This window comes from Ammodytes marinus (genome assembly GCF_949987685.1).
Source record: "Ammodytes marinus genome assembly, chromosome: 10".
Classification (NCBI taxonomy): domain Eukaryota; kingdom Metazoa; phylum Chordata; class Actinopteri; order Uranoscopiformes; family Ammodytidae; genus Ammodytes; species Ammodytes marinus.
In genome coordinates, this window is record NC_137214.1 from 15,512,690 (window position 1) to 15,656,868 (window position 144,179).

General features: G+C 41.5%; 1 protein-coding gene across 3 annotated transcripts; it reads right to left on the reverse strand.

Annotated features, from left to right (window-relative positions):
* Positions 1 to 939: 939 nt before the first annotated feature.
* On the reverse strand, positions 940 to 107,983 carry drp2 (dystrophin related protein 2). Of its 3 annotated transcripts, XM_080035775.1 has the most exons (24): positions 107,824 to 107,983; positions 74,635 to 74,809; positions 55,237 to 55,393; positions 47,449 to 47,569; positions 46,838 to 46,949; positions 45,950 to 46,106; positions 43,716 to 43,862; positions 38,313 to 38,391; positions 36,613 to 36,673; positions 34,905 to 34,966; positions 34,264 to 34,338; positions 32,515 to 32,716; positions 29,539 to 29,624; positions 26,514 to 26,671; positions 23,876 to 24,042; positions 22,664 to 22,775; positions 21,574 to 21,710; positions 19,575 to 19,640; positions 14,072 to 14,137; positions 11,466 to 11,612; positions 7,010 to 7,265; positions 2,139 to 2,256; positions 1,446 to 1,532; positions 940 to 985 (listed from the first exon to the last, which is right to left on the reverse strand). In XM_080035775.1, exons 2-24 carry the CDS (start codon positions 74,679 to 74,681, stop codon positions 966 to 968), a joined length of 2,640 nt encoding a protein of 879 aa, XP_079891901.1. In that variant the 5' UTR covers positions 74,682 to 74,809; positions 107,824 to 107,983; the 3' UTR covers positions 940 to 965. The 3 variants fall into 3 exon arrangements, with proteins under 3 accessions (XP_079891901.1, XP_079891900.1, XP_079891899.1); XM_080035774.1 differs by lacking the exons at positions 940 to 985; positions 1,446 to 1,532; positions 2,139 to 2,256; positions 7,010 to 7,265; positions 11,466 to 11,612 and adding an exon at positions 12,567 to 13,888; XM_080035773.1 differs by lacking the exons at positions 940 to 985; positions 1,446 to 1,532; positions 2,139 to 2,256; ... (1 more) ...; positions 11,466 to 11,612; positions 107,824 to 107,983 and adding exons at positions 12,567 to 13,888; positions 94,772 to 94,867.
* Positions 107,984 to 144,179: the final 36,196 nt, after the last annotated feature.

Consider the following 144,179-nt stretch of genomic DNA (forward strand, 5'->3'; position numbering starts at 1 on the left):
ATACGTGTGTGTGTGTGTGTGTGTGTGTGTGTGTGTGTGTGTGTGTGTGTGTGTGTGTGTGTGTGTGGGTGCACGTACAGTCAGTGCAAGAAGTGGTTGTGTAAGAGCATAAAAGGCTCACTTAGGAGAGGCCAGCAATGAGAGCGACAAGCAGTTTGAGAGGATTAGAGGAACCCAGTGTGTGCATACAGAGGCGCCGTGCTAGCGGGCACTTTGGCTGTCTTAAATAAATCATGGATTTAACTGATGATGTGTCATTCTCACAAAGTAAATAAGCTCGTCGTGGCTGCCATCAACTCTCTGACAATCTGCACCAACACAGCCACATGAAATGCGGTCAGCACAGCCCTGATCTAGTTTGGCAAGCTTTTAACGCACCACCTCTGTTCAGAAAACAAAAATAACAACCATAAATACACATTCGAGGGGGGAGGGAGACACAAAAACTAAAGGTTCAGGGATTCTGACAAAACAAGGCGGTACTCTTCTTCTTCTTTTCTTCTTCTTCCTTTTTGCATTTTTTAAAGTTCTTTTCATGGACGGTCCAATTTGTGCTGTGGACTGATATAAAGCTTCATATCTCGGGAACTGCTAAGCACAGTGGCTCAGCTCTTCAATTTTTAGTCTCTCCTTCAAACCTGCTGCTAAGGTTAGTTTCCTTTGGCTCGTTAACATGGTGTTAGGGCTGCACGGTGCCACTGTAGTGATGAAGCACAGCCCGGGCCCAACTGACATCGGCGTGGAGCCTTTTTTAGCAGTTTGCATGTAAAGAGGCTTTTAGTGCACTAAGTTCCAGTAGAGGGTTAGCTCTGGGGGTATCATAGCTGCTGCAGTGGTCTCAGGACCTGCTGTACTGTGGCCTGACCTGGGCCAACTAGGAGCTCCACCCCTCTTGCTTTGCTGTCAGGCAGGGCATCCATCCTTTCAGGCTTTCACTCTGCTCCTCCAGGCCCATGCCAGAGGGGTTAGATGTGTGAGGTTGTGCCTGAAATTAGGAAATGGAAGGAAGGAAGGAAGGAAGGAAGGAAGGAAGGAAGGAAGGAAGGAAGGAAGGAAGGAAGGAAGGAAGGAAGGAAGGAAGGAAGGAAGGAAGGAAGGACGGAAGGAAGGAAGGAAGGAAGGAAGGAGAAAAATGGAAAAGCTTTCACAATTTTTGATAACAAACACACAAGACTGACAAAATGGTTTTGGTCCTAACTAAGAAGGCTATAATTGCGATAATCCCCCATCTTAGTCTTTTGGACAGCCCAGCAAATTGCGTTTTTAAATGCAAAGGGACAGCTTGCAAAATGTGTGTTACGGCCCTGACACTTCTCCCTTCCTCTGTGTGCTATGCCGTCTCTGTCTCTTTTTATCTTACTTCTCCTCTCTGTCATTCAATCTACCGCGCCGGGGATGTTAAGGCTGCTGCTACAATTCCGGTTGAGCAGTGGAGACGGACTCACCAGGTTCTGAAGGGAAGACGTTTCTCAGCTGCTCGATGACCTCCTGGAGCTGCAGCACCGTGTCCTGTTCGTGCTCCATATCATCTCCTGACAAACACACACACACACACACACACACACACACACACACACACACACACACACACACACACACACACACACACACACACACACACACACACCACACCACACATAATATTACACCTCTATTATTGGTTAGAGGTGGAATGGGAGGGGAGGACACATGGGCAGCATTCAAATACCCATACTTTTTTGCTATTTAGTATGACAGAAAAATAAGATTTAGGATGTCCCAGATGTGGTCAAATGCAGCATACCTAAAAAATACCCAGATGCCCTACTATATCCGGTCGTTATTTTTACTGTGGAATATCCGCATGATTTTTGGACGATTCTGACTCACTGCAATCGACTACCCAGCTGAAGGTAGGTCACATTCACCGAGCCTCGGAGTGAAAACAACCAGCAATGCGACCGATTTACATACAAGCATGAGGCAAGTTCAAGGCGTGATGTTATGACAAAATAAATAAGTGAAAGTATGTCCAAACTATGTTCTTTTTATAATCAGCTGTAGTATGCAGTATAGTAAAAAGAAAAACAGTATGCTATTTGGAACTCAGGGATGTATTGCATATTCAAAGTGTGTGAGCCTGGCTGCACTTGACTGACCTGCTGCCTCAGTGTCAGTGGTCTCTCTGCTGGCAGGCCCCCCGTGCTGACCCCCTCCGGACACAGGAGACGACAGGGTTGACGGTTCTGATCCATTGGCCTCTGAATCATCTTTGGGCTGTGTTAAGAAAGAAAAAAAGACTGATTATCATTCCATCCAAATAATAGCTGGTATCCCATCATGTTTCAGGCTACAGTCATCTAGCCGTTCACATAGTAATGAGAAATGTGATTGTTCATGGCACTCAGCCAGCAGTCCTCGACTGGCATATATCTGAGCAGAATTATTTAAAAAATTTTAAGTTTGCCCCACAGCAGATGCACACACATCATCAGGGGCCTCATTTATAAAGCTTGCTGCGCACAAAAACCTTGCGTAGACAGGCAGAAATGTGCGGGAAAATGTGCGGTGGCAAACGTTGGTGTTTATAGAAAAATTATTTGCGGAGAAGTGTGCGTATTCCCACGCCAACTTTTGACCATGCGTAGAGCTCCCGCAAGGTTTTCCCGACTCGGGGAATCAGCGGAAACTCAATGGCAACACCACGAAATAAAGCTCAGACATCGAAAAACACAGACAAATGACTGAAATGCTTGGCACACAATATATTTAGTCAATTATCCGATAGTACCCAGACCACTTACCTATAGTTGCGAATATAGGCTACTGTAGTCTATGGCATGCAGTTATGATGTAGGTTGAATGACTTATCTAATAGGTCTACATGTTTTGGTTATATTTTATAAATTGAATCTTACAGCGCTACTCTATAATAATTTCCTATAAGTCAGGAGGTGTTTACGTGAGTGGCCAGCAGGAGAGCAAATAGTTTATATTTTAGGCGGTGTGTAAAAAGTAGTGTCGTACAAAGTTAACCCTATAACAGGCAACGTGCACCGGGAGATACATACTCTTTAATTAATCAAAACTGTATATTTCGTTAGATAAAATCATGTTATGAATTTCGAAAATTATTAGATGCATCTCTTTCCCATAACAATTCACCTTGGAAGATTAAACTATTTTCTGACGTTGTTGAAATGTGTGGATCTCACGGGAGAGAAACAATGCTCTGGAATAGACTATAGGCATTATTTCATTTGTCACAACATATTTTATATAGGCCTACAATATACACTCACCGGCCACTTTATTAGGTACACCTGTTCTGAGGCTTATAAAAACAAAAAGCTAATCAGCCAATCACATAGCAGCAATTTAATACATTTAGGCATTTAGACGTGGTCAAGACAATGTCCTGAAGTCAAACCGAGTATCAGAATGGAGAAGAAAGGGGGTTTAGGTGACTTTGAACATGGCATGGTTGATGGTGCACGGCAGGATGGATCCATTCTTTCATGTTGTTTACGCCAAACTCTGAACCTGCCATCTGAATGTCGCAACTTAAATCGAGACTCATCAGACCAGGCATGATTTTTCAATCTGCTTTTGTCCAATATTGGTGATCCTGTGAGAATTGTAGCCTCATTTTCCTGTTTTTAGCTGACAGGAGTGGCACCCGATGGGGTCTTCTGTTGCTGTAGCCCTTCTGCTTCAAGGTTGGTCGTGTTTTGTGTTCAGAGATGGTATTCTGCATACCCCGGTTGTAACGAGTGCCTTTCTATCATCTCGAACCAGTATGCCCATCCTCCACTGACCTCTAACTTCAACAAGGCATTTTACTTCCACACAAATGCAGCTCACTGCATTTTTTTCTTTTTCGGACCATTCTCTGTAAGCCCTAGAGATGGTTTAGAGTGAAAATCGCAGTAGATCAGCAGTTTCTGAAATACTCATACCAGCCCTCCTGGCACCCTCAACATTGCCATGTTCAAAGTCACTTAAAACCCCTTTCTTCCCCATTCTGTTGCTCAGTTTTAACTTCAATAAGTTGTCCCGTCCAGGCCTACATGCCTAAATGCATAGAGTTGCTGACATGTGATTGGCTGATTAGTTATATGTGTTAACAAGAAAATGAACTGCAGTACCTAATAAAGTGGCCGGTGAGTGTAGTTCTACAGCCACAGGTACGCTTATACGTGATATTTCATACAGTACCAAGTTGGGCGAAACTGCTTTACAAAGACTATAACGACTGCGCCAATCATGATATGATTAGCGCGTGTGTGTGTGCGTTTGTGTGCCAGTTACTGCAGCACATGCACGTCACAGGGCTTTCTTCCTTCCCAGTCGCTTTCTTTGCGGCCGGTTGCCTCCCTTTTTTCCTCATGTCAGTCAAAATGACGTGCTTATTAAGAGCGTCACAATATTCAGGAGCTATTTAGCATTCGCCATTTATGGTAGATTGTGAGACGAAACTGGGAGTGGGAGGACATGGGGCGGAGATCGTCCGTGCAAAATTCGGCGCGGATGGGTATTTATAAAGGGAAGATTGCGTGCAACTGTGCACCGCACATTTTTATAAATCAATTTTTTTTCACAGACCATTCTTGGTTTTGTGCGGACGCAATGTTTTAGGATGGATTCTACACACTCCTTTATAAATGAGGCCGCAGGTTACTACTATTTTGCCTTGTTGCACCGCATAGAGCAGCATGGCAGAAAAAAAACTGACATAGGTAGGGGAAGGTCTCAATTTACTATCAAAGACGCCAAATGGAACTCTCGAGAATATTCCCAAATACCCCATACATGAAACCCACAATCTTTTGTATTATCTGTTAGCAAAACTGTAGCAATACTCCAGCCATGGGTAAGATTTGACATACTATGTATGGTAAGATCAGCAGTTGCACTGCAACCTGGATGTCTGCAGAGAATTTCGCAGAATTCATACATAAGCTTCCACGTCTACATATTTTACAGATTTGGGTTATTTATTTATTTCAAGTAGGAATTGAAAGTGAGACATTGGTCCAGGGAGAAAATGATTTTTACATAGGAATGTGCTCTGCCATGCCGTCTTTTCTCTTAACTCTCAATTGGGCCTGAAGAAGAAGCATCCTGCTGCTCTTTCTCAGATTCTCTCTTCCATTGTCATGCATGCCCCCTTGCATTCTCTTTCATTTCAGCGACCTACATGGCTGTTTGCATATGTGCCCCCTCTGCAATCAATTTACACTTTTTTATTGTAGTAACACAGTAACTGCATATGTCAGCGCATACCCATCTATTTTTCACACCTTTCCTTTTGACTGAAACAAATCCTTTTGTGTTGCATGCCAGAGTCTTGAGGCTTATCCTCTTTCTTAACACTTTCTACTCTGTATTTTTTTTGTTCTCCCAGTGCTGTTTTATTTTTGCATATTTTTTTTTATTACCTGTACCATCTTAACCTTTTTAAACTTCAAGAATGTTTGTAAAGCACATCATGTGCTACCTGATGTATGCACCAGGTTGCATACAAATGCTGGATACCTGTGAACCTGAATTTGTCTGGCCTTCTGGCAACAGTTCAGATACATTTAAGAAATATAACTGAATCTGTGACAGAGCCCCTTAGTCCTAGACGTCAAAGATAAAACAAGATAAAATAATCTAAACAATTACAATCAATACCGTTTAAGAAAGCCAAATGATTAAGTGAGTTTGCCACCGCTGAGAGGACAGCAAAGGGCTCAAATACAACTTCACAGATATGCCGCAGCCTGACCATGCAAGGCTTTAAACATTTTCAGTCTTTCAATTTAAAATCATATTTAACTGGTAAACAGCAGTAAAGATTGGTGTGATGTGGTAAGAACATGTTAAAAGCCTGGAAGCAGAATTTTCGATAAATTGTGGTCTTATGGCTGTTTCGTCTACTCGGACCATAATAACTAAAGGAGATAAAAGCATGGACGACCTTCTCCGGCAAATGAATTAATTGACCTGATTTTTGTTAAATTTCTCAGTGGGACATAGCAGGTTTGCACCACTGTAGTCAACTGAGCACAATAACACAACTCTTGAGTCGAAAATAACACCTATATTACAGACCTCAGTAGACCAGATTTTTTTCTGAATTGCTTCAGTACATGAGAAACAATGACCACAAAAATATAACTCACAACATACCAGCTCATTTCCTCCTGTTTCACACTCTAAATTGCAGTGCTAAACACTTTTCAAAACACTACCCACAATTTTGTATATCTGGCAACGTTGTCATGAATAAAATCTCTTGTGCTCACATGGGACACGCTGCCAGGCTCAAAAGTCTGTAAACAGAATGTTTCATGTATGTATGAGATTGGGAGCTGTATTCCTACCCTCACAGTATTTGCACAGAATTTTACTTTGTATATTTTGCAGAACTGAACGATTACCAGCACAAATCTTCTGTCTCCTGAACATTTATTCTCCATTTCTCAATCAGTTCTTATTTTTTTGCTAGGAGATGTAAGGTCTACGACGGCAATGTTTACCTCTTTCACAAGCTATGGAAGATGCATGTGCACATAGAGCTGTAAAGGTGTCTCGAGGCTCCATTTACCAAGCTAAGCAATACTTGATGTGGTGCTGAGGCTGGACCGAACCAGAATACAGGATACAGCCTGATTTGATTTATTTTTTTATTTTTTTTACTTTGTATTACGTTTTGTTCAGTATAAAATATGTATAACACTGTAATATCGTTAAACCCCTTCCCCCAGATGGGGTGATTCTAATGAATTCAAATTTGGAGTCATTCAGCTGCAGGAAAGGTCATAATAGTCCCACGTTTTATGTAAAATGCGACTCTACAAGGTAACATGAGTGAACATTCCTATCAAAAATCCAGTCCAGTAACAAGTCCAATATATTTCCCTTCTGAAATGTAATGAATTAGTAATACTAACACAATTTTATTGCAAAACATTTCAAGTTCCGTATTTCAAAACAATAGCCCATCCCCATGCCAGTGCCACTCTCACAGTAGAGGTTGTACCTGTAGCAGTAGCTCCCTGAGCCTGTGCAGCTGTGACTCCAGCTGTTTGTTGTGGTCCTCCAGAATCTGCATGCGGGTCTCCAGGCGCGTCTTGTGTTGCCTCAGGACCCGCGCCTCGGCCATCAGCTCCTCATCCTGCTGGCCCTCCTCTGTGCCAGGGGAACCGGGGCCGTCCTCTCCAGCCTCCGTCAGCATGGGCACCGACGCAGCCTCCTCGTGCTTCCACTTCAGCCTCCTGTACTCGCCCTGCAGCACCCTGAAAGCACAGCATGGAGGTGGGGGGGAGGGGGTAAGTCCCATGTATGTTGTTGGTTCAGCATACAAAACACATACAAAGTACACAAATCAAAATGGCAAATTATCCCGCTTCCAATTGACACAAACATAAAATGCACCAACTTGAAAACTTGAATATTGGGTCAACTGGTATTCACAGTAATTGCCAACTCTCATCTACACACTCGAATTTGGCAAAATAGAGACCTCAGTCCGAACAGACACGGATGTATCTGGTATCTGTCATCAGCCAACATGATGTCTGATGTAAGCTCATCTTTAATCTGGATGTATTTTCTTTTATTTTTTTTATACTATTTCTTAAATGCAATTTCTAAGGTCTAATCTCAATGCATTTTATGCCCCTATAAAGCACTTTGAATGTACTTGTGTCTGAATTGAGGTATATAAATAAACTTGCCTTGCCTTGCTTTACACATAATATTGTGACATGTTTGCAGGTTACATAATTACAATAATATCACCCCAGCATGCGTAAATATCATCACATAAACCCAGTGCAGCAAGGGGCTAATATATTGTGGATATCTTCCCACATAGAAAGCAATCATCTTCCTTTTAAATATAACTCAATGCCTTCCTCCTCTTACGTGCGTGACATTAAGGCCATTAACTGACTGTGTTGTGCTGTGGAGCATTGCTAAAGGTTTTTTTAATTCATTCGGGTGCTGGGAAAATCATGCTGGTCTTTTGAAGTGCTGAATTAGTAATAACCTTCTATTGAGAACAAACGAAAACTACATATACAGTCAAGTGCGAAAGTTTGTGAACCCCTTGAGCCTTTTGGAATTTTATTTATTTTAACCATTATTAATTCATTTTTATCAATACCAGTATTTTTTATATGAAATAACAGATGTTTGTTTATCAATTCAACATTTTTCTTTTCCAGAAATCAATTGTTAAAACAGATAAAACAAATTATTTGACGAATGTTGTATGTGCAAAAGTTTGTGAACCCTGAGCTGCATTGCTTAAATCGAGCAGGTTGACACAATCAGGTGGGCCAAATTGGTTGATGAAATAGACCAATGTAATGAGAGATCTTTAGGAAAGAAATTGGGCGGCACTAGATAAAACAGAGATAAAACCAGGTCAGTTTAGGCTCACCAAAGTGAACCCATACAGGTCAGACATGCTAAAAGGGAAACAAATCTCAGAGGATCTCAGGAATAGAGTTTTGATGTTGCACATTTGTCTGGGGACAGTTATAAATTCATAAAAAAAATTTGAGCTCAATCGGTCCACCGTGAGGCAAATCATCTACAAATGGAGAGCTTTAAGAGTGACTTAACATCTGCCTAGAAGTGGACTTCCTTCAAAAATATCCTCAAGCGCCACAAGAAAAGTGATTTTTCAGGTAAAAGCCAACCCAAACATTACATCTGGAGATTTGCAGACAATTTGAAACCACCATTATTCACTTGGGAGAAGGTTCTGTAGGTGGTAGGCAGAATTGCGTTTTTGCCCAAACATGGCGGTTTTGGTTATGACCAAACAGTTCAATTTTGGACTAATTTGTCCACAGAATAAGACTTCAGGTATCTCCAGGTGCTCTGTGGCAAAGTTGTGACAAACAGTTTTGTTCTTTTTTGAGAGCAGAGGCTTCTTCAGCAACCATCCCATGAAAGCCATGTTGACTGAGTTTTCTTCTTATTGTGGAACCATGCACATCTGTCCCAGATGCTGCACGAGAGGTCTGCAAATCACTAGATGTAATGTTTGGGTTGGCTTTTACCTGAAAAATCACTTATCTTGTGGCGCTTGTGGATATTTTTGAAGGAAGTCCACTTCTAGGCAGATGTTCAGTCACTCTTAAAGCTCTCCATTTGTAGATGATTTGCCTCACGGTGGACCGATGGAGCTCAAACTTTAAAAAAAATAATTTATAGCTGTCCCCAGACAAATGTGCAGCATCAAAACTCTATTCCTGAGATCCTCAGAGATTGGGTTCCCTTTTAGCATGTCTGACCTGTATGGGTTCACTTTGGTGAGCCTAAACTGACCTGGTGTTATCTCTGTTGTATCTAGTGCCACCCAATTTCTTCCCTAAAGATCTCTCACTACATTGGTCCATTTCATGACTCAATTTGGCCCATCTGATTGTGTTTACTTGCTCGATTTAAGCAATGCAGCTTAGGGTTCACAAACTTTTGATCATACAACATTTGTCAAATAATTTGTTTTATCTGTTTTAACAATTTATTTCTGGGAAAGAAAAATGTTGAATTGATAAACAAACACCTGCTATTTCATATAAAAAATACTGGTATTGATAAAAATGAATTATTAATGGTAAAAATAAATAAAATTCCAAAATGTTCAAGGGGTTCACAAACTTTCGCACTTGACTGTATAAGCAGTATCATCACGCCAAGATATCCAGTCTAGTTGATCAACCTTTGAACGTTATTAACAATGGCTTTACTTCCTTATTGTTTCAGGGACCACACAGACTCCACAAACAAAAGAAAAATCCTATTAAAATTTCCATAAACAGACTGAACCAATGTCTATTGTTTGCTAAAAAGTTATTCACAAAAAGTGCATATATGACACTATCCTACATACTGATGTTATTCATATTTTTGTTTCATTAGACCCAAAATAAGTCAAAGTCCTTGTTTGACATTTCATCAACAGTAATAACTCTGTTGTTACTCCAATAACAAAAAAATAAAATAAAAAAGGAAGGATTTAGGAGGGGTACTGCTGCGTAAAATTTGCCGTCAACATCAATCACAGATATGGAGCAGATGAAAATCTATTGTATTAAACCATATTTTATAGCTGCGGTATCTGAGACTCGCAGACTTCTGAATCTTCTGAGTCATCCGTTCAAAATCATGTTCATTTGCAATTCTCATTAAAAAAGTATAGCTGATAAAACAATGATAAGTATATTATATTTAAAGCTATTAAAGAGAAGCCAGTCCCTTAAAAAAGAAGACCAAGGGTTAAAATCGTTTGATTCTTGATTTATCGTTCAGGTATGAGCTGCATAAGAGCACATAAACCAAGCAAGAGCAGTGACCACAGCCATAAATAAGGATACACTGCAGTGCCATTACAGGAGGCGTGCTTTGTAGAAAAATTGAACTGGGTCAGGGTTTCAGACACCCAGAGGGTGCAAGTTTAAGTGTGTGTGTGGTGTGTGTGTGTGTGTGTGTGTGTGTGTGTGTGTGTGTGTGTGTGTGTGTGTGTGTGTGTGTGTGTATATGTGTATGTGTATGTGTGTGTGTGTGTGTGTGTGTGTGTGTGTGTGTGTGTGTGTGTGTGTGTGTGTGTGTGTGTGTGTGTGTGTGTGTGTGTGTGTGTGTGTGTGTGTTTATGTGTACAGTATGTAGCAGTGTGTGGAAAGGTCATGGGAAAATACAGGACAAGAGAGAAAAATATTCATATGAATCATTTTGCAGAAAAATGGTTGCCTCTGGTAACCAATTAAGAGAGAAGGATACATAAATTTGATTCATTTATGGAAAATGTCCAAGCCTCACAGCTATAGCAGGACACAATACGTTCACATTATAGCATGAGCATCTAAACTAAGGTGTGCCAGAGATGCTTTACGCTTGTATCACTTACAAGCTAAAGCGGAATCTACCATGTTGTCACCGGGTATGCACACAGAAGATATTTCTGTTCAATAGGATTTGTTGCAGATATAAAAACAATAGTGTAATGCCTCCAGAGAGACACAACATATGTGTCATTGTCATTCTGTGGAGATGAAAATCTCAGTCTAAACCCAACTATTACATCTCTGCTCCGCTACATGCCTTATTCCAAATATGTATTTAAAGGTGCTACGAGGAACTTTTAAATATTTCTGAAACAGCCTAATTTTTCCTCTGATGATTATTAATTACATAATATAACAGTAAATGAGACCATCAATGCAAAGAATGCTATTTTACATATTTTTTCTTTATGCCTTTGTCATGGGTACGCTCACCCAGGAACATGAGCTGGCGTAGTAAAAAAGACTTCTACTTTTGTCTAAAGGTGGTGCACCTTTATCTATTGTGTAGATAAAACAAACCCACAGCAAATTACTCCACCAGGTAAACAAGCCAAGAAATGATTTAAAGCCCAAGCTCCAAACTCAATGCACACTGACTGTCCTAAACAAAAACAAATGGTTAGACTACACACAGACCTGTTCTCGTTCTCCAGACGGGCCAGGGTGCATTGGAGCTGCTCCTTGTCCTGGTGCTCCAGGTGGGCCAGCAGCATGTGCTGTCCACAGGGGGAGTCATGGTCCAGGGCTGGGCTGGAGTGACGCAGGAGGTACTGATCTTCATCCCTGAGTCCCCCACACAGGAGACAGCACACTGAGCCACCAGCACAACAGCCAACCAGCAGCACAAAGCACAAGGCCAAGGGGACAGCTTGGGCCAGCGAGCACAGGCCAAAAGCAAAAAGCAAACAGGCAAGCAGTGTGCGAGGTAGTTTTTAAAGGGATGAGACACGGACAGACAAAACAAGACAGGACAGAATGGGATGGGTTGGGGCGCTTTGCACTGTGCCAGGTTCACCCCAGTCCAAATAATCAATGTTCCGTAGCAAACCACTCTCAATTATTAAAGGAAGGAATGAGGATCTTCGGCTACCTCACAGTATATTGCCCAAAATAATAAAAAATGTATTGACAATGGAACAAAAAAAACGGAATGTGCTGATCTATGACGGCAGACCCGCGGCTGTAAAAGCTACAAATGCATCGGTGAATTGTTTGCAATAATTTTAATGGAAAGACAGCTGTTTACCTCTTTATGTGTTGCGATAATTCTTCAGGCTACGAGGCAACCTACTTTATTAGGTTATACGCTGTGCATCGTAATGCCAAATTATACATCGCAGAGGTATTCACAGGCCAAGTTTAAGCAGAGGTTCAGTCTAGAGATTAACTGGTATTTGAAAGGTCCCGCTTAAACCTTGGATGCATTGGTGGGATGCCAATAAAACAATGAAATTGTTTTATTTTTTCCTGATAAATTATTTCAGAATTTCCTAAAAAAACTGTTTTGGTTTCATTAGAGGGTTTAAAATGAGTGGCTTAGAGCTTTCTTACTTTTGTAAAGGATATGCAGTATTTACTGCAGACTGCAGACATCTCTACCCACCCACACTATTTTTACAAAGACAACTTGACATTTGATGCAAGTGTTACCCCTAGAGAAATCCAAATTACTTTGACATTTTTGTTATAATGGTATGAAAGAGTATCTGGAATTCTAATCAAATCAACCTACTTTATAGCTATCTTAGCTTCCATTAGCTACAATAGCGTACCAGAGAGACAGGCTGTCTCTGACAGAAGGCTCCATTGACCTATTTCTGTATGGGTTAAATTATGCTTAATACCTTGCAATAAGCCGCAACAGTGAAGTCAGAACAATGTGTTCAGTTAGGAAGGTGAACGCAGCACACACAGGCAGCTTGACTTAGGAAAGAAAACAGTATGACACCAGCCAAAGAGCAGCTGGAAGCACAGATAGCACAGCAGCATGAACCAGAGCTGTGCAGCAGGACGCAAGCACAGAAAAATAGCACCTCTACAGGAAGGCTAGAAGCGTCATGCATACAAACACACTTTCATGCACAAAATGACACATGTAAATGCACTGATACACACACATTTCTTGTGACAAAACTCCATGCAGAATCTAGAGTGTTTCTTGGTTACAGCTCTGTCAAGATACATGCTCATGGCAACACAAACATTAGGGGAAGGCTCGGGAAGCACAGGTGTCAGTAGTAAAAAATAATAATAAAAGAAGTGTTGCATTTCTGAAAAGAGATGTAACTTTGTCTAGGTCTAACAGTAGTTTCTATTGTGATGTCAATCACAGACTTCTCTCAGAGCACAAACACACACACACACACACACACACACACACACACACACACACACACACACACACACACGCGCGCACATGAAACACAAAACACTTCCTAAAAGAAATAATGAGCACTCTTCACAATACACACACAAATGCACAGACACAGACCTGGAACACTGGAAAAAAACAGACTCCACTCTGCACAGAGCTGCAGTGCATGCAACCTTGACTTGAAAAAAATAATTGATTAAGGAAAACCCTGTCAGAGAAGGGTCGACATGCGCACATACAGTATGTCAACAAAATAATGCATGGACGCACGTAAAAACATGATCTCAGACAACCTGAAGCACTCCAATCACTTTGCTTTCCACAATAAGGACATGTGTTATTGGCTCCCTCGTTCACTTCAAGCATACCTTATTTTCTCAATGCTGTAACCTTGCCACCGCCCCGCCAGACATCCAGCACAGAAACACACGCATGCACGCACACACACACACACACAGACAGACAGACACACACACACACACACACACACACACACACACACACACACACACACACACACGCCTCTCTCTCCTCAGAGGGGCTTTGTGTACAGTATCTACCCACATCCAAAGACTTCAATCACAGCAGGCATGTGCGCATGATGAAGGGGGCCTGTGCGCACGCTGTTCGCTGCGGGTCATTTTCATTATGTGGCTGATTATTTATGTGATTACCCAATCCTTCCCTACAAGTCAAACATGCATGCACAAGCCCGAGCACACGCCCAAACAGAGACACAATCGATTCATCAAGTGGAGAGAGTGTACGTGCAAAACACAGACACACACACACACACATATTCCATGTGAAAGGCTGTGGTTTTTAATGAGGGGTTTTGTGGTGAGGGGGGTGGCGGAAAAATACTCACAGACTTTCGTCAGGAGACAGGCTATCCGTGAAGAATGAACAATTCTGGTTCTCCATTTCTGCCAACCTGTATTCATTCAAACACACACACACACACACACACACACACACACACACACACACACACACACACACACACACACACACACACACACACACACACACATCAGAGTGACAGCATGAGACACAAAAACACAAATCCACCCACAAACATACATACAATACAAAAAAATGACAGATGAGTGGTTGAGTCAGAGCAAAGGTAGGAAAAAGCAAAAACAACAGATTGATACGATCACACGCTGGGGATGCGTGCTTCTTCAAACGCAACACGAATCAAACAATCAGCACAATTCAGCATTTAAGTAGAGTGAATAAGACGTCGTGGCCTTTAACTCTTATGGACAGAGAGACAGAGAGCTGTCCAGAAACAACTGACAGAGAAGACCGCAGAGTGGCAGAAATTATTTTTGTCACAGAGTACAAGCTGTACAAAATGTGCCCGCAAGAAGGGAGGAAATTCTGATAAAATACTGTACACTCTATATCAGCATGCAGGCAATAAAAAGGCCTTTTTAGAAATGTGCGCATGTGTGAGGAAGCGGTGAGGGAGCTTCTGTGTGGCTTTTCAGGACCAAGGACAGCGCTTCTAGTTCAGCATTACGAACTGCTGACTGTGTGGACTGTGTGGACAGCTGCACTGAGCATGCTGCTCTGTAAGCGGTTTCACCACTGTAACAAATAATAATAATAAAACAAAAATGATGTTGCAGTGAAAAAGGTTTTAATTTTTTGCTACATACACAATACACATGGTGTTTTTACTGTTTTAGGTTTGATGGAATGAATGAGAAAAAGCCCAACTGGGAGAACCAACTTGGCTGCGTAAAAAGGACTGTATAATAAACATGCGGCTCAGCATCCTAGAGCAGGCCACTCAAACCCCAATAGCTCCATGTGTGAATTCAGAGAGAGAAGAAAAAAATTGGAACATTTAGACTATGTCTATGGCAAGAATGTAGCATATTATGCTGCATATTAAAAGTGTATGTTATGGCTAAATATACAAGCCCAAATAAACAAGTGGTAGTCGTTGCACACTCAGACTTTTCCCATGTTAGTACATTATTTAGTATAGCCTCTTACACTCTCTTAAAGTGTGCAACTACTTTTTATTAGAGTTATCTTACTCAGTTGTATTTGCTCTTCACTCATGTGGGCGTCCAGCTGCAAATATAATTTCTGGGCTAAAATACCAATAATATGTTGATAACATACTAGCACCCAGTAAAACACTGTTTACAACAATTAGTTGCATTGAGTTGATGTTATCATTAACAGTCCAGATCCTCTTTTACCAATAATTCATTGTAGAGGAATGTATCACAATCAGGTGCTGAGTTTGAACAATGTTCTCGCTTTTTCTTGAAAGAAAAAACACCTTTTTCTCTCCATCACTTTCACCTTTGCCTCCTCCGCCTGTGTTGATAGCTCCCACCCGAATGCACAAGGTTGCCCATTCTCTCACACCCATTAAAGGGAACACTGAGAAGACATGTTCTGAAGGTGATCGCATGTTGAGACCGGTACACCACACACTGCTGCAGTCCACAGTCTCTACTTCCTGACGTATGAGGCCGTTAGATGTTCAAAGGGTGGCTTTCTTCCAATAGATAAGGTAATTAACCAGCACAGAGACAACCAACCCACTGATGCAAATGTGCTCGGAACTACTGTATACACACATGGCATGCAACATGAAATCTAGTATGACATCTACACTGCAGCAAGCATGAACACACCTTGGCACCCACCAGAGTGTCGTCAGCTGAAGGAGTGAGGGAAGTGAGGAGGAGAAGGAGGGATGAGTGATTCAGAGGATGTCACAGACCTCGACATTACATCTTATTTCCTGTCCGGTGTTCAATGGTGTGTCACAGAGAAATCCAGGATTTATCCATGTCCTATTACAGGAACAGCCGGCCTGTGTACCTGACCGCTCACAAATTCAATCGGCTACACTTTTATCAGAGAGCAGAAGGGAAAAGGTATTGTGTGCGTGTGTGTTTGTGTGCGTGTGTGCGTGTGTTTTTTTGGCATACATGTGTGTAAAGCTTCTTGTATTGGAGGTAAATGGATGTGAGGAAATCAGAAACTGGCCTAGAGAGAGAGAGAGAGAGCGGGGGTATAGAGAGGGGAAATCCCAACAGAGTTCTAAGAGGTTTTTTATCATCTTCTGATCCATCCTCTACAAGATTATGAAAGGAATGAACTCCACTCCTACATCGATACGGGGGGAGAGGGAGAGAGAAAAAGGGAGAGAGAGAGGAGGGGAAGAGACGAAGCTTACTCTCTGTTTGACATGTCTCAGAAATCTGGCTTCTGTAACCCCAAACATCAAACACTTCATCCCTCTTGAGATGAGTGGAGACTACATTATCTCCATGGATTAACACCTTTAACCCACACTGGCTGAAGGGCACTCCGACACAAGAGCAAACACAGACTGCTACGCGCACCTGTCTAATATGTCATCTCTAAAGGGAAGAGTTTCTGACACGGAACCTGCCAGCGATGACATCCAGTATTTTGATACAGGCCTGACTTACCATTAGTGTTCAAAGTGAGCGGTGACTAACGATTCATGCGGGGAAATAATCCAAATAAGACATGGGATTTCTCCCTTTATATCCTATATCAACTGACAGGTAGAAAGGTGTGAGGGAGAGAGAGGGGGAGAGAGAGAGCAAGAAAGAGAGAAAGAAAGAAAGAAAGAGACGATTGAAGTAAATTCTGCATGCTGCCAGAGAACAGATAAAACCCTCAACATTACCATAATAAGGACTGTCTACTCCTATTAAGACGTTGTTCAGATCAGCTTGCTCACACAACTCTTGCGGGACCAAAGTAATACTGGTCAATTAACTGCACATAGCAGGGCGTAGACAGAAAACAGTATGAAATACATGGGTGATGCATTTTGTACACTTTAAAGAAACACCAATGCCTCTCATGTTTGCTCAGCCGTATATTCATTTCAGCAGACTATTTGCCAGGCTCTGGCCTAACCTAACCAGGGGCAGTATTGACATGTTGATATAAGGAACCAGGGATCAAACCAACAGCGCTGGGATTCGTGTCTTCCCCCAATAGTATGCAGTGTTAAGTTTACCAATGTATCTGTTACATCCCTTACCCATGTATGCACAGTTAATACAAGCTTGATTACACAGTATAACAGGACTGCAATCATGCGCAATGATGTAATTAGTCAAGTGAACAGTCTAAGTGAATAGTTAGGTGAGTACATCTTTAATCATATAGCACTTCTTAAACAGTGACTAAATGTTTCACACACAGACATGTGCAAGATCATTTGAACACATTAATAAAACACACACGATTACAATATAAAAATACAGCACACGTGTTATAGAGCCTCGGTTGACTCTTAAATAAACATGTAGAAATCAGTCATGAGCAGGTTTAAAGGAAAAGCCTTGTTTTGTTCTATATGTTTACACTGTCAACAAATCCTGTGAAATGCTGAAGTGATTTGACAAAAAAATAACGTCTTTCTTCGTTTAATTTCGTTTTGAAATTAAACATTTGCTAAAAAGTCAGTGCCCAGCTGTTTTAGTAAACAATGGGAAAATACATATAGTAATCGTTTTTTTTTTCTAAGATTTATGTCTTCGGTAGTAAAGAATACTGGCTTGACGATTTATCAATTGATTATATAGTGCATATAAAAAGATACATGTACATTTCTAACATTTTGGGTAACTATTGAAAGCATTGCCCAATGATTCAATAAATAAATCAAATAAAGACCCTTAATGATTAATTCTCATGAAGGAAGAATATGCTATAGAAACAAATATGGCTTCTTGACATGGTAAAATATGAGGCATGCCATGATAAACGTTTCCTTTTATTTGAGAATTTTCGTGGTATTTTCTCTTCAGCTCAAGGAAAGCAGACAAACTTTTACCGCAAAAGTGTCTCATTACAATTAAACTAGACTGTTTCACAATGCCCATGTATCCACTTGAAAGCTTGTAACAGCCACAATAAATTGTGAGTTAAATGATTGTCCAACATGACTCATGTGCAGTTTGAAGCAAATGTTTAATCTAATTTAGCAGGAAAATATGTTTACTTGGAAGGATGTGATAGAAACAATATTCAAAGATAAGAAGAGAGAAAGAGCAAGAAACAGAAAAAACAGGGAACAAATAATGTGTGTGGGTGGTAGACAATAGAAGAGAGGGACCAAAGCAAGACTGAAAAGAAAAAGAGGCGAGCAGAACACAGGGAGGAAAGGGAGCGATAAAGGGCTAAGAGGACAACTGTGCCTGCTCTATTGTTGGTGTGTGTTCCCTATGTTTTAGTAGGGCACAAAGCAGCTGTGTGTAAGAGCCCCAGGAAAGTTATACACTCACTCACTCACACACAAAGTTGTTCACTTGAGGAAATATATGTACACACACATGTACATACACACACACACACACACACACACACAAATACAGCAGGATCAGTGGAAATGTGTGTGTGACCAGCCCTGCAGTACTGAGGGCAGAGCTGCCAGGAGTGTGGGAGTCCAGTGCTGTGCCCTGTTTATAACCTGTCAGACAGACGCTAATCCACAGCAACAGCTCCCAGGTGACCAATGGGCTCACTGCCCTAGAAATGTACAGGCTGCTAGGCACACTGAATCCCCCCGACCTCCACACACGCACACACACACACACACACACACACACACACACACACACACACACACACACACACACACACACACACACACACACACACACACACACACACACACACACACACACACACACACACACACACACACACACATTTGTACTACCATACTTCTGAGGACACTCATTGACATAATGCATTCCCTAGCCCCTACACCTAACAATCAAAACTAAATGCCTAACCCAAAACCTTACACTAACACGAACATATACCTAATTCATACCTGAACCTTAAACCATAGTCTTAACCCTTAAACAGCCCTTTCAATGCTTGTCCCAAAGTGAGGACTGGACAAAATGTCCTCACTTTCCAAAAATGTCCAGACCATAGATAGACTGTAAAAACAAAAAATAGGTCCTCTCTCATAAGGTTCTCACAAAAATAGTTGTATTATTACTACACACACACACACACACCACAAACTGCTTGGCCTATCTGCACGGGTGTGTGTTTGTGCAGAAAGTAAGCGTGACGGAAACTGCTGGGCAGTACAGTCTCCACCCTGGCTGGAGTACAGTGCACGGCGTCGCAGCCAAATCGATACTTTAATCAGTGTGTGGCGAATACTAAGAGGTGAGGGAGCAGAGGAGGCAGTGGTTGAGTGAATATAAAGAAGAGAAGAAGTAGGAGGAGGAGGAGAAGGGGGGAGGTTTGATCCGGATAGAAGGAATCCAGAGATTTTGTTGAAATGAGTTGATGTATGGCAGAGCACAGAATAAGCCACCTACCTGCTGGCATAATGTTCAATCCTGCTGTGTGTGTCTGCATGGGGCAGCTTAGGCGAGGAGCAGGGCCTGGGAACGACAGAAGCCAACGTCAATAGATAACCAAGGAATTGTTTTTAACACTCTGCAGGTGCGACTGTGTTGTCTTGTAGGAAAGAAAAATCTAAAATGAGTTCCCTCATATAGCCATAATCAAGAAGAAGAGAGTTTTATTGTGGAAATGGAACGTTTCTTGCTAGGAAGCCATCTTAAAAGATTCACAGTTTCACAGTAGACAAAAGGAAGTTAATCCATGTATGCAAGTGCTGTACTAGTACTTGTAGTACATTTTGAGGTACTTGTACTTTAATTGACTATGTCCATGTTATGCTGCTTCATACTTCTACTCTACATTTGAGAACCTCAGTCACTAGTTACTTTGCAGATGATTTTTTTAAATGCATTTCTAGTGATTTTAGGAACATTTGGCTTGAGATGCTTCATCGCTTAACAAATCAATATTAACTCATGACCCCTCGGCACAGGTTGCGTATGTCCATGAAATATGAATAAATGAGGATGTGGACCATACAGCCACAGTAAGAGCTGTTTAATGATTCGGCTACTCGCATCAAGGATATTGAGTCGTTTTAATGTAAATCATGAAACGGCCTCAACCCCAAAATTTGGGGATATTAAAACGATATGTCCATCCCCTAAGGGAAGAGACTCTGTAAACAAACTGATGTGCAGCAAAAGCTGCTAGACTTAGATGGTAAAAACAACTCAACCGTTGACTAAACGAAGAAATTAATCTATTTTGTTTTACTTGATGCTTCCCTGGTGCTTTGGTTTTTATGATGCATATTTATTTATATATGCTGTGAAAATATGGCAATGACCAGAAACTGTAGATCCTATGAGAGACACACACCTATTCGCTTGCCAGAGGTTCATTTAAACGTCTTCAACAATGCCTCTTCTTACTCTGATTATGGCATGCTTCATGAGGCATCCTTATCAAAAAGCTCGTACTACAACCCTATGCTCCAGTTGTCCTGTATGGTTTGAGCTCAGACATTCATTCATTGTTATTGTTATGAGTGGTATCATTTTTAGTGACCTCTCAGATTTAGTGGTAAGCTCCCCCGAAAACATAGATGTATAAGAAAGGTTCAAATCAACCCCATTGAGACAATGCGTGTACACTAATGCTTGAGTAATATACTAATAGAAAAAGAAGTAAGTGGCCTGTAACAACATACATGATAACACATTCATATTCTAAATACAAGTGTTCATTCTTTGTAGTGCTTGGCTTTCATAGCCACTATGTATGCCACTGCTGGAGTCTCATCTCTGTTCTGTGTCAGTGGAGGGAAAACATAGTGTAATGTTTGGGGTTATAAAAAGGTGACCCTGATGGTGACACAATCTGCCAAAACATGACTCCAAAATCATGACTCAAAACCATGCTAAATCTTCCCGGGCACTGTCATAGCCCTAAGCTATGGGTCTGCATGAGCTCATCTCTCTTGTTTTTGCCCATGAGTTGGACTCGCTCATGTGAGCAGAGTATCCGAATCACAGGGATAACAGTGCTTTTCATTCTGAACACAGAGATGTCCCTTTAACCCATATCAGGAAGTCGGACGGGCCCGAAATTGTCAGAGCATGATAATTAGACTTCAACAGCATGGTTGATACAGTGAGACAAGGAGTGAGACAGTTGGCAGAGAAGCAGAAAGAGTGAGAGAGAGAGACGTCTGTGTATGTGTGTGTGTGTGTGTGTGTGTGTGTGTGTGTGTGTGTGTGTGTGTGTGTGTGTGTGTGTGTGTGTGTGTGTGTGTGTGTGTGTGTGTGTTGTGTGTGTGTGTGTGTGTGTGTGTGTGTGTGTGTGTGTTTGTGGGTGTGTGTGTGTGTGTGTGTGTGTGTGTGTGTGTGTGTGTGTGTGTGTGTGTGTGTGTGTGTGTGTGTGTGTGTATGTGTGTGTGCGTGCGAGTGTTTTGTTTGCGTGACTCACGTCTCCGAGGTCTCGGCTTCCAGCACGGACTGCACCGGCAGGTAACCCCTCTGAGGGTGCTTGGTGAAGTACTGTTTTGACCTGAACTTATTCTTCAGAGTCTTGGCAAAGTCCCTCATCTTCTCTCCCGAGGTCGTCTGGAGTGTGATTTAGGATGTGAGAGGATGCAGGAGTTGGGAGGAGGAGGAGGTGTTGATGGAGGCAGCGGGGAGTGCATGGGTGGGAGACAAAATATCATCGCTTTAGAATCCTTGAAAATGTTTCTTGCACCAAAAATAACGTCTCAACGGCACGCTGGTTTGTCTTAATTTGACTTTGGGGCGACTTTACCCCTCCATCTGCTTTCTCATTCAGTTACTGCTGATCCCTATGCACCCTTTTTTCATTTTACACAGTTTCAAATTCTCCCTTTTTCTCTCCCCAGGGCTCTCTATTTCCTGCTCTCTCTCTCTCTCTCTCTCTCTCTCTCTCTCTCTCTCTCTCTCTATCGTAGTAGATATCTATGGGCGCCGGCCTGCCTCACCGCAGTGAAAAATTGCAGCTACCTAATATAAAATATTGTCCGGTGGAGAAAAAAAAGTCATTGTATAGATGGCCTTTTGCCATAATTTAAAGCTCCGAATTGATTAAAGATTAAGTCTGGCACCTTATCAGTAAACTCCAGCACTCCAGCTACAGTGATACAGCTACTCATATGGAATTAACTCCGCCTCAGATATTGTGCATGCAATCGCTTAAGACTCTGGTTTTATTGGGGTTTAGTGCGCAAAGTGTGCTCCAAATAGCACTTTATGTATGCACGGTATGAGCCAGGGAGGATGTCACTGCTCATTGACACTCAATGTCTGCATACTATAGATCTGGGCGAGGCTGGGTAAGTATACGTAACGGTATACACTTAGAGATGATAAAGATCTCACAGAGGAGCGGAGGCTAATCTCTGTCTGGCAGAAGAAATCAGTAGATAGCAGTAATTTCTTTCTTTTTTTTTACATTTCTTTTTCTACAGCTTTGTACAGCTGTATTTGTATTCGTTCCGGGAGCCTTTGCATTTGTATTCAGTGGAAGCGCTAGATAAAGTTTGTCTTACCGGCGTGTAGTACTCCATGATGGGGTAGTGCAGCTTCTTTCCCTTGGTAGTGCGGCCGGTTAGAAAACATGTCTGGCAGATGTCCACATTGAACTGCTTCAGACTACGATACCTGTCAAAATCAATAGAACATAGAGTTTGAACTGGTGTCCATTAAAGCCACCTTTTAATCAAAATTGTATAAATACCCGTAGCTTATAATATATGCATTGTGATTACTCTCAGCTGTGTGCTTTCTGAACAATGTAGGAAATGCAGATAAAAAGTAGGTGAATCGAGTTTTTAAAAACATTATTAATTAATGTCAGGTTTGCAGTGCAAACACACAATCATTTATTTCTACTGCAGATTTTATATATAAAAAGAATAAGATATTAACAAGAAAGGCATCCCCACACTCCAATCTGTATGAATCATTTTATTGAGGCACGTTTTCTATCAGGGATCTTCAAGCTATAGATGCTTGAGGCTTGCCTAAATACATTAAAGCTGGGGTATGTGATTTCTGATTGGTCAAAATTAACATGAGCTGTAAACATTGACCAATCAGAGCGAGGCTCCGATTCTCTGTTCTTATTGGCTGTTGGGACTGTCCATTCACTTTGGCACGACTTTGTTGGTGTAGAGCGTGTCAGGGAGGGACCATAGGGGAGGGACCAAAGAGAACAAGTGGAGCGGTTGAGGTATTTGGATTCGAATCTCTATCCCAACTGCCATTTTCTCCCCAAATCCACCACCCCAGCTGCTTGGAGTGTGCGGTGGCTCCTCTTATTATTATACATTGTATCTTTGTCACAGCATCTCTAACTAGCAGTTGTTTAGTGAGCAGCAATACTTATGGATAATGAGCTGCCACTATTAAAATGGATGACTTTGCTTCTTGACTTCCCACACGTTATACTCTTATTCTTGACTATTTTTAACATTTGAGTGCTGCTTTGTCTTTCATTCATATTACATACCCATCTACAAAGTTTTTGAACACATATTTATCAACAATAAACTTCTATTTTACACATCCTTATTATGGTATAATCCAGACAATTTTACAATTCATTTGAAAATATTGCGTTTTGTTCATCATTTCTTATTTTCTTTTTAATGTGATGGCAATAGCCCAATGTGACCACTTAATACTTTTTATGCATGTTTGTAAAATGCATATTATATGCATGTATCTGTTTGTCTATTTACCCACACTGGCATGCCTACCTGAAGCCCTTAATGGGACACTGTTTGCAGACGTAGCATTTGGCCTGGTGCTTAGTGGACTCTGCAGCAGCCACACGGTGGAGGACAGGCAGCCAAACCATGGACTGGGGCTCCAGGCTCATCCACTCCAGGAAGTGAGACACCTCAATGGCAGCTTTCCCTGGAGCCTGGAGAAGGAAGAAGGGAGAAGGTGGGAGAGAGAAGTGGAGGAGACTGTAAACAAGCCAAATATAGAACAACTAGAACAGCAGGGTTGGTACATAAAGTAATGAGAGGAGAGGCTCTGCTTCCTTTCCAAAGGTCATCCAGCACAGAGCTTTTGTTGAAAAAAAAGGAATCAAAGAGAAAACAAAAAGTAAAGGGGAGGTGAAGTAGAAGGTGAAAGAAGATGAACATATTTTCTTTTGTTCAACTACTTAAACAATTGTAAAGCTCAAACATAGCAGACATTAATTATATGTCTGTGTGGATAGTGAGTTTGCAGACCCATCTTCAAAGCATTCCAGAAAGTGGGATAAAAAGGAAGTCAACCTAATAAAAGAATGACTCGCCAAGCGCTGAAAATCTGTGATGTGCTAAATTCTCATTAAGTCTGCATCAGAGATGCATTAAGAGGTTGATTTCCCTGGGGCTTTCTCCAGCGCACCCGCACAGCAGCATTATCAATGTGTGTGTGTGTGTGTGTGTGTGTGTGTGTGTGTGTGTGTGTGTGTGTGGGCGCTGATCACACAGGCTGAGAGGTGAACAGAGGTGTTGAGTCTCCCAGGGGTGAAGGAGCGTCTCTCTGCCAGTAGCTGGCTTTGCTCAATGTGGGAGGTCAAATAGCGGCCCCCTCACTTAGCCAACACCTGGAGCTGCCACTGACTATGCGGAGCACGCCGCCGTCACATCTCAGAGTGGCACACTGAGCAGATGGAGCGCTTTAAACACTGTCAGAAAAGTAGAGTGACAAACATTCAATCATCCATCAAAACTCTGCTTTCTGCACCAAATAGCCACTAAACGGCATCTGTTTGTGAATTAAACAACGTACAACACTTCTCACAAAGAATACAAATATTTACTAAAGGTTGAAGTATTACCCCAGTCTGTTGTGACCTCATAACATGCCAACACCTTCTGCAAAATCATACTCTTGTGTATAACTGCATTGCTCTGTACATTCTCTGCCCTGCTCCTCTGAAAAGTAACAGTTGGCAGCGGATGCTCTACCCACATTGCCACAGACCGATGTCACTCATTGCCAAACCAAGTGATAAACATGCAAATGGCTAGCCCCCCAATTCATATTACATGGATATTTCATCTGCAACTAAACTGCCTGACATGGAGCAAACAGAGAAAGGAGTTGATTTTAAGCAGCCGTAGCTGATACGGCAAGCATGGCCCAGAATACACTGTGTATAATTAGCATCTGGCTGGAAAATGAGGGAATTAAAAGGCTCTGCATATGCCACCATAAAAAAAGCTGTGGTCTGCTCCTAACTGCTCCCTAATTATCTGCTGTGTCCTGCATTGAATGTCATTAGTTGAAGGTCCTGCAACCTGCGCCTCATGTACACGTTCAGACACTTTCAGAACAAGCGAAAGTAGGCAAAGACAAATTAATTCCTGCTTTTAAAATGTCTCCTTATTGGCTTTTGCTCTGTGCACTACCGGGTTCCGCACGCTTCACCATGTCGATATTCCAATATATCATATTCTATAAGCTACTTCCACATTTCAACTCCTTTTTTTTACCCACAGTCTATGGACTGTTGGTTACATCATGCATTATCTACCACTGACTGTATTCTGTGAGCATTAAAAGCAAAGCAATGCAATATTAATGAGATGTAATGTTTGATAAGTAACATTCTGAGTGTGCAGCTTTAGATAGAATAAATATATCATTTCGTGAGATGGTGCATTTAACTTCCCCTTTCCCCTGAAGGAAAGTCAGACCGTGCTGATGAGCACACCATGGGCTTCACACAGCCGGCAGCTTCCTGGTGTGACATCATCACGTTTTTCATACTCAGTTTTTGATGAATAGCACCCAAAAGCAAATGTTTGATTTTGTACTTTGAGTCGTGGCAAGAGCAAGTTCTGGTCTTCTTATCTGGAGGTCACTCATATTTTCCAACACAATAATTAAAAAGATAGAGATACATCAGTATTCTGTAATAGCATGTGGGGTTTTCAAGGCCCACTTGGAATCTCTCACCGGGGCAGTCAAGCAATTGATTCAAGATCTGGAACTAGCACTATCAAGTGTTACAATACTCCCCAGCGGTGGTTAGCCTCTCACTTGCTTTAAGTGTGAAGAATATACAGTGTAACAGGGACATGGGGCCACTAAAATCCACAAGAGCTTCACTGCTTCAGTAGTTCAATCTTGTGACTGAAATAAGCCTATATCAACCTCAGAGGTGGAAGATTAAGTCATCACGAGTTATTTCAGACAGGATTTTTTCACCTGCTCTTATTGTCCCCAGTATGTGTGTGTGTGTGTGTGTGTGTGTGTGTGTGTGTGTGTGTGTGTGTGTGTGTGTGTGTGTGTGTGTGTGTGTGTGTGTGTGTGTGTGTGTGTGCGTAGAGAACTTTGGACTCTCCATTGCCTATGTGTTTTTTTAGGCATGACACTACTTTCCCTCACCACGCGGAAGCAGCTGCGGACGCTAGGCTCCACGTTGCTGCCCCCGAATGCAGCAACCTCACCCAACTGCCGGGGGATCTGGATGGCTTCATGGAGCAGCAGGCTGAGGTGACGCTGGTCCGTCAAACCTCCAGGACCGGACACCTGACGGAACAAGTCTGCAGCCACCAGAACAAACACACAAAGACACGTATCAGTTATGCAGCAACGACTTAATCTGATCATTACACAGCAGTTAAAGGTTGAGTCAGCGATTCTGGAGAACGCTTGTTGTCAAAATCGGCTCTTTAAACTAGTGTGTAAACAAAGGGTACGTAAACGAAGGGGTTCCGACAATGCCCGTTTACAGAGCCTATAGGCTTTTGAATTAACACTGGAATTTTTCAGCGGGGCGCAATACTGTATGGTACGGACAGGTAGCGGATAGCCAGTCGATACAACAAGCATTCTCCAGAATAGCTGACTCCACCTTTAACATCGCATTTCTCTGCATTGACAGTTAAAGGGCCTGTATATTATCTTCGACATTCATTTTTCCCAGCACATCTACATTTGCTGATGAAGGGCAATCGTATTGTCTTGCTACACATTCTCAGCTTCTCAAAATGTAAATTAATAAATTAATTTCAAAACCAGATATTCAACACTGCAACATTAAAGAATAACTGGTGATGATGATAAGTATGGTGAAAAAACTTTGTACTGAGTTTTTAAAACAGGCAACAGGTTTAGCGAAACCTTTTTTTGTGGAACAGAAACTCATTTCTGTGACATATAGATAGAGACAGTATCCGTATTAGTGGCTTGACTGGTCTGGTAGAAGATGAAAGAGCTGCATAAGTGGAGTCCTGTCATGTTTTGAGTGTAGCCTTTATAGCCCGTTAGCTGGGAGTATGCCTGTCACTGAAGAGATGTATGCTGACAGGCTAGTGAGGGAGCTGCCCAAAGCCTGTATGAGCATCCCATGTATTCCCCCCTCTCTCTGTGTACTTATCATAAGTAAATTCCATCCATTGTTCCTCCATATTGTTCTCGTAACAAGACCTCTGAGGTTTGTTTGATGTGGTTAATGTTTTAAACAAATAAGATATCATTGCATGGGCAGTTGGAATTGTAACAGCTATAACAGCACAGACTAACGTACTTCCTTGAAAATGAACAAAACTGACTCTCAACTGACACTGACCAACACTTGATGGAGATGAAAACTGATTATGTTTACTAGCATTTTCCCCCAAAACAACTGGTTATTGGTCACAACAGATGATGAAAACCAACACACAGTGTTAAATATATTAAAAGACATTTAATAAGTTAATTCTCTCTCGGCTGAATGCCCCCAGAGTTAAGATTCTGTAACCTGAATAATAATTAAATTACCTCCCTAGCAGCTTAGACACGGCAGAATGGTTAACTATGATCCCAGGGTATAACCTAGATATGCACTCTCAGATGAATATCATTTCAGTTGGGATGCTTTGTTAAGTACATAATAATGAGTCCAGGGCTTGCGTTTTAGCATATTCTGCAGATTTTCTTTTTTAAACATGAAATTGATGTCATCATGAGTAAACACAATTCCTTAACACGTAACCTTTAAAGTACTTTTATTATTAGGAATTTATTTATTTTTACAAAATACTACTTTTGATTTAGACTATGACTGTGCTTCGTAATTTATCTCAAGAATCAGTGAATGGGAATGTCATACATTTTGCAGCCATAAAGGATTATAAACGGTGTGGCTTAAACGGATACAAGTGAAGTAATTGAGTTTGTCTAGCTTCTAAAGATTTAGTAAGAGAAAATGTTGACAGTGCAAATACAGCACACGCGTCAAAGGCTAATTTTTCACTTTTTGATTTCAACTGCTTGATACCTATCCTGACAAGTAAAACTCCATGTAACACTATTTAAACATAGCGCTGAAAAAAAAAGTCATACTCTGCAACTGCAACCCCCAAATATGTTTAGATTTTTTTATCTTGGCAGAGAATTTTGGAGGACTGAAAACATTTTCAAGCAGAAGCCAGTGATTTAGCAACTAATGTTACATTTGTCAGATCAGATTGAAAAAAAATCAAATATATCGATGCCAGGCGAGGCAAAGGTAGAATAAAAGCAAGTCACTTCAAAACTTTGCGTATCCATAAAGTCAAATCATTAAAACTACTTTTGAAATAGGAATGAAAAGTAATGACACACATTCCTTTTCGTGAATCACCAAAGGCCGTCGGTGATCGAATAAAAACATGCCATCTGTATCTCAATGCAGGTTGATGCAAATGCTTCAGACTTATTTGCAAATATGATCACAGTGATGTCTGGAGTTTGGTCAAATAAAATAAAAAACGGTATCAGCCTAAGAAAACAACAAACTGTATTAGACACACCATGCCAAAACCGAGAAAGGCTGTATCTCCTCAGGGACCATTCAATTGAAGGCAAATCTGTTAACGCTCAGTCTTTAAGAGCTGACACAGATGGTGTGCCAAGCATGAATAATCCTGGCATGGGTCTAGAAGTGTTTTCTCAGATCCTGTACCAACCACAAGCTTCTCCAACTATCATTGGTTCAAATGCTCACTCTCCATTTGATTTTACCTATATTTACAGGATGACTCGTAAACTATGGGTTACAATATAACAGTAAAAACATATCTCCGACTAGGCAGTACAGTTATAAAATATTACAGCGTAATTTATAATCGAAAGAAGGAAGGAGGAAGCGGAGCGACTAAGCTCTTTGCTAGTCGACTTGGGAAGAGAAATGAGAGTGAGAGCCATTGACCCATTGAAAGTGAGTGTGCATGAATAGTGTCTTTGGCAAGCAATCCTTTTAAGGCCCGCGGAGCACTTTGTAGATGTAAAAGAAAGCTTTCTCCATTATGGCAGCAGAGTCATTTCCTCCATTAGACTAAGTGGATGTCTCTATGTAATACTGGCAATCAGGGCCGTTTTGTTTTGGCTCATTGTTTGCAGTTGAGGAGATGCATTAGGGCACAAGGGCGAGCCTCGGACTCACATTTGTACTTCTCTTGGACGTCTGCATTGCACAGGCTCACCAGTCCCATCTTGAAGCCGAGAACTCGTATTTTGCCATTTCGAGCGCTAGTGGAAAGAAAGAGAAAGAGATGGGGGGTGGGGGAGAAGGAAGTTTTATGGTTAAATTTTTTGGAGTGCTGAATAATTATATCAAATCACGGTGTGTTGTGCCGTGGTAATACGTTTGTACATTAGCTGATCCCTGCTGAGAGGGACAAAGTGTGGAGGAATTACACGGGTCAAAGCAGTACTGAACAGGTCAGTGCAACAGTGTGAAATTGTATTAGAGCGTGTCCTAACAACCTAAAGGCACTGCAGGGACTAGATTAAATGTTGGGTTCAGGAGTTTACGCCCCAAAAGAGCAATAACAAGCTCAAATACACTGCAATCTCACTTCCCGACAGACAGTTAGAAACACACACAAGAATACACACACGTATTGTGCCCTTGTGAGATTCAGAAGTGCTGTCCCAAGCTCAACAAATAGTATGATCAACGGCCAATGGCAGAGCCAGAGATGGACGCTGTTGTGACCTGACCTCAGTCTAAAAGGGTCACATTAACTACTTTTTCCCTGGTTGATTTTTTTATTTTTTTATGGGGGATATGGGGGAAGCTACTGATTAAAATTGAGAGGAAAACACATTTTAGTTGAGCTTTACCAGCTCTGGTGCCAACAAAGCCTGGAACAATTTACTGCCAAGCCAAGCGGCATTGGCAGAAACCACAGGCTTTATTGAATTAGCATTGGAATCGTTAAGTGAGAAATCAAGAACATCACATTCATCTGAGAACATCAGATCAATGGGTCATAAAATTTAATCAACGGGTGAGTTAATTTTCCACAAGCGGAGTGTTGCTTTGAATGGGTTCAAAAAACACCAAGTCGGAACAGTGTTCAGTATTCATTTCGCCAATAGATCAAACCACAAAGGAGGTGAAACATTACCCTGGCCAGGCCATTATAGAGTCAGAGCAGGAAAATTAGAGTCACGTGGAAAAACATCAGACACGATAAGGAGAGCATTACTGTCATGAGCTACACACTGGGACTATTTGCTGTCAGCACCTCTCACACACACTTTCTGCTCTGTGTCGCATGCCATCTTCAATATGCAGTGTCCCCAGTCTGGCTCCTCTGGGGACATGTCACTCCTTTATGTGTGACACGCTTTTATAGGAAGCACGCACACACACACACACACACACACACACACACACACACACACACACACACACACACACACACACACACACACACACACACACAACAATATAAACGAGGGCTCTGATATGCTGTAAACCCACATTCACCGGTGCAAGCACAAGTCAAACAACACATTAAACTGGACACAAAGACACAGGCTCGCTTCATTCACATTTGCTGCCGCTATTAATAGGAAAACTAAAAGCAATTAAAGGTGGAGTCAGCAATTCAGGAGAAAGCTGTTGTCAAAATCGGTGAGGATTTCTTCACAATCTGCTACCTGACCATACTGTGTATGCTGAAAAGAACATGGTGTTAATACACAGTCTAGGTTTTGTAAACTGGTAGGTAACAAAAGGTATGTCAACAAAGGGGGCCCACCGTAATTAGCAAAATGCCCATTTACAGAGCCTAGGCTGTGTGTTAACACTGGATTTTTTTCAGATTATTTTATTGGTTATTCTTCTATATATCTGTGTCTGTGCTCTGTGGAGAGTACAGTCAGACAGGAGCAAATATTAGCTAAACGTGGGTGTGAAAGATTCTTTGTTTTCTGCTGTGTCTCAAAAGGGATGATTGGCCCTCTGCCTGGACATTGTTATTGGAGCTTTAGTCGTGCTGTGGCTCTTTATTGGTCTCTCTACATCCAGCCATTGAACCAATTACAACAACCTGCAGACAATCTGTCCCAGGACTGTGAGGAATAGTTACAAATATATATACTTGTTTGCGTGTGATGTTAGACCAAATGACCTTGGGTATTGTGAAAGGGTTTCTTTAGCAGTGCTTATCCCACTGAGAGTCACACCCGGCTCCAGCAGCATTTTTACACCCGATAAAAGGCCATCATACAGTGTTATGTACTCCAGTCATGGATGGGAACTAACTGTAAGTGACAAATCCATTTATTGCATGAAAAGCTACCCTGGAGAGCTGTATCAAATAGCAAGTATCAAATTGGATGATTATAGAATAGATAGAAAAACAAATCCACAGAAGAGAAGGTCACATTTCAGATTTACAGGTGAGGATATTGGTGTAGGTATACAATGTATATTGTACTGTTGCTTGGCAAAGATACAAAATCACCATAGCTCACTATAATATTACACTTTTCACAAAAGCGAAAATATACAGCACTTATCATCACAAAAGGACTATTTGCAACGTTTTCTTCACAGTGGTGCTCCAAAAAACTTGGGTAAATTTGCACAGCTCCCTTTAAAGTAGCGACCCGGGTCAATGACAAGTACTATTACCACCTTTGATGATTGCTTAACAATGAGCTTTGATATCATCATTCTGTTTTTTCAACCTGCATATTGGCTGAATGGTCAACGACCATCTAACTCAGCATGAGTCAGCAACGAGCCAAAATACAAAAAGAAAAAGTCCATCGTCAATGGGGGTAAAGACTTTTTTTAAGGTGTAAGTAGAGACCGAATAAGAGCTAAAAAGGCTTGATTTTGGAATTTAAAGGGATACTTAGGTTGCTTATGTCTGCTAGACTCTTGCTTGATTAGCAAACATCACAAAAAAAGCTGTCTAAAAAAGTTACTCAATGCATCTTTCAAAGCAGGTAGATTGGAAATTATAGTAATAATAATTTATACAGTGCCTTTCAAGAAACCGAAGGACGCTTTACAAAAGTACAGGAGGATGAAAAGAGAATAGTAACAAGAGCGAGGGCTGAAAAATAAATGAATAAACAACACTAAAGTGGAGACGTCTCACCCCAGCTTACCCACCTGTCGTAGACGTTGAGCAGCCAGTTGAGACACATGTCAACGCAGAGTGGAATGTTAACCAGGATGGACCTCTCCTCCTCAAGCCTCTCGTACAGAGCTGTCAGGCCATGGATCATCTCCACCACATCCATCACATGCTCCCCTTGCTGCAGCTCCTGCTCCCGAAACACCTCCCCTAGGCCGCTAAGCGCCACTAAATCCACTACAAAACACACACACGCACACGCACACGCACACGCACACACACACACACACACACACATAGATAGGTATTAAGGAATACACATCTCATCTCTATTATGTGGGGCACTAGGAAGTTGCATTCTTTACTATTTTTTTAAGTTGCATTATCTTGGGGAATGTGCTGGAAAGTCCTTTGCTTTTGAAAAATAAAGTGAACTCATTTCAAAGAGCGTCTTACAAAGGCATGTGTATTTACAATCATGCTGGAGCTTTTATTTATTTGTGTATTTAGTGAGGACAATGCACAGCACATAAGCAGCACCAGAGTTAGCTATAAGCAAATTTTCATCTGTAGTCCTACCTACCATTTTTGTAACACCTACCATTGTACATACATGAATGCACATTCACTTTTGAACACACAAACCCGAGAAGGACGAGAGCACAGGGGACAGCGGTGCTTATTCTCCCTTTTTCACCCACTTAGACCCTACCAGATGTTTTCAAGAGCAGTGACACAAATGTGATTTTCGCTCTTCTAAACTAATTTGAAGGCTCATCCCTAGGAGTGGAGCTAAAAGGATGTCTGTTGATGCCAGGTATAGTAATTGGATAGCGCGATAATGAGGTAAAAACATAGAGAGGAGTGTTTCTCAGGCTTGGGAGGGAATCACCTTAAAACGTTTTTCTAATGGGCTTTCAGGCAGCACCGGGGAGAGTTCTGCAGTCATCAAGTCAGCCCAGCAATTAAATTCTGTAACAATATCAACTAGACCAGAGGAGGGTGAGATAAGAGAGTGAGGAAGATTGCAAGAGGAGCAGGCACAGAAGGACGAGGGGAGAACGTGACTGACGGAACAGTGTGAGAAACTGGCTATTGTAGTGGGGTGGGGCTCACAGTGTAGTCAGTGGGAGTTAGATCACTGCAGGTGATAGAAGGTGAACGACAGTTGAAGTCGAGGGAACGAATAGGGAGGAAGAAAGGCCAGGTTTGAGATACCGACCAAAACAAATGGAAGGCATAAAGAATCTTGATTGGAACATTCTGTTCTGTATGGGTCTGCTTATTCTCAGAACGAAGGATTTAGAAAAAATGACGCTTTCTGTCGAAGGGAGGTCAGATGCTGAAGAGGTACACATTCAAGCTTTAACCATGCGGCCAAAACTACAGTAAATCCCCTTTTTTATAGGCCAAATGGACCAATCATTAGATATACAATTACCTAGCATGTACACAGGCTGTGGTGAAAATGAGACAGAAGTCTGGATGTTGAGTGGTACTAGTGGCTGTTGACTTTGGCAATACAATTCTGTTTTTTAAAACCAATAGCAAAGGAGAGTGCAGAGAATACTCGCAACTAAATCCCCAAGTTGTCAAGAGGGGAGCGGTGGATTCCCTCGACACCTGAATAAAGAAATGTGCCACAGCTAATCGTTATATCTCATTCCCGGGGAAAGCTTGTCACAACCGATTTCTGATGCTGCAGGATAAAAATGTCACTTAAAGCAGCCACCCCAGAGCTGCAGAGAGAGAAAAAAATACCCTAGATTAAATACTGTACGTACATCTCAGGGCCTTTTGAACTCGCCGGAGCTTCATAGCTGTTCTGTATGCTGAGAACTTGATGTTGTTCAAATCCGCTAAAGAAAGAAGAGAGAGAGAAAAAGAGAGAGAGAGAGAGAGATAGAGGGAAAATTAGGGAAAATTTAAAGACGAGGGAAAACCATCCCATCCTGCACCACTCCACCCTGCCATTGAGGAATTAGACATTGCTATCTCTCCTAATGTTTATCGCACCGTTGCAGAAGTCATTAGTGGTGTACTAGCCAACTGTATTGCTTATGTTATCAGTGTATGTGTATGTGCACATGCATGTACGAGACTGGCTGGGCATGTGTATGTGACAGCGTGCCTATCTAGCCGGCAAGCTTTCCATGTCGGATCAGATTAATGGTGTAACACGTGACATTGTTTAATCACAATTAATTAAAGGCTAAAAAAGCAAAAAGCAATCACAGCTCTGGCAAATTGGGCCTCTGAGGTTAATGACAGTAGTGATGTAGTCCCTAAGGTGTTTGAAATACATGGCCCCTAATGAGCTGTGTGACAGGGCCTTCAAAGCAGAGGCACGCCGGTGCAGTGTTGCAGCCCAGTGGGGTTCCTGGTGTGAATGAGCTCGACTAGTGCACTTTAATTGTCTACTCACCCAGCGCTTGGTAGAGTTCTGTCATCTTTGGATGGTCCCAGCACGTGGTTTGGGCTTGATGGCTGAGAGAACAGTGAAATGAAAGCAGGAGAATTCCATGAAGAACTCCAAAATGGAAGTGCACACTCTCAGACCGGAAAGATCAAGGTAAGCATGGAGTACAAATGAGCCGTAGGAGTAGAGACAGGCAGTGGAAGAAGGGAGATCAGAGGGTATAATGTGAGTAAGAGAGAATAAAAATGAGAGGGCAGGACATGGCAACCATTGTTGACAAGAGATTGCCTGCCTGTAAAGTGCCGACATACGTCAAATGTGATCAAGGATTCGGGTTCAGCGATCAAAGTTAAGTACCACTGCAGCTCTGCCTGAGATATACTGCAAGTAACTTAAAAGGCCTCACTAAGAGACACTACATGAAAACCAGTAGATTCACATCAAAACATATTAATTTATACCACCACTCTATGGCGCTACTAGCTATATGGGCACATTCAGATATTGCGCCATGAGGATAAAAGCACAAATAAAAAAAGGGACAATTGCAGCGAATTAAATGAGAAACCAGCAGGAAGACTTCCAGGACCCAGGGGCTTTTTGGGGCAGCACTCATGGTTTCACTGGTGAAAGTGCTCATTGATACCCAATGAAGTGTTACTCAGATGCTACCCCCACCCTCATTGGTACAGAAATATAGCCCATAAAGAATTGACTAGCAGACTAAAACAAGACCCACGAGGTTCTTGAGCAGATGATTAAGAAAATAAATACTCAAAGTAAGTGGAGCAGCAAACTGTACAAAATGCTTGCACAGTTACAAAGCTGCAAACATCAAAATAGCATCCTATAGCCACAAACACACACACTCACAGTTCATTGATGAAACCAGCAGCAGCACGCTTAAGGTGAAATAGTATTGATGAGGTGAATAGATAAACACATGAGTGCTCATGCAAAAAACCGCTCACAGTAACTCAATTTAGTTCCTCCATGAATCATTGAGTGTTTACTTACTTTTAAATAACAACTCTTTACAAATGTTTGGGTACTGAAAAAAGTCTGGTCTTTGCTCACTGATGTCTTCTTTCCTGAATTAACATTATTATTCTTAAATTAGCATATTTCTATTATCAACAGGGCAAATGTAAAGTAAACCCCTTAACTGCTCAAAGAAACCGTACCCCTTTTATATTTGGATTGAAAATGTATTTATTGGAACAGATGCCTCCATCATAATAACCTGACATCAACTCAACGATAAACTGAATAACGAAAATGAAAACCTCTGGCAACTCAGCCCGATCATCAGGCTAAAAAAACTGTTAGATCTTATTCTTTCACCAACCTTTTGATGTGGTCAATTGGATCATTTGAACAAGCCATTTTGCGCTGCCCATACCCTCTGCTGTGAGGTCAACGCTGGGAGAAAATAAGGGAACACTGCCAGCCGATCACGGCTACAAACAGCATGAGTCAATAGACTATGGCTTGAAGTGGTGGAAACTAAATATATTTAGGTCAAAGTGAACTTTAATGGAAGAAAAACGGTAGCCAATGTTCTCTAGACAAACACACCAGACAAACAGTTGCGATATCCATGTGTCACAAGAATAACACAATGCCCCCCCTCTTTAATTAGGCCTCCTAACCTCTCGTGGAAACAGAAGATACATTCCCAGAATGCACACACTGACCTTGAAGATGCACTTACTTGATGTAGTAGGGCACTTTGTTTGGAGAGATGGCACGCTCCCACGGTATCTGCACTGAACCTGCGCAAAAAACACAAAGAAACCCAATCAATTTCAAAATAGTCCTGTTTTGCATGAAAAGCCAATCGTGCACAATGTCCATTCCGACTGTCCCAACATGGCCACCCTGGTGTACGACAGGCACGATGTAAAGCCAAGGAGACCAGTCTATTGTGTCCTGTTTCCACAGACAGTTGTATTATAATAGAGTACGGAGGGCAGAGGAGTCACTGTCAGACAGGGTGAGTGTACCCCGCAGGGTTAAGCATAGGATCAAACAGGAGACTGCCTGCACTAGAATAAGCAAGACACAGACAATACGCACCAACCACTATCTATGGCACCAACACATGCTGTGATGATGACCGCTGGTGTCATCTGAGTAGCTGAGCTATTACTGACCTGTGTCTATCTCCGAACACTGTGGGGGACTGATTGTGTAACCTAGAACGCCTAGAACCCAGTGTTCCTTGGCTTCATCAGCCATAGCAACAGCTCCCTCTTTCAATCTCTCTGCTTCTCTTTTCAAGCACTCATTTGGGTCTGGTTTTGCTGTCCTTCCTTAGCTGTGTGTTTGTGTACCTTACAACATGTATACACACAAACACACATCACTTAACTACCCATCAGGCTGTTGAATAAGCAGTAGGCCCCCCAGCCCGCCAGACCCAACCCATCACTCCAGGCTTCAACCTATTGAAGCCTTCTCCCTACCCACACCTCTACCCATACCCACAGGGTTTTTAGCTTTTAGCTTTTAAGAATTTATTTATTCTCGTACATGATTACTGACTATTTATTGATGAAGTATGTCTTGTTTGTATGTGCCTGACAACAAATGAAGTTCCCTCACGGGAAAAATAAAGTTCTTTGAATTTGAATTGAATTGAGGATGCACTATGCCATATGACTATATACTGTATGCTATATCAAACATCATAGTAAAACATAGGCATGTTGGTGCTGCATAAAAATACACACAGACGTAGACCCAGACGTTCCTGCAGGGTACAGCCGGCTGAGCTGCTAGTGGAGTAGTGATATATAAGCCCCACTGTGGCATCTTTGAGCCAGCGTGACAGCAGTAAAACTGGATGGGGTTTGTGAGGACGCTGGAGACACACATAACCACTTCAGATACACTCACACAAAAAAGCCCTGCAACACAAAGCAAAGCACACTTTTTTCAACGCCCCTGCTTACCCTACGTAGGCTTTGAAGAGCAGCAGGTAAAAGGAGAGAGACAGCATTCACAAAGAATTTTCACTCAAATGAGAGCAATGACTGCTGTGATGAGCCTCACTGGGGATGCTTATCACATCAGTGTGCTGGAACTGATGAAGACAGACAAACAAAGCCTGCCAGCTCCACCTCTAACCCAAATACACACGCACGCACACACACACACACTCACTCTCACACACACACACACACACACACACACACACACACACACACACACACACACACACACACATACGCACACACACAAACGTATGCGCACATGCAGTGTTGATAAGCCCTATCACAACAAACACCTTACCTTCTTTTTACCCCTGTTTACACACACACACACACACACACACACACACTCTCTACACAGATTGGTATGATATTAGGTAACTGGTAACAACTTCAAAAAGCAGAAGAGGACTCTTACTGGAAAGGAAGTGCTGCGATCCGGGGCCAAAGTCTCTATGTGCATCCTGGAGCTGCTTCAGCCGCTCCTCTATGGATCCCTGAGGAAACACACGTAGACACACACACACACACGCACGCACGCACACACACACACAGACACTATTAAATCAAAATCAAAGGGAATCACGCTGTCCATTCTTCTCTACCCCAAATCCCCCAAAATAGAAACGCACGCACACAAACCACCTGCTTCTCCTCCATTAGTGAACTGCAGAATATAAATGATGTCTTTTTCCTCCGCTGCCCGTCTTGAAGGACTTTGAAAGCCTTTGAAGAGCAGCAGGTAGGGAACGAAGGCAGAGATTACAAAATAATATATCATTTTAGAAACGAGGACAATGGTTCCTTGTTGCAGAGTGTCAGTGTGGGAAAAGAGCTCCGAGGCAGAGGCTTTGAAATGAGACGGTTGCAAATCGTCACGTGTCGCATCAATAACCATGGAGACTGAGTTGACAAAATTAAGTTTGCCACTGTCTTTGCGAGAGCATTTCACATCCCACCAAATGGGATTTAGTCCGCTCTAATCCTGGTTTATGTTAAATGTATTGGATTTGGCACATGAATTGTTGTCAGCTGGATGTCTGAAACGTGTCCTCAGACAATGGGAGGTAAATCCACTCGCCGTGAGGTAGCGAGACCGATGGATAGACAGGAGAAAAAAAGAGGAGCATTTAGACTTCAAAAGGGAAGCACAGGGAAATTAGTGGTTGATGTATAAAGTAACATTTTTAAGTTGGCATTTTTATCAGTGTGCACATGTCATCGCTCCCTTTGCAGAAAAAAAATAATATAATCTGGAACGTGGTTTCAATTGAGACTAATATAGAGCATTGTCAATGTGCTGTGGAAATGTAACTGACAACTGTGTGCCGTGTTGTACAATCTATTTGTCGTACAGGCAATATGGGTTGCCATAAAGAAGACAAATGACTGAATTATCCATGATCGACAAATGGTGTCAAACCAAATTTGGAAAATGCATTTCTGCTGGCATCCGAGAGGTCCATAATCAACACCGCACAGGATGTTGCTGGAATTTAGCCTTCATCATTTTAATTAAGAGAGAACTGGGAGGGACACACTGCCAGGGAGACAAAGAGAAAGGTTTCTGCAATCCGCTCGCTTTCCCAGCGAAAGATAGCGAGATTGCCAGGTCAGTGCATCTGATTGCACTGAAGTGAATTAATGCGGTTGCGTCGAGATAGCAAATCGACCGAGGGTGCAAGCAAGGCAGCACAAAGAAGGTTGAAAAACACAGGAAAGTTTTGGGAGTTTTTTTGTATCCCCCAACACCCGTCTCTTCACGTGTCACTTGAGCTCCACCGATATCAAAGAATCTCCAAGAACCATTCAAGATCTCTCAGATGGAAATCTGCTGGCGGCCATGGATACTAAAAGCCTTTTTAACAATGTTGATCACCAGGGGGGATATGAGCCTCTCACTCACTTCCCTGAATCAAAGACCAGAGGACACACTTACACACCTACTGTAGCGCACAGCGTATGAAAGATTTAGGAGGAATTGTGCCATAAATTAATTTTTTCATGAAGACTCTTTTTAACGCCAATGCAAATGGACATCAATGGGGGAGGAAAATCAGTCCCAGATTTCTCTGGAATACTCTCCCAACAGTCCTATTCCTAATTTGTGGAAGATGTCTTCTCATAAATTCAGGCTGCCAGGTAGTGTGTCATTGGAATTGTATGCACATCTGAATACTTTTAACTTTTTAAACTTCACTTTGCACTGTGACCTGCGTAAAATATAAACATTTTAATTGATACAGAGGGAAGGCCGCTTATGTGTGCAAAAATAGAACTGCAAGATTTTCCTATTTATATTCTAGCTCATCCACTCCCACACGTTAGGGAAAAGGCAATACAGCTAAGAAGTACCTCACTTGTTTTCCGAGCTACGAGCACTTGAACTTGACCAGTTTGGTCACATGAGTCTCCTCAAAATGAATCAAGACATCTAGAAACAAATATAGCAACCTTCCACAGGAGAATTGCCTTTTAACAAGACGCCACCCGTGGCCCAGAAGCCAGAACCCCACTACATACTAATTCAAGAGTATGTATTACATACTAATCAATAAAGTGCTCTACTTTAGCAAGTTAGCGGTTTCAGCAGTGAGTAGAAGATCACATTAAATGTATATTATATATATATATTATACAGACATATAAACATGCCATTTTATACAGGAAATTATACAAGTATGACTTCCGAAGATATATGATTCTTTGGAGCAATTTTACCACCACTCCAAATTTATTTCAGTTTTTTCCAGATGGCAGCTGCTCCTCCATTTCCTTTGAGCACTGCATTGAGTGCATCAACAGCACACTCTATGCCCTATTTAGTATGCATAGTGTCTGGGTTGAATATACTTTATTTTGTCACTTATGGGCATGCCGTCATCTTGATTTTCAGTATGAATACAGAGCGTGAAAGCAGGGCTTCACTATCCTATGACTTTCTGGGTTTTCAGCAGGTGGTGTCACAAAAGTTAACCCAGGGATAAGTGGCTGGCGGCCAAACGGTCGTGGGACAGGTTAGTTTTACCTTACTGATGTGTTGTTGCAATAGTAATCCTCCATCTTAGTTTAACGTCTTAGCCTGCTCACAAAGTACAGTAAAGGTATATAGTCCTGAACCAAAATAGTGAAGAAAAGGATATCACGTGACATGAAAGTTATTTCAATTAAATGTGAACACCAAATGTCATAGCAATCCATCCTGTTCTTGAGACATTTCACTTAAGCCATGAAAATCCTCCATAAAGTGCTACCTACAATATTCCATCGTACACCAAGATGTCAAGAATACCTTCAGTAAGCACCAGCATGTGACTCTGTTAATCTGCAAACAGTCCATTGGAGGACACAGGCAGTGAAAGTGAAAGTAATTGACTATCTTTGCTTCACTCACAACATGAACAAACACACTGGCTTACAAATGTAACGCACAGCTAGTCTGTACTGATCAGCTGTGTTCTGTTTTGTTCTGCTCTCCTCATGAGCTGTTTCATTCTGGGCTTCAGTCAAGCCCATAGAGGCAACATGAAAGCCGTCAAGAGACAGGGAGCAGCGAGTGTGAAAAGGGGTTACTGGAATTTCATTTCTCTGAATTGTTGAGAGCACATTTAAATCATCGTCAGACGTGAGAGAGGCGGAGAGGAGGAGAGGCTGGAGTGGCAATTAAAAGGAGAGGCCGCGGAGAGGGTGTCATGAAGGTTATCTAATTGGAACAGGGCGTCCTCGCATGGGGCGTAGTGAAGGCTGACAGGTTTCTGTTGTGCTTGTAGGAGCACTGCAGAGGTTGTTGAGGGGGAATACAGCCTATACAGTGGAGCACATCACGCTATAAAGTTACAGTAATGCACAGTGGATAATGCATCCATACATTCAGCTATAAGCATCAAGGGAAGGCCAAGTATAGTTCCATAATTTTAAGGCACTATATTCTTTGAATTTTTAAAATGCTTTAAGAGTAAGTGCCTCAAATCCATTGGAGAATTTCCTTCTTCATGTAAGTGCATGGCTTAAAATCTCGATTGATTTGCTTTTTTTATTATACCTTTGGCTCCTCCGATGCCAATGTCATCTTAAATTCCAGTTCATGATGCATAAAAATAGCAAAGACTTGAACCACTAAAAATATTAACTGAAGTTAAAAGTTATCATCCATAACTAATGAACAGTCTCCTTTAAGTGTGTAAAATAGTGAGCACAACTCAACACAGGATTGAAGTGCTCCTGATGTTATGTCATCTGTACTTCATTAACATCTGTACCTATTTCATGTGCGTATTTTCAATCTACGGTATTCTATTGTATATGCAATATTCATTATCTATTGCACTATTGGGGAGAGTCTGAATACAAAAAAAAATCTGCTTTAGTAATTTTGTGCACATGACAATGACGAATTTGGGAAAACAACAGCTGTTAGGAAACAGGCCCACATGGAGACTATTGTACTAAAGCTGTTGGGGGAGTGTGTTTGTGTGTGTGTTTGTCTTGTGTATTGTGAGATTTGAATATTTTGCTTGGATTCTTTGCATAATTGAACAAACACCTGTTGTTTTGCATATGTATATTCTGCACTTGCATCGATGAGTGTATTGCGATTGCACTGTTACTGTATGTAAAACACAATGTGTTGCCATGTGTATGAAATGTGCAACATAAATTAAGCCTGACTTGACTACGCAGCTAAAGCAAACTCAAAATGTGCCTCGGCTGCTCCATCAAACACTTTAGTTTACATGATGTAGAACTATGGTCCATTTTGATGCAGCTGCAGGAAATCACTGATGTTAGTTTAGCAAGTTAGAGGAAGACACAGACGTACTTTAGTTATAGCTTTGAGAGAAATGCAATGTTTTCAATCCATTGTTATTTTACAAACACAGACACACACACACAGACACACACACACACACACTCGAAATACGCACTAAAGGTATAGTGTCATGGTCAACTCTGCAGTGCCCACATTCAGAGGTTTACTTCTTATAGTACTAAAAATCAGTCTTCATGAGCCTGCTAAGGCATCCATGGGTTTCTGTTCATTTGCCTTTTCTTTTTTTTGTTTTCACTGAGATGGTGTTACACAACATAATCACATGTTATCCAATTTGAAATTGATAAATAATAAGACATCCTGGTTGCATAAGGTTTAAGATTTGAAAAAAATATATTAATATGGAATTGCAATGTCTCTGGTCTGAATTCGGCCATGGATCTTTGTTTAATGTTTTCGATCTTTAAGTAATGTTTTACTTTATATTATTCCTTTATTCAGAGGCCAACAGTAAGGATATGCTAGAAAATGAAAATGAGCAAAGAGGGAGCCCGGGAACAACATCCGACAAAGGTTCCAGTTGAACTTGGGATGTTGCAGTTAATATTCGATGCCTTCACCCCTTTTCCACCAGGACACCCCTGGATATGATAAAGCCAAGGTTGGAGCCTAATGTTTGGATTGTGGCTACATTCATTGTGGACATTTCCATTGCATATGGTGGTATGCACCACTTACTGCAGCTGTTTTAATGATCTCTCTGAATACCTGGCATCCATCTATCTGCTTTCAAACATTCTCTGACTCTTTCAAAGATAACAGATTTTGTCATCACACACATGACCCTTTATCCAGTCCCTAGAAGCACATCAGTGTCCTTTACAGAGCCCAAAAAGCCTGGGGTGCGGACACCAATGGAGCCTCACACCAACCTTTCACTTGCATTAGGACAAACATGAAAACACACACACACACCAACTGCAGTAGCTGCAGGACAAGCTGCTGATGACAATGTCAACCAGATAACACAGGCCCAGCAGCGGACTCTACCTGAAGCACTTTCCATCTGCTGTTGAGATGCTCCAGGGCACGGGCATTCTCCATCGACAAATGGACATCGGAGATGGCCAGCTGGTGGGCCAGATCATTGATTTGCTTCATGCCCTCCTTCACCTGGGTCAGCTCCTCCTTAAATAACTGCAGGAGAACGGAAGAGAGGGAGATCAGCAGAGAGGTAAGAGAGAGCTGGTCTGAAGAAGAGTGCAGTGGAAATATAAAAGAGAAAACAGCTGAAACACATATTCAATTTAGTAATATAGAGTATATAGAGAATGTGTAATGATATTGTAATGGCACCATAATCGACTCATAGTAGGTTTGTGATGGTGATGTGAACAAGAAACCAGAGAAATTATACAGAAAAACAGTGTCACAGGAGACACCATGCAGTGAGAGTGGGTGGGCAGGCTGTGTGTACATGAGGTTGTCTATTTACTGATCATTCTGTGCACTGTAGGGTGTATATAATATATTCCTTTTGAAGTGTGTGAAAGCTTTTGGTGAAGATGTTTAAAAACTTTTTCCAAACTTCATAGTCCTGACATGAATGTAACTTAAATCTAAAAGAGGGCAAACAAACACAGACAGCTGAAATAAATACAAAACACATAATTGTGACACGAAGATTTGACAAAATGACAAAATATTTTTCTGATAGCTTTTGCTTTTTTTTATTTTTTTTTTATTTGACAGAACACAGTGGAGGCATAAATAAAAGATTGGAAGCGAAAGGTACTTTGTATACACCATTCAAATACAAGTAAGCTGTGACTGCATGAACCTCTGCAGTCCCAGCCTTGGGACAGCCTGAAGCCACATGTTATTTTTGGGGGGATTACATCCCGGTATTTCATCCTTTGAATGACAAGATGTGAATTCATGTAAAAGTCCAGCACATCCAGCATTTTCAAATAATCTTCGAATGCTGCTAAAATCAAATTAAGGTGTTGTGTTTACTGAGATGGCTGATCTACTGTAGCTGGAGCAATTTGTAACCCTGTGTAATCTGTTCTTCAAAACGGTGCAGATGGGAAATTCTCCAAATGGCCTCATTTAATGGCAGGAAATGAATGCCTGATGTCCACAGATACACTGACGGAGTCCAGGGGGAACCATGTGAAAGAGAGATGCAACAAAAAATGACAAGCAGAAAGAATAAATTGCCCTCATCGCGGGAGTCTAAGAGCAAGTTGCTTGCATCAGTTTAGAGTGGAAACAATTAATTTATAGAAAGTCAATCAACAGAAAATTATTCTGCAGCTATTTTGACTGTTGATTAATTATTAAAGTAACATTAAAATTTTTTGAATGTTTCCATCTCCTTAAATGTGATGGCTTGCTGATTTTTCTCAGTTTTATGTGAGAGGAAATATAGTGTAACATGAGATGACCAACAAGATGTTTATACATGGATTCTAGGAAGCCAAATGCAAACAACTAATTCATGAATCGATGTTGAAATAAGAAATCCTTAATCACAGCTTTACAAGCAAGTACATAGGAATGCATGACGTGCTTTTGTTTGTATCTGTGTGGCAAATGTAAATAAGAGACAGGAGTCCAAACATTGACATGCTTTTTGTGAAGTGCCCTCCTTTCTAATGAATATAGCGCCACACTTTTTACAGACAGCAGTGGCGCCTCTGCACTCCATAATGACTAAACCAATGGCCTGTCATTTTGTTTAACAGCATCTATTCAACTGAGGATTGCAACCCCTGCCATCTCATCGTGTCATTTAGAATGGCCTACATCCCTGTCGTCAGCTGTCGGATAACACACAGCTACTCCTCCCAACACAGACATTCTAACACACATACATTTTAAAGAAATACAGCCTAGTAGACATCCTCTCACGTATCCACGAGTAACATAACCACTGTGTTTTTGTGATAAGATACACATAAAAAAAGAAAGATGGATGCCACCGCTATGATGTTTGTTTTTTACGGTGTCACAATGTGAGCTTTTTTTCAGGGTTTGCCCGAGGCGGTTATCTCAAAGGAGATAATTAAGTCCCGCCACAGGTACAAAGCAGTTTATACCAGTGATCCCTGATAATGTGTCTGCATGCACAGGCGTGTGTGTATGACAGAGATAAAGAGAAGAAAGAGAAAGCGAGAGGGAGAGAGAGAGAGGGGAAGAGAGAGAGAGAGAGAGGGAGATAAAGAGAGAGAGAGGAGACTGTGTATCTATTGCAGAATGGCTCCTATGTGTGTGTCTACCTTGGTAGCGTCAATGTGGTCCTGCAGAGAGTCAATGAAGAGGTCTCCGACGGGCTCCCAGGCGTCTCTCACCCCCTCTGCCTGCTCCAGTGCCACGGCCAGCTCCTCCATCGCTGCCTGGACCTGGAGTAGACGCTCTAATGTTCTCTCCATGTGTCTGGGGGAAATGATATTCATTAGAGTTAACTACCTGCAGCATTAGAAATGTAGCGCAAATGCAAGCGCTAGCCAAAAACTCTATCAGAAACCATAGAGCATGCAGTCAAACGTATCATTTATTCAAATTATCAGACTGTCATTTGAGTGGAGCAGTGTGGAATTTTATACCATCGTTTCACCATCTAAATGGTCTTTAAATATGAGTTCTAATACTCAGAAAAGAAAAGTGTGGGGGCGCCTTTAGCTCAGTCGGTAAGGCGTCCCCCTCCCGGGCCGGGCCCAGCAGCAGACCCAGGTTCGATTCCCACTCGCGGTCGTTCTCTGCATGTCACTCCCCTCTCTGCCCCATTTCACCTCTGTCTCTGCACTATCAATAAAGCATAAAAATGCCCCAAAAACTATCTTTAAAAAAAAAAGTCTGAACAAAAATAACACTTTGGACTTCATTGCTGCATGTAGGCACATCGTACCTTTTTAGTGACATAATTGTTTAACAGTGAAATTTCTCTTCGCTGTAGCTGCCAACAGTTCATAGACATCTAAAACACTACAGGAGGCCCCAGCTTGACACTTTAAAATAACTATCATATAAATGGCTGGAGTATACAGTGGAATATATCGCCCTTAAAATGTAGTGGGCCGGGAGTATACAGTATATGACTCAAGCACTGCAGAAAGCCTACAGCATTTCTTACAGGTCATGATATACAACAACAAAAAGTGTCTGACCTATGGCGGTCCACGCAGCGTGCTGTCAGCTTTTCCCACAGGTCACTGGCCACGTTGGCCTGCTTCCACACCGAGCGGCTCACGTTTAAGATCCGTCGCCGCGGAGACACCTCTGCAGAGGGTGGAGGAGGTTAGACGGGATAAAGGCGCAGAGGAGGGCATAAAACATAGAGCAGATAGAGAAGTAAGAGGGAGGGGGAGGAGAGATGGGGGTTACAAGTCAGAGATAGAGAAAGGAAGTTGGAAACAAGGGGGAGAACACAGCGAGCTAGACTGCCACAGTATATTTCCCAGGTCGGGTGTTCAGAATCAAAACATCACGCAGAGGACAAAAGGCAGAGTGTGCTGTATTATTGATCTGAGCAGGTGGTACTGTACTGTATAGAGCCGGTGAGGTAAAAGCTAATTGGTTCCGACCTGGACTCTTTCCAGCCAAACTCAGTGTGACATGTGAGGAAAGGATCACTGGTAACAACCACTAATGGGAGGTTTCACCTGCATGCATGGGTCCTACCAAATGAACTGTGGGGCATAGCCGAGGGAGAGTTTGTGAGGAGTGTGATATTTTGGCTGGCGCAGCAGTTGGCAGCGGGTGTGTGAAGGGAGCAGACCTTTTCCATCAGTTAGGGTCTCCTCCGGCTCCTCGAAGGGATGCTGAGCCAGAAAGGCCTGGGCAGACTCCAGGACCGAGTAAATGAATGGACCACGAGACTTTACATCCTCCATGAACACCTGCCGACAAAGACAAAGACAGATTGTCAAACTTTTCAAATTTAAACTGACTTAATCCCAACTCATCAATTTCTCCCAAAAATAACCAAACTATTAAATGATCATTTGCAAATCCACCAGGAAGCTTCCTAAAACCTGTGATCTTTTTCTTCCTTTAGTTCGAAATGGAAAAGAAAATGAAAAAGAAAAAAAATTAAATAAAACGGAAGCAAACCTTCAGCATCTTCAGCGCGAGTAATGATCTTTCACTTTTACACATTAAGGGAAGCTAGCAAATAGTGTAGAATGTTAATAATAAATCTATATTCATACTTCCATCGCATAGGAATACATGCTCCACTGAAAAAAAATTACTTAAATAGGCCACCAGACAAACAGCAATGGTCCATCAGGAGACAGGTGGTAAGAAGAAGTTTGGAACTCGTTAACTCATCATTTAAATAAATTGATTTATATGCAGGGGGACGGACTGCACAGATTATAAAATACTGACACGTGTTCTCAAAGATTTGGGCTAAAAAGAAGACTTTGCATTTGGAGGAGCTTTGTCAGACAGTTATCACATATTCAGTTTAGAAATGCAGACTCTGTAGGATCCTTCATTGTGACACAACCACAGAGAGAGGTTGGAACAAATGGCAGTTACAGGATAGCGGTAAATGCTGGAAGCAGAACTGAAGTAAGGAAGACTCAGCAAATTAACTGCAATGTCAGTTACACACAGTTATATCTATCAAAAGTTTGCCAACCTTAGCTACATTTAGTAACAATCATCTAACAGACATACCAGAACAAGTAACGTTGTGAGTGTATTGAGTTAAGCAAAATTGTGTTTAATTGCTCATTAAATTGACATTAAATTGTGTTGTTAATTTATTCAAATGTTATTACAGCTTGCTTTGAGATGACAGCACACACACACACACACACACACACACACACACACACACACACACACACACACACACACACACACACACAGCGTGTTTGCATATATGGGTTACCTCTAAAATCACTAATGACACACACTTGCAGGCCCACAGGAGATTACATGGCTGTCTACTTGTGCTGAGAGCCCAGGGCACAATAGGAGGCCAAACCTACTGGGAGTACTGGTCTGCTGGACTGCGTGCACAGATAAGCCAATTAGCTAGAGAGCGCAGCCACATTCAACAGCACACTCCCTATGCAAATTAGAGACCAAGAGCTCGATGTGTACACACAGGCACATACGGTATACACTAGGGGTGTGCACGTGTACACGTGTACACGAGTAACCGTTTAGTAAATCATAACCGTTTAGGAAAAATCAATAAACGAAAACCGTTTAAACATTTTTTTTTCAAATTTTAAATGTTCTTTTTTTCAAAGTTTTTAAATATGTTCTGGAGACACGCATTTATTGATTTTACATCACTAATAAACTACTTGGGGAGGATAAAAGCTAGTCTGCCCAATCTGTCTGTCCCTCGGCGTGTGTGTGAGTGTGTGTATAATCGCAAACACACGCACACACACACGGGGAGGCGCCGTTCTCGGGCTCGACTCACAGCCACGGAAGAGTGATGAAAGATAACCTAAAGATTAAAGTTACCTGGTTGACGTGAACTACGCGCGTAAGTAGCCCGAACTTTATAACACCTGTTCAACCTGCATAAACGTGGACATGTAGAAAGCGATAGGCTATATCGGGGGTCACTAACAGGCGGACCGCGGTCCGGGTCCGGACCCAGACGCCGTCCTATACGGACCCGGACCTGTAGTCAATCAATCATTTAAGTATTTAAAATTTTGACGGGGCGCTTCTATTTTGACCGGCGCAGCTTTTCTAGACTTTACGGTACTGGTTTAGCGAATCAGGAAATGCATTCGAGTTAAGCCATCCCGCCTCCTGCTACTCAGGCAGCCAATCGAATCTGTGGATTCCCGGCTCAGGCTGGCTCACAGACAGAGACAGTGAGCTATCATGCGAGAGATGACAGAGAGAAGTGCAAGAATTACGAGAATTTCAGCGAAATAAATCAGATTAGAGTGAGAAAGACAGCGGGAGGAGAGTGAGAGACAGCTTTCTCTCTCGCTCGCCCGCTCGCTCACCGGCTCCGTGTGTCGCGAGCGAGTTAACGAGCGATCAACAGCTGAGTTTTTTCCTATTATTTACTATCTATGGTTTTTTCCCCTTTTGTAAGACTGGTGAAAACCGGTCAAGGTGCAATCATGTGGATTCTCTATTACTCTGATGTAGACCTATGTGTGAATGACACAGACATAAGATTGACATAATCACCAATCGCCAGCAGCACTGCATATACTGCCCACAACAGCAACAGGAAAAACATTATTTTTTTTGTATGTAGTTTCAATTATCTACATTTTAAGTTTTACATATTCTTAGTAATGGCAGAATTTATAAATACAGGTTAATTTTTTAGCAAGATATTTGGCTAGTAGCTACACTAACATTAGCGAAAGCTAGTGGTCATCTGTCCCTCAGTCCAGTTGTTAAGCATCTGGCTGCTAGCAAGTTATGTTGTTTTGTTAATTTTTCTATTCATCTTAACTATATTAAATGTTGACCTTTTCTTTTATTATTTTCCCCAGAATGCTCCGATTACATTCTAAAAACACAAAAAAAACTACTAGGGGGGAAACCCCCAGACCCCCCTACAGGGGTTTAGTTTCTGACATGTCACTTTTTCAGAGCTTTTCAAAATTGCAAAATAAAAATCCAGTATTAGACAAAGTGGGAGATTACTATGTTAAACAAACATAGTAGGTATAGTGAAGTTTAGAAATTATACATTCAAATATTTCTCAAATTGCATAATTCATTTTTTTGCACCCCTTCTAATCTCAGATGCACCCCGAGTCATTATGTTCTGCAACACTGAAGTTGCTGCTATACTTTATTTAATTTTTCAAAAATGAATTATATATTTTATCTTTATTTTAAGATTATTATTATATTTATTTTCACCATTTTATTTTTAAATGCAGCCCTTCTCTATGAAGAGATTAGTTTCAGTTGAGTCAGTTGAACCTCCTTAAATAATACATATATCTTCAGTATTATATATCTATAATTATTTAAAAGTGAGAATAAATATTGTTGAAATGTTTTTGAATTGTTCTTCCTATATTGATCTGACAGTCAGTTGTTGATTACATGCAGACGTTGATACAACTACTGGCTACTTCACTATATATCACACTGAATCATAACGCAAGTTAGACATTATGATGTTCCGGACCTTTGCTTGAGGACATTTTTTCGAACTGGACCTATTTGAATTTTAGTTGAATACCCCTGGGCTATATTAATCAGGAAATTAATGAAGCGCGATAATGACGGCGCACATGACAGGCGAACGCGTATGTGTGTGTGTGCGCTCGCCTACAGGACGGCGGGCGCACGAGGACAATGACGTCACGGTTAACCGTGTACACGAAAAAAATTACGTCGTGTACACGGTTAGACATTTTTGTAAACGTTCACACCCCTAGTATACACACACAGGTCTGTAGTCCACCACTGAACAGACACCCAGACCCTCCCAGGGGGGCCTCCAAGAGAGACACTGTGTCACTCTACCTACGCTAATCTTTGCCGTGTTTAAATTGCACTGCAGGTGTGTGAATTAATGCCAAAAGGATATCCTCCCTCTTCAAAGTCATTTATTTAGGTGAAGCCAGCGCTCTCAATCCTCTTATGGTATGAAGAGATTACAATTTTAGCTGAAAATCTACATGACTAGCTTGAATTAGCAGCTTTGTGCCATGCGGCAGTGACAGTGTTTCAGACGTGCATATTATTATAGAAGAAGAAAAAAACACGTTTAAAGCCTGGCCTGATAACACCCAGCACCAAGGAGAAATGATCAGAAAGCACCCCCTCGCCCCCTCCCCCCCATTCCCCATGGACACACCAGCAGACAACAAGGCACCCGGCACCGAGGAAACATGTTAAAAGTGTGCAACGGTGGGAGCTGTGGCCTGAGATAAGATTCCCACCGCAACAGACATGCTGGATATATACCTGCAGTCTGTCGTTTACCCCTTTTTTCCTCTCTCACACTTTCTTTCTCTTATCACAAACAACTTCCTCCTTTGAACCTTACATCATGGCTTCCTTCTTCTCCTTTTCCTTCCACCACTTCTTTCCATTCACTCTCACAGTCGATTCGCTCCGTCGTCTCTTTAGCTGCTTTGCTGCCCAAAGAGGAGCTGAGCCACGGATTCCCTGAGCCAGCCGTCATGTTAAAACTTTAATTCCAGCTAAATTCCACACTCAGAGGCTTCACCTTTGGTTCAAGGGACATTAAAAGCGAAGAAGCCTTTGGATGAGATTAAGATACATAATGCTAACAGGGGGAAAAGTCAGAGGGAGGGAAATGACTCCATTGACTGACTATTTGTGGTGCCTCTCAATGTGTTTCTGACAACACAGCGGAGGATACGTTTTCAATTCATTTTGCCATCTCGCACAAAGGCAGAGAAGATTCTGCAACCACACCAGAAAAATCCCTCCCATTGACGAAACGTTCACTTATCCCAACACCAAACACCCACGAGAAAAACTCACAAACTTATCTTTCCACCCAAATTCCCTTCCATCGCCGCCACAAATACAAAGTAATAATGCTCTCAAACCGATATACACATGCGGAGGCGCGAACACACACACACACACACACACACACACACACACACACACACACACACACACACACACACACACAAGATGTGGCACAGAGGGGACTCATCCCACACACAGAAAAAAAAACATCAGAATAAATCCACTTAAGATCAATAATTCACATTTCTTAAAACGCTTTAATTCTCTATAGAAAACTGGCAATGCAATTTCCCCTCTTTGCTTTGTCGGAAAAGTTTTGTCGGAGCGACCAGATGCACTGGGAAAGCCGAGGCATCTTGGATAATAAATTTGTGAACGTGCAGCACTGAAATGGGAACATCTGAGAGAGGAGAGGAGAGGAGAGGAGAGGAGAGGAGAGGAGAGGAGAGGAGAGGAGAGGAGAGGAGAGGAAAAAAAAGGGACAGGAAGAGGGAGGAAAGCAATTGCAGGACGGTGTTGGGTGTGTTTTTCGTTGTCCTGTTAATTGGGAGGCTGATTTCACAGTGCGCCAGTCGTGCTGGGAGTTGGAGTGGGGTTAAGCGGGAGCCACAAACCTTTCACTGTCAATACAAGTCGCTTTTTCAGACACACTACACAAACTGACAGCACAGAAAATTGGAAAGAGGGTGGGCGGAAAGGGAAACTCTGCTGTACTTACAGAACCAATTATGAGTGTGTGTGAAAGTAGGCATGCATGTGTGTGTGTGTGTGTGTGTGTGTGTGTTACACTAGTCCCTCTTCCTGAGATACATCACCCACAACAGAGGTGATGTGCCAGGAAATGAAGGAACAGCCCGGGCATCCTAGGTAGCTTCTCTACAAATACTTCCAAGCCAAAAAGCATACATTTAAACAATTGTACCCTTCACACAAACCTTCAAGTACAGTTTTTAAAGGTTCAGAAATGTAGAAATCATGTTAGTGCAATTTTGTTTTATTCCAAAAAAAGAAATATCACATTGTTTTCCGTTATGATTTAGCTACTGCCTCAGATTCCGCCTGTCTGGAGTTATTTTTTAACTGAACGCAATAATCTGTATGACTCAACAGTAAGACAGACACCCACACGCACGCACACACACACACACACACACACACACACACACACACACACACACACACACACACACACACACACACACACACACACACACACACACACACACACACACACACACACACACACACACACACACACACACACACACACACACACCTGCAGGGCAATTTTTCTCGGTACCAACTTTATGAGATGTCTCCTCCCCAAACTCAGCACACACAGAGCTATATAACATGTAAATGAAAAAGATCTCAGTGGAGAGCCCTTTCTTCCTTAAAAGCATCCTGTGATTTCTATTGTTATTGTCCCACCGGTGTGTGACTCAACGCACCGGAAATTACTGACATAATATTGAAAACTCCCTTTCTAATTATCAGCTTGATAAATGAATGAAGTCTTGTATAACAAGAGCTTGCACATTGATTGCATTTATGTATTTAAGAGTAACTAGAGTCTTGGTGGGAAGTGTGTGTTGTTAACGCAGAGGTGATTTTATTTACTGGCTCTGTGAGGACCTCTTTTCTGGACGAGAAGAAGGAACATTTTATACCTTTCATTCTGGTTCCCTCAGCAAAATTCCCATCATAGCCAATCAACTTTAACCTAAAAAGAGGTCTAATCTGCATTAGTGAGTGATGAAGAGCCTTGAGGAGCCCTAGCTAATGAGGTATGAGCCAATGTACAGTGGTGAAAGGTCCTGCACATACACAGGTGTCTCTTTTCATTACAATAAGAACAGACATAAATAGACATACAATTAGTCTTCTACTTGCTCCTGACTAGCTGTGGCATCACACTGACACGGGCAACACTGGCTAAATTAAATGAATGCATAATTTATTATTTGTAAAACCTTATTCACTACATCAACAGTAATTCTCAATGTCTGGTCTTATGGTTCTTAATTTCCCTCCTTGGGATCAATTAAGTTTTATATTACTTAAGCGTATTCTGCCAAGGGGCTCAAAAAAACACATCAGTTGATTTTTGTGCTACAGCAGTTCATTTCTTTGCCAGGCAGAGGGAAATTATATCCTAAACAAGCTGTATAAGAGGTGCAACCAAGCTAAAATCAATCGAGCATGGTTTGTGCACACCAACGCAGACTTGAGAAGATGTCTATAGACCATTCAAATGAAACATGTGTGGATAAGAACATAGGGCTCGAAATCGCTTGAATGTACAGTATGTATTTTGCAAATGTTATTCAGTCTGTGTTTCTGAAAGGAATAACATTTTAGTTTCCTGCATAATCAATTAAATAAGCAGTTATCTATGTCAAATTACTATCTCAGGTGTTGGTATTGGTTCTCTTGGGTACCCTTAAAATGAGGATGAAAATATTTATTGGAAAAATAAACAAGAGTGGATTTGTGCCGTTTTCAATAGGGTCTCAGTCTCTGGGTTTTGTGAGCTTGTGTGCCCTTCTATCCACACAAGTCCTTGAAGGGATTTACCGGCCAGTTCAAATCACTGAAGCGTGGAGGAAATATCTGAGAGGAGAAGAAGGTTGCTCACTCCGCTGTCAGCAACTCTTACTGATGTTCCCTAAACTGGCCTCCCAACACCCAGCCTCTCTCATCTCACTGAGCCATCACATGCATTGCACATATCAACCTCGTCTTTTTTTCACACTTCCCCCTTTAAGGACACAGCTATATAGGTCCTTAATGTGGATACGGACACTCTCTCTCGCTGCAGTAGAGTTGTGTCCCCTGTCCCACACACAATACTAAGCACGATACCCCTGCAAACCCATATCTGTTTTTATATCCTTGTGTACCTTTGGACTGAATTCATGTACAGTACATGTTTTTTTTTATGAATATGTATATGTAGCTATATTTTGTCATAAATGAGTAGACATACGATGGTAATTTTTCCCCTTGGACAGATTAAAGACACCCTTCTAGCAATAATAGTGGTGAATGTGAGTAATACTTCCAATGGAAAAGGTATTTTCATCCCCATTACCTGGTGGAACTCCCTCTGGTGCTGCACGGCCCCCACGTCCCCTCCTATGGGCAGCTGCTCCGACAGCTCCTCGTCCTTTGCTGTCAGCCATTCTATGATCTCCTGCAGAGAGAGCCCCAGCTTCCCACTGTTGTCAGAGAAGGCCTCTAGCCGCACCCTGCCGAAACACACAAACACACACACACACACACACACAGTGGGTCAAAATACAGTCTTACAACACACTAACCAAATACTGCAAGTGATATTTGGTCACTGTCTTCACCCGTAGCCAGGATGTCAACCAGTATGGTTCTGTTGTTAAGTAGGCAAGTACACGCAGCATTAGGTGGCATATCAGCCGAACCGTGCATTTATCCGAACCAAAAAGAAATCCCCTATTCTAAATAAGGGCTGTGTACAGCAAGGACTTCACGATATGATACGCATCACGATACATGGCTCACACAATGGCTCGATACAATGCATATTGCGATATATTGCGATATTCCACATAGTTTAATAAACATGTAAAAATAGAGCTGAAATAAAAATACTAATTGATATTAATAAATGGTTCTTAATACATCATATCACATATTTATATTTAGGCACACACTTTTATTCAAATTCAAAACCTGGCCATTTGAGGCAACTAGCCGTACTGCAACATCTACAAGAGTGGAAGTTGTAGTTGTCACAACCCGTGAAAACCTGAATTTTTCTTCTCTAAAATATCGATACTGGAGCTGACGGTACGATACAGATATCAAGAAAATAAGTATCACGATATATTGCCATATCAATATATTAGCACAGCCCTATTCTAAATACAGGACATTTTAGCCTACAGTATATCTACTTGCAAAATGTTTAAATCATCATGCTCTCAGTCACAGCAAGTCAACAAAGCAGCTAGTCTGTATGTTGTCGCACGTGCACGGCAAAGTGAAGGACACAAAGTCTGCAGGTCATTGTTGCGGTTTGTGGGAGTAAATCATAAACAAATGACAGAGCATTTATCTGTAAGCCACCTGCCAGCAGTGTGAGAGCTGTCTTTGGGAGCCACTGCTTTTGTATCACTGAAAGGGTGGGGGGGGGGGGCGCAGTGTGAAAACAACCCAGTCTTTCAATTACACACCAGAAGCCAGCACTCAAATATCATTTTATTCACAATTTGCCAGTGCAGTCAAATCAGAGAATGTTAAGTGGGAGCAACATCAAAAGTCAGAAAGAGAAATAGACTGTCAGAGTGACACTGTTCACAGCTAAAAATGAGGGGGAAGATTGCAAAAGTGGAATTGGGATGATATTCAGGATGAAAGCACAAGTGAAGAAATAACAGTAGTCTGAATGTTGGCAAACACAATAATCACATTGATGCTAAACACATGGGGTTTATTAGCCTGGCTCTGCTCGCCCACCTACTTCCGCCCAAATTAAATTTTCCCTTCAGTAGTCAGTCTGCGCATGGGGCGTATTATGGCGCTTTTCCACCGCACATGTAGCTCGACTCGACTCGACTCAGTTCAACTTGGTTTGGTAGCAGCACGGGTCGTTTTCCACCGCAAATAGTACCTCCTGAACGTGGGCGGGGTTGTCGTAAGGGGCTGAAAGCCTACTCCGGAGCAAAGTAGCAAAGCAGAAATTACGAGCAGTTGTTGCACTATTAACTGAACCAACCGCCAAAAACAAGGATGAAAAATGTTTAAGAAATACCCCCCTTGTATCTGTTTGCTAAAAGAAGTAGAAGAATATTGCTACGGGCCATTAAAAGGGATGGTTGTTGTCCCGATGAGTGACTCTGCCACACAGTCAGCTGTAGGGATGCGTCACGTATCCCTATGCACGTAAACACGGGCATCAAAAAGTTGACTGTTTAGTGCTTGTTTCAGGATACGTGTTTTCAAATGCAAGCCGTGTCTCAGCCAGAATATTTTATTGAGGTAATCAGTTCAGTCCGAGGCTTGTAATGTAATCGCTCGCTATCATGTCTGTCCCAGCTGGCTACTATCTATTTAGCCTAGCTGCTAGCTGCCCTACATATCTCCTCTCATATGTTAAAAGTAACTTCCCCAACAACCAACACTGGGTGAGCTTAGCGAATATATGGAAAAAAAATTCGGATCTGTGATGCAAATCAAATGAAAGAGAGCCAGAGAAGGCTGCACGCTGCATAAATACACTCAAAAGTCCCAGGGCCTCATTTATCAACAGTGCGTAGAAAAGGTTCTAAATTCACTCTTACGAATGAAATTTAGTATGTGCTTAAGTACAAAAAAATCGGTATTTATCAAACGTGCGCTGGCCTATCGTACGCACACCAGTAAGTCATCAATCTTGATAAATCCCACATGTTCTTAAGTACCATGCTCGTTCACGCTCAGACCATTTGCATTCAGAAACGCCTCCAATTAACCATATATGGTCACAACACATCCCTTTATCAACCATGTGAATGTGTTTTATCCCTCTCCGCTACAATGGCAAAGTGGGCAACGAAAAGAAACTTCTCCAACACATAAATGGAAACCCTTGTAAACGAGGTTGAATCAAAGCAAAACATATTTTGTTGGCTCACTTAGTGCAGGCATTAAAACAAAAGAAAGCTTGCTGCATGGGAAAATGTGATATTTTCGAGCAAGTTGTAAGGCAACGGCATTGTTTGGGGTCCGCGATCTGACAACTTTACGTGCAGTCATTCATAAACTCTTTCAATAAATACGAGATGAAGATAAGTTCCTAACAACATTAGAGTGAATGAAATGAAATTAAATGAGTGATTGGCGAGTCTGGCGAGTCACCGCGGCTCGTCCAGCTCACAGCTGAGTGCTGTCAGATGAGACGCACAGAGAGCATCGGAGGGATCCTCCGCTTCAAAATATGTAAACGTGTGACACATTTAATGAATAATCAATTAGAGCTTACCTAAAAATAAGTGAGCCATATAACTATTTATTGCATTTAGGATGTTAGCTCATTTGGACGCTGTTTTGACCGTCTGTTTTCATTGATGTATTGGCGATTTTACATCTACTTCAGTTTCATTACTGAGTCGTGATCAGTGTTCTTAAAGAAACTTAGATTATAAAACAAGAGGTCCAAAACACAGATGATGATTAAACAAACAAATGTATGACTTTATATTACCCTAGAAATGCACGGGTGGATTTGACGTGTGGCGATTATAGGTATAAAGAGAACGCTGGCGGTTCTAGTGTTAGTGCAGACGTTGAAACTCTTAAATGCTTTGCTTTGTGCTTGTAATATCGCTATTCTACCACTAGATTATGTTCGTAAGCATGGTCAGAGTTGTGCTTACATTTACACACATTCATAAGTCTAAGTACATTTTGGTAAATTCCATACTTTGCGTGGCAATGTTCTTACGCCCTACTTACGCACGATTTGTGCGTAAGTACGGTTGATAAATGAGGCCCCCGGAGAGTTGGGGAGAATAAACAACAGAATGAAGCCGGTAGTCTCTGGCCAATCAGAAGCGTCGGCAGACGGCCGGCCACTGATTGGCCAGACAATAGTCTCTGGCCAATCAGTGGCCGGCCGTCTGCCGACGTCACCTTTTAGCATCGGCTCAGCTCGCTTGGAACCTAGAGCGAGGCGATACCAAAAAAGCAGCCGCTACCAGGTACCAGGTACCATGAAATTGCGGTGGAAACGCCAAAAATGCGAGTTGAGTCGAGTCGAGTTGAGCTGATACCATGCGGTGGAAAAGCGCCATTAGTGGGATTTTGCTCGAACAAATTTCTGAGTGTCCAATCAGCGAACAGAGGAAGTGGCTGAGAACGATGATGTCGAAGTCGCGCTCCAGTTTCAGTTGAATGCTGCGTTCCTTTACACTCGGAACTCGGAAATTTCCGACTTGGTAGTTCCGAGTTCCGACCTGTCTGTGTTTCAGTGCATCTGCTCGGGAAAGTATGGACGCCTACAACCTTTCTCATCCAAATAACTAAACGTTATGCTCTAGCAAGTTACCGTTGCCAGGTACCGGTAGATCCATAGACTACAATATGTGAAGTCGGAAATTTCCGAGTTCCCTGAACGCGCCGTCAGAAGCCGGCTCACGACCAAACGTTATGCAATTGGTTGGCTAATCCAGAGTAGCACTGAGCAGATGCAATAGTTTTAAACTTCAACAGACACCCGCCTCCAAGTGAGTGAACATTTGCCAATTACAGCAGTTCCAGACCTTCTGTACAAATGAAATGAAGTACGATGGTCTGGTAGTACCAGGCTGCTAGGGGTTTATACATCTGCACTGCTAAACTTAGCCGTTTCTCAATTCGCGTTCTTTTCTGTACTTGTGTACTTGCGTTCTCGTAAAACGTCATCAACCGTAGCCCAAGTACTGTTCCAATTCAAAGTTCGCATCAAGTCAAGTACCCGGAAGTGTTCCTGATGTGTTCTTCAACTGGCCATTCTATCGAGGATGCATCGGTGGTGACTTGTGCGGACTTGGGGCCGTTAGATATCCCAGAATGCATTTCGCAGCGTAGTAGCAGAGCAAGGAGGCAGAGTCGGCAGAGGCGGACAAGGCGGAGAAACCCACAACTGTAAGCATAATTATTACTATTTTATAAATACTACTTTTGTTTCAGAATACCGGTATGTTGTTTTGAAGTTTTTATTAGATGATAATTTAATTCTCCAACCTGTCAAATCCTACTTAGCTCCGTAAACGTCCGACTGCTAGCTTGCCCAGCTGTCCCACGGGGGATTTCTAGCTTCCCCCGCGGGACAGTAGCTTGCCCCGGGGGATTTCTAGCTTCCCCCGCGGGACAGTAGCTTGCAGTAGCTAGTCCCGTTTGGGGGTGCAAAGTTGTGGTTCATAACCGTATGGTGAATTGCCCTAATGTGGGACACTGCTTAACCTGGGATACCTAAGGTCCATCGCATTTATCTCCTATTTCTGACACATGTTAATAGATAATATTGTTGTCAAATCCAAGCAGGGGTTCCCTGTGATTGAAATCACATGAATTCACAAATCAATGCTAAGGCTCTACATTTGAATGGTATCATGTATTGGTCAAATGTATTGGCTTGATATGTTAATATATTGCATAAGTTGTAATTGCAAATACTGTCCTCACCCTATGTTTTTTATGTATACTTTATTATACTAGCTATGTTTTTTGAGCAAATTGTTTTGATAGCAACAGTGTTTTTTATATTTTACATTCACATGTATACTGGCAAATTCAGTTACAAATGGACTTCAGGAGGCAAGAGTTTCAAGAAGAAAATCGCTACTTTATTTAGCATAAAAAACAGAAGATGTCTTTTATAGACTTCAAACATGGTTAAACTCAACATGCCAAGCAAGTTAAAATCAGCTAATTTAAATATTAAAAACTGTACACAGAGGAGAATAAAACATGTCATTACAAATATGTACATTTATTTACAAAGCTAGGAATATTTACAAACCATGTTCTTAACATCTCCAGAGACCTAAGGAAGATGGCCCACCAGCATGTTCTGATGATCCCAAACGACCTCTCCACAATGTTGCGACCTCTGGCCTTTTGTACCGGGCTTCAATATGACCTGGTAATCAAAATTCACATGGATGGGTGGCGGTAGAGCCTAATGATGGCCACGGGACGCTGCAGGCAGGAGTACCCTCCATCACCCAGCAAGAAGTAGGTGGGTACAGGGCCTAATTGTAGAACGGGGAACGCCGGAGCACGAGAGCATCATGCACCGACCCCGGGTTCCCGATGTAAATGTCTATACATTTGCTCTTAGCATCACAGATACCCTGCAGGATGATGGAAGTGAAGAGCTTCCTGTTAAAGTAGCTTTTCTTCTGTTCTGCAGGTGGCAGAACTCTGACATGGCACCCATCAATGCCCCGGCAGCAGATCTGAAGGCCGAGCAAAGCCTGCCCCCACCTCCTCCATCTCCTCTGGCTTGGGGAAATGGATGACCCGATGGAGGATGGCCTCCACCACGCCATGGACCGTCACCCTGCACAACGCACCACAGGCCAGCTTGAATTTGGGACGCTGCTGGCCTTGCTGCCCCGGCCGGAAGAAAGCCCATGGATGGAGCGATGAGGTCGAGGTGCTGATGGGGGTAGCCTGTCGAAGCTATCCCTGGAGAGCCTGAAGGCTGGCTTCAGGTCCCCCTCCAGAAAAGAAGACAGCCAGGATAGGCACAGGGGTGTCGAGCTTTGTGTACAGCTGTGAGCTGCTTCTAAAAATAATAATAAATATATTTTTAACATCGTTGATTCAGTTATTTACTATTTATATTATTTATGTTTATTGTGTGTGTGTATATATAGCCCTGGAAAAAAATTAAGAGACCACTCCAAATGTTCAGTGTCTCTTGTTTTATTTTTAAGAGGCATGTGTTTAGCTTAAAATGAACATTTTGATTTTATACTATAAAGTACTGACAACATTTCTTCCAAATTCACAATTAAAGTATTGTCATTCAGACCATTTTCAGACCACAAATTTTAAGAAAAATCCGGACTGTTCTCTTAATTTTTTCCGGCGCTATATATATTTACTGTTGATAGATAGATATACCAGTATATGCCATGCTTATTTGTTTATTTTAAGTACAATCAATTGCAATTATGTATTTATTGTCTGCTAAGAAGTGTTAAAGTCTATCAGAATTAAAAAATCCATTAAACATTTTACTTGTTTGATCAGTAAAGGGCCTATGAATTATTACATGCCTAGGTTTTTTTCAATACATTTTAGCCTGTTATATATGTTGTGTGTAGCTTTAAGGGGCTTCAACTTTCCACTCTGTGGTAAAATGATAACTCATTACAGTCAAGTGTATTTATCAATATTAAACGATAAATTGAAAGGTTAAAAACAAGCCATAACAATAAAACACATACGACGTGAGATAGACAACTGAGGAGGGCTCGTCTCCACCGCATCCCAGCTCTGTAGCACAGTTAACGAGCCGAGGTGATGACGCCATCGAGTCCGCTGCCGTTCCAATTGCAGGTGCGTGCTCCCGTTCTCGGAAGTTTGTACTTAGAAGTCCGGACTTAGCAAGTTCGAACTTCCAAGTCCGCAAGTCCGTACTCTGTGTACTTGGAATTGAGAAACGGCAAAGGAGTCCAAGAAGATTCCCCGGCTGTGGCTAGGCAGGAAGAACAGTCATCTACTGATTGCAGGGTTGGCAGTACGATCCCGCCTCCTGCCACATGTTGAAGTATCCCTGGGTAAAACACTGAACACAAAATTGCTCACGATTGTTTGTACCTTAGCTGCCATCGGTGTGTGAGTGTGAGTGTGAATGGGTAAATAGGCAAATTATGAAATGCACTTTGGAAAAAATGCAATATGAGTGCAGTCCATTTCAATTTCCAAAATGCACGGCCGTTATCTCCCCCGGCCTGCGCCATCCATTAGCATCATGCCACCATCAGCAATAGCAGGTTAGCGTCTGGAAAACAACTGTGGGGCAATTTCCTGATTCTGACACATATGACGGATTAGGTAGCACTTTAGGGGGGCCTGTTGTGGGGAAAAGCCGTGGGACTTTAAGGGGGAAAGAGATGGAAAGGTGAAATCAAGCTTGTAAGTGCACATTTCAGAATTGATGGGCCCTTTTTTCTTTCAACCTTGTGTCAGGAAGCTTGTGTGAAGCAGACCATGATGTCCCGCAGCCTCTTGTTTGCCCCTCCAGCCCAGCTTGTTGTGGTGATTGAATCAGAGAGGAAGTGTTTTCTTTTTCCTGTGGCCCCTGCCGAGCACGCTCTTCGTACATAACAAGCGTGAATACACACACAGACAAAAACAACACAAACACACAGCGTGAATGGAGAGAGATTTCAGACCCAAACAAGAGCTATCACAAAGCCTCGCTAACATCTCAGTGAGGTCATCCATCAAAGGATGACACCCGTTCTCTTTGCAGAGAAGTTTCAAAACACTTTGAGCTAGACAGGAGACCTCCAATTCACACACTCATTCGGAAACAAGCCAGCTCAAACACACGCACAAACACACAAACACACACATACACACAGTACACTCACACATCCCTGCTGCTTTCATAACACACACAAATAGAGCACCACCTGTGTTGTAATGGAATTGTTGTCACTGGCGGGTGCTGGTTTGCCAGTATAGGATGCTGACTGATGCTGGTCTATCTCAGGTGGAAACATCATGATATCAACTTAAATGCTATTTATGGGCCATGTTCTGCTGCTTTACATAGATTAAGAGATGCCAGGAATGTAGGCATGCCCGTGCATGAGTGTGAGTGTGTGTGTGTGTGTGTGTGTGTGTGTGTGTGTGTGTGTGTGTGTGTGTGTGTGTATGTGAAAAACCTTTTTACTCCACATATATAAATGCATTCATACTGTATAAGTGGAGAAACAAATGTTTTTCTTCTAGCCCCCGCTGTAACAGTAAAATGCTGACTTATGCTTCAGGGATGTCACCCACAAACTCCTTACAGTGACTGCACTGATGTATGGCATACAACCATACTTCAAAAATACTGAACTATCCCTTTAAACCAGTATTCATCGATTTCTTTTATAATTTCTTTTTTTTACAACATTGGGCTAGAGCAACAAGCTGTAAACATGCAGATATATTATCACCTTTTAAAGTTGCAAACTGCTGATCTGTTATACATCAGCAGACAATTAGCAACATTACCAGTTGAAGTAGCATTTTGGTCAATATTCAGTTTTTTTGCACCAGCGCCAGTGAACCTCAACAGTAAAGTTGCAGGCAAAAGAAACACAAAGCTAAAACCATACACAGAGCTGAGGGGACCTGCAGAGCTGGGTTTATGTACTGTATGCTTTTGCAACATGTACCAGCTTTCAGGTTTAACATGATAAAATTAAATGGTTTGGAAATTCCCTTGTGAACACTCAATTTGTTTTGCAAGGCATTGGATATTCTTTCCAAGTACATACACTGTGCCAGATTCTTAAGCAAAGCACCAACTGTAGTTGCATCAGATTTCTTTCAGTTAAAAGCTATCACTCATTTGGCCTGCAGTACAACAACATCAACTAATTTATATTCTTTACCGGACCAGGTGTAGTAATATCATCTTGGATTAATGTAATATTCACAAACAAAATTATCTTAATTTGAATTATCACTTTCTTCCAGAATTTCTTAATTGTGTCACACTACAAACACAATTGCAGGCAGGTATATTTCAGTTATGTTTATGTATTCAATTTGACAGGGGTTATAAAAGGCAACCAATTATATTGATGTACCGGTAGTTTAAATTATTTTTGGTTGTTTGCGTATGTGCCTTCTCACATGCTATATTCCAATTATTCATTAAAATGTCCTCTCTTCATGCCTCAAGTTGGATACTAAGGTCTCACTAGCCAGATGCAAGCAATTTGTACATGATTGAAATTAACCTATGACCAATTGCAATGTTGTAATAATTTATTTTAAGAGAGAACGTGCTGGAATCACAAACAAATAGACATTTGAAAGAAGAGACAAAGGTCTTCATTTGAATTTGCCACATAGTTACTTTAAACATTTTGAATAGAGCAGCTTTCAGAGGGAGGGCTTCAGTCTTCATTTCTTCAAAGGACTGTTTTTGGATTAAAGGGTTGGTTTTTGGCTTTTTGCTTAGAATAAGGTTTAGGTTTCGTTTAGAGTAAGTATTGGGATTAGGCAAATAGTTGAGAGAGATGGTACAGACTGAGATAAAGGATAAGGCTGGAAGTATTCTTTATTTTTATTAGAGTGGATGAATGCCATAACACAGAAAACCAACAAAGCGTGGGTGCGGGGATGGGAAACGACTTCCCACAGAGGACAACATCAGAAAACTCCCATGTTGGTAGAGGCCAAATGCTTATACAGACACTGCGTTGCACTTTATTGCACCATATTGTGCATTCGTCGGGTCTATTTTCAGCTGCAGATTTGTGTATTTAAGGCAGCAGGAATGTGTCTGTGGGACTGACTTAAAATAAACAAAATATCCCCCAATGCATAATATGGGGCTCATTAAAGTGCCCTAATAGATATTTGTGTAACAAAGGAAAATGTTATATCAAGCTTTGTTCATTGTTGGTCTATTCATGGGATTTGCTTGCAATAAGAAAAACACAGAACATCACCACAGACATGCATACACACAAGAGAGTGACTGGCCCTCACATTGTCAGTTCATTAGGAGGTGAAATTTTAACATTTTGTTCTCTCTAGAGTCAGTTTTGAAAATATATTTGAAAGACATATACAGTGTACTGTATGTCTGGGATAAACAAAGCAAAATGAGCAGAAACAAAAAAAATGTAAATGGTCCGTTTGTTTTTGTGTCGTGTGTTTGCTGCCTCCTCGATAGCAGCCAGCAAACAGGCTTGACAGCATTGGCAGCAATAATCAATACGAACAAGCTAACGGGACACTGTGTAACAAAGTGCACTCTCATCATCTATTGGCCTCACAGACAAACAGTTTCAAGATTGAAAGATAGCCGAAATCTCTGGGGGAACACACAAGAAGATATGTCTACGAGATATGAGATTGGCTTTCAGAATAACATCAGCACAACTAGATTGTAGAATTTCTCATTTCCTGTATTGGCTTCAAGCAAAGGATTTAAAGTAGATAAAATATGCTGCATGTTACAGAGACCGCCAACTTGTTATGAATGTTAATACACAGAGTGATTCTGCAACAACCCAGGCACCAATCAACGTCCTTATGTCCTTGAGAACGACACCAAACTGCTACCAGCACAACACTGTTGATAGCTGTACGATAGGAATCCTAATCACAATGTTTTGGGTGTAAATATTAAATTGTCTTACTGTTAAACAGACCTTGGCTTTTGTATTGTGCTCAGCGTAATGTTCTCACAGTTGGTAAACTCTGTTGCATGCTAATTACTTGTTGTATTCCCCCTATTTCTCGATGGTTAACATCCGATGTAAATAGCATGGTCAGAAGTCCAACTCCCCAATCAGTCAGAGAGATTACAGGGGGAAGCTTAATGCTTGGTTTCGATGATTAATTAATGCATCAAAGATAGCAGCAGTGTTTCTGCTGTTTCAGAAGAGAGGAGCTAGCCGGTGTGCTGCCTCGGGGACCAGAAAAAAGGCTTTCAGCACAGCCCCATCCCTATCTCTTCCTTTCTTCCCCTTCTCTTTCCCTCTCTTTTTTCCCTCTCTCTCTCTTTCTCTCTCTCTCTCTCTCTCTCTCTCTCTCTCTCTCTCTCAATTGCAGAGATGTTGCTAGAGGTGTGAAAAAATGTACATATGTTTTTCAAAATCTCAAAGGAGGCAAAGTAGATAGAGATGTGACATACTGTATTTGCTAAGTCGTGTTTTCGATCTTAAACTAGTTTATTCCAATTAAAATCTGGTTCATGAGGACCAATCAGGAGGAAGAGAGGTTCAGCAATATTTAAACACAGAAAGAAGCAGGACCAGGCTTGTCTGTGTTGTGTTGCATTAGAGTGTGGGTTTTACCTTCCACAGTATTTGCACTGCAATGTGTCACCACAACTGCAATGCAAATAATGAAACAAATAAATAAAATAAATGTCCATATACCCTCAGGTAATACTATTTTAGACTAAATAATTTGGTTTAAAACTAAAAAGAAAAACCTCACCCAAGAGAGATATCCAGGGAGCATCACTTCAAGGACCTTTAACCAACTTGACTGGCAACTCTTAACTCAAAGCAGCTGCAATCGCTGAGTTCCTCAATCCATCACATAGAGTAGAGAGACAGAAATGGTGTGAAGAAGTAATTATTTCATTGGTTCTGTGCAACTCAATCCAGCAAACCAAGTGAGTGTATTTATGTGTTTGGCTATTTTTTTATGCAAATAAAACCCTGCTGCTTCATAAGAAAAGCTTTCCACCGACACCTCAAAGATCTCATTATGAAGTAGCTAAAGTTCATTATCACACTTGGTGTGCGTGATTGCGTCCAAGCCAGACTTTGATTGTACAGCCAACCAGGGCCGACGGACTGTGGGGGAAAGTGATACAGTCTTGGGGGGGCCCAAGGCAGAGGGGGGCCATCAAAAAAAAAAGCTCAATGTGGGGCCCCGATCTTCGAAGGCCCTGAACAATGCCATTCCAAAAAAAGAAATAATTGACTGGCTCATGATAGGCCCCTGACCCTTGCAAGGAGATCAGGGGCCTGCGCATGACTAAGGCATGTATAATGGAGAGTAAGCAGGAGCAAGCCGACATTGAATTGAGCTGGTGGCAAAAATAAACGCAGCGATGTTTCTATGGGGATATTTAGCTGTACAGAAATAAGTGCTGGCAAAGCTAGACTAGTTTAAGAATCCACATCACCGTGGCAACACAACCTATCTATCCGCTCAGACAGCGCAGAGAAAAGTCTGATGAATACATGAGAGTGATGGCCCCTGCAAGTTTCAGTAAGTTTAAAGAAGTGCCACACTGTTACTGTCTTTGAAATGCATTTAGACATTTTAAGGCGAAAACACATTGTATTTATTATTTCAACTATTGAGTTATTTGTAGAACAGCATGCTAGTGTAGGCCAACAAGATTTATTTTCTGAATTTTCAATGCTGCTTTATTTTTATGTTTTAAATTGGGAAAGACATGTTCCAAAACGACCAATAACCTCTGTATTTAAAAATAAATCAAGCAAGTAGGCTAATAATAACCATTAATGAATTATAGCCTATCGCATCACAGTAGGCCTATTGTCCACAATAATCACAGCCCCCTATCCATATAGGAACTTTAAAAAGTTAAATTTGCACTTGGTGTGCATACACAAATGTATGGTCTATTATTTGTATTTAGTGTGTCTGCATAGTATTGCACCAAAACAGTAGAAGTTTTCTTTAATTGTGTTTTGTACTGTCTGCATGTTTGCAAACATGTTTTACCTGCACACAGCAAACAGAATTGCACAACTGTAAGGTCAGTGTCTGTTGTATTTTTGTATTCAAATAAACAACCTGCCTCCTGTGACCCTGGCCAGTGGCCACCTTGACTAAGACATTTTCTGGGGGAAACACTAGTCAAAGTAATGATTTAGTCATAAATCAAATAATATATATTGTGGAGTTGTCTGGCTCAGAGAGCCATATTGTAAGACCGCCTTTCAGGGGGCCCATCAGAACTTTTCATATAGGGGCCCAGAATTTGGTGCTACGCCCCTGCAGCCAACCCACCAAGCCCACTGAGAAATGTGTGGTGTTTTTTTTAACCACCATTTCCAAGAGAAGAGACTGATTTGCCTGTTTTGACAAATGAATAAAGGACTGATAACGCTGAGTGTTCGCCTGCGTGAAGCCAAATGACACAAATGGCTGCACACAATTATTATCAGAGAGTATATGTATTCATATTACCAATTTTTTCCTGTATTTAGACCACAGCGTGACCGCTGTTTTTTAGGGTGAAAGTTTAAAAAATGTGACATTTTAAAATTTAACTTTTTTATAGATATAACATTAAAAAAATCTTGATATGGATCCTGAACAATAGATGTTTTAGATAGGTTTTTAAGATACATACTAAGTGGGACATTTGACAGTTGAAATTTCAAATCATTAGCGCTTCCTGGTTGGTAAACTGGTGTGGAGACCCCGTTTCTAAATGATGACAAACCTATAGCTTGGCATTTTTGAACCGCAGTTTGTTGTTATCTGCCAGCATATACAGTACCGCTAAACTAACTGCATTAAAGCTTTAGTTATTCACATACATGTTTAGGTTTCAGCACAAAGGCATACTCCAAACACAACAAGGTAACAAGCATGAAGGAGACACTAGATGAACCGTTGCAAACAGTACAGCACAACAGATTTATCCCAATGTAATGGAAAAATCAACACAAGACCCCAGAGACTTGATCAATGTCGATTGAGGTCGGCTGCAATCCCTCAACCGCACTGAGCATGATTTATTTGTATGCATAAAGTAAGCCCACATTGAAAAGCTGTTTCATGCCTTGGTGGCAACAGTATGGTAAAAGAAAGGTTTTAACTTCGGTTTCAATAAATCATAAGGCAGTGATATCTGTAACCTGCAAACAGCAAGCTGTAAACTGCAAACAGCATCTTGCTAAGCTTCTTTCTCTCTCTTTATATTTCCCGTACTGACTGAGTTTAACTTATAGTCTCTAGCCTGAAATGTCTCTTCCAACCGGCGTCTTATTGAGAATTCAGGGAAATAGATTTGATGAGTAAAAACAGCAGACCAGCCACCGGGGCCGTTTCACTACAACTGGAAATACTGTACACGTTTGGAGATGTACCGCTGCTGGTGCCCACAGATTACACGCTCTGCAAAAAATTCTTTACGACAACACAATGAAACTTTGCATGCTTGTGGTGGCACAGAATGACAATGCAAAGATTAGCTAAATTTAAAATGTCAAACATTAAATACATAGGCCTACATCAAATAAAGAAATTACACAATTTACTTTCAAGTTTCAGAACAATTAAACAAATTCAAATGATTGCAAAAAATGCCGTTCTTTCCATGGCAGTGTGGATATGATGCAGTCTTTACAAAATGATCTTGAACAGTGTATAGCTTTAAGACTAGAAATTAAACCTTCTTTGCTTTGTATCACAGTGACTCACTGCTATAATTAACCCACCCTCACAAATCTCCTAAGTTAATCATGCTCTCTCTCCACAACAGAATATCAGCAACCTCTTTGTATATAGAGAGAATCCTACCCTACGTACAAACAACACAGACATTACTGTGAGACCACTAAGCCTTTTAGTGGGTGCAGTATTTATGACTGTCGTCCATCGAGAGGAAAGGAGGAACAAGGGTGATATTATTACAGAGCAACAAACTCCACGGAGAGAGGAGTTCAGGGTAAATGCTTCGGAAAAAAAATCAGACCTTCCCTAAAACTTAAGCAAGGTTATTACAGAAACCATGAATACAAAAGGTCCCCTAGGGGTTGAAACCATGACTATGTTCAAGTCGTTTTTTCTGCCCTAAGCCAACCAATCCTTATACATAGTGCTGTCACATCATGAAACAAACATTCAGGTTAAGTAATAGGTTCACGATGAACAAAAAGCAGGTTTTATCTTATCACAATTTGAGGGCCCCTGTTATGTTATTGGGAGTCTGTAAAGAATTGTTTTTGGTGGGTGTGTTGAAACTTATTGTCTCCAGGCCTTGAAATGTTAAGATTTGTGATCATTTACAGTGGATGATATATTTTTCCACAACTCCACTCCACCTAAAGTACATTTACCTGAAGCAAATTAATACTTGTTGGCTATAGTCAATACAAGGTCACAAGGTTAAGGTTACTGCAACTTCAACAATTAAACTTCCCCGTTTATAATGACAGCGCCCTCTAAATACAAGAGGCAAGGGCAAAGGAAAGGTGTGTTGAGAGTGAGAGCAGCAAAAGAAAGACCTTCTTGCCAAGTTCAAAACGGCTGCTAAGCCAAAGGCGAATCATTAAAAATGAAATTCAGAATGTCTGGGCACGTCTCTCAGTTCTCTGGTTGAACCAGCCTATACACAGGGTTTAAACACATAACATCAATGGCAGTCTCTTTCAACAAAAGGACAGAGGGCATGGCGTGGGGCCTGAATTAATTATTGTAGGGCTGAATTAACTGATTAAGACGTCGAAACATGTTGCATGCGAATAGTACAAACTCAAAAACTTGGGCGAGCAGCTCAAACTAAAATCCATCAATCTCCTAGAGTAATACAGTGAGACGAATACTGAGCAAATATGCATGGCATCCTGGAAGAATTCCCGTTTTTTTTACTCTGAAATGGACCACTGACTCTCAAAAATGATTTTCAGGCAGCAGAAGCGAGAGCCAAATCCATTATTTCAAGCGATTCAGTGATTGATGGCTGAATCCCCAAACACACCTGCCAGCCCGCACGGAAACCCCTCCTGCAGCACTAGGATTTCACCCTTTGACCTTAAACAATAGAATAATCATTAACATGTAATTGGAGCTCAATAAGTCCTGCAGCCATTGTACTGTACCATGCCCGAGAGCGATGTTGGCAAAGTGGAGCACGAAACCACCGAAGGACAAGGGAAAGGAAGATGTGGGGTAAGAATAGAGGTGGAGAGTGGATATGTACTTGGAGAAAATAGCAGCAGCAGACAAGGAGAGGAGAGGAGGAAGAGCTAATGAGACTGAATGGGTTAGTGAAAGGGAACTAAAGAGACATTGAATTAGAAGAGTATCAACAGATAGCTCTACTGGTGAATACAGATAGGGACATTGTGGTAATGACGGAAACAGACTCCGAGGTCTCCCCCTTCCCTCAGACAAAGCGCGGGTGGCTGGCACTCTGCAGTTATCTGAGCCATGCGGCAAATACATTCATAACATGCCACAGAGGCGCCCACACCAACCCCAGTGGGCATTTCCAGCAGTGCAAACGAGTGGGCACCTTACTATGTGGCACAGCCGACATCTTAACAGTGGCTGATATTGTTAACAAAATGATCAACAACGGAATCAACTAAGATGTGTGTCAAACCTATTTGAAGAACTCACACCTTGAACTGGCTTAGCTTTCTGTGCAGTTGACCGAATAGTTTGACATTTTTGGAAATATGTTTCCTAGTTACTTGCCAAGAGATAGATGAGAAGATCTATACCTTTCTCCTGTGTGTGCAGCAGATTGGCTTATCTTTGCTTAGCAAAAAAGACTGGAGGAACTTGTCGTAAGCTTTATTTTCTCCCTTACCAAGTGTGTTAAATGAATGCACAGTACAGGTGAATGGACACAAACTAAGAACAGTTGCTGATGATTTATTGAATTAGATAACTATTTCTTTTTAAATAACTCATTCTTTCCCAAAACACAGTCTTGTGTCCACTGAGAGAAGAGCATAAATTCACTGAAACATTCCACCCACACCCTCATACTATATTTTCTTACACAACAGTTACAGATGGCTGAATGGTCTCAGCAATATTCGTATGGTAATAAATGTCTCCTTGTTACATATTCACAATCATTCAGCTATGATTATGACAGACACAGGGTAATATAGCATTGGGGTCCACTTGTGTGTGGCTATTATCTCAATCCCGCATAAGACATTAAACCACGACTTGATATAGCACAAACCACACAGCAATAAGAACAGCACGTCTACAATGTTTGCTAATGGTCTCAAAGAAGTGTTTCCTAGTCAATAACACATGCTACGCAGCTGGTGAGTGTGCGTTGAAGGGCTCACAGTGTAATGATACTTTCCATACAACATGCCCAAAAAAGTGATCAAACCCCTAACCTTCTGTTATCAGAGCTGGGTCCAATTAGCTGAGCACCACTGTGTTAAACAGCCATCTGTAAACATTCTAAGAATACATTCTGCTGGATATTTAGTCCTTCCCTTGATTTGTCAAATTTTTGGTGTGTTTTCACACCAAAAATAAAAGGGAATATAAAGATGTTTTCACATTATAGCAATGCTAGCCGCAGAGCTATTAAGAATGGAAATGTTAGTTCAGTCCAGCCCATTGGTTCCAGACTGAAATATCTCAACCCCTTTTCGATTGGTTGCTCTTGGTATTTTATACAGACATATACTGTATAGTGTCCTAATTACTTTGGTTACTTTGTGACAACTTCTGCCGAACCAGCAGAGGTTTCCGCAACATCTCAACAGCTACTGGATGTATTGGCGCATAACGTGGTATAGACATTCATGTTCTGCTCCGAATGACTAGTTGTTACTTGGTCATCCACTGACGTTTCCTTTAACTTCACCATCTGGTCTGCAAAACGTATAACAATCCCATCAGCTGAGCTGTACGTTGTCTTTCATTAGTTAATGGTACCATGCTAAACTAAAATTGTGACTATGGTACACTTTCTACCTGCTTTAACATCAACATGTAAGTATTGTCAGTTTGACCATGTTAGTATCGAGCTCAAAGGCCCACAGTGCCCTCCCCACAGAGCTGCTCGTGTGGCCGAAGAATCTCCGGGAAGTTTTATTTAATCACGGTCAAGGAATAGTTTATTATAGAGTATAATGTACGACAGTTTACAGGATAGAAGGAAGCAGCCCTGACTTTTTATTGGAAACCTCAACGACCTGTCAATCAATGCCAGACAGGAGCCATTATGAAGCCAGTCGTCTGTACTGCACTGGTTCAGCCGCTGGCATTGAACACAGCCAGACGTCTCCTCTGGACAGCACTCCCCTCAAGGTTAGACAGCTTTCCAGTGGAGCTCTTTCCCATTCACTCATTCCTATATTCTTGTCTTTCTTTGCCCCTCCCATTTCTCTGCATCACCATCTATCTTCTGTGATGATTTAATACCAGCTGTCTGTTCTCCTTTACTCTCTCTCTCTCGCTCTCCCTCCTTCCTTCCCTCCATCGACTTCTTGCTGTGTCCCTCCCTTCCTCTCTCAGCCTGATGAAGTCAGAGTGCAGTTGGGGTATAAACAGCCACTGCAGGCCATCCATAGTGATCTCATTACGCAGGACTGCAGGGGAAACTGTCTTAACCAATTTCGCAACCATCCTTCCTTAACCTCCCCTTCCCTCTCCCTAGATACATCAGGGTCAAGCAAACAATTAAGGGGGCAATTTTGTCTAAACAGGATGTCAGTTGAATTAAAGAAACAGAAATGATGTGGCAAGCCTGGACAGTTTCCAATTAAGCATCAAAGAACAACATGAACGCCCTCTAATTGTTTTACACTGGCAACCCTCTGGAGTGTAGCTCCTGCGATGGCAGTATTAAACCACCGTTTATCAATAATTAATAAACTGACGGGAACGAGTACTGAAATATGCATTCTTTTGCGACAGCACATTATTAGACAATGCTTTTTCTAATTGCCAGAAAGCCGATTGTGAGTGGCAACGAGAAGAATTGCCGGCAAGGAAAATGGGAAACAAACAAATAAAGAGACCGTATATAGAGGTGTCAGACATCATTAGGCTCTATTTATCATGTGAGACTGGGTGGAGATGAACTTACACATATTGACATAATGTTTCAACCACAGACACAAACACAAAAGGACAACTACAAGTCCCACTGAGTATTCAATTAGAAAAATTACTAATACTTATTTATTGGTAATCAGTTTAACCTTGATTAAGCCGAACGGCATCAAACTCATCGCCAAAAAAAGCTACATCAGGATGTGTCTGCAAATAGTTGCTAATTTACAGCATGCAGCTGTAAATTAGCAAAGTCATGGAATCAATTTAAAAACGTTTTCTTTTTCCTTTTAGACAGCCACCTTGTAGGCAGAAATGCAATCAGCAGTTTACAGTTATATTTGCCACAAAACAGACAATCTCCACTGAAGCTTCCAAATGCAGCTACAGAGACAATAAGCATCTCTTGGCTCTAAACAATTGTCCATCCGTCCGGACTGTAACAGTAAACGCCTCTATGAATGTGTCCTCTTACCGGATGTTGTGGGATTTGCGCTTGATCTCGTTCCAACAGAGGTTCATGTCTCCTGTTTGGTGGGGGCCGCCTCCTCTCAGTCCCCTGCACTCGCTGCCCTCCTCCTGCCCCTCACCGTCCACAGTGGACTGGCACGGCACACAGTGGCATCCCGGCCACGAGGGCCGCCCCGCAGCTATAGACAACACACAGGCACACATTAGAGAGAAACAGCCAGGTGAGTATAATAGACAGCTGAACAGTCAGCTGATCTGTTTTTCTGAAGGCTAATGGAGCCTGCTGATAATTATATTTTTTGTGCTGATAAATCTAAATATGGGTAGGATTCACATTTCACATCTCTTGTTTCGGCGACCCCAGGGGTTTGCATGAAACAAAACTGCTACCAGACCTGATCCCAAGGATGCAATGCGTGGCTATGTAAGCCTAGTTCAGACTGCCACTGGCTCTGTGTAAAAAAAATCCACCGCACCTTAACAGCAGGGGTGCCAACACAGAGGCCTCTGGCAAACAAAAAAAGAAAAAATTGCAGGATTGTCAGATTGAACATGTCTCAACTTTTGTTGCAACACAAAGCAAATTCATTCGTCAAGGCACTGCAATATATTGTGAACATGAACGGAGAATTTCTACAGTTTGTGCAATGATTGCTACAGTGACAACTCTCTAGAGCAGTAAACGTGTTCCTCACAAAATATACTGCTCTGCAGTGTGGTGTCTAAAAAGCATTCCAACAGTTCTGTCACTCAAACATACATTCTTACAGATACCTGTAGCACTAGCCCCCTGTGTGTAAAGTAGAAAAATCTGAATCATGAGACACCAACAGTTTGTTACGTACCATTAAACACAGGGAAACAAACACTGACAAAAAGCCTCAGACTTTGGATGCCAAGTGAGAGGGCATGTGAGGTTAGGTTTGTAGAGGTGCTATCCCCCTGATGGAGCCAGAGACACCAAAAATACCAAGAAGGCTGGCAATGCACATAAATATCAAGCGCACACACACACACACACACACACACACACACACACACACACACACACACACACACACACACACACACACACACACACACACACACACACACACACACACACACACACACACACACACACACACACACACACACACACAGAGACTATAATGAGTGGCATTCAGGGCAGAAGAAGGTTTCTAGGTTAACAGGTTGTGATAATTGTGTTTGGTCACTTTGCTGTCAGAAGCTCCCTGTCTTCTCTGTTTAATTCGCAACCTTTACCTTTGCAGCAGCTGGGCGTCTCATCTAATGTACACACACACACACACACACACACACACACACACACACACACACACACACAATAACCAGGAACTTCCCTATTGCGACCAATCAGATAACAGCTTGTCCACGGAAGTAGTGATGATATTGTCTATCCAATATATTGTGCTTAAGCAAAGCCACATTTAGCCAAAAAAAACAGCTAGGAAAATTGACTGCTTACAGGGTCTATCTAGACTTACATGTATGGGAAACACACAGCATTAGTTTAAAAGAGACAATACGGGATACTTTCCTGAACAGTAGATCACTAAAAATGTTCCATTGCTTTTCTTAGAGTGGGCCCATGAAAGGGTTGACGCACTGCTTCCTTTCTTTGAGCACTTCTCCCTCAAGCTCAGGTGGTTTGTCGAAAACAAATTGAGCCTGAAGTGAACCGGGAACTTTTGTTGCAGTGTCAACATTTGAGTGAACGACTCCCCAATGAGAGGGAGAAGAAGAGAGGAGACTGCTTATCGCCCTTAATCTACTGTATCTCTATCATCCTCTTTCTCACTCTTTTTTTCCTCCTCCTCAGTACATTTTCATTCTCATCTCTTCCCTCCATGGCTTGTCCCACAGACCAGCTCCACACAGATTGGCCAGGTCCCCCCCCCCCCCCCCCCCACAGATGAATCATCACCCTCTTGTCCAGACTTCTGCCTCCCATTACCTCTCCCTGGCCTTACCCCCCTTTGCTTACCCAGACAGCTCCTGTTACTGTAGGTGAATGTTATGTTTGCTGATTGTATGAATCAGCAAACCCTGCACATCTCTCCCACTCTCCACTGCTTTCACCATATTTTAGCTGCTAATCGGAGGGCATGTGTGTCCCGTTGTGTGTATACCCCTTGGTGTTTCCAGGAACTCACTTGAACCCAAATACCTCTAAAAAATCACAACATGAGAGCGTTTGTCTTCTGTGAACAGATTTGATTCATTTAACTGCCCTGTGTGTGAATAAAACATGGAAGTGAATGCCAGCTGTGAAGGAGGGGGGGGGGAGCTCCCCATGACACAATGGAGTTTAAGAGCAGAATGGCAGCGTGAATGTTTGTTTGCTTTGGAAAGCTGCCTCTCCAAAGATGTGAAATGGAGTTGAACAATGAAAAGCATCATCCTCACCATTGCTAACGCCAAGGGAATACCCCGCGGGGTGAAAGCTCACTCTGAGATGGGTTTTGTATCTGGAGTGATGAGAGAGCTGAGTGACAGTCAGCCCTCAAATCTCTCTTCTTCCCTTCAACTCTTTTTCAGATAGCTACTAGCAGGGTTCCACATAAAGGCTCAGACATCATTGCTGCTGGAGGTATGAATATATAAACTTGTTAAAAAAATTCTTGCTCTCATCTTTGCTGAAAGACACACGAAATGCCATCACACAAGGGAAATTATGTCAGCCAAAATCACCTCATAGCAAATGTCTCTATTATCCCCACATCGTGCGGGCACGTATCAGCCCACAGTGCAAGACATTAGGGTTGGACTGTCTGCCGCTTTAAACTTCAAAAACATGAGTCAGGTTTTAAACCTGCATTATTTACTGCCTTGATCAAATGAGGCGGTGCTCAGTCAAGCGCGTGTGCTGCATGTTTTCCAAAGATGCCGAAGAACCAGCAGAGATTTCACTGACATGCCACAAAGTGACAGAGACAATATTCATCTTACTGCTATGGCCGCGGCTCTCACCTCTGTCTTCGTAACTGTTTTCCAACAGAAATCGTAGGCTCACACTTTTGGAATTGGACAATTATGTGCAGACCGCAGACTGAATATCTCTCTTTTGTTCTCTCTGTTTGTTCTTTCACTTGAACCAAGGCAACCTGGAACTGGACATTTCTCCCCAGAAAACATATGAATTTCAAATCAAAGGAGTATCAACGATGATACAGATAGCACACAAATTGTTGATTTATTGCAGAGTAAAAGACAAAAAAATAGACATAAAGCCTAAGAGGATCAAAGCCACTGTGCTATATTCACCATGTCTGCATGTTGATATTAATCTGAAGGAATCAAGACTGGGGCTAAGATATCCCTGAAAAAGCAAAACAATAGCTGGGATTTACTCTCATTACTGGAGCTCTACAGATAAATGCATTGCTTTCACAATGTGCAGTGCCTACCTTAATTGTACTGACTTGCTGCGCCGTTTCAATTCCAGTCTTGTCCAGTCACGTTGTTAAAGCTGTCACTACGGGGAACTGAGTGTTGACATTATTTCCCCTGTCTGCTGATTGGCTTGCCAGAGAATGCAGAGATAAGTTGGGCATGCAGGGAGGAATGGGAGGAAACAGAGACAAGCAGGGAGAGAGATGGAGGCAGGCGGAGGTGGGCATTCGGAGGGCAGGACGGACACAGCCATTGGGAGAGATGGGTGACCTAATAAGCAGAGATGTCTCTCTTGGTCAAAGGCTTCTCTGTCCTTGCACATTCCTGCTCAAACCTACTTGGCTCCCCCACTCCCCGAGACCATGGCGGAGAAAAGGCCATCTGCCTGATGTCCCTCGACCCACACACTCACTCTGATGACCAGTGCTCTGACAAAAAACTACACTATGGCTCATGCAACAGCCTTGAGGCAGAGGAAAATGTAAAAATAAAATCAAGTATTCTAGTCCTACAGCAGAGGCTTGCATTCACAGCATGTTCACCCACACTTGACAATAAGGAGCACAAGGGTTTAAGCCACCGCACAGTGACAGAACGAGAAGGAAATAGGGAGCATGTAAAGCAATAAAAGCCAGATGAGAGAGGTTGTTCACAGATTTTTCTTATTGTTAAATGTATATCTATTTGGATATTTTGACACACTGCAGCAATGTCGGATTGTCATTCAAGTGGTCCACTACATTGGTTTTAAAAATAAAGTGTTGTACAGACATCTATTCGGCTCATAGGATGAATCCTTTTCAATTTGATGAAACTGTACGATACGATATGATAAGGTACAAATTATGATACCATGCGACCCTGACTTTTTTCTTTAAATATCTCTGAAGTGCTGGACAGCTATTCATGCCCCCTGTGGGTGACGTTGGTTTTTCTTTGGCCCCATTATCAACCTTAACTGTACTTAGTCTTTAGCAAATGCTAAAATGCTAAACTAAGATGGTGAACATGGTAAAAGTTAGGGTTTCATCATACCTGACTAACATCAGCATGCTAGCCATTGCCATAGTGAGCATTATAGAATGCCAACATCAGCATTAAGCTCACTACCTCTCTATGTCACAAGATCATTTTATATTTATTTAACCTTCATTTCTCAAAGGAAGCCACAAGAGATATTTCTTTCACAAAGGAGACCTGGTTGGCAACATACCAAAGTAAACACTTAACACATTTTATGATAGAGGCATAAAAGAGAGACATTGACTATTAAAAATGAATACTCTTCATGAGATATGAAGAATTCCTGATGATATTAAGGCAGTGTTTCCAAAACAAGTTGATCTGATTAAGGTTCATTATAATAATGGAACTTAGACAAATTAGGTTTTTCCTCTTTGTTTAAATATCTCATAAGAACACTTTTTATCTTGGGACCCCTTGAGGGCTGGAAGTTTACCGAAGTCCATTTGAAACACTTGCATGCATTGACCTTCAAACAAAGGTATCATAAAGTTTTTTTTAATACATCCTTCTCAGAGATTAGACATCCATATTAAAATACATATCAGCAGCGACAGATGGAGTGATTGTACTGAAATGGAACTAATTCCATACTGTAATTGCGGACACATCCGTCTGTCAGCAGGCTCAAGCCAACAACGATTTGTAATGCTCTTACACCCACAATTACAACACTTAACAGAAGTGATAAAACTATTATGCACTGTCCAACAGAACTGGCGAGCGCTGATATGGATGCCTAGAACTCAGTGGCTGCGCTTCACTGAATGTGCCGAACACTGATTTAACTTCAGCCAGTGAACGCCAAGCCAGCAATGACTCACAGTATCGCTGTCCAGGAGGCCTGCTGGTAAATAGCGTGTGAATACAAGCCGACACAAGTGTACTTCTGCATTTCTTGTGAGCAAGTGTGTATGTGGATGCATTGTTGGTGTCTGTGTGTGTGTGCGTGTGTGTGTGTGTGTGTGTGCGTGCGTGTGTGTGTGTGTGTGTGTGTGTGCGTGCGTGCGTGCGTGCGTGTGTGTGTGTGTGTGTGTGTGTGTGTGTCCTGGCTTGCTTCAGTTGCAGGCTCTTGGCTTTGTGCCTGATGGGGGTTAGTGGAGGTTGGACCAATGCCTCCCTGCTGCTCCGTCCCTCTGTCCCACAGCCCCTCAACAGCCACCAGTTAGAAGGCAAAGGGGAAAATCACACCAAACACACACACACACACACACATACTGATACCCTCAAGCTCTCAGTAACTCTCTGCTGCTGATGCAGAATGAGCGAGCTGAGCTTCCCCTCACAGCTGCAACCGTCACACACTGCTGGAGGGACTGGAGGTGCTCCACTTACACAGCACACACATATATTCACACAGGTGCACTTACTCACAATATCATCTCATAAATAGCAGGCAAGCGACACACACACACACACTTCCCTCCATATCATCTTCTATACCCTCCACACCCCCTGCTTGGCACTGGCAGCTGTCAAACTGTTACCATTCCCTCCTGAAACATTGCCACATTCTTCCCAAGCTTGACTCCTTTTGTCTGCAGACATGTGGCACAGTGATTTGTGATTGGAGGCGCCCAGCAGAACAGCAGGGGCAAAGGAAAAGACTTTCACTTCTCCCTGTCGTCTTCCTCCTGTACGCCCATCACGACTGCGCATTGTCATGCTCACGGTGTTGTGCCCTCCAACCAGAAATTTCATTACCCTTCTTACTTTATTATCCTTTCAATGACAAAGTAATTCCGCCCCCAGAGCCATACATGCCACCCACACACTTATTTATATTTACACGAAGCAATTTATTTTCTTTTTTTCTATTTTTCCTTTGCCATGAAAAGGCTTTGGAGTGAGAGCTCATCAGCTCGTCATAATGGCCGGAGGTGGAAGTGGGGAGGTGTTATTTGAACACTTCACAGGGCGCACATTGTGTTGATTCTAGAATCAGGTGAGCGATGGTTGTGCTTGTTTCATTCAACTTCACAGTGAGTCAAGTAGAGCAGCAGATTGTGATTGTGCGTGTGTGTACATATACTATATATGCTGGTCTGTGTTCTGTCCTCCTCTGGTAATATTCAGATGACACTATGGGGGGTAAAATTGTAAGTAGAGTCAGATCCAGTACAATTCGTCTTGAATCAAGAATTTCCTCAAATCAAGAGTTGTTTTTTCTTTTTAGTGCTGGGATCTGCTAGCCTGGGAATCCAGACCGGCCGCTGGCAAATTTAAATTTGCTCAGCCTGTTGGTCTGAACACGATCCATTGGAGCTCATTAATAACTATTTGGGGAAATTCTGACCTGCCAATCAAATCGTTTTATCTGATATGAGCGGGCCAGAGCCCTATGTATGGTGCTCTGGTGCGGACGTAACCGGATGAGGACAGTGCTAGGCATGCGCCGTCGAAGCTGTGATAGTAAAGGACAAACCTGGCTGTGGATACGTTGGTTGAGTTTGAAACTGCTTTGGCCTCGACACTTAATGATTTGGAAGACGGCATTCAAATCTTTCATTAGCAAGAAACAAGGATTTTCAGCAAAAGTTTAATTTACGAACGTGGATGAATACGTCACCTTGTTCATTACTCTGATTGGTCGTACTGCTATACAATTGCGAACAGTGGTATTTGAAATGCAGACGGAGGTGCCGCTCCTTGAGTTGGGAAGGTATATTGATTGTGGCAAGACCCTATATCATTCTAGATGTGGGTCTGGATTCCAAGGCTAGGGATCTGCCTTATGGGCCTTTGCATTTGGAGGGTGTACAGTGGGGACCGGTACCAGGTATTTTTGCACGCACTGTTAACCTCATAAAATGTGGGTTTACTATTTTATTTCCCTTACATCATTTTACACACATTTCCCTAAATTCAGCCTGTCGAGTGGGTTTTCTTAAAAACAAACAGTACCGTTTTGAGCCTTGCAATCCAAACAATGACCTGAAACAAGCGAGAATTGGGTGATAATTCTGTGCGTTTGTCATTTATAATTAGTAAGTCATTACATGATTAATGGAGAAATATTGTTTATAGTAACTTGAGGTTTTAAAACAGGCTAGTTTGACTTTTTATTGACGAACCAAATATTCTCTAATGCAATTGATCTTCTTTTTAGCTTATAACTTAAAGGCCTACTTCACCGGTTTGAATATGAAGGTGTATTGAATTCTGAGATCCTATGTAGTATAAATGTGCAAAAAAAATTAAAATCGGTTCATCCTAGCCTGAGAAAAGGCAGAAAGAGTGTTTTTTTTAACCCTATATTTCTCCTTCTCGTGACATCACAGAAAGAGAAATATAGGGTTAAAAAAAAACTTACTTTGTAAATATTACTGTGATGTCACAGTAAAAGACATCACAGTAATATTTACAAAGTAAGTTTTTTTTTAACCCTATATTTCTCTTTCTGTGATGTCACGAGAAGGAGAAATATAGGGTTAAAAAAAACACTCTTTCTGCCTTTTCTCAGGCTAGGATGAACCGATTTCAATTTTTTTCGCACATTTATACTACATAGGATCTCAGAATTCAATACACCTTCATATTCAAACCGGTGAAGTAGGCCTTTAACCAGGAGAGTCTCAGACACATCCAAATGCCAGTAAGCTAATATATTCAGAAAAGAACATGGCCTTCAAACTTGAAAAGCCTGGGACACCCAAACTAACGTCTCCCACTCAGTACCTTCATGTTCTTTCATGTTGCTGCTGCAAATTCAACAAAACAAGAAACGTTAAGAAAACAAGATGTAAGCAAATTGTATTTTCTATTTTTATCTGCAGTGCCTCCTGCATTGTCTCTGCTTACAACAGATTACGGGCAAATGTCCACTTTACTAAGCTGTTTTGTTGATTCCACTGGTACAGACAGCATCATAATGAGCTCATTTAGAACAATTCCCTGTTTTATTTCATAGAGTCATCTCAGCCTCTCTCTCTTGACAAGAGAATTGAATATAGCCGAAAAGCTGCAAAGCCTTGTACAAGCTTGCATTCGGCTTATTTGAACCATAATTTAATTCAATCTTTGTTTGCGTGTGGCATGCAAATATGCACCTTGAGAATTTGGTGTCATCTGTTCAATTATGTTGGTGACTAATGAACGGAGCAAACAGAGTTAAGATTTAAGGGACGCTTTCCAGTCTTGAATCTATTTTTATGGCAGCAGATGACAGTCAGGATATTGCATGCTGCATCAAACCAAAACAAGAACCAGCCCGATTGCTATAAAACGGTTCCTAAAAATGGCAAGCAGATATATACAGCGTATATCAGATATACTGTGTATGTATATATATATTAGGGCTGTCAAGCGATTAAAAAAAATAATCTAATTAATTACAGACAGCTAGCAAACAAAATTGGAGGAAGATTGAGAGATATGGCCTACTACTGTTTTGAACCTAGCCTACATTGTTGCACCCACTAAATAAATAATGCACGGACACTGCGGAGAATTAAGTAAGATGTCTTCCTACCTTCATGCATCCCATAAACCGTCCATAGACCCCTCGAGTCGGCCCCTTTCCCTTGCTTCTCTCTTTACCTTTCTCCCTTTAACCCACGCGTCCGGCCCGGCGAGCTACAGGTGCAGCTCCGCACCACTTTTGCACCGGGTCAAAAGGCATTATAGAAGTGCGATTAATCTGCGTTAATTTTTTTAATCGCGTTAATTTTTCTGTTAACGCGTTAATCTGACAGCCCTAATATATATATATATATATATATATATATATATATATATATATATATATATATATATATTAGGGCTGTCAAATTAACGCGTTAATTTTGATTAATTAATCACAGAAAAATGAACGCAATTTAAAAAATGAACGCAGATTAATCGCACTTCTATAATGCCCTTTGACCCGGTGCAAAAGTGGTACGCAGCTGCACCTGTAGCTTGCAGACACGGCCCGCACGGGTAATAGGGAGAAAAGTAAAGAGAGAAGCAGGGGAAAGGGTCCGAGGGCTCTATGGACGGTTTAAGGGATGCTTCGGGCAAATAAGCATGAAGGTAGGAAGACCTCTTACTTTATTCTCCGCAGTGTCTGTGCATTATTGATTTAGTGGGTGCAACAATGTAGGTTCAAAAGAATATCTCTCAATCTTCCTCCGTGTGTCTCAATTTTGTTTGCTAGCTGTCTCGTCTCCCGCATAAACGGACACCCGCCCCATGTGTATGGGTGTGTGTGTCAATATTTTTGCCTATGAGTACGACGATGGTGAATGAATCGGCATTGGCTATGCGCATCTGTGGCAGTGCAGTGCAGTGCAGCGCTGTCTGTTGAGGGAGATGGAAAGTCGTCATTTAGTCTGCTTGTTTTTTTGAGAAAATTCGGCGCTAGTTTCTAATTTTATTTCATGTAGAAACCTGGCTGAGGGGAGGAGACATAAGTTACGAGAGACGGAGAGCGAGAGAGAGAGAGAGAGAGAGAGAGAGAGAGAGAGAGAGAGAGAGAAACAAACTGTCGTAGGCTATACAGCTGTTTATAAACAGGTATAAAAGTGTCATAAAAGTATGCGATTAATTTAGATGAATTAATCACAGAGCCTGTAATTAATTAGATAACATTTTTTAATCACTAATACAGCCCTAATATATATATATATATATATATATATATATATATATATATATATATATATGTAAAACTCAGCAAAAGCGGAATTGGTGATAAACTAAGCACACTGGAATTCTTCTGTCAAGCGAGTGACCTCATGCACACCTGTCGAACTTGACAGAGCAGACTAAAAAAACACGTGGGCTGACAAAGCAGCTTTTAGACTTAGCCTACACATGAGAAAATAAATGTGATTCTGCTGTGGGTTTTAAATATGATGCAATTGGTGATATTCAGTACACTATAACTCGAGCTTTAGTGCCCCGAATGTCCTGGCTATGTTATTTTCATAGTACAAGCCCTGTTAAAGAAAGTGTTTGGCAATGCAATGGTGTGTGTATAGTGGAATGTATTACAGTATGTGACAACTGGCCAAGAACTGGAGCAATATGTTCAGTTCTGAGAAGACTTAAAACACAGTCCATGTCTTAAACAGATGAATTAGTCAGTCCTTTATAAATATGTCAAAGCGGCACTTTAAGGATAAGCCAAGACATGAAACCATTCATCTCAAAGGAGTTCATAATGTGGTCTTGGCTGGGCTGTTTGGAGTGTGTGCAAAAAAAGAAAATAGTAATAAAAATACTCTAGGAAGTCAAGACTTCCTAGACCCTTTTTTTAATTCTCATTTCTGGCAAGTACAGCTGCTGTGTTTAGACTTGATTAAAGAACATTAACAAAAAGAAAATTCACATGGAGCCTTACAATTACTGCATAAGCAATGCTGATGAGAAGTCAACCCTGTCATTGCTTCCTAACGTGGAGTGATGAGCGCATAGGGAACACCTGCTTCACTAAAGAGGTCATTTTGCAAATGACAATTGAAATCCTGGATAATTAAGACCAGTTTTTTTTCCGACTGCGAAGACTAGGAGAAGGAACTCTGTGTTGGTAGGGGACGCATTTTCATAGTCAGGTGAAGTTAGAAACAAAAAGATGACAAAAGATGTTGACTTTTTTATTTCTAATACTTACAATCCTGTTCACATATAACAGTGACTCTGTTCCAAAATGCTTTTTTCTGGTTCATCACTCACGCCAAATTACCCTGTACAAACAACAAACAAACACAATGCAAAGGCTGGAATCTAGGTTGAATACATTCAGGACCACAATAATTGGTCCTGAAACAAACAGGGTAGGTCAGAAAAGCTTGCAAGTTTCCTGTGATTCTGGCCGTCCACTCATTCATCCACCCTGCCTTAGAAAAAGTCACAAGCAATTTGGTTTGGTGATGGCACTGAAGCCATCGACAAGAGGAAAGAAAATGCAAATCAAGAGCCAAGGTTTTGTTGTAGCCTTGTGTAAAATTTGGGATTAATAGCGCATGCATAAACCGGCTGGCATTCTTTTGAACTGTGGCAGCTGAAATGTGTGTTTTCTAATCCAAGATTAGAATAACAGAGGGAGCGTAAAATCATAAAATAAAAGTAAAAATATGCATATTTTAATTTGATTTTCACCGGACCGTCACAAACCCGCAGGTAATTTTTCTGACTTTGGTTCAAAGTGTAATGCATTTGCACTGCTCATTTAACCAATAGGAGCATAGTTTATTAGTAAAATCAAGCTAGGCTCCAAATCAAACAACTATTTCCTATTATTCATCCAGGCAGATTTTTAATTACATCAACACTAGACAGTGCTCAGAGGATCTCAATATTGAACATTTTCTTCACTGGTGCCAAGACAAACAAACACAAAACATATGTTCTTTACATTGATGAATATGTCCATAATAGTCAAATTTCTAAAATGCATTAATATTTAGTATTGCCTTAACAAAAAAAGCCCTACAGGAACTAAGTTTAGCATTAATTATTCATTTATTTATAAATCATGAAATATCTGATCCAACTCCAAATAAAATGGATCAATCTGGCAACCAATTATTAGTACATTGATTATTAACAACATCTGATTTCAAGCTAAAATTGCTCAAATTAGCTAGAGATGTTTATTGATATATAAAGGGGCGGCTCAGGTTCAGGTTCAGGAAATAAAGTGTTCGCCATTGATCGCCTCCTGCCACGTGTAGAAGTGTCCCTGGGCAAGACAATGAACCCAAATTGCTCCCAATGGTTGGCCAGCACCCTGCATAACACGGTGTTGACATCGATTTATGAGTATGTGTGTGAGTGAGAGGGAGAAATTGTAAAGTGCTTTGAGTCTGGCCCTCCGATAAAACAGCCATGTTCTCCATTTACCATATAACATTAAGGAAAAGAAGGCTTAATTACTGAATATTCACAGCAAATGTCCATGGAGTGCCGGCATGTGCTCATGATGAACATGCGCGTTAATAAAAGCTGCACAAAGCACAAATCAACAGGGAAAGAGCCTTAATGAATTCAACACTCCTCCAAGGCTCATTTGAAAGCCAGAATCTCATTATAACGGCGAGAAAAGGCTTTTGACAGGGCATGGTGTGACATTTGGCTCTCTGCTCAACTGTCCACACTCACTCGCTTGTCACCCTTGTCACTTCCTATTTGCTGAGGGAGCCATATAAGATTCCAACAGACTGGAATGTGGGTGACAGCTTGCTGTCCATTAAAACAGTGAAAATGAATTCCACGGAATATCTGCAGCCAAAAGTATGAAATGCAGACACGGCATAAATCATAGTCTGAATGAGAAAAGAGTAGCGCCGAGCAGCGGTGCACATTGCCCAACGGAGGAGGAGACGTAAACACACAGGAGACAATGTGATTTAACAGACGTTACAACAGAAATAGAAATTGCAACATTGATGCTTTGCCTGTGTCACAAAACACTGGGACACACTTTCGTGGCTGACAAACTATGTAATTAGGGCAGGCACAAATCCAGTGTGAAAGCAGCTGTTTGTGTAAACAGGGTCATGTCTGTTTTTCTCTCATTGAACACAAATAATGAATGAATAATAATCAAAAATGTTGATTTGAGATTCATTTACATTCACCAAAACAGGACAGACTGAATAGAAAACTGGGATGAAATTGGGACACTGAATGATCACCACACCGGGAGAGCCGAGAGCATAACTTGAATGGGAAAATGAATGTTTCAATTCTTCAGAAAGCCCCTAACCGAAATAGCAAGTCAGATGTGAGTCAAATCAATTCCAAGGTCCTGTATGGTGTTGATTAGTCGTAAGTAGACTGCAGGGGGTGGAGTAGAAAAGGAGAGAATAATTTGTTTCTATTAGATGACGCTGAGGTTGGTTTCAATGCACTAATGAAGAGCTAATGATAGAGGAGAGTTTTAAATATTCAGGTAGGACTCATCTAGTGTGAAGCTCTGAGACCTGCATTAACATACTCTCGCTTCTTTTTACCCTTCGAAATGCCTTCAATTCAAGGTCTATTCATATGGACTCCTTTTGATAAGTTCAAAGATTCCACCCTTGAGAGCAAATCCGGTTTTAGATGCACACAAGATTTGGTCATTACACGTGGGACGGAATCGCAAATGTGGTTGGAAGAGAGAAAGCCGAGTAGGCCTTGGAAACACATTCCCCAAACAAACTGTCCTTTCAGCAGAGGACAGTAGGCAGAGGGCTGGACGGAAAGATGTGACCTGACATTTAAGACTGAATATACCGTCGCAGAAAAATATCAAACTCTGAATGAACCAATTCTCCTGTGGCTGGAACAAGTTTGGAACATAACAGCATGCCTTGTGATAATGGCCAAGGACGATAAACTTGTGTAGACGGTTGAGGGCTAAAAAAAAATTAAAATAATTATACAAAAATGCCTGGCAAGAATACGTTTTTAAAACAGGTGTCAGATGTCAGACCAGTAGAGACCGAAAATTCCTCTAATGGATCATTTCCCAGATCCTAATTGTGATAGGAGAACCACGTATATCGTCAAATTGCAGCAAATCACGCTGTTTTTTTTCAGCTTGTTTTATTTCACACGGATGATCGATCCCACTAATGGAGGAAAAAGATTATATCTCAGTCCTTTCTCTCCAATTATTGCCAGGCCAGCGTATAATATTCAATATGCTACTTTGTAAAAAATAATGACACAAAAACATAATAACATGATGATAACATGGTGGAAGGAATACACAGAGGGTTTCACTTAAGCATATAAAAATATGTTATTACAATTCAAATCAAAATCACTAATAATGTAGAATGTCTTCTTAATGGTTATTTTACTATATATGTAAGCAGCATCCTACTGTGTCATGTTTCCTTTCTACTGCCCACTATCTACTGCTAAAACAAGTCAAACAAGCCAGTTAAACCACTTAATTTATGTAATTATTCTCTCCTTGAATCAACCTCTCCTAATTTAAATAAATTAAACTAACGTCTGTATGAAACTTGACTGTCTTAACGCTTGCGTTTCTGTTGCCACAGCTGAACTAAACTTGGTGAGTACACACCATCATTATCACCGAGAGGAATAACTAAAACTATGAAAATATGAGACCCAAGTTGTCATAAATCTACAGTAAATATACCTTTAACAAGACTGAGAGTCTACAGCTATGAGGTTGGCATGAGCTACAATTTTGTAATAATGTTTATGCGTGCATACTTACATGCTCACAATGACAATGAGTTTCATTAACACAATTACATTTAAGGACGACAGGAACGTAATTAGTTCTTCAGCTATTTGGTCATGAAGTGAAGTATTGGACGCATTACGATTCTGAAGTGATGATGGAGCTGGGTGGGATAGGAGGATCACCAAAGGTTTTACAATTCCTACCGAGGGGAATATGAATGTCGGTATAAAATTTCACATCAATCCACAAAACAGTTGTCAAGATATTGCTGTCATAGTCATAACCACAAAGGTGAACCTCAAGGCGCTCCTAAAGGCACAGTCAGGGGGTGAACAAAGTCATTAGGAGCCATGAATTCAAGTCTGTGCTGACCCATGACATAGCAGAGGTTTGTGTGGATAAAAGCAGTACTTGGGTGAATCTACTTTGTTACTTTGCAGAGGTTTTTATAAACTATCTTGTTATTTAACTGGAAGAAGGTTACTTGTACTACATAGCTGATGAATATTTGATTTGATGCTGATGAGATGAAGCATTTGCAAGAGTCAGTGGTGCTGAAAAATATATGGAATCTGAGAAACACCAGCGAGCTCATTGTATCTTGGGACTGCTCATCTATACCTCCCACAGGTCTGTAGCACGAAGGTGAGAGCTGGGGCATTTGATTTGCAGTCCAATAAGTGAAAAACTGATCCCTTGTCAAAATGTCTGTATACATCTGCTGCCTTTTTCTCTGTGCAGCACACTTTGCCCTCTTAGTGCCAACTAATGCTCAAGTCAGAACACCCAACCCACACAGAGCACTTGGATTGACACTGACTAGATCTCATGAAATAATTATGCTCTGATTCCCAGCCAAACATAGACAGAGAGAACTCATACCGGACATGGCATCTATCCAGGTGCTTTTCTTTTCTATCCACTCCAGCTTATTATGCAATACAACACTGCAAGCATATTCTACACTCAACAAAAATATAAACGCAACACTTTTGTTTTTGCTCCCATTTTTCATGAGATGGACTTAAAGATCTAAAATTCATTCCAGATACACAATTGTACCATTTCTCTCAAACATTGCTCACAAATCTGTCTAAATGTGTGATAGTGAGCACTTCTGCTTTGCTGAGATAATCCATCCCACCTCACAGGTGTGCCACATCAAGATGCTGATCTGACATCATGATTAGTGCACAGGTGTGCCTTAGACTGTCCACAATAAAAGGCCACCCTGAAATGTGCAGTTTTGTCTCACAGCAAAATGCCACAGATGCCACAAGCATTGAGGGAGCGTGCAATTGGCATGCTGACAGCAGGAATGTCAACCAGATATGTTGCTCGTGCATTGAATGTTCATTTCTCCACCATAAGCCGTCTCCAGCAACTTCGCACAGCCATTGAAGAGGAGTGGACCAACATTCCACAGGCCACAATTGACAATCTGATAAACTCTATGCGAAGAAGATGTGTTGCACTGCATGAGGCAAATGGTGGTCACACCAGATACTGACTGGTTCTGAGTCCCCAGACCCCCAATAAAGCAAAAAAATGCACATTTCAGAGTGGCCTTTTATTGTGGACAGTCTAAGGCACACCTGTGCACTAATCATGATGTCAGATCAGCATCTTGATGTGGCACACCTGTGAGGTGGGATGGATTATCTCAGCAAAGCAGAAGTGCTCACTATCACACATTTAGACAGATTTGTGAACAATGTTTGAGAGAAATGGTACAATTGTGTATCTGGAATGAATTTTAGATCTTTAAGTCCATCTCATGAAAAATGGGAGCAAAAACAAAAGTGTTGCGTTTATATTTTTGTTGAGTGTATTAGGAGCTCCACTCTTTGAGTTTGACGGAGGTTTTCTCATGTGAACATGCAAGTTTCTGATTTTTGAGTGTCAATGTCTGTAGCCCGGAGTGCCTGCTACAGTTTCCTCGTGTTTGTTCTGAATGAAAGGTTGAGGATTTTCATTAGTGTCTCCTTGAGTGCAGAGACCACAGGCGCTGCCCCCTGTAAAGACAACTCTGAAGTAAACACTTACTACATCGTGTTAATGCCAGAGTTTTTCCACCGACGCCGCAATGAAACCTCCGGGAATTAACGGGCAAATACATGTTTTTTACCTGTCAGAATATGCGGTTTAAACCTGCACTTTTCATATACTTTTTCAGTTTAATTTGAGTCTCATAAATATTTAAAGCACCACACATACTGCACCCACAAGCTGAGGGAAAAAATACGTAAAGCTCTCTGTGTCTTTTTTGTGCTCCAGTGACGATGGAGCCCCAGTGGAAAGCAAGTCCTTAATCAAGTGCCTAAGCAGACTCATAAACCATCCTGAAAGGCCTCCCTTAGGCACCTTGCTGGGTAAACAATACCATCACTCTGTCATGATTCTGGATTAAGATATTACCACATGCATGTAATTAACATTTGTATTCAGGCCCAGGACCATATTTCATTGTGATTAAATGAATATTGAGCGACACCTTGGAGGAGAAACGCTGCGTCATTTTTCTTCTCCTTTATTTATTTTGCTATTCTGCTGTGGAGAGGCAGGGACGGGGATTAAACATAAGGCATTCTCGAAAAGCAGAAAGGTATTTTCAGAGCATAAAAATAGCGAAACCAAACCATCAAAGTGAGATCAGTCTCCCCACTCTCTCTCTCTCACTCACTCTCTAAAGGATCAAGGTAGTGACCCTGCTTCAGATGCGAACATTATCCACAGTGGCACATACAGCCTCTATGGGCCAGCCATTGCTGCGCAGGAAGTGAGCTGGTACATGGTGACATAGATGTTTAATGTTTTTTAGGACTGGCCTGAGATAGGTATAAGCCACAAACCAGGGAGAATCAAGTAGAGGGTGAAATACTGTGACTGTTGGCATGGAAACCTAAATGAATAAAGCTTTTGAGGATCTATCACTATCATGACTTTAACAAAAATCAAATAAAAATCTATTCCCCTTAATCTTCTTCGTGCCACATTAATTGAAAGGAAAGCCACTTAAATTCAAGGACAGGGAACATTGTTAGCAAAAGAATACGGCAAAGGATATAGTGAGCCTGAGACGATGGGCTCAAAACTTTGAAGCTACTATATAGCTTTACGTCTGAAGCCAGCCAATATAAACCCTCTCTCAAGAGAGAAAACAGAGGGGGGGCAAGGGAGTGGGAAGGGACTGAGAGAGGGAGTGAGAGAAGATCAGAGTGCTGCCATGCCGTCTGGTGTTTGTCACCCAATCGACAGCCCAGAAAAATACGCTTTATTTTCTAGTCATCTGTGCCACTTCCTTTTTTCTTCCGCCTCAATAGCTCCTGCTCTTTCTCTCAACTCTACATAATGTAGGAGATGTTCAGGGGTTGGGGAGGATGGTGGTGTTTTCTCGCATCTCTCGTATCCTTTTTATTAAACGACCTGACATCGACGTAACACAGATGGGTGATGGGTAGACAATAAGTGAAGGGTAAAAAGTGCGTTGATCAGGGACGCAGGGAGAGCCGACGGCAAAGGAGAGAAGAAAACAACAAGGGAAATAGTCGATGAGAGATGTAATGGGGGATCCGAACAAAGTAGAGCTTAGCAAGAAATCAACGAGGGCGAGCCCCACTGGAGGACGGACATTCTCTGAGGAAACAAATCAACGTTTCCAGGAATATGACTCACTTAGACAGCAACTTTTTTTAATGGATGGTGGGTAGAAGGGGAGGGGGAGGAGGAGGGGGGGAGGAGGAGGGGGGGACTGTCAAAGAGAGAAAGAGAAGACAGAGAATAGCACTAGAAGAAGTGAAAAAAACAAAGACAGGAAAGACGCATGCAAACATTCTATCATAAGAGTCGCTGTTGCTACTTCGTTGTTGGAAAAAAAAATGGGAGCTATTTCCGAACTCAGCACAGACCTCCCGCTGGTGACAGGAAGATTGTCAGTATCTTCAGCTGTATGTCACGCCCACCTCCAACCTGACACACCGCACCAGGGTTATGGATGTTGAACAGTCAACCGGCTGGCTGTTGTTTTCAACTTCACACTGTCGCTGTGGAAACTATTGGTCACAAAAATGTAACATATCGTCGGCATACTGACGTGTGTTTTTTTCTTTTTTTAGACATAGTCAAACACCCACCCGTTAATCATGCAGTGGCTCACTGTCACTGCTTACTGGGACACTGGAATAGCACGGAGCGACGGTTGAGGTTATTAACACCTTTTGCTGTTCCCATCATGACACCTCAACATGTCTGAATGTGAAAAGAGTGACGGCGCAATGCTAGAATAACAACTCCTCGACTTCCTAACTCAAGATGCATCAAGAATGTATCGTCCCAATCAGCCAACCTGAGGTCCATGTGTGACCGAGACTTCAAGGGGTCAGTATACTTCATCTGTGCTTAACGTGGGAGTCAGGTGTGCTGAGGTAAGAAAGTGTGCAGGGTTTGAAACATTCTATCAAGCTTTTTTTTATCCTTTACACGTATTATTTCAGTTATTTTTTCAACACTTTACATGCCTTCGAGGAGGTCTGACACTTATCCCCTGTACTATATATCGCAGCCCCTTTGTGTGGCTGCAGGCTCTTCAGCCTCCAGTGAGGCTGCTCACAACAGCTTCAAACACTTTCGCCTTAAAGATGTGGTGAGGCTACACTTTACAAGACCCAGGTTTGTTCCACCACTAGGCACCAATGCAATGTCTCCCAGTTTACTGCAGTCTTTCTGCCAAGTTGACGATGTCATGCCTATCTTTTCATAGTGCAGCCTTAATGCCTATTTTTGTAATAACTTCCATCTGTAATGTCATCGTAATTTGCTTTTGCCCTCAAGTTTGGTTTAACTGTGTGGACCAACATTTCAGGTACATAAAGCCTGCTTTTACTAAATCCGCCTTTTCCTTGGAGTCCGTCTTTGGGTCCCACTTCATTAAACGTAACAACTGTAAGATTCAATACATCTGAGCCGTCAGGCTTTGTTTGTAAACATACATAAAAATTTCAGAAGTAAAAAGGAAAGCAAAACCGTTTCACTCTAACTGCAGCACTTGAGAGACCAACTAGTTACAGACTGCAAGCTAAATACGTCTCTATCCCCTAGTAGGTAAGTGTGTGTGTGTGTGTGTGTGTGTGTGTGTGTGTGTGTGTGTGTGTGTGTGTGTGTGTGTGTGTGTGTGTGTGTGTGTGTGTGTGTGTGTGTGTGTGTGTGTGTGTGTGTGTGTGTGTGTGTGTGTGTGTGTGTGTGTGTGTGTGTGTGTTGGCTGGCAGGCTGGGTGGGTGAGATGTTGGCCGTCACTGGGGTTCCTGGTCACGCTATTCTGCCTGGCATTATAACACCACCCATCACTCAGGCCCACTGTGTACATTATTCATGCCCCCGGAGGAGTTCATCAGAGACTGTGACCGTAGGTGCTGTGACAGCGCTCTCAATCACAGGCGCCCACGCCGTCTGCTCCTCCGACCCCGGCGTGATACGGCAACAATGGTCCACCTCCAGTTCAGCAGTGGAATCAGGCCCAGAGAACATCCATTCTCAAGTGAATCCAAACATAAAATAATCTGGAGCTCACCTTCCCTCGGAGTTTGTGTGCGTTCTTAGATGAAAGCCCTCCGGGTCATAGGCATCTGACCGCCATACAAATAACGACCCGCGCCACACATATCAGCTCACGCCTGTCAACTTCAGCACAGTCCCTGGGAAACAGATAGCCAGGGGATTTTTATTAACTTGTTTGTTCAATTCCGCAGAGCCACATAACTCCTGTTGCCATCAACACATGCGAACATAGAAATTCTGGAAGCAGCACAGCCAGTGAGCCATAATGTGCATTTCCACTCTGCCGCTCAGATCTGTCCTGTCATCCTTCATGGCGACGGGTAAATTCTAGTGGCACATCTTTCTGCTGACAAAGTGAACAGTGGCCTGCAAGGCTATTTACCTAATATTACTGCAATTGATAGATGCATTTACTTGCAATTCCTCATAGCTGTCCTGCTGCTCGCATCCACCGTTAAATCAGACAATGGAAGGAGTCAAGGTGACCTGTCATTCGCTAATTGCGTTGTTATATATGACCCTGCCTCTCTGATATTGCAGGTAAGGTTTGCCACACCAGAGCCACTTAGCGCAGCGGGATACTGCTCACAGCTTCTTACCTCAAAGAGATGGGGACCCAGAGCTGATTTTAGAACTCTTCAGAAAAAGCTATGCCCTCTATAATTATTCTTTTATGCCAATCACACCAGCATGTTGAAGCATAAGTAGGGCAATTTCAGGGAGATGACACTGTTATCTTAAGCTTTTTTAAATTATTTACCTGAAAGGGGAGAGCTGGAAATGCAAGGGAAGCTTACTTTGGCATGTTTCTCTGTGTTCTTTACTGGAAATGATGTGTTTTTACTTTGTAGCAGCCTTGCCTTTAGATGTTACTCTGCAACTCACATGAATAAATCAGCAGGGGGTAATCTGTGTGTACATATGGAGAAATCTAAACCTAGCATCTGCTGAAAGGGGTCTCATACTTAAGCATATAAATGATATGAAAGCGCATATGTTGGGTAACATACAACAGCACATCTTCTTATTGATGTTTGGAAAGGTGAGATAGATTTAACAATCTTTTTTTGCAAGCTTGGTACATACTATGAAATGTGAGCGGAGGAAAATAACAAATGTACAACTAAAATAAAGCAATAAAAAATCAACAGAGCTTTTTTTTTTTATATTTGCACATTGGCAGATCCCCATTTGTTACTGTTTTGGTATCTGTGGAATTTTATGACTTGTTTGCCCGTGCAACGATTGCAAACGAGATAGGAAAAACATAACCTTTTTTAATCCCTATTTCATGTAACTGATAAAGATTAGAGAGAATTTGTACTAATGTCATGACGAGTACACCAAACAACACAAAGTTCTGCCAAAGTTTTTTTTTTTTTTTAGCTCTAAAAAAATATATTTGTCCCATTTTGTGCACCGCTGTATCTATGCTGTAACATGTCCTCTTTACCTTGGAGTATTTTCAGGTTTGCCTGTGACTGTAAATTACCCACAGGTGCTGAATGAATGCATAATGTCTGTCTGCCTGTCTGGGTAAGCCCTAAAATGAACTGGCAAGCTGCAAGCTGTGTTTGGATGGATTCACAGCTATGCCTCAGGAATGAAAAACTATCCATTGGCCTTGCTGTTAAACTCCAGCTTAAACACCAGACTGGTACTCGGCTCCTCATAAAAATGCCCCTTTTTTCAGCTGAGGATACGAAATAATGAATGTTTGGACTTCTTCCTCCACCACTATAAGCAGGGATTAACTTCTCCCTAATGAAGGGCAATTCAGTGCTGGTATCGGGACCAATAGATAGCAATGAAACAACTCTGTCCCTGTGCTTCAGGATTAACACTAAAAGTGTGAACGTCTACAGAATGATAATGCGGACTGACATGAGCGCAGTGTTTTGCACAAACACAAATACAGTACATGTGCATACCAACCCCCGCAAACAAATAACCTCTACAGAAGTTCACACAACTGCATGTGCCTTCTATAGGTGCACAAATAGAAGCACAAACACACGCATACACTGAAGATCAATGGTTTCTCCCCCTTAATCTCCGTTTCCTAGCGCCGCTAATGGCTCATAGCACATCAGAGTGACGGCATCACACAAGCCTAGCTACTTCTCAGTCACTACTTCATGCAGCACCTGTTATAAGGGCCTGGCCTGCATGAGAGGCAAGGCACACTGTGTGACGCTTCCCAATCCTGTACATGGGTAAATGTTGAAAGATCATCAATCATTCTTGTCAGTGTGGCGATAAAAAAATGAAAGGTCTCACAAAAGCAGTTATGCCACATCAGCACATTAACCTTAGCCAGCGCTGGAGGATTAAGATCCATCTCGTAAGTAAAAAGTGGCAATACAACGATGTTTAATATACTCCATTACAATTAAAAGTCCTGCAGTATCATCAGCAAAAGTACTTGTGCTGTGGAAAAACAAACCCGATGGCCGAAGTATTGTTCTATATGAAATCATTAGATTCATACTGCTTTTACAATGCAGTAAGAACTTAAAATAATTTCATAGTTTAGTCCAGTGGTTCCCAATCTATAGGTGTTGTGCCCCTCAAAAAGGTTAACAGGATCAGTTTCAAGCGGTTGTGAAATGTGAGATCAATTTGCTTTCTTAAAGTGAAGTCCTGGATAATTCAACAAGCACTGAAAATGAAGTGACATCATTTTGTCGTTCAAAACAGTCCTTTAGAACGACACACAGGCATTTTCTGACCTGACGAATGAATCCGGTTTTATGCAGGGTTATGTTTAGGGAAGGCCTAAGATACAAACGACTTGGTCAAGGTTAGGGGAGTCCTCAACATTACAATGATAAGCGCATGGTTAAGGTTTGACAATGGTCCCAATCATGTTAGAATGAAATGAACACTAACATTAGGGAACATGATGCGTACTGCGGCTTACATGTTAAAAATCCAATGTTATGTTTTGCCCTGACCTCCTCCATGCTGTCATTTTACTTGGAGGACAGACCCAGATCATTTAACCTATTTCAGACTTGAACACTTACTGAAATTAAACAATCTGAGGAGTTTAGATTGAAATGTCTCTTGCTGCCAACTGCTAACAACCCAAAGACACCACAAACGTGACGTGCCGACAGCTGAGGTGGTTTGCTCTTAGAGGAAGGATGAAACAATTTTACCTGCTTCAAATCATTTGAGACACTGATGTTATTGCTTGTTTTGGCGCGCTGTTGCCATACAATAATAATACATATACATAAATGATAATCACATTTCCTCACTGTGGCCCTTGGTGACATCTCTTTGACATCCACTGTACTTATGAATAATTGATGTCCACATCAAGTGTTACTCACTAACCCAAATTAACGCTCCGTGTTCCATGCTTTACATAAATATCCCTCTTTCACTGTAAGTCACATTACATACTTTTGCCTAATCAAACTGACAGCCATTGAATACTTTCATGAATTTTTTACTCTATCATGTGTGGATTATGAATCTTGTCGAAAATAATAGAAACCATTTGTTCAAATCAAATAATAGCTGTTACTTCAAGCAAAGCTGAAGTTGTAATTTAAGAGTTAATTAACAAAGCAACAGAAGTTTCCCTAGGACATCCATCATACATGAGCAAGATTAATTTTTAATTTATTCCACCCTCATGGAAATAAGAGTTTCCTCTTTTTAATTTTGCACTTTTCGAATAACAAAAACGTTCATTTCCCTGAGGCTTTCACTGAAACCATTGCAATGCCTTAGCAGTGAGATAGCCTGAGCCTGCATACATCAGCATTTATGGTCATCTGTCTGTTGAGGTGAAAGCATGTGCAAGGAGCTAATTGGCTCCAATATGGCATAAAACAAGCCTTTAATTGAACTTATGCTCTCCTAATCACACTGCCCTGTAATAACAATATCAGAAATCAAATTAATGGTGAGAACGGGTCTTGCTGTGGGCAAGGCAGGGTAAATGGGGGAAAATATCCTCAGACAGACAGACGAGCGAGGACATTTTCTAAAGGGGGAACTGGAGCAAGCATCTGTCTCCAACGAAACGAAGGAAATGTCAGGTCTTGTTAATCTTATCTGAATGGCTGCCTGCTGACATGAATTTAATTTTACACAAGTGCCCGCCTGCTAAGTTGTGTGATTGCACACCAGACAGATTGTACACACATGCATGTCCACTTAGAGTACATTTGGCATATGCAGTCGTTGGCAATTCAATTCCTAGTGCCCTGGCTCTCTTCAACAATGTTTTTAAAAAATTTATAAAATAAAGCAAAAGAAAGGGTGAATCTAAGACTGAAAATAGATAGAATAGTGCAGAAGTTTAAATATTGGAATAAAATAGAATATGTATATAAAATAGAATAGAACACTGTGACTTCTGGTTAGTAGAAATAGGGAGAAGACGTACAGAGGAAGACTCCCAGACTACTGATTGCTGTTTTCTTGTTTTACCTACCTTTCTTTTTAAGATTTGATTTATAGTTTATCTTCCAAATGGAGCAATTCTAAATGGAATGCACTTATATAGCGCTTTTTTCACTGATTTACTCGGACTCAAAGCACTTAACATTGTTTTGCCTCTCATTCACTTATTCACACACACACTCAAACACCAATGGCAGCAGCTACCACGCAATGCACTGGCTTACCATTGGGAGCAATTTGGGGTTCAGTGTCTTGCCAAGGGACACTTTGACATGTGGCAGGAGGTGGTGATCGAACCGCAAACCTGCAACCAGTGGATGACCGCCCTACCCGCTTAGCCACAACCGCCACAATGTACTAAACAAGTAAGCAGCGTAGCTGGGACAGGAACTCTGGCTGCTGTAATAAGGAGCTGTCATAAGGATTTATCAAGAAAACAGCACAGCACTCGCTGAAAAGCAAGATAAAACAAGCCTTTTACCAAAAGAAGGTCCAGTTCCAACAGTTATGCCCGGCCCATGATATATGAGGATGACATGCTCACCTTCGACTCAACTGAAGAAGCTCGGAATTTTTACGACCAGAGGATGGGTAAAGAGTAAAAATGGATACGTCTGCCTTGTGCTGTAGGCTACAGCTTGGAGACAGTAAATTACATGAACTGACTTAGAAACATTGAATATAATTGCCTTTGCTTTTGGTCACTCTCACTAATGTTATCGCTGGGCTCATTTATGTTGCTAACATAAATACTCTCCTTTAGCTTTTCCGATTAATTTTTGAGCTTGTTTTTCAATACTTTTGCAGAAGTGTTTAGACTACCAGTTAAGAAATGGAACAGGCCAAATACAAGGCCACTTCACACTTTATACACTTGGCATTGTCACAGAAAAACTGAACTGTGCTGAACTGATCTTAAAAGCTGAAGCAATTAGATTAAAATTGACTGTGTATTGGACTGCAGATTCTTAAAAAAAAATGTGTGTGTATATATATATATATATATATATATATATATATATATATATATAAATGTTTTTTGTTTGTTTTATTTTTATTTTCTGTAACAGTAACTGTGTATCTGAATCCGAATTTGATGAAAATGGGGGCGGGACCTGATAAGCCTTTGGCTTCTTCCGTCTCCCTTCGGACAACACAAAGTATGATGTATGAATATTTGCAAGAGAAAATTGTGTATTGTGTGGAATTGTCCGAAAGAATAATAATAAATAAATAAAATTATACGTTGTGCTATTATTATTTTTTTTATTTATTTACAGATATTGTTTTACTTGTTTTTAGTAGAGTGTATTAAGCTAGTCATATATTATAAGTCACTGGGAGCCTTTTTGGCTAGAAATATGTTCAGCCTGCAGCTTGCCCCAGAGAGAGTAACAAGTATAGGCTCAGTGATCATCTTTTTTGTGCTAGGGATGTAGGATAGTGTTATATGAGGGGCACCACAGATTTGTCAAGTATTTTCTTTTATTCTCCTTAGAGAGGTCATCCATGGAGCTGTGCACTACTGTATGTCGCAACTGCTGCTTTACTGCTGTTATGGCTATAATTCTACCTTTTTGGTCTAAACATGGAAAAAGTAACTTGTGTAAAAAAGGCTCATGTACGATTTATTAGCTGGAGATTAAAAGGCTTAAATGGGCCTCTAATCAAGTCTGAAGACGTTTCTGTTTCCATTTTAACCAGTATTTTATTTTATTTTTTCAAATATATTTTTTGGGCATTTTTATGCTTTATTGACAGTGCAGAGAGACAGAGTCTGCTGCTGGGCCTGGCCCCCTAACCTGTCATTTTTAAATGTTCTATTTCTATTCAATCACTTTTAAATGTTCTATTTCTATTCATTCGCTTTTAATATGTATTTTAATCTTGCCCCTGTAAAGCACTTTGAATGTCCTTGTGTTTGAATTGTGCAATATAAATAAACTTGTCTTGCCTTGCCTCTAATAAGAACTAGAATATTCAATCACCCTAAACATTTAACATGTGAAATTGCATTTCTTCAAGAAACTCGTTTATTGGTAAAAGATCAGAAGCTTGGGTAGGACATGTGTTTCACTCAAAACTAAAATAATACACAGAATTTCTCAGTTAAATGCAACCACTGATATTTCGGATGCACAGGGGCGTTTGTCAGGGGATCAAGGCGCATTTTCCACAGTTCAGCATTTTGGCTGACTTGGTAATTGATTTAAAGTGTTTCTTGAAATTCAAGTCTGACTCTTTCTAACATTTAAGCTGTGCGCTGACTTTTAATTGTTCCTCTTTTGCACCAAATACAAAGGCACATCCAATCATAAATTTGTGCAATGCACTTAGTCAGTGCTTTTATCGGAATATAGTTTCCTGGTGATATGGTTATGTAAATGTGTGTGTCCTCTGCATAATTCATAATCTGAGCTAGCGGTAACATGTAGCTGTTAAACAGAAGAGGCCCAAGAATGGAACCTTGGGGGACCCCGCATGCAATATTTGTTCGCTCAGATGTGAGCGAACAAAAAATTGCTTATTGACACATAGTAGTCTCTGTCCTTGAAGTAGGATTCAAACCAGTTTAGTACAGTGCCAGAAAGTCCAACCCAGTTTGCAAGTCAATCTAGCAATATGTTGTGTTCAACTGTGTCGAAGGCAGCACTGAGATCCATTAAAGCTTTTTTGATGATTTTGCTTAGAAATGGACCTATAATTGTTCATGAGTGATTTATCTTAGATTGTTCTTTTTTAGGAGTGGCTTGATGATTGCTGTTTTCAGGGCCTGAGGGAATACACCTGTGCGAAGGGACATGTTTACAATTTGTAGAACCTCTGAGGCCATCAGTTAAAAACGGTTTTAAAGAAGCCATTGGGCAGAATGTCAAGGCAACAGGATGAGGGCTCTGTGTGCCAGTATTTTGAACAGAAAGGCATTCATCCTGAATTTGAAGAGCCAAGTTATTTACAGGGTATCATTCCCTTTTTGTAAGTTTAGCTTATATCCAGAAAATTTACCAAATCTTTTCAAAACATGGATAATATAAGGTATACTTGGAATAGAGTCTGATACATATAATAATACATCATCTGCATATAGACTAAATCTATACTCTTCTCTTTAAATTCCGCTTATGGTTGGCAATGGTTTGAGTGTGATAGATAAGGGCTCTATGGCTAAGGCAAATATTAGTAGACTGATTGGCCATCCCTGGCAGGCCGTCCTTGAGAGCTGGAAGTATTGGGATCGCTTGTAGTTAGTAGTAGTAGGCCCTGGTTGAGTTGAGTTTAATCCATGACATAAAATTAGGATCATACCCAAAATTGTTTAAACAAATAAATAAATATTCCCATTCAACCTTTTCAAAAGCTTTCTCTACATCCAGTAAAATGAACACCTCTGGTAACCCACAAGAAAGTCTAGGGGTATATGGCAATGAATGTAGCCCAAAATGAAACAATTTAGTTAATTCAACATAGGAATGCAGTATTGGTGGAATTTGTAGAGAAACTGATGATGGCAGTTAAGTTGGTGTGTTGAAAACCGACCAGCAGTTTCCTCTTAGACATAAACATATATACTCATATTCATGCTCATGTGATTTTAACAAGAGTTAATAACAAATCCTACTGAGTTTGGCGGTCGAACTTCTTCTTTTGTTAATAATTATAATAATTAACTGAATATGATATAATCTCACTTCTGAACTTGGCCTTCAGTGTTTCCCAAAGCAGTGATGAGGAAGTGTTATCTTTTTTATTGGATTCTATAAAGTTGTACTATTTTTGAGATAACAATTCACAAAAGGCATTAGCAGCCAGTAAAGTTTTGTCTGATTTCCAAGGAGGGCGTTCCAAATTGCTGAGAGGAATGAGAGATTTAGTTATCCTGGGGCATGATCAGATTCAATTATAGTTGAATATGGAGCTCTGGTGACAAAGGGAAGAAGGGCTCTAACAATAAATAAGTAATCTATTCTACTGTATAAGTAGTGCACTGAGAAAAATAGGAGACTTAGCTTGACTTAATGAAAATTAAGAACGCGAAGGGACATCCCTTTCTATTCGATCCATCTTGATCATTACTTGGCCATTTTTTAAGGTTATGTAGACTTAGCGTAAGTAATTATTTATTGGTTTAATAATTGCACAATTCAGATAACCAGAGTTTAAATCTGGTATTGTAACTAAAGTCCTAAATTCCAAACTCTCCTAGTACATTAACTGGGTATTGGACACCACCTTTCTCCGTTCACTTAATTTCAGAAGTCAACAAATTGTGTCAATAAACTAACCTTTCAAAAATAGATTCTGTTTAAGGCGTATATGATAAGTTAGAGTTCATATTCAATTATATGCTTTATGTTCAATTATATACTGTTTATAGTTAGTTAGTTGGTATAAAGATGCAAACAGGTAGGAACTTTGGTTTAGCAAAATACGGAAAAGAGTACCAATGCAGTGTGAGAAAAGTGACAAGTCATAAGCTTGACAGCTCAAAAATTAAACCGTCTTATGGCCTGTGGGATGAAGCTGTCCCTGAGCCCGTTGGACCGGGACCGGTTGATGCGGTACAAACAGGCAGAACTGTTGTTTCTGGTGTGATGGGGGTCGGGTCTTCATTGATCCTTTTGTCATTTTTCCTACACCGCTGGTCATAGAGGTTCATGGATGGCTGGTTGAAAATGTGTGTGAAATGTCTGTGCTAGTTGATCGGCACACACTGAACATATCTGCCCTACTTATTATTAGTGAGCAGGGGTCGTGGGCCTTCTTTACCTCCTCAGCCAGGGGGTTGTTCCTAAAGCGTGCTTAGACAGTGTTCGGTTGATCTGGGAGACATGAAGACATTTTCTCACTACTGCTGGTTTCCCATTTGTAGTCAGTGAGTCCAAACTACATATTTTGTGATTGGACACAACCCAAGTCTATTAAGTACAAACTTCCTTTTTAGATTTTTGAAGTAATTTTTTGTTTCTTTAAATCAGATCAATTAATGTGTTTTGTCTTTATACACATAATGTCTTGCACTTCAAGGCCTACATCGGAAAACACATAAAGTACCAAACTCACCAACACTGAACCAAACCTCCCCACTCAACCCATTTACAAACATAAATTCAACTTTCCTCAGATGGAAAGATTGAGATACCACATAAATATAAAACACATCGTTAACATACCAAGTACTCCCACATTAGTGTGTAGATTCACAACCACCCATTTAGCCATATACAATTCAATGAAATACACAATCACAAACACACACACACAGAAGCTGTATCCTTTCACCACCCCCATTCCCTGAGCAATACACATCATTCTGAGGCAACAAGCAAAGAGAGTAAGGGAAAGATACACGCTAAGTGAAATGGGAAATAAAATGAAGATGGGAAGTGGGAGATCTGACAGCGAAAAGGGAGACTAGTGAGAAAAGGGAGAGAATGATAGGGGAACGCCACATTTGTTCATCCTCTGTAGCAGGAGCCAGGGCTCTAGAGGACAACGCACATGCATGGCAGCCTCCAGCCCAGCGCGCCACACAACACACAGCACTACAAGGGAGGAAGGAGAAGGAGAAAAATGGGGACGGGAAGAAGGAGATTCAAATGAAAGAAGAAAACAAGAAGCTCAAACTGTGACAAGGGAGCCGAAGTGCAGAGTGATGGAGAGCAGAAAGAGGAAGAAAGTGAACGTGATGTGGACCATGATGCTGCCACAAGCCATTATGATGTAGGTATTTGACTCTGTGACACACACAGGGACATTCAGGGTGGCCAAGCAGGCTAAGATGCCTTGAACCCAGATTAGAGCCACAGGAACAGTTAACACTGAGCTCTGCAGTACAGAGTTACTTCTATGGTTCATCCATGGTCACATGAGGGTTTTAAAAACCTAAAGAACTAATGTGATGTTGATATATTTTTAGCCCGTCTCAGATGTACTGACTAATCATATGCTTTATGCTTTATTAACAGATTACAGTTTGAAGCATAAAATTATGCTGCAAAGGTTATACAGTATGGTAATACATGGAATACCGTAGACAGAGGGATTGTGGGCTGGGCGCTTTGGAAGGGATAAACCTTGGGGAAACATGTTGATGATTACAGTTCATGTTACTTTGTTGTTGATTAGCATGAGAATACAGTGGTGTGGTTGCTGCCACATTAGCTCAGCGTTGTACACACTTGGCTGGTGATGTTTTATGACACACGAGTGCAGCAGCATGATGTGAGGCTAATTCCAGCAGTTGAGCAGACGCATACATTAGGACGCAGGCCTATGGTAAAGTTGGTTCACAGGTTTATATCAAAATAATTTAAAAAACACACTCTACACTAGCCTGGTCCTACCAGACAATCCTACTTCATTTCATTTGTACAGAAGGTCTGTAATTGCTCAATTGACAAACGTAAACTCACTTGAAGGCGGGTGTCTGGGGCACGTCATTGTTCTCAAACACTCCCTCTGTTTGCTGATTTGACAGGTAAAAAAATCTACAGGAGATAATCAGTGAATATACCGCGGACCCAGACTGACTACTGAAGGGAAATGAAAATTGAGCGGAAGTAGGTAGGCGAGCGGTGCCAGGCTAACTCTACACTTGCAGCCTTTTAAAACCTCAGCTATGACAACAAGAAAGCAGCATGCAGACAAGGGGAGAGGAAAAAGAAGAAGAATCCCTCTAGCTGACAAAGTATAGTAAACCTTTAGAAAATTACTTGGAGCAAGATAACATTTTAATACGCTGCAACTCCGAAACCAGATCTGTTATGTGAAGCAGTTGAGGCGAGGCAATGTTCCCTTGTGCCACACCAGTTGGACGACTGAGTGAGCACTAATTCCCCTGCCAGCCCTGTGGCCGGAGCTGGGGCCTCAGAACTGCAGAACAACCTTATAGCGTATGTACACACAAGTTTCTGCCTTTTTTCTGTCCAACTGCTACCTTGAGTGACCTTCTCTGAGCTCCCTCCTTGTTCCAACCGTCACTTCCCTCGGTGGTACTGTGATGCGTGTATAGGACTTAAGATCAGTAATTTGGAGTCAGAGATAAGGGCAGACGGAGGATATTACTTGTGGGTAGACAGTGATTGAATTTGCCCCAGAGAGTCAAACACACCTAAATGACAACTCGGCAGAAAACCCAGGACCCATTTATTTAACACTGAGAAGCCTGAAAGACAGGCCCCGCAACGACGGAGTGTATGCCTTCGCCATGATTAAATGCACCGTATTTAGAGGGGAGAGCAGGGAGGGGGGGTGGGGGGAAGGAAGCTATTTTATGTATAGGCAGGAGGCAAAATAAACCAATAGGGATTTCATGTCAGCAAGGTCATTGAAGAGCTTTCTGGGGCATGGGAGCAGGAAAAGACAAAACAGAAGAGACATTTTGGATTGTCGAAAAGTGAAGATAACGAAAATTAGAAGAAACAAGGTTATTAATGAGTTACAAAGTACATTTCAATTCGTTGGAGGTTTGGCTTTCAATCCATGGTCTCATTTTCCATCCCAAATAAGTCTTTCTTCCAGATGTGGCTAAAGAGGCGGCATATGTGGGTCAGTGGGTAGCTCTGTGTCCAGTCAGTGGACCGAAAACCAACACACCACCACAACTTTGACACTAATTTGTAATCCAAACATGCAGCAATAATTCTCAGCAATAATTATCTTGTTTGGCCAGAAGAACTACATTGATTCATTATCAATTTGTAAAGTTAATAGGGAAGTCCTTAAAAAATTATCAGTTGCTTATTACACATCAAGTAGACATTAAAAAGCATCAACAATAATTTTTAGTTCTGTGTTATGTTCACCAGCTAAGTGCCTCTTTAGCAGTAGTGTACAGTGGGTTTATTAGATATTTCTTGCTGAAAACAGCTGTCCGTTGTGGCTGAAAACAGGGTTGACTAGAGCTGTGAGAGTGAACTAAAAAGTTGCAAGTCGGAAAAACAATTAACAATGAACTGAAATATGCTAATACGCTCCACACAGTTGAGGGGAACTGAAAAGTCAAGCCTCAATTCTCTGGGGTGCTAATCATTTCAAGCAACTCCTTTTACATTATATGTATCTGACTGATAATGTATAAGAAAACACTGTATGCCGTTTTAAGAACGTTTGCCCTTATGTACTGCATGCCTGTCTGTCAGAGCATCAGTATGTGACTTTTTATGCTTTGCAGGCAAAGGCAACATCTCATCCATGACGCTGGTTTATCTCCTGCTTTTCTTTGCCTCACTGAGAACGTACTTGGGAATGCAGTTGCTGAGTTTGACACAGTTCAGTAGGTGACACCTGGAGCCAGAATCAAACTATTCAACGGACCAGAAAAAAATAAAATAAACAAAAACCAAGACACAACTGCTCTGATCAAACCCCTCAAGCTTCCTCCTGAGCTCTCTGTTTTTTTCTCCGTTTGTGTATGTTTGTGTTGGAGTGTATTGCATGCTTGGCTGGAGAAAAATGCCACTTTTACATGAAAAATGCACACATGAGCAACGCCTGAAGTAATAAACAAGTGCAAAAAAAAACAATCCCCACCTCCCCCCACCCAACAAAAAAAGACCAGATAATCTCAAAGGTCTGTGCATCTCATCCCCTAAAGACATTCAAAAGGCAGGAGGAGTGTGCACTGCACGCTTTAGTTACCCAGCGGTGAAGACGTGATTGACGTGGCTGCAGGATCTGAGCCTCCCTGGAATGGAGCGCACACTTCTGCGGCCGCCCCGCGCTGGCGGAGGGGTAGGAGGGTTGAGGGAGGCCTGGATGTGGAGTAACGGCGGCAGAAGCAGTTTGCAGAAGCGGTGTGACCTCCTCACACAGCACAGGTGAACCTACAACACAGAGGAACAGGGTCAGAAACTCCTCCCCTCAGCGGACAGGAGGAGATTTGATAAGAGGCTGAAATGGCACACCATTTAACAGGCGTCTTTGGGAGTTTAATCCTTTATTGGCGCTGGGCTTAGCGCCAAAGACCCGGTCTCTCCACAGCAGCCCTGCACTTTCCTACACTCCCAATGTCATTCAGACCTGGGAGCAAAGCAGCAACAGCGAGCGTTTTAAAACGTGGTGACACTGAACATAAAGCAAAGCTTTCGCCCAACCTTTTGAGGGAGATAGACAGGGTAGGGCGGCTTGGCTTTAACTCAGTAAACCTCTGCGATTCTGGACCGGCTGTTGGGGCTGTTTATTATCAGCAGACAGCACACTCCGGCCTGGAATATAGGACTGCCGAGACACTGGGTGCTGGCCTCTGGGAAGAAACAGGGAGTGAGGCGATGCGAGAGGAATACCAATGAGTGTCCCCTCTTCTCCCTGAGATTTTCTTTGCTGCTCTGGCACGACACTGCCCATGCAAAGCAACTCTATCCTGGCCTCAGGTTTGATAGCACTGCCAACGTCAACTATAATATTCTTCTCTCTGATTCCAAGCCTCACATCCTAACCATTAAGCGACACTTATTGCAACACACAAGCCGCGTTACTCCGCTTCGATACAGCTCAACCAGGCAGTTTGTATGGAAGACTGTGCACGGACTGGCACAAAAACACAGGGGTTCTTGAAAAATAAAAGAACAATATTTAGATAAAGTTTGTCCGCAAACAGGTGATATAAAGGTGGGCAAATAGGTGTGTTACATTTCTAGTAAATCTAGTGGGGTTGCAGTGTAGAGGTTGGCAGGAAGAAAGAGTTCAAAACAGATATAAAAGTTTAATGCCAGGCTGGCAGCTAGCAGGCAGCAGACAGGGAATAAGCTGAACTACTTTCAGGGTAGTCAGTGAGCATTCATAATTCACATTATAGGTTTATATGAGGAAATAGAAGATTCCTTCATTCTTATTGTCTTCCGCCTCCTGTCTGTAACACTTCCACCGCAGCAATGGCAGCACTGTGCGTTTGTATTGGAAGGTGTGTTGATTTACATTTGAGTGAATGACAGACTATTTCATTGGTATAATGTACTCAATATGATACCCTTTTTCAACCTGACGACGTCCCGCCAGGTTGTCAAGCTAAAACTGGTATGAAAACCTGATGTTACATCACCGACAACTGCAAGAGGTAAAGTGAGAGACAGTTTTCATTTTTAAATCAGACAGCCAGAAACCAGCACAAGAGCTATTTCAGACTCTTAGTCTAGTAAATAGACTCTTCCCTGTCCGCCACTAATAATGAGATGTTATAATATGAGGGTAGACATATGATACAAGGTTGCCATAGTTTTTTTTTTTTTTTTACAGCAGGACAAACCCAGAGGGAGGACACAGCAGGGAGTCAGAGAGAGAGCGAATGATGGGGAGACATAACGCATACATGCACAAAATAAGGCACAAAAAGAAGTGAGAAACTATGTTTAGCTATTTAGCAATGGCTGCCTCAACTATGAAGGCATGGTGATGTCAATATGTCTGGATAGTATTCAACAAGCAGTGGTCTGCCACTGCACTGAAGTCTGGATAACAAAACCAATGTCACTTTACTTACGCATGTAACATGGACTGATGACACAAATGAGGATGTCAAGCCACAAAGACTAAACATCCATTTTGCTGAATAAGAGGATAAAACTACAAGAAGTCACAGCGCCCAATGCTGCACTGGAGAGAGACAACCAGACTAATGCTGCAGGATGCAGACGCCGATGGACACTCAGTACACAGTTTTGGATTTTGAAGCCTCCATCTGTGGACTTTCAATGCCAGAAACCAAAGCATGTCAATTCTGAATCTAAATGTCTAGATTAAGCTGTTGACAAGATGACCAAAATGCTGAAAAATAAAGTGGTGAACCGTCACCCGCCTTTTCGAAACACATCTTTATATTCTTAACGTTCTTCATTATTGTACTAGACAGAGATTTGTACACTTGCTGCTGTACAGAATTTGAAGGAATATTTTGTTTTGTGCCTTGAGTTGTTTAAATTATTCAAACAAATAAATGTGGCGTCAGGTATGAAAGCTCTGAAACTGGCTTCAAACTGAGAAGATACACAAAGACTTTCTTGAACCGCAGCTCACAGTTCTGTCAATATACTTGCTTGTTTTCCCATAGAGAGCTTCCTTTATTGCCTTTCCTAAAAAGCTTGATCGTGAAAATTGGCTTTTATGTCCATACTCCTAAGTAAATGGATAATTACATCTGTACTACTGGGTATTAAAATTCAAACACCTTGTCATTTCAATTATCTATTGAAGATTATTTTATTCAGTCAACAACTACAGCCCCAATTAGGACTTGTTGGCTGTTGTAAGATTCATGAATGTTCAGTGACTCCACATACTGGTTGTTTAAATTGTTTAAACGGTGAGATGCTAAATGGTGATTTTGCCATACAGTACAATGGGAGACATGTATTTAACTTGGAAAACCCCAGTATCCACTGTTTCGGAATGACCACTAAAGGAAGCTTGTGGAACAAAGGCTAACGTGCAGGTTAGGACTTCAGCTCTCTAGGTAAAGATCATTTTTAAAGCTTTTTGTTGAATTTTTTTCCCCGTGGCTGTCAGTTGCTAGATCCTTCTACACCTATTTACAGTTGTGTGTAACACACTCAAGTTGCCGAGTGTGTATTACTGTTCATGGTTAATGTCTATGGAGTACATGTGGGTTCCTTAATGTGTTTGAGTGGGTTTTTGTACATCCACTTTAACAGAAAGCACATTCAGTCTTTCTGTAAAGTAATGTGTCAAAATTGCTTTCCTTAACTTGCCTCCTCTAGGGTGAATGCACTACATAATTAAAGAACCTGGTTAAAATGATAATGTACTGTACCTTGGAACTGGGGCACTATGGAAATTGGACAGTATGAAAAGATGGGCTCAAAATGTTTTTTAGAGGAGAAGGGAGAGGACTCTCTTACACATGCCAAATTCCCTGTGAGCCCCGGTAGACATATCATGAATGAACCGGCCCAAGAGTGCAAGACTGTGAGGGTAGATGTTGGGAGTTGGCCAGACAGCTTGTGAGCTCACTGCTATTGGCCAACAGCAAGGCTGAATATTGTTAGGAAGCCCACGGTAATCTTTCCAAAATTGTACCGTCCAACAATGTTTCTCCCAATCTGGTCATTCTATGATTGCATGTATAATGCAGGATTTAAAAAAAAAATAAGTTTGTATTTTTTTTCTGGACATCAAACACTGTATGATTCGCGTCAAGAGAGGAGGGCAGGTAAATATCCTTGACAGGTGACAGACAGCTCAGCAAACCAGCCAGACAGTGATAGTTAGACTTTAAGAACAGCTCTGTAACTCGTTCACAGAAGTACAACACAGGCACTAACATGATGTATTGCTGAATCCTTACATTCCCCTTTCTTTTTCTTCCCCTTTTCCCCTGTGGCCACCCACTGACACTGAAAGTTTAACCGTCTCTAACAACGTATCAAAAGGTTTCCAATATGTACATGCTTTCAGGGATGTTTCAGGGTTGTCAAAGCATCTTTCTCCATGGTGGATAAGGGGCACTCGTTGCCCCAAGCAATTCCTGAGCATCCTCCTGCCAAGCTTTCCCCTACCAAGACGGGTGTAAGAGTTTAGTCATATAGCTGCAGAGGCTGTTTGGCAACCTAAATAGGACAGCACACTGAAGAGCACATCAACCACACAATAAAATTCATCACAGTTTTAACGGCCCCCTGTCACATTCATGGCGGATGGAAAATGAAGCATTATGTCAGTGGGAATGAGTGTGTACTCATTTAGAAAGGTCTCACTAATGTTCCGTGGGCATGACATAGCTTGGGTTGGAGATGGTGTGTTATGGGTTAGATGTACTTCATTAAGTCAACCTTATTGGAACATAATTAATAAATTAAATTAAAATCAGGTTGTTGGTTCCCAGAAACAACCAGAGCGCCCAACCTATTGACAGGGAGAAAACACCTTGGACACACATATAGAAATGGAGATATGTAAACCCAGAGAGTTCAAAAGGCATTACATGAGAACAGAGCATGAATTTAAAGGAAGGAACTTTCAGTTTAAGTTTATTGATTCTAGCGGCACCTTTGGATAAATACGGTAGTGTTAACAACACCAGTGCCCAAGCGTGTAGAGGAATTGAATATGTCCATGAAGAGAGACTTCAGATGCTTCACAATGAGGTAATGTATTCATCTGTGACTATGTAAGATTAATATAATGGTATTATGACGATGGTGATGCAAAGTAAACTTTGATTTAGTACCGTTTATAAACACAGGATGTTCCGGTCTCCCTGGTGTTTTATCTAAGTTTCCAGGAAAAATGTTAGCTTGTTGGAACGAAGACTAAAAGAGGCGCTGTTGAAGATTGTAGACATAACTGATATGACACTTTATCAAAATTATATTAATTAAATGGTACTGGGACAATTTAAAATCATATATCATGAAAATAACACAATATACATCCAATGACAAAACAGTCTTTCATTTTAGATATTATATTCTATAAGATTTCAGAGCAGTTTGCCCGCATTTCCCCCTTTGTGCATGCTATGTGGATAGGGTGCATTTTTTCCCCCCTCATTTGCACCAGCTAAGCGGCTGCAAAAAAGGCGCAATCCTTTAGTGGACGTGGCCCTATGAGTACTAAAAATAGTGCAGAAAGAAAGAAAACTCATGATAACGTGAGGAGAGAAAAATCAGGGGAACATGCACAAAGGTAATGAAGTATACTGTATATAATAAGTAAGGGACAGAGAAGTGCTAAACAAGTCCAACAGGAAATCCTAGGAACATGGCAGCAGTTTGGGTCCACAAGTTCCCATTAAGCCAAGGTGTGTGCAATGAGAAGTGAAATGCCGGAAGGACTGGCTGTCATTTTCACTAATTTCAAAAGTATGTCAGCAATCCCATAGCCAGTCCCTGCAGTCAGTGTTTGGAATAAGTAATCACTGTCTTTACCATTATGCAGCAGCTATCTCCCAGAGTACACTGAAACCAAAGTCTTAACAAGACAACGCTGTATTGTTTGGAGTTATACAGCACAGGGATTTAAGAATATGATTCACCCACCATGAACAACAGAAAATGAACTGCTGAGTTCACCTTTTAGTGTTTTAGTGGGGTTATTTCATTATAATTTAGTCGTTAAGACAACATTATTGTCACTAAGCACTGTGGTGTCTTTCTCTGCTGAGCAGGCCTTAATTGAGCAAGAAGTGCAGACAAGTTTGTCTTATAGCTGGTGGCCTGCAAACATTATTGTTTTTCTACAGCACATTTTCAGTTCAAGTCAATACAATTCAATAACTAGATTAATTCCCAGTGGACACATATATTTATTAAGCACATACAACAAAGTATGACCTTACCATCCACATACTTTTGGCCATATAATCTATAAGGCGCATAACAAGAGTGGCTTGCATCTGCTTATGTAAGGGACTCTACAAATATAGTAATTATTTTTACTATAACTACTGTAGAAGCAGTGTGTTGGTCAGTCCACCACTTTGGTCCAGACTAAAATATTCACAACTATAGGATGGATTGCAATGTAATTTGTTACATTCCTGTTCCCCTTTAAAATGAAGTATCGATTTTGGTGATCCCTTAAGTAAAGTACCAACCTCACCAGGTCAGAATTTGGTAAACATACTCTGAACACAGTGTTTATTAGCAAATTAATAACGTTAACATGCTAAACTTAGATGGTGATCATTATGAAAACGTGTGTAAACATTTTGCAAGTACAACAACACAGAGTCAGCAAGGAGCTTTGAACTTGGCACTGAAGGGTAAAAAAAAAATCACCTTTTCATCTTTCAATCCATTTGCGCATTTGCCAAGTTCTTTAATCTTGCCACGCAGCAGAAAAGAAGAGTAATTGGAAACAACAAAATCCAATAACACACATCAGAATCCACCAACAGAATCATTGCTGCAAAAAAGAAAATGTCAAAACATATTAGATTAAGTATAGAATGGAAAATCCTTAACTGCAAGTATTCTAACAAACGGGATGTAGAAGGGTAAAAAATTATTCCTCGACAGGCTCATCTATTTCCTTCACCTTTCTTGTCAACCAGAGAATCAGAGTGTTGGCATAGAGTTGAATAAATACCTGTCCACTCCAGTCTCACAGCTTGGTGCCCGGCCTAGATGGCGAGCTACGCATGGTGGCCATCTCTGAGCATGTCCTCTCCATTTCTATATCCTTGCTCTCACCTTGCTCTCACATTGCTTTCATTCCATTATTCATACCAAAGCATGGCCGAAGGTAAAACAACACAGTCTCAGAGCTTCTTAGGGCCACTGAAGCCATATCGGTGCAGCGGGGGCTTAACCTCAGGATAGAGGGGCTGATGAATAACGCCAGTATGTTGCACACACTTCAGCATGGATGGCTGCAGAGTGAATCAGATTCCTAACCCATGTAGTGTCAGCGTTGTCCTTAACACATTAAGCAATGGGATCACCGGCAGAGAGTTTATTGCTGCTGTGAAGCAGTGACTGACTAGAGCGTGCCATGAGCCTGGCATTCAGTCCTATGTGAGCACTTGAAATGCAAAAACGTGCTCTCAATGAGAGAAATATTATTTCTCCAGAATGAAAGAAATGTGTGAGCAGACATGACAGCAGTGGCAATTGATTTCCACCCACCTGCAGCCCCTGTGAGGCAGCGAGGCTTTTGTGCTTTGATGCTAGGTTTCCCTTTTTTTTTTAAGATTATTTTTTGGCATTTTCAAGGTTTATTGGATAGTACAGAGTTGAAATGGGGAGACAGAGAGAGGGGGGGTGACATGCAGTAAAGGTCCACGGGTCGGATTTGAACCCGCGACCACTGCAACGAAGGCCGGAGCCGATATGGTACCCCTCATATCCACTACGCCACCGGAGCGCCCATTGATGCTAGGTTTTCTGCGTTAAGTTTTATTTTTTAGCTTCAGTTTCTTATTTAATCACAACCACAATATTACCCTTCTCTCAGCATACCTCTCTCGTGTGATAGACAGGTGCATTTCTGTGTCCTATTGTGGAATAATCAGTTGACGGGGAGTAACACAATTATCTCATCATTCTGTCTGAAACAAGTCATCTGTGGTTCAGGCTTGTTGGTAATTTGTACAAATTTTGGAGGACCATTTTCCAAATATCATTTAAGCAAGGACCAGACTATTTCACAGCTGACAACCATGGGCTCTAAAGTAATGTATCTGTGCTGGGTTATGTGATTGTGTACTTAGAACTAAGGATTCTAGTTGTGCATTACAGCAAGTATGTTACGTGTGCAGCCAGTTACTGCTTCAGTAGTCGCCTCAATCCCACCTGCCTCTGGGAACATGTTGAACAGGCCTGGTTTCTTATGCAGTACTTTGCCTGAACTTTGAACAATTTCAGTTTCCAAATGGGAGGACATTATTCACTGCCCATGTAACCAGTCAGACATTAAGTTATTTGCCTCTGAATGTCTGGCGACTGGGGCTCTCCAGTGGGGAAAGTGTCTGGATTACTTGCAGGCTATCATCTCTGTTAATGAACCCAGTCTGGGTACCAAGATGTAGCTGAGAGGGCACAGAAGCCACAGGAAGCTTCCTCCTGCTGATTGCATGTCTAAAATAGCTTTTTTTCTCCAAATGGGAGGCACAAACAAAAAACTTTACAGCTCCTTATAAATAATTATGACGACACCTTGTGTTACTGCCCCTGCTGATAGTCCGTCTTTTGATATCATGGCCAATAAACATGACCATTAAATCTGTTTTTTTAACCAACATTAACGGTGCCCCTAACACACAACGACTGAATACCAATTTTACTGGACAACAGAGGCACATCACCGTTGCCAAGCGTGATGTGTGGATTGGCTGAACCTCTTCTTTTCACTCTCACTTAAAAAATGTGTTTTCTTACTCTTTGTGTAATTTCCCTCTTCTTTTAAGATTCTGGAAAATGTTGCCCTCGGGCACCATTCCAGGATCAGCTCACCCCACCCACATCCCTCAATTAACCATCACGAAGACCATCTTAAGGTCTATTTTTCTGTCTTGCCTTTGCTCTGCATAAATGTACTTCCTAAACCTGCACCTTTCTTGAGCTAAAGAAAAATGTTTTAAGGGGATTTCTTACTACGTACAACATAAACCTTGACACAGAGACGCCCCTTGCGTCACCATTATTCATTGCTACACCATGAAAGCCCCCTCAGAAACATGCAGTTCTCGATCAATGGGAAGGCTTTCATATTTTAGGAGAGGTCGCTGGCTTTGTGAGGTTGTCTTACAATCCCGCTACATGGGTCATCCAGTTCTATTACCCTGGGGCCAGCATCACGTAGCATGATGATGACACTCAGAATCTTGAGGAGAACTCCTTTCTCTAAGACCTTCTATCTAGTCTGATAATCATCCACCGTGCTGCTGTAATGGGGTTTCTGTTGACTCTGGTAGATTGTTATCTCGCTCTGGTTGATGGGTTACAACATGCGATGCTGTCGTGAGGACCTATCGATCTTCGTGAAGATGGTTAATAGTGGATTTTATTTTTCTTTATTATAGGAAAGATGTACTAAGAAAAAAAGAAAAGAAAAACATTTTCAGGGTGCTAGACAGATGTTGGTCAGACATGTATGAATACTGTCCTGCATCTTCCTCAGAGTTAATGCTATAGGACAATAATCATCCACTACTGATCCTCTGGAAGAACAACCCGAAGCGCTGCACTACATCGCAGCTGTTTACAAAGGCGTAGGAAGCGGGGACAACACTGGAGACACATCCACTGCAGTGCTCAAGAGGATTAAGTTGTGTAGAAATCCAAAAGCAGAGTAAGTGTTGCGTGAAACAACTTAACAGTTCATTGGAAACATGGTTTTGATGGTGACACTTTTCCCCAAGTTACAGTGGGCACATTACTCTACTGTTGTGACACTTCCTGCTAAGATGTAAACCTACTACCTATCAATCAATATTATTTATATTAAAGAGGACATATTATACTACTTTTCTGGTCTTAATTTCTTGTTTTACACTGCTATAGAGCAACCTGACACGAATCACATCACAAAAAACTATGTAGATTTGCGGGAAGCTCTTTCTCTTATTTTGGCGATCCAGCACGTCCTGTCAACACTTGAGTGTGTGTGCTTCGGGCATCTCCGCCTGATCTCCGCTCCCTCCGCCTGTGCTTCGGCAATCTCCGCTCCCCTCCCCCCTCCTGCAAACCCCACTCCGTTGTGATTGGTTACCTTCCTTCCGGAACACTTTCAGTGGCGGGAAGCGCGAGCATGGACCTATAAGGGCGCGAGGCAGACGCGAACAGGGAAGTGACAGCATTACCATACATGGAAACATCCGCGTGGTGATGTCACAAAGTTTTATGCGACGTCACAAATTATGAAAGGGTAGACCGCTTTGAAGACGTGACTTCTCGACTGGCTAGAATAGTGTTTAGTGCTCTGCACAGACACCCCAGACGGTCAGCAGGGAATATGTCGAAATGCATGTAAGTCATTATTTGATAATTTAGTATGGTTAAGCATAACAACGTTTATAGGTCATAAAAGTCAAAAAGCATCATAGGTCCTCTTTAAGAATGATTCACATGACAATACAGTATGTACTGTCAAATGTGCCACTGTTTTTGATTGACACACAAGGAATTCTGCAGTTACCATCAACTACTCTCCATAGTATACCACGTCCAAAGCTGACATTTCTGCACCTTACAATATACATCTGATGCCAAGGTTCAGTGCCAACATAGGAAGGACTGTGACCTTAAAGGCCTACTTCACCGGTGGGAATATGAAGGTGTATTGAATTCTGAGATCCTATGTAGTATAAATGTGCAAAAAAAATTAAATTGGTTCATCCTAGCCTGAGAAAAGGCAGAAAGAGTGTTTTATGGTCTCACTATCTAACCCTACATTTCTCTTACTGTGTCACAGCATTTTTTCAGAATTCAATACACCTTCATATTCCCACCGGTGAAGTAGACCTTTAATAAAGCTAAAAGTAAGGGTGCGACTGTTGAGGTTGGGTAGTGGATGGACGTTTAGCATGTCTAACTTGTAGCAAATTAAAAAATTTGTGAATAGGAGAAAGAAGTTAGCATAACGTTGGAGACCTGAAACATAGCCATGATCTCTGGCTTATCAAGTGTTTTTTTTGTACACTACCGTATTTGTTATGTGTAATAACCATAATGTTTCCTCATTTTAAACCATAACAAACACAATCCTAAATATGAGTTAAGTTTTCCTTCCCATGGTCACAACGTAATAAGAACCAGAGCTTGATTTATTCAGAACATTGACAACCCCCTCAACCCAGGAAAGAGAAAACAACCAAGTGTGAAGTGCTTGACCAGATTCCAGGAATTAGTCGCTGAATATCAGTCATCTTCCTTCTCCACAGGATGCAACAAAATGACCAAACAAGATAAGAGTGTTGCTGCAGTATGTGTTGGATTTATGAGAGACATGGATAGCCTCCTCCTCACTAGACAAGGACAGAGAGGGGGATGCAACATATAGTATGATCTCTTTGCTAACCGAACCCTGGGATTATTTATTTATTATTATTCTTCCGGACAATTACACACAATACACAATTTTCTCTTTGCATATTCACACATATTACTTTGTGTTGTCGTCCGAAGGGTGGCAGGAGAAGCCAAAGGCTTATCAGGTCCCGCCCCCACTGCCATAAGATTCAGATACACAGATACACAGCAGTGAATCTGTGTTCTCCGCTGCTCTCGGTAAATAGGTCTTAACCCCACGGCGAGCTCAACTCAACTGATTAGAAACCGTTTCAAAACAAGCAGAGAGGAACACTTTCTTAAATCTTTTTAAAGTTTTTATAATTTTTAGCACAACTCCGATGCATTTGACCAACCTAGTAGTAGGAAGCCCCTTCACAAACTGATTTTATCGGATTTCAGTTAACAGACACACAAATACACAGAAAATGTTTATCCCTTCTTTCTAGTAATTTTTGAGTAATGGGATGATTGAACCAACTAAAAAAACATCAGAGTTATTTTTCAAAGCAAAGAGGAATGTACAAAGACACTTTTGATGATCTCCTTATGATGAAGTTTTGCATGTCTTTAAATGTATACTGCAATATTAATTATGTCTTCCCCAAGGAAAATGTATGACCGCATCTGAGGTCACTCCTAAGACATTCCCCTAATATAATAGTTTACTCTAGAGTGGGCTGTAAAGTGAGATTTCACACACATATGGATCATTGTCATGTGCGCCATTATTCACAGGTGTATTGCAGTTATTTTCTATTAAATGTCACACTGCATATTTGAATTTTTAGCATTTTTAAAGTGGGGTTGTATAGGGTACTTAGGCATAGTTAGTGGAGATGGGGGTAATTTTAAGGAGTTTGAGGGAGGCATCACTGTAGTAGAAGTCAGCCTTGTATTGTTGGGGAGGGGGCCAGAAGAAAAACCTTTTTCCTCCACAAGGATGGCCAAGAGGTAAGGGGGCCGACTCTTAACCATAAGGTCGCTGGTTCGATCACCGGCATCGGACAGGAGGATGTTATTTGTAACACAAGGGCAGCTGGTGTTGCATGTACGGTGCACACCATCTCTACCATGTGTACTCGAGCAAGACACTTAACCCCAAACTGCTTCAGACCTTCGTCTAAGTCCCTGAGCGATGATCCCCTAGCCTGGAAATCCAGACCCTGATATCTTGAACGATAGAGGGTCTGGCCACGATCAATAGTAATTTCCAACTCAAGGGGCGGCTCCTACTCGTGCATTTCAAATGCCACTGCACGCAGTTGGATAGCACTACAACCAATCAGAGCAATGCACAAGGTGACGTAAGCCCCTTTCGTTTAGCGAACAGCTGTTAAACTGTTAAATTAAACGTTTGCCGTTGTCGGTCGGCAAAACAGAACATTCCACTTACTTGCTAATGAAAGATTTGAGTGCCGTCTTCCAAATTGTTAAGGGTCGAGGCCAAAGCAGTCTCAAACTCACACAACATATCCGCAGCCATCTTTGATGTTTACTATCACGGCTTCGACGTCGCATGCACGTCACTGTCGTCATCCGGTTACGTCCTCCCCAGAGTACCATATAAAGGGCTCTGGCGCGCCCATATTAGATAGAACCAATTGAAACCATAGCCAGATTTCTGGTTTTCTTGATAAAGCTTCAACGGAGCGTGTCCAGACCAACACGCGCAGCAAATTTAATTTGCCAGCGCCTAGTGGCAGGTCTGGGAATGCCAGGCTAATGATCCCCTATACTGTATGTAGAACTGCATGTGTGTGTTAGAAATGTAGGAGGGGTGAGCTTAATGTAATTTTGATTGCCATGTGTGTGACTCACCTTGCATGTGTGTGTAATTTAATATAAATTCTAATGCTAGTAGGCACACTTTTTACTCTAGTGAGAATGGCTCATTACCTAAACATATTTCAATAGTAATTCCTACATTAAATCGAAGCTTAAAGATCTCCTATTATACTACTTTTCTGGTCTTAATTTCTCAGTAATGACTCCTATAGAGCAACCTGACACGAATCACAGCATAAAAAACTATGTAGATTTCCGGGAAACTCTTCCTCTCCTCTGGGCGCTTTCAGCATTCTCTGTCAACACTCGGCTTCAACCTTCTCCCCCCCCTCGCCTCTCTCGCCCCCCTCCTGCCAACCCAACTCCGTTGTGATTGGTTACCTTCCGGAAGACTTTCAGCGGCGCGCGGGCAGATTTGAGCAGGCAGGTCGGGGTCACATGGCAGGAGCGTGCCTGAGCACGTTGCAGCATTACCATGCATGGAAAATCCAGATTGATCTACGTAGATAAATCCCGGAAATTTGAACAAGTGAATCGCGATCGGCGTTCCTAGTGTTTAGCATACTGAGCAGCCACCCCAGACGGTCAGCAGGGAATACGTCTAAATGCATGTAAGTCATTATTTGACACGTTAGTATGGTTAAACATGACTATAAATCATTATAACAACGTTTATAAGTCATAAAAGTTGAAAAAGCATAATAGGTGCTCTTAAAGGCGTTGGCTTGAAATGTGTACCTCTCACTTTTTCTAACTTATTGTAATAAAGGAGAAATTAATCATCAAAGACACCCTTACACATTGTGGGTTTGTGGGGTTGTTTGTCACAATGTTATCTTAATGGGAATAATCTTCAAAAGAAGGCAAGAAAGCAGAACTAAATTTGAAAGTTTAATTGCATTGTCAAGTTGACAAATAGGCCTACATAACTTACTCTTTCTTCTTCTTCAGCTGGGGTGGAGTGCACTGGGGTGCAGTAGCCTTGGCAGCTGGTCTAGTTTGGGATGCATTGGGTTGTTTTGATTTTGTTGCCCTTTTTTCTTTTACATGCTAGCTGCCTTTTCTTGCTCTATTCTTTCCTTATCTGGGGTGTCAGTGAGGATACAACCTGACAATTTATTTCGTTATTGGGTTCCTTTTCTGGCTGCAGCCTTTGGATAACATGTGACAACCAACCCCCCAAAAAATGTGACGACCAACCCCAACTTGAATTCCTTGCTAGCATCAAGGCCAACAACCATCTGACAACTAATTAGCTTGCTAACAACAATCTAAACTATAGCTTACCCTTCACACTTTTTTAGGGTAACAAGTGTTTTGTTATAAACCCACTGTGTAAAAGCCTAGAAGAAAAATACTGAGGAGCTAAATATTTTCAATTTGACATGAAAAACACAAACAGTCCTCTCACCTCAAATTCAGCAGTCTAACTCCAAGGAAGACTATGTAGGTGACCTCTGATCTCAATTCTGGATATTTACATACCAAAATTTCACAGACAGCGGCTTCTGGTTCCGAGATATAAAGATTGTGACAACCAACCCCTGTGACATATAACCCAGTTCTCCCCTACATGCTCTAATAATAATGGATTGGATTTATATAGCGCTTTTCAAGGCCCTCAAAGCGCTTTACAGGGTTCCAAATTCCATTAGTTCACACAGAGTCATACCGGTCGTGGTAAACTACGAGAGTAGCCACAGCTGCCCTTGGGCAGACTGACGGAAGTGAGGCTGCCATTCAGCGCCATCGGCCCCTCCGACCACCACCTCAAACACACAGCAATCATTCACACAAGGCACGGTGAAGGTGGGTGAAGTGTCTTGCCCAAGGACACAACAGCCATGACACAGGTGGCCGGGAGGGGATCGAACCTCCAACCCTTGGATAGTTGGCCAACCCGCTTACCCACCTGAGCCACAGTCGCCCAAAATATCTGGAATGTCTGGACACTTCAGTCTTATATAATAAAATTAAACAATGACAGTGTGTAATAACAGTCCATTAAGTAGGGAGTGTTTTTTGAATCCATAGACTGTTTTCAGAAGAAAAAAACTACCAAGAAAAAGAAAATCCTTCATCTATCAACCTTGACTGCTCTGCTTCAAAAGCAGGCTATATGAAAGAGCCGCAATCTCAGCAAGCATTTCATTTCAGGTCCCCCCCCACACAATCATTCCCACTAGCAGATGTTCACTCGAAACATAGATTTCTTGCCACGTGGGATTTACAGTCCTTCTCTTATGTTTACTCTACAATGTCTAAACCCATATTCCAAACCCAATCATGGCTGTTATGTTGAATTTGAAATGAGCACTGCTTCCCCTTCCACCACCTTGGACCTGAAGCTGTCAGGAGTCTGGCAGAGGACCAAGATATGCAAGCTAACTTTGCCCCTTGTGCTAACTGTGCTAGTTGCCACTAAAACATTAATGTCACAAGAATTCCTGGGGGTTCTTTCTTTCCCACAAATCACCTGGTTATATTCCCCCCATACGTCCGTCATATGTTCCCCAGCGCTTCCTTTTTTTAACGCCCAGGGCCTTGAAATGTTCAGTGGGAACCGTGGTGGTGCTAAGCCAAATGTGGCTGAGTTATGATGACAGATACATGGCTCCCTCCGTTCCCTCTGCAGCACACACCACCCCCACCACACAAAACAAAGTGACATTTCAAGATGAATGATATGAAGGAGGCTTATTTTGAGGGATGAAATTAGCCACGGTTTTAAAAAAAAGAAAAGAAACAAAACAAATGCAATCAGGCCATTGATTTTCAGACAGAAAATGTCTATGCAGAGATCGATTGGTAGCAATAAAAAAAGACCATAAATAAGGGAGCTTACAGCATTGGGCACAGTGTCATCAGCCTGAGTGCTCTACACAACAATCCCGCATAACTGTTCCTTTATTGTTACAAAATGCATTGTTCAGATGGAGTGAATGCATTTTTCCGCACAGTTTGTCCAAAATCATACCTGGGGTGAGTCTGACGGTTCATCATTTTACTTGAATGCTTAAGTCATCATTCGCTCGGCGGGGAGCACTGTTGAACTGTCGCCTATAAGGAATGAGTTCAACCACTGGAAAATTACCACCTGTCATTGTCAAGGCTTTACATCTTACCCTGTTTTATTCTTTATTTTGTTCTATGGTAGCCTGATTTTACTTTTACTTCTAAGGAATACGACTTGAGAAGAGCAAGAGCAGCTTTGAATCCAGAACTGTAAGATTAGATGCGAATACAGCTGATGTGTTTGGAAGATAATCAGATCGTAGATAGCATTAAGTTTGCTGTCAATGTCTCTGCTCATTTTGCTTAAATGTTTGGGAGCCACAGTAATTTTGCTTTCTTTCCGAAAAGTAGATGAAGAGATTGAATCCACTCAATCAATTACCATAACATAACATTGTAATTATCGATCTCTACAGGCTAGATGTTTCCCCCTGATTGTCATCTTGATGCTTAACTAAGCTAACCGTGTCCTGGCTTTAGCTACTACAGTATACATGTATTGGAAAGATATGAGAGTGAGTGGCATCAATCTTGTTATCTAACTTTTAGAAAGGATGCAAACATGTGTATAACCCCAGACATAAAACATAACGCCACTGTATTTACTTTATTTCAATGTAGCACAAAAGCAATCTAAGTAACACATCTGTAATTTAACTATCCCATTTACCATGGCAAAATATCTGACTTATGAATAGGCCCTGGTAGCAGATTTACATATTAATGTCACACTTCAAAGTCCACGGGTATCAGTGAGAAGGGGAGATAGACAGTAAGCATGAAATAACCCCTCCATGACTGAAGGCCCAATGAGATCCACATCAATAGGCTTCGTTCATTAAAATAAGAAATACATAGCAAGCAAAGAAGGAATGGCGGAAACTCTGCGCCCCTGAGCCAGACATCTTGAGAAGAATAGACTTCTTTCGCTGCCAATTCAGTAAAGCCTGCACAGCAAATTTCACACAACCATTTTGCGCTCTGCTGATAAAACACTTTGAAAGCCCAATGACACAGACAATGCCTTTGGATAGGAAAAAGCCACATTTGTCCTCATCCCTTTTCATCAATGTCCCAAATACAACCAAGCCTAACTGAGCAGTGGAATAGAAATACGCCACAAAAACTGACTCCAGCAACAAACACTTCAGACACATCGCAAGCTGAAGCAGCATTCCTACTAAAAAAACCTCACTGTACTTTTGCTTTTGTTTTGACTCAAACTGCGTGAGCATCGCAGTTTGTTTTGTGATAACGTCTATTAGGGCATAAGAAGGGGATCTGGCACAATGGCACTAGAACGCTGTACATGTCGTCCTACCATCCACACTCAACTCCAATTCTGTCAATGAATGCAGCTCACTTCATTCCCATGTCCCACTCAAGCTCTTTATGGACGAATAAAAAGATGTCACTGGTGAATTAAAAATGTATTTTATTGCCTCATGCAAGGTAAAATGAGATGGATTATTGAGTGGTAAAACCTGTAAATCACATCAGGCCTCCACCTCATTGGGTTTTACTGATCTTGTGATGAACCGCCCTCCGTTATGATAAAGATTTCACATCTGGAAGCATCATAACGTATCCAGTGTCATCATCTACGCCACTGGAGCACAGAATCAACTCACACACCCTGGCTAGTAGACCATTTCCCCTGGTAGCCTGTCTGAGGACTGATAGGAAGGGTTGCTCAATTAAAAAGGCAATTTAGGGAGTCATCTCCAAGCTCCGACTGCTTCTCGACTCTCAAGGCTCATTAAAACAAGTACGTTCAGTAAGAAAACAGCAATTAAATGAGAAAGTGATGTCTTTTTTTTATTTATTTTTACTGAACTCCCACCGTTCGATTAACGGACCCCTGCTCTGAGCAATAACTGTCTCCTGATGGCTTTATAACTATAAGAATGTCCAGCTTTGGATTGCTTCACATTTTCAAGAGTGGAGTATGCCTAAACTTGAAATGTGAAACTCAGCATTATAAAGCCTTACATGAAACAAAATAATGAGAGAAAAAGCCTCAAACAGTGTCCATCTAACTACATTTTCAGAGGTAAATTATATATATACACACATACACATATATATACACATACATACATACATACATACATACATACATACATACATACATACATACATACATACATACATACATACATACGTACGTACGTACGTACATACATACATACATACACTCAACAAAAATATAAACGCAACACTTTTGTTTTTGCTCCCATTTTTCATGAGATGGACTTAAAGATCTAAAATTCATTCCAGATACACAATTGTACCATTTCTCTCAAACATTGTTCACAAATCTGTCTAAATGTGTGATAGTGAGCACTTCTGCTTTGCTGAGATAATCCATCCCACCGCACAGGTGTGCCACATCAAGATGCTGATCTGACATCATGATTAGTGCACAGGTGTGCCTTAGACTGTCCACAATAAAAGGCCACCCTGAAATGTGCATTTCTTTGCTTTATTGGGGGTCTGGGGACTCAGAACCAGTCAGTATCTGGTGTGACCACCATTTGCCTCATGCAGTGCAACACATCTTCTTCGCATAGAGTTTATCAGATTGTCAATTGTGGCCTGTGGAATGTTGGTCCACTCCTCTTCAATGGCTGTGCGAAGTTGCTGGAGACGGCTTATGGTGGAGAAATGAACATTCAATGCACGAGCAACAGATCTGGTTGACATTCCTGCTGTCAGCATGCCAATTGCACGCTCCCTCAATGCTTGTGGCATCTGTGGCATTTTGCTGTGAGACAAAACTGCACATTTCAGGGTGGCCTTTTATTGTGGACAGTCTAAGGCACACCTGTGCACTAATCATGATGTCAGATCAGCATCTTGATGTGGCACACCTGTGAGGTGGGATGGATTATCTCAGCAAAGCAGAAGTGCTCACTATCACACATTTAGACAGATTTGTGAACAATGTTTGAGAGAAATGGTACAATTGTGTATCTGGAATGAATTTTAGATCTTTAAGTCCATCTCATGAAAAATGGGAGCAAAAACAAAAGTGTTGCGTTTATATTTTTGTTGAGTGTACATACATACGTACGTACGTACATACATACATACATACATACATACATACATACATACATACATACATACATACATACATACATACATACATACATACATACATACATACATACATACATACATACATACATACATACATACATACATACATACATACATACATACCTACATACATACATACATACATACATACATACATACATACATAACAGCCACTTTATTGGGTACACCTGTTCAATTTCTTGTAAAAAACAAAAAGCTAATCAGCCAATCACATGGCAGCAACTCAATGCATTTAGGCATGTAGACGTGGTCAAGACAACATGCTGAAGTTCAAACCAAGCATCAGAATAGGGTAGAAAGGGGGTTTTCGTGACTTTGAACGTGGCGTGGTTGATAGTGCACGGCAGGATGGATCCATGCTTTCATGTTGTTTACGCCAAATTGTGACACTACTATCTGAACTTCGAAACTGAAATCGAGACACATCAGACCAAGCAACGTTTTTCCAATCATTTATTGTCCAATTTTGGTGAGCCTCAGTTTCCTGTTCTTATCTGAGGAGTGGCACGCCATGGGGTCTTCAGCTGCTGTAGCCTATCTGCTTCAAGGTTGGTCGTGTTGTGCGTTCAGAGATGGTATTCTGCTAACCCTGGTTGTAATGAGTGTTTTTTTGAGTTACTGTTGCCTTTCTATCATCTCGTACGAGTCTGCCCATTCTCCTCTGACCTCTGACATCAACAAGGCATTTTTGTCCACACAACTGCCGCTCACTGGATATTTTTTCTTGATGGTTGTGAGTGAAAATCCCAGATAAGCATTTTCTAAAATACTCAGACCAGCCCGTCTGGCACCATCAACATTGCCATGTTCAAAGTCACTTAAACCCCCTTTCTTCTCCATTCTGTTGCTCAGTTTTAACTTCGATGAGTTGTCCAGTCCAGGTCTACATGCCTAAATGCATTGATTTGCTGCCATGTGATTGGCTGATAAGTTATATACGTTAACAAGAAATTGAACCGCTGTACCTAATAAAGTGGCCAAAGAGTGTATAGACGAGAAAGCGTGTGTGTGTGTGTGTGTGTGTGTGTGTGTGTGTGTGTGTGGGCTTGGTTTGCTTCGTGAAAAGTATATATATATATATATATATATATATATAAATACCTACATATATATACATATATATACACTCAACAAAAATATAAACGCAACACTTTTGTTTTTGCTCCCATTTTTCATGAGATGGACTTAAAGATCTAAAATTCATTCCAGATACACAATTGTACCATTTCTCTCAAACATTGTTCACAAATCTGTCTAAATGTGTGATAGTGAGCACTTCTGCTTTGCTGAGATAATCCATCCCACCTCACAGTTGTGCCACATCAAGATGCTGATCTGACATCATGATTAGTGCACAGGTGTGCCTTAGACTGTCCACAATAAAAGGCCACCCTGAAATGTGCAGTTTTGTCTCACAGCAAAATGCCACAGATGCCACAAGCATTGAGGGAGCGTGCAATTGGCATGCTGACAGCAGGAATGTCAACCAGATCTGTTGCTCGTGCATTGAATGTTCATTTCTCCACCATAAGCCGGCTCCAGCAACTTCGCACAGCCATTGAAGAGGAGTGGACCAACATTCCACAGGCCACAATTGACAATCTGATAAACTCTATGCGAAGAAGATGTGTTGCACTGCATGAGGCAAATGGTGGTCACACCAGATACTGACTGGTTCTGAGTCCCCAGACCCCCAATAAAGCAAAAAAATGCACATTTCAGGGTGGCCTTTTATTGTGGACAGTCTAAGGCACACCTGTGCACTAATCATGATGTCAGATCAGCATCTTGATGTGGCACACCTGTGAGGTGGGATGGATTATCTCAGCAAAGTAGAAGTGCTCACTATCACACATTTAGACAGATTTGTGAACAATGTTTGAGAGAAATGGTACAATTGTGTATCTGGAATGAATTTTAGATCTTTAAGTCCATCTCATGAAAAATGGGAGCAAAAACAAAAGTGTTGCGTTTATATTTTTGTTGAGTGTACATATATATATACTGTAAGCTTCAACTTCAGTTCAGTCCTTTATCAAAAAATGTAAATATTTAAAGCCCCTTTTACAAAGCAAGTCAGCTGGAAAAAGTAGAAATTCAAACCAATACAGCAGTTTCACTCAAGTTAATATGCTTAATTAGCTATGTTGGTAACCAACAGTAGTTGATAAAACATGCAAGAACCGGATGCAAGAGCAGGAAGTATTGAATATGCGTATTAAAAAGAAAAAGCTGCCCAGCTCTAACTGGCCGATCATCAAGCCTGGCTCTTTCCTACAATTGAGGGTGGTGGGAACGAGTGGTTTTGTGGCCTGCTTGGAATTATAGCCACAAACTCCCTATTTCTGTCTTTTTCTGCAGCTTTCTGCTCTTCTTAGAGGAAGACTGGTAATGCACCACCTCTAATGAAAGATAGAGCATCGCCTTGCCAGCTACATGCCCAACGCGGTCTGCTCCATCCTTCCTAATTCATCTAACAAGCGCCCACAAACAGCCTTGTCCCCCTTTTCACAACTTCAAAGCACTGCTTACCCCATTGCCCCTGGGCTGGAGCTGCCCTTCTCTGGACCTCACTGACATTCAGATGCTATTTAGAGCTATTAGGCCACCAAGGTCAACACTTAACTTACAATTTCACAGCTTTTGGCAGCATTTTTTTTTCTTCTGTTATTGCTGTTGTGTTTTTTTTTTTGCGGCACAATGCACATGGGGGAGTGAATTGCTAATTATCTGGGGCTCTGGTGCCGTTACATGTGCTGAAAAGGGGGAAAGAAAGTGAGAGAAAGCCAGAACATTCAAGGCAACATTTATAGTCATTGCAGATACAGCATCTGACATATTAGCACCGCAGGCTATCCTTGTAACTGTGTTGAGAACATCTTGATTCTTCAATGGGCAAGATGGGAAAAGGTCAAGGATATGTCATTTTAAATACAAAGGCAACTCTATGTGCATTACACAATATAATACTCTAAGGCGACCGATGACAGTCCATCATGCATGTTTTTCCAGTTTCCTTCAATGGAGTTCATACGTTTCTTGAAGGGGAGGAGGTTGACTTGGTCAGGAACAGGACTAAAGAGGGAAAATCATGACTTGTCAAAGTTGTCTGTGGCAGGGGGAAAAATTAAACATGCTGTCTATAGCCCAGGGCACAACCCTTCACAATAAAATACTTTTGTAAAGGATAAAAAAAAGACATTACAGAGATGAAAGAGAAATTATTTGTTCATGATTTTGTCTCTATCTCTTGTGCTAATACAGTATGTCTGTGAGACGGAACGTATGAGAAACATTTTTTCTTTCCTTTGGCTACCAAATATCACAGTCACAAATTAATTAAGTTTGTTTACTTCGTGCAATCATGACTAAGTCTTTTCCTAGCAATGTATTACTGTCAAGAAAAAGCTTTGTTAGATAACAATGGCATTTTTGCAATGAATAAAATGGTCATTATGCGGTAACATTTTGAGAAACGTTTTTTCAGGCAAACTGAAATCGTTGCAGGACCGAAGACCTGAGTATTAATTGGTATAAAATTATAGAAATGTCATTATCATTCATCATTATATATTCCTCAGTTTTGATTTGTGGATCCATTTTTAGTTAGCTGTCACCTGCAAAGGTTATGGTATAAGGTATATTACAGGAATGGTACTTTGATTTAATTCACTCAACTTCAATTACAAAGCGATTTTATATATTTTTGTGTTAATCTGTGTGAAATAATGAGAATGAATTTAGAGCAGCTGAAATGAACTCAATTCAGACAGCTTCAGCTGGGAGCAGAATATTCTGTCATGTTATAGGCATTAAGATAACAATAACATTTGATTTGCTGTGTATTGTTGTTAAGCCCCTGCAGCCATGTGCTGAGTGTCTTTTGTTTATTTTATTTTCCCTCAAGGTTTGAGGTGTCTGCCAATTGATCCCCTCTCTTGGAGCGGATCCTGGTGTCACATCCCAGCTGAGCAAATGAGCAAGCTGTAAATTATCTTTAAATTTCCTAATGACAAATGCAATTCCACTGCAGCAAGGGTATGACATTCATATTTGATGAGCCACTATATCTCACTTCAAAAGGTCTCAATAAACCAGCCAGCAAGCTTCTTTTGTAAATATCCAGCCGAGCTGACTGCAGCCCGACACTGCCTGGCAATTCCCCATAGGCTGCCATTGCTCATTCACAGCTCTGTGAGATGTCAGGGTTTGGCGCTTATGAAAATTGAACTCCAAAATCATCCTCACCTCAGGGCAAAAAAATGCTGAACAATGCCTTGTCATATTCACAAAGCGGAGAGACTAATCTGTGAAGTGAAGCAGGCACCAACAAACCAAATGTCACTGTTTGACGCTTTGGCCAAAGGGAGAAGCGGAAGGGGTGTGTGTGTGTGTGTGTGTGTGTGTGTGTGTGTGTGTGTGTGTGTGTGTGTGTGTGTGTGTGTGTGTGTGTGTGTGTGTGTGTGTGTGTGTGTGTGTGTGTGTGTGTGTGTGTGTGTGTGTGTGTGTGTGTGTGAGATGTGGTGCTGAATGGGGTATAAAAGTGTGTAAAAGAGAGAAATTCATAGAGAGAGAGAGAGTGGTAGAGGGGGCAAAAAGAGGAGGGGATGGCCTTTATTAAATTCCACCAACATTTATTCCGAACATTAATTTCATTGCGCTATCAGAGGCGTTTCAGGGTTGAGGAAAAGAAGGAAGAGCAGGAACAAATTGCTTTCAAGTTCTACAGAGCATTCCCTCTGGATGGCACAGACCGGGACGCCTCTCCGTCTTCCCCCTAATTAAATCCCCCTGTTGTATTTAAAAGTGTAAGATGTAATTAGAACATTTAGTTTCATTTAAAAACACTTGAATTTCTTCCCTCCTACAAGCCCCAATTTAATTATATTCAGCATATCGTGGAGTCCCAACAGGAACATAGTTGCTATAGAGATGACCACGGCTGAGCTGTGCTTGGAAATCCTTCAGAGTAGCGAGCTTTTCACAAAGCAAACCAAGCCCACGCCCACACACACACACACACACACACACACACACACACACACACACAGACCATATGCAAACAAGCTCAAGAAAGAGACAACCTCTCTTCTCATGCTGTGCTGTAGATACAAGCAAAAATGCAAACACATGTACAAACTTACTAATTCTGCACTGCCCAGCCAACCACCCGGCAGCAACAAACAAGCCCATTGTTCGAAACAGGCTCCAGCCTCTTGCACAGATACAGGCCACAGGAGATGTACCTTTTTATCCATAGCAGCAGAAAAGCCAACCCCCCTGCGCCAGCAAGAAATCAATGGCAGTGAGATGGCCGCTGTCACAGTCATTAGACACCCCTTTTCTGATGGAAGAATGGACTGCTTTCCATGGTCCTCCTCAATACAGATCAATTATGCTGAGCCTGCACTCAACGAACAAAATCAACAGGACACCTCACTCACACACTCTAACACCCTCATTTTCTGAACTATTTGCCCTTCGATCTCGATTAGCTTTACACGTAGTAACTGTAGCAGCACCACAATATACCAGCTGGGGCACATTTAATATTCGATGGCTGGAGATTCACCAGTCATACCAGTGATTTACTCTCTGCTTCACAAATCAATAGTTTTAATACCCAACCTTTGGCAGCTGGCAGGAGACAGGTCAAAGATATTAAAGAGATGGGTCTTTGTATTGTGCAGAATGCTCCCAGCATGTTCTAATGCTCAGCTCAGAAATTGCTGCTTACCGTTTATTGAGCAGAGCAAGCACACTCACCAAACAGCCATGAAAACTCAAAGCACAATACTGAAAGAGTAACTGAAATAATTAGAATCTAATGACTGAATCGAAGATGAGCAAATACAAAGCGTTTGTTCGATGGTGCTTGTGCAATTGAGCAACTTATCACAATGAATGTACAAACAAAAACTAGACATGCTAATCACCTTGTGACTATGTACAGCTGGTGCCTATTGTGTTTATTTAATGATTATATTGTATCAATGTGTATGGTGGATTACCAGAAAGCTCAAAAACCCAGTACTCTGCTGTCAAAGCCATTATGTGGAGAAGCTTTATGTGACCAGTGTGTTTTAAATGGTTCTGATGGCTTTATTCTATAAAACACATGGGCATGCACATGGCTGAGACAGGCTTGTGTTGGGGCTAGTTCAGGCGTGTTTATCACTTTTATTTGCGTCACTTTTATTAATCACTTTGAAGCACTTCGGGGAAAAAAATGCTAAGTGAGTTGAGTGATGTGTTTGATTTGCTTGTGTCTTGGTTATCTGCATGTGTTTCCTGAAGTTGCAGTGCATTTTGCTCTCAGGGCCACCGTATAATCCTGGTGAAAATCAGCACAGGGTATATGTGTTACTCTCAGACAAATTGCATTGATGCCCGCCCACGGTGTGATTAAATACTGGGAGAGCAACATTAAGAAATATATTACAATTCTATCAAAATCAGTTTTGAGTAATAGTAGTCTTGCTGAGACACTATATACAGTATCTTAGTTGACAGTACAAACACAGCAGTTGACATGTTTACTAGCCAAAAAGCCACCGTACCGAAAATATATTTCCGATATCGCTGTTAATTTCTTTTAAAAACATTATATTAGAGAATCAATCTGATCAGATGAGATTAATTCTAAATCACTTGATTTATGGGAATGCATCAGACTCAAACAGCTGTGTGTGCTGATATTCGTGCAGTGGATTGAATAGCCAAGTCCCAGCTGTATGATGACACATGTATAGCTGCAATGGCTGACTCAATAAACTTCAGGTCTTCGCACAAGCTGTCACAACAACTCTGCCCACTGCTACGTGCTGAACATTTCCATTAGTTCTCGCAGAGGAACTAACTTAAAAGTGTGTCATCTTCTCTTCTAACCCAGCTGCAGGAGCTGCATCTGACAATTTCTTAAAGTTATTATACTCGTCAATCCAACATTAACAACCACTTGCGCACAAGGACTCCTGCTGTGCAGAGTATGAGAAGATAAGCACATTTTGAAAGCTCTCTCTTTTTATTGACAGAATAACTACTTCTGTCACTTTCCATGTAAACACGCAGTTGCAACATCATGAATGTCTTCCTGCAGAGATGGTTAGAAAGTAAATGGTAAATGGACTGCACTTCTACATTGACTTTAACCAAAGCCTCAGACTCAAAGTGCTGTACAATTTCTCCCTCCCCTTTACACAAAAACTCATACACCGATGGCAGCTGCAGGGTGCCACCACGGAGGGCGCCACTGACTAACCACCCGGAGCATACATGTCAAAGTGACACTGAACACCTAAAATTTAGGCGTTCAGTGTCACTTTGACATGTGGCCAACTGGCCATAGACACCACCTGAAAGTGCACTTCTTTATCCCAACATTAGAACGATTATCACATCTCACCCTCTTTATAAAGGCATTCATCTCATTCCACCTACGAACATGGCTGTTAAGATCAGTTATAAACAGTATTGCCTTTAAACATTTCCCTGCCCTAAAACATGCTTTGCTACTTCTCAGCTCAAAGCTCTGGCATTAACCCCCCGTTGTCCCCAGCCATGGCCTTGTCTGGGTGTATCGTATGGATTTTTAAGACAGCTAAGGGAGATAGGTGTGAGCAGGGGGCTTTTCACAGGTTTAGCACTTAGATGTGAGCAGCCCTCTGTGCAGCATGGGGCCTGACAGCTTCAAGGAAACATGAGAACAGGGCCGGCGGTAGCCAGGGGCCAGGGTGGGCCGTGCCCACCCAAATGTGGGCTGTGCCCACCCAATCACCAAATTTTTTTTTTTTTTTTTTTTAGGTGGAAGTCCAGACCCACTATCGGACGGACCTGTTCATTCGCTGTCCAAGAAAATGTCAAATAAAATTCAGACAATTAATTAATACTAAATAATTTACCATGCATTGCTTCTAATTGTATTATTGGGTGGGCAGGACAGCCTGCCTCCAAGTTACCCACCCGCTTATAGTGGTCACTTCTCAGCAGAGCCGGCCCGAGGCATAAGCGACCCTTTTTTTTTTTTTTTTTTTTTTAGTTTGTGTGTTTGATATCAACATCATATTATGTAAATGTAAATTATCATACAATAAAAGGAATACAATGTTTTGGTAGATAGTTATTATCTTAATAATTGAATCAGTTCATCTAGGAGGTAATCCGAGGTTAACTGATCACGTCACGTTCAAGTCCATGGCGTGCACAGTGTGTATTGACTTTATTTAAAAATATTTGAAAATGGGGCTGCCCTCAGTTGCCCATGCACTGTGTATACTGTAGTCTATAGCCTATTTCAGCCTCGTCTGTGGAAAAAAAGATAACTGGACAACAGAGTTATTCTGCTTCGTTCCTCTCACTGCATTTAAATTAATTCATCATATTACAGAAAAATATGTCCCGTAAAAGAAAAAGAGCACCAAGCCCATCCTAGAGGACCCTGCATAATATTTTATTTCAAATGTATATTTCTATGGAAAATCCATGTGTCTTTCTTCAATAGCTTCTAATTCATCCGACCCAGTGTCTCCAAATTATTTGTTCACACAAAGTTCCTCAGATTTAGCCTCTTAATCTCCCTCTCAAAGTGCACCAGATTCATGCATTTCACTTTAAAAAGGTAAAAAAAAATCTCCCGGGGGGGCATACCCCCGGACCCCCCTAGCAGGGTCGTGACCTCGGGTGGCTACTATCTTAACCCAGCTAGAAATCAGAGACAATAGTGGAAAGTAGTGTGTATAGTATATAGCTCTGGACTACCACCATCCAGGTTGCCCAGTCCCAAAGCTTTCTCTTCAATCAGCTCAGGCTGCCTACAGTTAATACTGCGATTAAGAAAAATAGATACATTATGTTGTATATAATGTATATTATATGTTATTCATAAACATTTTGAAAAAACAACATGCAAGAATCAAATCTCCCACACAGCAACACTCAAAGTTTATTTGCATATTGTGTTCTACACAATTCACAGTAAATGTGCCAAAAAGCAGACGCAGAGATCTTATAAGGGCAAAAAAATTTGGCTCGCGCGCTCTGCGCACGCTCGCATCTTCGCTCTCCCTGAAAAGTGTGCCCACCTAAAATTTCTACAGGCCCACCCAAGTCTGACTTTCTAGAACCGGGCCTGCATGAGAATGTGTTTGTGTGTGCATGTGCAGCTTCCAACAGCGTAACTGTGTTGATTGTTGTGCACGTATGTGTGTGGGTTTGTGTGTTGGCGTTGAATATGCGTGTTTCTGTCTCTTTGAATATCTGCATGGGTCAAGACGTGTCCAGAGGACCCGCGGTGTGCAAGTTATGGTGTGATGTCAGGTCTAATTAGCCAACCTTGCCTTAGGCTCATTACTCACAGACCACTGAGAGGAGGAAACAAGGAGACGAGGAGGGGGGAAATAAAAAGGCCACATGGGGAGCAGCATTTGAGCTTCATCTCCAACTGCTTTCTGGATAGGAACGCAACAAGGCTTTGATAAGGGCACACGCACCCGACTCAAGACCTCTTATCACCCTCTTCCTCGTGATCCTTTATGCCTCCTCATGCTCTGCACCTCCCTGTCAACACACAGCTGCCTTTCTCTTCAAGCACCTAGAGGAAGAGGTTGGGTTGGAATGATACGAGCTATGGATAAAGACTTTTTTATTGATGTGCCGTTATCGCAGAAACACATTTGTATCTTCACCTCTTCTTTCTTAAGTTGAGTTAAGTTAAGTCATTTATTGTGAAGTAAGTCACACACATTAGGTTACTTTTTCGCTAACCCCTTTTACATCTCTGACACACACATGCAGTTCTCCAGAAGGGTCCGCCGCAGCAGTCAGATGCATTCTGCAGCAGTGTTTAGGTTAATTGGAAGCACCACACCTTCTTGATGAAGTAGTTGTCAACAAGATGCCAATATAAACAAACCTAGGAATTTTTGAGATGAGAGTAAAACTGAGGATGGGTATTGTTGGTGAATATATGGTTAATTACTGACAGGTACATAAGGCTTCAAAGCGAGTGCTTATGAAAATTGACAGTTTGTGATCTTGTGTGTTAACATCTCAAATACCTCAGTCCAGAACACAAAAAGTATTTCATGACTCAACCCTTAAGACCACTCTGGTATTCACTGGGGATACAAATACTTCAAATAACACCATTCCGCCTGACAGTTTTCATTTCATATGCCGCCCATGGCTTGCCCTTTGGGTCCAGCAGATCATTTAATCGTCCATACTCAACCCTGCTCCACCCGTTTTATACCAGGGTGAAAGATGGGTAATACATCACTTTGCCGGAAACTGAAAACAAACAAACATCAATTTCAGTGTGGTTTGTCTCTACCTGACATACTGTATCTGTTATGACAGGTAAAAAAGCATATATAGTAGGGATGGATATTGGCCAAAAAAGATTTACAAAGCAAAACAAATTGAAAAAAATTTACTCAGTCAAGGACAGAATTAGATTTGTGTGTGAGGGAGGGCAGAATTGTTGACCTTACTGATGGTTGGAGTATTCAATAGGAATTGTGTAACTACATTTGAGCGACTAAAGGGATTCTTACACCCAAAGTGATCGACGTTGCTAATGCTCACCTTTGTCGGTCTGAATGAACCGATCGCAAACTCAAACTGCATAACATCACCAGTAATGATATGCCGATGACACCCAAACCAATTGTGTCTTTTCCCTGGTCTGAAACCCAGGTCTCAGCACACGTTTCTGCGTGTCTGGCTGATGACACCACCTGAGGCTGAATCTTGCCAAAACGGAGCCGCTCTTCCTTCCAGGGAAGGCCAACTTCCGTGTCCCATCTCCCCCATCATTAAAATTGAAAACTCAATACAATCGATGTGTCTGACACCTGTAAATGTATTTTAATACGCAACCTCAATAATAAAGATGACCTTTTATATTTTATAAGGCTCCATGACGGCAGTTATGCCGCCCTCATTTGTTGCCATCAGACAGCAAGGAATGCAGGCGAGCAAGTGTGTCGGGCATTAAAAGAGTTTGGGAGTCTTTGATAACATACAAGATGAAAGTGTCCATTAATGGTAAAATGATCCATCATAAATTCTGTTAAACAAAATGTGGAATTTGTTCATCAAAACATTTCAGCAAGCAAAGCAGGTTTTCTATCAATCAATCCATTATTTGAATTCACTTATCTTCGTCAGAGTCGCAGTGGCTAAATGGTCATTTGTCAAAGTTTTTTCAGTGTGGCATGGCAGTGGTTGGATTATGATGTTTTGAAGTAAAATAAGCGCTTAAGAGTCTTGGTGATTTGCAGGAATTGAGAGAAAAACAGAGCCATTTGATTTTTACCTTTTTAATTATTATTAGCAACTTCCACTACCTTTGTGGCATCTTTCTGAATCGCAGCTGCTTGAAGTTGGATTCCTTTCCATTCATTAAAAATGCCATTTGGGGACAAAGAGCACCCTTGTTTGACTACTCTTCACATTATTCAAGAATGGCAACGGAGCTTTCAGTCTGACTGTAGAGGTAAATACTTGCTCCCAATAGCAACCTAAACAGCCTAAGCCTTGATGATACCTGGATGTGGATAGTTGGAAAACTGACTTGGATGAAGTTGCAAAATTTCAGGAAAGCGGTGTTTCTCCAAATCGCTGGCAGGTGATTATAATATACAAACAACTGCATTCCTTTCAACAACATCATTCATCCACCAGACTATGAAATATGGTCCAAGGTATCCAACTAATACACTGGAAATTGGATTTGTGTTTTCCAGCTATAAGTGTGGAAGTAATCCAAATGTCATTAAATATCCGTGTGTGCGTGAGTGTGAGGGGAATAAATAACTAGTGTCTCCAGCATTGCAACTCAATTTACCTTCCCCTACCCTGAACATCCTCATTCAAAACCTTGCTCCTTGTCTTAAACAGCCTGAGGATCCCCAATGATGCAAATGAGCTCCCTCACGCCAATGTGGAAAACACTGGCACATATATGCTCTCTGTATTTGACTATAACCATACCTTATTTATAAAGTCCCATTTGCAGAAAACAACACTTACTCATCTCTGGTGCGGCATAATTCCAGAATTACCCTTTTTATTTTCCTCCCCTTGTTTTCATTTCCTTTAATATCCTCTTTTTGTATAGATGATGTAAACTCAGACACAAACTTACCCTTACTTTGAATAATTTTTTCAAAGAAACTTTTTTTGAATTTCCTCTCAGGACCATATGAAAGCGCTAGAGTGTATCAAACTTCGCCAAATCTCTTGGGTTTTGAATAAGATCATGAAAGAGTACAGGGATAAGGACTGTCAGTCTGAATTCCATAGATAAGTTATGATGTTAAGGCTGAATCTATGCAAGACGCAATCAGACTTTGGAGTATGCAGAAAAGACAAGGCTGGCATTCAGACTAATGGCAGCCATGACAGCTTTAGATAAACAGTCAGTTGCTATTGAGGTCAATGTCTTTCTAGCTCAGCACCTGCTTTACTCCATCATCTATCTATGCATGCATCTATGTGCACCGTACTCAGCTGATTAAACGTCATGTTGATCTATGCAGCAATCTAAAGTTCATGCCTTTTATTTGTCAGGCTAATTTGCATATACTGTACAATGAAATCAACTTAGCCAAACCTTGAAGACTTTATCCTAACCAGGGGCCTCATTTATAACGGTGTGCGTAGAAACCATCCTAAAACATTGCGTCCACACAAAGCCAAAAATGTGCTGCGCAAAAAAAAAATCAGATTTATAAAACTGTGCGGTGCACACTTGCACACAATCTTCCCTTTATAATTAGGCTACCCACCTGCGGTGAATTGTGCGCAGACGATCTCCACCCTGTGTCCTCCCACTTCACCTCCCAGTTTCATCCCACAATCTACCATACATGGCGAATGCTGAATAGCTCCTGAATATGATGACGCTCTTAATAAGCACGGAATTTTGACTGACATGAGGAAAAAAGGGAGGCAACCGGCCGCAAAGAAATAGCGTCTGGGAAGGAAGAAAGCCTGTGACGTGCATGTGCTGCAGTAACTGTCACACAAACACACACACACGCGCGCGCTTATCACATATCATGATTGGCACAGTTGTTATCGTCTTTGTAAAGCAGTTTCGCCCACCTTTGTACTGTATGCAATATCACGTATTAGCGTACCTGTATTACTATATGTAGGCCTATATACAATGGTGTGACAAGTGAAATAATGCCTATTGTCTATTCGAGAGCATTGTTTATCTCCCGTGAGATCCACACATTTCCAACAACGTCAGATTATAGTTATAGCTTCCAGGATGAATTGTTATGGGAAAGAGATGCGTGTAATGATTTGCTAAATTCATAACATGATTTTATCTAACGAAATATACAATTTTAATTAATATCTGTTGGGCTTCACTTTGTACAAAACTACTTTTTACACACCTCTTAAAATTTGCTGTCCCGCTGGCCACTCACGGAAACACCTCCCGACGTAGGCTATAGGATATTATTATAAAGTAGCGCTATAAGATTCAACGTATAAGATATAACCAAAACATGTAGACCTAGGCTGATAAGTAGGCTAATTCAACCTATATCACAACTGCATGCCATAGACTACAGTAGCCATATATTCGCAACTATAGGTAAGCTTATACATTTTATTGACTAAATATATTGGGTGCCAAGCATCATTTGTCTGGGTTTTTCTGATGACTGAGCTTTATTTCGTGGTGTTGCCATTGAGTGTCGCTGATTCCCCGAGTCAGGAAAACCTTGCGGTAGCTCTACGCATGGTCGAAAGTTGGCGTGGGAATACGCACACTTCTCCGCAAAGAATGTTTTTATAAATACCAACGTTTGTCACCGCACATTTTCCCGCACATTTCTGTCCGTCTACGCAAGGTTTTTGTGCACCGCAAGCTTTATAAATGAGGCCCCTGGATTCAGTGGGCAAGGTGGGAATAACTAGCTGGCAACACATTATAGTAAACATTATTATACGTAGTCATTAGGACAATTTAAGTGTTTTTTAAAGTGCCTACGTCAAAGCAAAACTGCAGGCAAACTGCACTCAGGTGCCAAACTTTGTGGGCGTGTTAGCACTAGCATAAATTTACAACAAATTCCTTTGTGGTTACGGTGCTAAGAAGGGGCAGATTGCGGCTGCTATTTCGCCGCAAATCATGTAGCTATAAGCGCACGTCATCTATTCTTAGTGGATCTGGCCCCTAGTGTACTAAACACATGTGTAGTAAATGTAATCAAATTCAACAGCTCTGTGCATGTCTTCAGCCACTTGGTTGGTTGGTGAGCTGCAAATATGCCTCTACAAGAGAAAAAGGAAGGCGTGGCTTGATGATTGAGTGGGTGTATCAAGTGTTTAGTGAACATCCTGCTCAAACTCATTTGTGATGCAGAAAGCCAAATGAATCCAAGTAATTTAGTCCTTACCCGGAGTCACGACCTGGAAAAAGACCATAAATCAAAGCAGCCACAGAATTCGCCAGCGGAATGTTTACCAATCAAATCAACATATTGTATCTTGTGGGACGAAATGAGAGGTTTTTATAACCAACAAGCAGTATCTGAAGATGCAAGGTTCCTATGGTACCATGGGGGTTTGGCAGTTCACATTCATTGGCGTTTTACATGACTCACTGCCTCCTCGCTAAGACTGAGCACCAAAAGTAGATTGACTCTAAAAATAAAGAGCAGGCACCATCAACGTTTCCTCATAGACTATGCATCTTGCCTTTGTACTGACACAGCCACCGAGGCGTTGTGCACAAAGAATACTCCATCTATCTGCCTTGCATGAGCAACACATTGAGGAAGAGCAGGATGATCTCAATGACATGCTCACAAAAGGTTTTTGGTGCAAATATGGAGAGGCGAACAAGGATCTGTGGAGTGTATGTCAGGATTTACTATCCTAAGAGGAAAGGCTTACAGCAACATCTACTGGTGTGTGGAAAGGTCAACATGATTGGAGGAAATCTGAAAGGTTAGGCCAGTGGAATAATCGAACATCTGAATCATTGTAACTTAAATCCAGGTTTATTCCACAGCCCTTGGATCTTTGGGACTTGAGCCCAGAGTTAAAGTGCTGGCTAAGGCTTGCTGCCTTCACTTCAGTGACCTTCTGCCCCATGTCAACTAGCAGGATTTAACATGAAGCAACACTGTCTCTACCAGGGCAAGGAGTTCTGCAGTCACATTTCACCAACTATTGAGTCGGTCTGCATAGCAATAAGTTTGAACTCTTAACACTGCAGTTTCCATAGGAACTAAGTCAGGATATTAGCACTCAATAGAGATTGATGAGAAGAGCAGAAACAAGACTATGTTCAAAACACAGCCACAGGCAACAGCAAATGACTTGGGCATTCGTTAACAGGGATTATTTATGACACATACTGAAATAATTTAGGATTTTTCATCATGCACGCCTTTTCTACAGCATAAACATCACAAAAATAAACATTGCCTAGGGCAATGTGCCTAATCTAAGATGGAAAGTATTTGCCATAAGAAAAAACAGAACTAGTCAAATGAAAAGAAGCAGAGGAATAGGGTTGCTAAATTGGCCCAGTGAGGAATCCACAAAAAGCCGTTCACCTCCTTGACTTCAGTATTTTCATTAAAGTTAAATGTATTGTATTGCTGTGTACACTACATATCTGGATTTATGTGTATACCCTGACTTTTCATCCAGCGCCACCAAGAGGACGGCCATGAAATCTGGTGCATGTACTTTGAGGTTGACACAATTTGACACCCAAACTAAGTCCATTAAAAAGGACACTTAAATCAGGAAAGAGGTTCCAAGCTCAATTTAGAGTTTAACAGTTCTGTGTAAGTGTTGAAAGTGAAACAATACACAATGTTGTTTTAATAAAAATAAATTACTTCACTGAACAGATTAGTCCTCAAGCATCTCATACAGTATATAAGCCAGTAGTGAAGCACACTTGCCTGGTCCAACCAGACCATCGTACTTCATTTCATTTGTACAGAAGGTCTGGAACTGTCTGTTGAAGTTTAAAACTATTGGATCTGTGACAGTGCCACTCTGGATTAGCCAACCAATCACATCACGTTTGGTCATGACGTATGTCATGAGCCGGCTTCTGACGGTGCGTTCCAGTTGTACAGGGAACTCGGAAAATTCCGACTTCACTACCGTACTTTCCGTACTATATGCCGCACTGGACAATAAGCCGCAGGTGTTATAATGTTTAATTACCATATGTAAGAGTTCGTGCACAGAGGGGATTGTCGGGGAAGAGATGGCTGCTTGAGGAAGCTCCCACATTTCAACAAACAAGTTGCATATTTGCATAACGTACGTAAGTGTTACCATTTTGTGCAATAGTAGCTATTAGGGATGGGCACGAGTGTTTTCGCTACTCGTGTGATCGCTTGCATTCCTCGAGGATCAATCGATTTCTCGTTAAACTTTTTTCTATTTTTAGGACGCAACGCATCTGTCTACAGAACAACGGTTGACCGCAATAAAGCGCTCAATGCTTATGTCAAACAGTCACAGTTGCCATATGATATTAAGGATTTATTTTCCACAAGTTTAAAACACATTTTCCTAACTGAAAGTAATTAAATAAGCGGGCCACAATTTAAACCGATCGAGTAGGTCTGCGGTGGAGAGAGAAAAAAGAGAGAGAAAAAAAGCATGGGCTGTAGTTGGCTAACATTCAAAATAGACATTTAAAATAAGAAGGGCAGCAAATACAATAAAATTATTGTCCTACAGTTTAAACACATAGATAGGCTAAATAACTCACCAAAGCAGTAGAAGTAGTAGGCTAGTAGGCTATATCCACTCCTGTCCGTGACTAATTACCGCGACTAATTCCTCGTTAACGGAACGTTACACCGTCGGCTTTTGAATCTCAATCCTATATTCCATAATAAAGGCTTCTTAAATGTCGTTTGCTCGAATGTGCCCGAAGTCAGCCTGGCTTATACGTGACTTTCCAAGTTTTCCAGCACCGCATTCAGCTCCGCGGTGCTGTGGAGACCACACACTGGCTGCGCTGCACGGAGGTGGCAGTTATTTGCGGTTTCTGTTTGACACAACGCTTAGTTTATTTAACTTGGATCAAAATATTTAATTTTGTTAAACTTTATATCCGTTTTGTGCCGTTTTGTACACGTATATAACATTTTAAAATAGGGGCGGCCGGCCCGCCGGCCGGCCTAAAGGCTACAAACACTAAAAAAAGCAAAAAACGATTTTCCTCATCCACCAATCGAGATCATTTGAAACGAGGAGTACTCGAGTACTCGATTACTAACGCCCATCCCCAGTAGCTACAGAATATATACTGTGCTGTGTAATAACAGGGTCGAAAAACGGGGAAAAAGTCGCGGCTTGTAGGCCGAAAAGTACGGTACATATAGTAGTCTATGGATCTACCGGTACCTGGCAACGATAACTTGCTAGAGCCTAACATTTAGTTATTTGGATGAGAAAGGTTGTAGGCGTCCATACTTTCCAAGGCAGATGCACTGGAACACAGACAGGTCGGAACTCGGAACTACCAAGTCGTACATTTCCGAGTTCCGAGTATAAAGGAACGCAGCATTCAACTGAAACTGGAGCGCCACTTCG

Bases quoted from the DNA above. Each gene is read 5' to 3' on its own strand.
- drp2 (XM_080035775.1), bottom strand. From the start codon at position 74,681: ATGAACCTCTGTTGGAACGAGATCAAGCGCAAATCCCACAACATCCG. The intron at 26,672-29,538 runs GTGAGTCCGAGG...TGGTGGCTGCAG, and splicing joins CGTCCAAGAGAAGTACAAAT to ACTTGTTCCGTCAGGTGTCC. The intron at 24,043-26,513 runs GTGAGGGAAAGT...TTCCTTCTCCAG, and splicing joins TCCGCAGCTGCTTCCGCGTG to GCTCCAGGGAAAGCTGCCAT.